We start from the raw sequence: 117,919 nt of genomic DNA, 5'->3' as shown, positions 1-117,919 counted from the left end.
CCTTGCTTTCCTTCCAGTCACTCACATCCCAGGCACTTTTGCATTTATTTTAACTCAGAATATTGACCTATAGCTTTTCTTTGTATGTGTGTGTATTGTCTAGTTTTGGCACTATGTTAATGTTGGAATTATAGATTATGTTTGAGAGAATTCCCTCCTCTTCAACTTTTTGGAATAACTGTAGAAGAACTGATACTAGTTCTTCTTTAAGAGTAGGGTAGAATTCCGGAGTGAAGTCATATAATCCTGGATATCTCTTTAACAGGAGTGCTGATTATTCTGATGCAACACATTGTTGTTCTATCAGGTATTCTATTTCCTCATGAGTTACTTTTGATAAGATGAATGTATGCAGACATTTACCCATTTCTTCTAGGTTATCAAATTTGTTGACATGCAATTGTTCAGACTAATCTCTTGTGATCTTTTGTATTTCCGTAAAGTCAATTGTAATGTGTCCTTTTTTATTTAGCTATGACTTGAGTCTTCTCTCTGTTTTTCTTAGGCCAGCTAAGAGTTTGTCAAATTTGCTTATCTTTTCAAGGAGCTAGTTGTTCATTTCATTGGTCTTCTGTATCATTTTTAGTCTTTATTTATTTCCATTCTAATCTTTATTATTTCTTTCCTTGTACTATCTTGGGGTTTGGTTTATTCTTGCTTTTATATTTCATTTCATATACAGTTAGTTTGTTCAGTTCTTCCTCATTTTTTTTAAAAAAGATAGGCCATGATTAATATAAACTTCCCTCTCAGCTTTGGTTTTTGCATATCCTAAGGGTCTTGATATGTTCTGTTTCCATTTTCTTTTATTTTAAAAAATTTACATTCTTTTATTAATAATTCCTTAATTATTTTAATTTACATAATTCCTCAAATTTTTCTGGTTATTGACTGAGAATTTTCTTGCATTATAAGATAAGAAACTTGCTTTTAGGCATGGTGGTGCATGCCTGTAATCCCAGTACTCAGGAGGCTGAGGCAGGAAGATCACTGAGAATTTGAGGTCAGCCAGGCCTACACAGTGAAACCTTATCTCAAACAAAATAAAAAAAGCAAACAAACAAATAAAAGAAACAGGATGAAAGAATGTACATGTTGCATGTGTAAAATGGAATGTTCTGTAGATATCTATTAGGACCAGTTGGTCTAGGGTGCAGTTTAACTCTGTTATTTCCTGATTCGCTTTGTGTCTAAATGATCAGTCCACCGCTGAAAATTTGATGGTAAGGTCACTTATTAATTAATATTACATTGAAGTCTACTTGTTTTAATAATATTTGTTTTACATTTATGAATGCTTTAATATTGGATATATGTATTTACAATCATTATTTCATATTGCTAAAATGACTCATTTATCTTCATGCAATGACTGCCTTTGTCTCTTCACTTCTTGCTTTATAGCCTACTTTATTTACTATGATGGTCTTGTTTTCTTTTACAACCCATTTTTCATGGTATATTTCTTCACTTTCATTGTATATGAATCTTTAGAAGTGAGGGGAGTTTACTATAAGCAGCATATAATTCAGTTTAATAAATACAATAAAAGATGACTACATTTTTTGGAGAATTTAATTCGTTTACATTTAACTATTGATGGTTAAAAGACCTCATATATTGGTCAGATTTCCTTTACTATGGCAAAATATCTAAGATGATAAACTTAAAAGGAAGAAAGGTTTGTTATGGCTAACAGTTTCAGATGTTTAGTCCGTGGTTACCTAGCCATCTGATATGTACCTATGGTAGCACAGTACAGTATGTTGTGGTGGGAGGACATGAAAGAGGAAACCTACTCACTTCATGGCACCCAAGAGGTAGAAAACAGAGAGGAATGGGCCAGTGTCATACTATCCCATTCAAGATGATGTCCCCAATGACCTATCTTCTTCCAACTAACCCCACCTCTTGAAAGTTATGTAACCTCCCCAAACTACCATTGGTTAGGGACCAAGCCTTTAACAGATAGGTCTTTAAGGAATATTTCAGGTCCAAACTATATCATCTTACTACTGTCATGTTGACATTTATTTTCTAGTTCTATTGTAGCTTTCTTCTTCCTCTCTCCATGTTTCTGTTTATATCTCACATTCTTCCTAGATGGTTGTGTGATTGTTTTTCTAGTACTGGATTATGATTTCTTATATATTATTTTTAATTTTTATTTTGTGATTACTATGAGGATTGCAATAATTTAGTTTATAATAAGTACTGAAATCTATTTTCTTGACATTCATTGAGTTCCCTAAAATAGCTATTCTGAATTATGTGAGGGTTTGCAGGTATCAGTCAGTATATGGTTGATTTCTTGTGCCTTATTTTGCTTATTGGATAAACTCATGGTTATCTGAAAGTTCTTGTTTTCTGGCCAAATCTATGTCTTGATCTACATATTGAAAGATTAGATATTTGTTCAAGTATTTATAATCAGGATTTGTTTGTGATTGTGTTTTCGGAAAGTCTAAACAGTCTGTTTTTGTATTTTTCTGGTCCTGTGGACCTTTCTGCTATTTCAGCATTTAGTGCTTATTTAAGTACAGGGTTGCCCTAAGCCCATCATTGGTAGATTATTGTTATTTCAGCAGTAAAGAGTGCTCCAAGTACAGATGTGGCTCAAATCTGGGTACAGATGTGTACAAATCTGAGTACAGATGTGGCTCAAATCAAAGATGTGGGTTTGTATCTAAAAAGTGTAGTCAGTCCCTGTAAGTCTGCCAACAGCCAGGTTAGGCCCACATATTCATACACAGAAACTAGGCTGGGGATAAGCATTGTAGGATTCAACTTAGCTGTGTGTCTCACCATGTAAGAACTAATCCTAATTATCTAGGCAGTGACTTGCAGATCACCTTCCTCTACTCTTTCCAGAAGAACAATTACTTTCTCCATGTTCTGTTACCTGGGGTTGGAAGATTAAATGATGTGAGAAGTCCCATAGCCATGAATGTTGCAATTCTAGATGATACCAGGAGCCTACAGCCTGCCATGATAATGCAACATGAGATTGGGACCAAGGCCCATGATGCTGTGAGCTGCCTGCTGCTGGTGTGGATTCATTGGCTGAGGTTATTGTTTCAGCAGCAGCAGTAGGACAGCAGCAGTAGGGCTTGTCCTGCACTGGCTTCTTCAGTGAAGGGCGTGGTAATGGGCTTAAAAATCTAAGCTCTGGATTTAATTTCCCTAGATAGGAGGCTTGGAATTGGTGGAGGGACAATGAAGCCAACTCTTTCCTTTTTACTTTCCTCAATGTATATTTCTCTTTTCATTGTTTTAGTGCAATAGTAAGGTGGTCTCTAACCTGGCTTCTTTAGCTCTTGTGAAAGTAGACTGGTGTGTTCAGATTGGTTTTGCTGTAGGAATACAACCACTAGAACATCTTTCTACCCATGCTGGTTTTTATGGGTCAGTACTGTAGATATTTTGGAATTTAAATGTTGTCTCTCAATTTAACCTCTACAGCTGAGGAATTTTAGTGATATCTCTATCACTTCTTAATTAATCAGTTCTGGGTTCTGCCATTACGTGGCTTTTATCATTAGAATTTTACAATCTAATTTCTTCCTGCCCTAGTTTCTTTCAACATAAACTATAAATATCCAATGAACTTATTTGTGCAAAGAGGTCTTTTAAGACAAAGACCTCTTCCTAGCAATGGAAGTCAATTTCAAAATGTCAAAACCTCCAGCCAAATTTTGTATGAGAACATCTTAATTTTAATAAAACAGTGAATTAGGTTATAAATACTGGTTAGGATAACCAGAATATTGTTTTTCAATAATGTACATTGCTACAGAGAAATATTTATAACTCTCAAACTTTAGCTATATCATATAAAATGTAAGTGGCTCAAATACAGAGCATATTTTGTAGCAAAAATAATTTATTTCATTGGTGTGACTCTTCTCTTTCAATTAGCATTGGTAATAGAGTTTATTTCAGAAGAAAATAATGTGTCTTCACTAGCATTTTGCAAGTGTATGTTCTAAAGTACAAGTTCTGTAAAAGATTAATTGGTGTTCTGCTACAAAATGATTCTTAGAACAGTAAGTTTGCACAAAAAGTCAAACAAACTGAGATTTTTTTACTGCAGGCCACCTCAAAACTTTTAATACGTTGGTAGTCATTTTGGACCTGAACAAAAAATAGTTTATTTTTTGATAAAATCTAATTATACAACTTGTTTTCTTTCATGGCTAGCACTTTTTGTGTTCTTTCCAAGAAATTTTTGCCTACCCCAAGATTTTGAAGATTGTCCCGAATGTTTCATTTATAAGTTTTATCACTTTCAATTTCTGCATTTATGTCTGTGAACCAATTTTAAATTTCATGTGATCTAGAGAACAGAAAATACTTTTACACTAAAATACCCAGTTGTTCCTACATTATTTGTTGAAAAGATTACTCTTTTACTCACTTGCCTATGTACAAGTGTCAAATGGCTTTGTAACTGGATTTATTTTTTAATCTTCTATTTTACACCATTAATTTAACCTTAGGACACCAACCCATTCTTTTATTATAGCTGTGTGTCAAGTCTTGACGTATGATAGTGTAGGTCCTCCAACTTCATTATTTTTCCTCTGGTAAGTCCTTTGGGCTCGCATTTAAATTTTCAAATCAGCTTATCAAGTTGTAAAGGAAGCCTTTTATGTTGTATTCAGTTTATAGATATGTTTATGGAGAACCTGTAGAGCATGTAACCTTAACAATGTTGAATTTTCCAGTTCAAGAACATGTTTCTCCAAGAATTTAGATGAAAGGTTGGCAAAAAGGGTAAGACAATAAACATTTTAAGTTTTAGTAAATGGTCTCTGTTCAACAGAAAAAGCAGTTATTGCTATATATAAACATAACTCAATCTCAAAAACAAAGACAGGTCACAGGCTGCAGGGTATAGTTTGCCAGCCTTTGATCTAAATCATCCAGTTTCAACAATATTTGTAGTTTTGAGAGTATACAATATTAAGTATATTAAGTATTTTATGTTGGATGCTATTATAAATTATATTTTTCAAAAATTTTAATTTATAACTATTAATTGTACAGAAAAATTAGAATTTATGTTTATATTTTGTATCCTGTGACCTGCTAAATTATACTTCTAGGAACTACTTTGGTAGCTTCTTTCTCTCAGAAACGTATTGCCTGTGAATAAAGACAGATTAACTATTTATAAGCAATCTTTATCAATTTTCTTCCTTTTTATTGCTTTACTGCATTTTCTGGAATCATCAGTATCAGTTGAATAGTACTGATAAGAGCAGGCATCTTAGTTTACAACTGACTTTAGGAATAAAGCACTCATATTTCACTATGAGGTAGACTTGTTTATAGGTGCCCTTTATTGGACTGAGGAAGTTGTCTTCTATTTCTAGATAGATGAGAGATTTTATCATGGCTGAGTAGTGAATTTTGCCAAAGATTTTTCTCCTTTATTCAATTAATATTGCAGGTTTCATTGATTTGCCTTCAAATGTTGAATCAGCCTTGCGTTCATGGGTGATCACTATTAGTTCTTATTTTTATTAAATAAATCCTTGGATTGGATTTGCTAATATTTTGTCAATTTTTGTGAGTGTTAAAGAAATAGACTCAGTATGTTAATTTGGTCTTGACAGGATTGCTATTGACCTCATATAATAAGTTGGGAAGTGTTTACTCCTCCACTACTTTCCTAAAGAATTTCTTTGAAGATTGGTATTATTTTTTCCTTATTTTCTCTGGGAAGATTTTAATTACTAATTCTTTTCTATAAAAATTATAGATGAATTTAGATAGCCTGTATTTTGTGATCTGTTTTTATAATTTGTGACTTTCAAGTAATTTGTTTTTTTTTTGTTTTTAAATTTTGGGTCATAAATATGCTTTTAACATTCCCTATTTGTTATGTAGTAGTGTATTAATGATGCTGACCTCAGTACCGGCATTAGAAATTTTTATTTTCCTTCTTTTTTCTTGAGCAATAAAACTAGTGAGGCAAATGTTTTTTCATTGATTTTTCTTCTATTTCATTTCTTATTTTCATTTCTTATTTCTATTTATGTTATTTTTCCCTTTTCTAATTTTGAGAAAATGCTTATTCTACTGATATGGATCATTTTACTTGTAATATGTGTATTTTCATCTATAACTTCTAAGAACTGTGTTAGAAATATCATTAAAATTTAATATTTTCAATTATTATTCAGCTATAAATGTTTCATATTTCTTCTGTAATTTCTTCTTTCATCTATGGTCTATCCACAAACTTCTTCCTTAGATAATTGGCAGAACACAACGTGGAAAATTATAAAATACTGTTCTTGTTTATATCTAGTAGATAAGGCATGGAATGTAGAGAATAGGTAAAAGATTTCATGAATAAAACCCAGACTGCATGGGAAATACTACTCAGAATTACAACTGGTATCTCATCTTATTAAAAAGCTTTTGCACAACAAAAAAAATCATGAACAGAATGAAAAGACAGCCCACAGAGTGGAAAAATTATGGCCAGTTGTCCCTCAAAGAACTAAAAAATAAAGCCCTCAAAATTCAAAGACCCAATTTAAAAATGGACTTCAGGAATTAATATGCACTTCCTAGATGAAGAGATACAAATGGAAAATAAATATATGGAAAAAGTGTTCAACATCATTGGTCATTCAAGAGACAAATATTAAAACAACACTGAGATGCTACCTCACTCCAAAAAGAATGGCTATCATTGAGAAATCAACCAATAACAAATGCTGGAGAGGCTATGGAAAAAAAGGAACCTTTCTCCATTGTTGGTAGGAGTGTGGAGTGGTATAATCGCTGTGGAAATCAGTGTGGAGATTCCTCAAAATTAAGAATAGAGGTCCCATTCAACCCAGCTATTCCTCTTCTGGGTATCTTCCTGAAAAAATTGAAAACGTCACACTACAGCTATATAGGTGCACCCATGTTTATAGCAGCACAATTTGCAATAGCCAAATCTTGGAAACAACCCAAATGTCCATCAACTGAGGAATGGATAAAAAGGATTATATGATGGAGTATTCCTCAGACATAAAGAAAGATAAACTTGAGACTTTTATAGGTAAATGAATGCAACTTGAGACCATAATCATAAATGAAACAAATCAGACTCATATGTGTAAACATCTTATTGTCTCCTTGATGTGAGAAGTCAAAAGAATAACTAAGGTTCAAAATGTATAATAGATGTGGTGAAATGAGCAGAAATTATTCAAAAGGAAATAGGAGCTGGAATGGGGAAAAGGAGAAAAGAAGGGACTGAAAAGGAAAAAAATAGGAGATAGTTAAGATAGTTATACAACTACTTACTCTTAGTTCATTGAAGAGAAAGTGTGTGCTAATATTGTTTGGACAACTTTTTATGCCTATATGTTTTACTCTGAGTAACTACTTCGAAGGTAACAATACTCAATGTGTTATTGTTACTCTCCTGTTGTTTTGAAATTTTGTTTTCTTTTTTTTTCTTTGAAAAAGCCTCAAAAGTGAATCAGTGAATATACAAGGTATGATAGAAATAAATGGTGAATGCTTAAATTAACAAATTATTACAATAATAGACACGTTGCCATTAGTTCCCATCAAGTACTCCATCTCACTTTGAATGCAGTCATCCCATCATTCTTGACAGTTTCTAGAGCAATACTCAGAGTCCACTTTCATAAGTATCTTTAGTTGTGCTGCCCGGGCTGCCTTTATGTCCTGAGTCAATTCAATACATTTACCTTTTACGATCATTTTGACACTGGAGAAGAACTAAAAGTTGCACAGTGCCAGATCTGGCAGATAAGGTGAATGTGGACACTAATGTTTTTAGGAGCCTGTCTCTCTGTTGAATGGCACTCAATCATACTATTCATTGGATTTCATTGTCACACCTGATAGAGACACTCATGGAGCTTCAGGAAGTGGCAAGTATGATGGTATAAGTCTGTTCCAGGTAAGAAGGAGTATTTTGAGGGAAATTAATAGTAATATGTAGGGGCTGGGGATTTAGCTCAGCGGCAAAGCGCCTGCCTGGCAAGTGCAAGGTAGTGAGTTCAGTTCCTGGTACTGGAGAAAAACAAAAACAAAAACAAACAAGCAAACAAAAAAATAGTAATATGTGTTTTATGTAAATTTTGTAAAATTTACATATGACCATATAGTTTGATGTTGATCAATTTACCAATCTCCCAGTACAAGAATATAGCAGATTTGGCTTCATTCCATACAATTGCTGAGATTCCAGAATCATTCTTATCTGAAGGAATGGCATAAATGTGAAAGATATCATTTCAAAATGAGAGGAGTCATGATTTTACATGTCAGGAATTCTTTGGTTGAGAACATTTTTTGATGCAGAAAAAAATACAAACACAACAGTGTTAAACATATAAGCCTTAAATAAATGATCACAAAGAAATAATATAACATAAGTTTGCTGTGCCAGAGAATATTTAATTGGCCAGGACAAGAAAACTGATATGGATAAAACTATGAAATGTTACTCATAGATAGTAAGTATATCAGTAGCTTTAAGACACAGGCAAAAGTCTGTATGCCAAATATAGGTAATGCATAAATGAGCAGCTTATGAAGCATAGAAGATTTCATAAGATGTGTTAAATGGATGGCAAGTTAGTATCCTGAATTATTAAATATAGCTACAATAAAGAAAGTATGTGTATATTAGTTTTCTGCCACTGTAATCAAATTATAGAGAGAAAAGTTTTATTTTGGCTCACAGTTTTTGAGCATTTAGTTCATGATCAGGTAGAACTAAATGATCAGTGTACGTAGTCCTCTAGTGGGAGTGGCTAGATGACTCTGGCCTTAGAGCAACTCCATTACTTCATGGTCAAGTTGTGACAGACCAGAAAAAAAGGTTTGGGTCCTGATTTTCCCTTCAAGGCCATAGCTCTGATGAGAAGACCACCCACTAGGATTCACCTCTCAGTTGTATCAAGTTTGAGACTAAAAGAGCATTTGGGGTGAACATTTAAGATCTAAACTACAGCAATATATTGGAACAAACAGGAATATTAAGACGAGAAAGAACTAGCATCATAGATATGGTCAGGCCCTTATCAGGGGATATTTTTACATATCATTTTAAATTGGCCTTTGACCATAGGTAGGTATCCAATATAGTCTAGTTTTAACTTCACATATTCTATGTTCATGAAAGGTATCTAATACCCACAGTTGTTCAGGAGGAGATCTGGAAAGGTATAGTTTTCTTCTGTATCTCTCTGATGGAACATGTGTGTGTCTTAATCACTTTGTCTCTGTGTCCTCCACTTTAGTCCTCAACACCACAGTATCAGCAAAGAAGATGGATGTGGGAGAAGGTGGAGAGGTCCTATAGAACTTGTATAACATATGATTTGGAACACGATTTTTTCACGTAATTGTAACCCACCCTATCTGTGTTAACTTAGTGCCCCATCTCTTTCCTTTGCTTCACACTGTATGTTTATAATTGACCTGATAGACCGCATTATTTGAGCATCCTAATTTGTTTGCTAAGACTTTATGTTCTAAGATGTCTAGGAGAGCAACTACAGACTACTGTTTCACCAGGGTGATTTCCTACACAACAATTGCCATGATATTTCCTACAAAACAAAACCAATGATATTTTAATCATTAATTAGAATCTTCTATCGGTAGCACTGGTATATGATAGTGTGCTTCAGAAATCTGATTTTGATAAAATATTTTGAGACCAGATTGGCCTTGAATTTCACAGCAATCTTTCTGTATTTTTTCTTTTTTTCTTGATACCAGGAATTAAACTCAGAATCTTGCGCTTGCCAGATAGGAGCTGTACTGCTTTGCTGTATCCCTGGTCCCCATGAAAAAAATATTTTGAAGAAAGATTAAAAAGACAATAAATGTGATTGCAGGGTTAAATACATATATAAACAACAAAATGAAGCCATATAAACTGTCAAATTACCCCTGGTATTTGCAAAGGATTATTTTATATCTATATATTACATACATGTATGTGTACATATATACAATACATATATATATTACATACATATATCTACATATATTAACATATACAATTATGTAATATATACATAAATGTATATATGCTTATGTATACACATATATATGATTTTTCATATTTTGATTCTAGAAAGAATTTAGAACTGAAATAATTCCATATTTATTGAAAGCCTGCTAGCTGCATACCACATGGTCAAAATCAGTGTCAGTTCAACTTCTAATGTTGAGACAGATATGACTTTGATACTTTCGCTTACATCCTTCTGTTAAAGTTATGTATTGTAAAAATGGACAAATTTCATCACAGAACTAATTAAAGATCTATGTGCATGTCACAAGCATATACAATAGAAAAATACAATTGTTTTTACAATTTGTCATTGAAATAAGTGCCAACAAAATCAGTTCATATTGTTCATGTCTACAATATATTCTCATATTATATAAAACTAAGTAGGTAATTAAATTTTTCAAACTAATTTTGATGGATAAAGTCAACTTTAAAAGTCTATCTAGAAAAGTATTGTTAGCCCTTATATTTATCTCATTCCTTTTAAAACCCCTCCTCCTTCTTACTAGGTACCAATGCATTTAAGAGTGTGTGTATTTTTAAATTAAGTATGTTATTATTGTTTTAAGTCATCTGCAGCTTGAAACCAGTTGTCTTCTCCTTCTTAGCCATGGGTGTATTCAGACAGTGAGCTTACACAAAATCACACATCTTTAGTCAGGAACTAGCCACAATAGGTCCACCGCTGGATTTAAAACCTGCAACAGTGCTCTTCTAGTTTTCAGTTACTTTATTCAAACAGCCTGTTAGTAGATGGGCTTCAATACCCAGTGCAGCTTCATTACCGAACACACTGAGATCGGGAAACAGAAATTCAAGCAACTGATGAGTTTCCTTTATGGCGGTGGCTAAAATCACCTTGTAGCATACAATAGCTTCTTTCTGAATAACCCCTTTGTTATAGAAGCAGCAGAATATGGATGGTAATTTAGAGGCAGCGGACTATACAGACGTGTGTTCTCAAGCCAGACTATTTGAGTTCAAGTCCTTGTTAACTGAGTCAGTTGCCCTGTGATCTGAGGCAGGTAAAACATCTCTCTTCCCCCAGCATCACAGAAAAGATATAAAAAGAAATATCTCCCTGGGCCGTGGTTTCTCCATTCATAAAATGGATATAACAGTGGCTTATCACTCATAGCACTGCTGTGAATACAGAATGAATTAATATTTGTGCTTCCATTCCTTACATATCTCAAATAGCTCAATGTCACCCTACAAATGTGTACAATCAAAATAAAGATGAAAAATAAAAAATCAGTGCTTAGAATTGCACCAGGGAGGCAGTGTAAGAACTGTAGAAATAAAAGCTAATGTTGGTGCACCTCTGAAAAAGTAACAACGGCAGAATCTTTTGAAATCCTGAGAAATCTCTCAGAGCAAGTGGATTCCTCTATTGCCAGGAGCACCAAGAGAAAAGAAGCAAGGTTACACCCACTTCAAGCACACCTTATCTCAAATGGAAAGCGTAGAGATCTCAGGTAGGTTATATTTTCCAAAGACCAAAGGATCAACTTGGTCTTGGCTTGTGATTTAATCTTAAGAAGACAGTAAATAAGGCCACAGTCATGGACTTTGAACTCTAAATTAGATCAGCTAACATTTAACTCCTTCTCAAAAGCAAGAGAAAACATATATTAGTAATTGATTTTAAGGGCAGCTGTTCACCTGGCATTGTCTTTGAAAAAAAATCAGGTATCAGGAATGTTTATAATATGAAAAAATGATTTTATTGTTTATTCTTTGAGATTATTATGGCCACTTCTGTGAGGTTTAGTTAATTTTTTACTTCTCACATTGCAGTTTTATTAGTCATCTTAAGGCTGTTTCAAATTTTTTCATCAATCTTGGTCTTTGCTTTTAATTTATGCAGTGGAATTTACTTGCTCATTGGTGTGAATAATTTTCAGTATCTTGCCAAACAGCCTGTGGGAACTGAAAACAAAAACTGCATACATTAGGCTTCTCTGTTTGAGTGTAATGCGGCAAAAACAGATGATGCTACAAACCTAACTTCACTGCATTCCAGGCACTCATAACTAATTCATAGATTCCTCTTTTTTTTGTTCTGTAATTAAGAAAACAAATTCGACCTACATATTTGGGAGGCAAGTCGTAGAGCAAGGCATATCCAGTGGTTATAATAATTTTCCGTGTCGTTTTATTGAGATTTATGTTAACCTCCCTAATCTGACTAAATGCTTTATATATCATAGAGCGCATTGTTCCATAACATACTGCATTAGAAGTCGAATCAATAATTATAGGCCAATTTTATTATTCTTACACTTGTTCTTCCAAGCTCAGCCTGCAAAGATTGTTGCTATCAGTCTCGCAGTGTTGGGAAACATCCCTGGCAACTCAGGAGGTTTAATTCACTGAAGTGGCTCCAACGGCTTAAAACTGTGCTGTCAGACACTGATGCCCCTCAGTCTTGCTGAAGCCAACAGGGCTGGAGCCCATCAGCTAGTGAGCTTTGGCTGGGAGTAGCTTTCTGGAGCGCTTCTGCACGGAGCAGGAGGAGCTGCACAAGGGAGGTGGTGAGTCCTTCGGCCGTGGCAGTATGAGATCCTGCTAAGTGGTGCTGAGCGTGGCCCATGAAGTGCCTTACTGTCTGGACAATGACTTCTTATATCAGCTGTAGTACACATAGCACCCATTCATAAAGAGGTCAAAGGAGAGAGAAGAATTGTCCTTGCAGAATCCAAGAAGCTCTACAGTGGTCCATGCTGGGGCTGACGCCCCAGGTCTACTTTCCCTGATCTCTTTCTTCCTAAGTTCTTCCAAAGGGTTGTATCTCTGCGATGGTATCCAACCCGACTGCAGACCTCCTCTCAGCACGCTCATTCTGCACATCCGAGCTTCAACGTAATTGCCGGGCAAAGATCTGAGTGGCTGGCGATCCCTCGGCATCATGACCCGAAAATTCAACTTTGATACGGATGGGAAAGCTTGTCTTCTTCATTTCTTTAAATATGACTTTCAGCTATAGAAAAATTCTGAATGGTTTTCCCCGGATTTTGTTGATGTGACTAAAGTTTGAAGTGCTTATCATAAAAAGTCTACCTGTTTTAATTTCAAATATAAAACGATAAGGGAAAGGTTACATTTATGGAAAACACATTGCAAATTTCAGAAAAAGAAATGATTTCATGTGAAATTTGACAACAAATTATATTTAACAACGTCTACAAATTTTTGCTTTATTTTTATCTTATTTATGTAATAATACACATCAAACAGCAACATTTTTAAGCTCCAAGAATTGTGATTGCCTTGTGCCTTAACTCAAATGTTTTGGAATGCATTGTCCACTAGTTCGCTAGGGATTTTGAGTGAGTCACATCCCTGCCAGACTCTCCCAGGTGCTTTCAAAATCGGCCAGGAAAAGCCTTGGCCGCTGACTGTGCCTAGCATGCAGATCAGTCTCAAAAACTCAGTCCTATCTTCCAGCTGGAACATACCACATTTCCGGGTCCCATCTAACTGGGGCTACGTGTATGTATCACAGTTGCCTGTGCATTAGCCTGGAAAAGTGACCCCAGCGAGGTACATCTCTTGCAAGTCCACTGTCCTTCCCAACTGCCTTGGACAGATCAGTCACCTAGATGTGTTAAAGGAATTCACAGACTTCCTTCTTCCAGCCTTCAAGCTGGGCCAAAGTGCAGGTCTGGAGCAGCGGCCCATCCTGAGTCCAGTCTTTTCCCCTTTCCTCCGGGTACAGCCCGCTCCCGAGGCGCCAGGCTTTGCTGGGGAAGGCTCCCAGGCGGTGCCACCCGTGATTACGGTCTCTGTCCGCAGGCCACCCCTCTCCTTTTCCGTGCGAATTCTTCGCAGGTGTCTGGGGAAGCGGCAGCGAGGCCGGTGGCTGGCGGCCCAGAGAGGCAGGCCTGGCGCTCATGACTTGCTCTCTCGCCCTTCAGGTTCTGCGTGCCAAGGTCAGGAAGTGGCAGAAACCCGCGGGGCTCCTGAGGACACCTGGGGCAGCCGCCCGGGAGCGCGCTGTCCTCCCCCTCCCCCGGCCTCGCTGGAGGTGTTTATCTTCGCCTCGCCCCGGCTCTTTCTGTTTCACTTTCTTTTCACTGGGGGGTGGGACTCCCAGGGTGGAAGGCGGCGAGGGGCGGGGATCCCAGCTGAGCCGCTCGCCGCTGTCGAAGCCCTGGCCCCGGGTCGGGTTGCGCGGGCTACAGAACTCCATGGAGGTACGGGGCTCAACTTCTCCGCTCGGAGAGGGGCGGTGCAGGTAGTTCTGGAGTTGGAGTTTTCCCCGAATGCGTCCGCGCAGGGCCCCTCCCGACTCCGCTGCTTCGCACCCATTTCTCTTCACAAGCTGACGCCCAGACAGGCCGTCCCGCCCTCTTTGACCAGCACTTCAATTTTTGATTGCCTGCGTGCAGAGGTTTTTTTTTTTTTCTTCCCCTTCCGACCCTTTATTTCGCTGGTGGCCTCTCCGCCTCATCCTCGCGCTTCTGCCCGGGCGCAGACTGCGGGTCCCTGTGCGCCCCGGCGCGCGTCTCGCGTGCGCTGCGCTCTCGGCGCTCCCCGCGGCGCACCGCGGTGACAGCGCTTTGCGCCCCGCCCGCCTCGGACCCGCAAAGGGTGGCAGAGGGTGAGCGACGCGACGTGCGCCCCGCTGCCCTCGCCGCGCGCGGGTTTCCAAGAAGACTTGGTCTGGCAGCCCTGAGAGCGGAGTTTTGAACTGAGTCAAGCTCAGAGAAGTCAAGAAAGGTACCGCAGCTCCCCGCTCGCTTCCCCTCTGAGCTCTCTCAAACTCGCTGTAGTTGCTGCTTTTTGCAAAATCAAATTACGCCGTTCTTTGATCCGGACAGGTCTTCTAGGGAGAGAAATGTGTAGGAATGCTCAGTGCTTGGCAAGCAGGCCTGGGTCTGCCTTAGCCATAACTCCGCACAAGCACAAGCAGCTTTCTCTTAGACAAGCAGTTATCAGAGCACCAGAACAGCTTGGAAGAAATGCGGGCGCATTGTACTGAAATAGCTCTAATTGAACGGGGCTTTAGAAAATCCAGTTAATTGCTTTAAGTCTTATTGCGACCGCATATTGCAAAAGTATACAATTCACTTGGATTTAAGTGATGTAATTCCATGCATTTAAAACTACAGTAACTTCAAAGGATTGGTAAAGGCAAGTAATTCTTGAAGGAGGCTAATAATAGCCTCTTAAACAGGATGAGTCAGAAGGTGGACCTGGAAGCAAAGTGGTTGTAACCAGCTATTGTCCAATAGATTTTTGTAAAACCTGCTTTCTAATACGATGGTACTGATGTGGCTCTGCGTGCAAGTGGTGGGCATTCTTAGATTTTCAGTGTTACTGACTTGGCTGAATGCTTGTGTTAGTGTTAGACATTAGAAAGCCGCGGGTTGGGCTACTGCGTCTTGTTGTCGAGAGGCTGCCAAGTAGACAGATCTCTTGGGTCTGATGAAATCATCAAGGAACAGAGCACGTTAAAGATTAAGCCCCTGTCATTGCCTTAAAAAGCAAAATAGTGGACGTAGTATACAGAGGGAGAGAGTACAAGGGAAAGAACATCAAGATGTATAAAAAGAACTGAGGACAAAGCAATAACTATCTTAGATTTTTTTTAGTGAAGGAGAAGCTGAAGTTTTACTTGAAGAAACATTAGAAAGTTCTTAAGGTTGCTTATCACTGTCTCAGTGTCATGTCCTTGTTTGTTTTTCTGTGTTTTGTCCTAGCAGAGTTTCAGTTAGAAGGGCTTCTGCTGCTGTATTATCTGTCTTGCAACAGTGAAAAAAAAGGGTTAATTGACTGTAGACTCATGGCTTCTAATAGGCTGAGTATTCTGGAGGATTTTGGGTCACAGCCACCTGATGATTTGGAGTGGCAGCTCTAGAATCTGATTTGAAACTATAGTTCTGCTTTTTAAGTAGATTTTGTTTTAATCTCTGCAACTAATGTAGCAAATGTCAGCAGTTGTATTACAAGCTACAATGTTTATCAGTAAATTGTGCTTGTCAACTGTGGAGAGGGGAGAGAAACAATGTTTTCCAGTTTACTGAAATAGAGTTTGGAAGCTGAAAGTTTTACACCTTGGATTTCTTCAACTCAGGTTTGCGGCCTGAGAGGGATTTTAGAAAGGCTGTAAAAGGAGTTCTGAGTTTCTGCTTTTAATACATTTTTAACCCATACAGTTAAAATTTTTATAACTTAGAAAACTGTCCTTTTCTTCCCATTTCTCCTAGAGTTTTCTGTTAAGTTCCGTTTATTATGTAACTGTTCTCTTGACGGGCATTTAATGATGATATAGAGATAGAAATCTCTTCAAATACTGTGAATAATTACCAACATTATTGAGTTCTTATATACCAAACATTGTTTTCTGTGTGCATTTCAAAAATCATGAAAATGAACATGTGATAGAGTTTGGATTTTATAGATGAGGAAATTGATGTATAAAGTAATGAAGTAACTTTCCCAAGACCATAGAGTTAGAAAGTTGGTTCAACTAGGTTAAACCTGTCCGAGTTAGACAAGTTTAAGATTCCTGGTATTTGGGTATTTTTAAAAGATGATATGAGGGTATTTTTAAAAGATGATATTATTCCTATTGAAACATTTTCTATAATTTGACAGTGAGAGTAATTTCACCTTGAGGCAATGTTATAATGCTAAAATGTTGGCTTTAAAGTAATGCTCATATGGTATTTAGGTAATAGACATAATTAATTACATACTTAAGGTTATCTTTATAATCAAATAATATTCACATTCATATCTGTATGCGTTTGGTTCCTTGGAAAATTTCTTCTATGGTCTGCGTATGAAAGCATTTGTATTATTTGAATCAGTTTCTGCTGTTTGGCAAATACTGTGCAAATTTGAACTGAGCTGTACGTGGAGTGATCAAAATATACAGTGAATGTTTAAATTTTAAGACATTATTACCTTAAATGACACGTGACCATTAATTCCCTTTAAAATACTTCCCCTTGTTTCAAATATACATATCCTATTATGCATGACACTTTCAGAAGCAGTATTGGGAGGTCTCTTTCATGAGTGCTTTTATGAGGTATGTATACCAAGTATACAGTGACTGCTGCTACTGAGTGCTATCCAGTGGAAAGCAAGGCTGGTTAGAAACATTATAGTGTGTCCTCATCCACCTTGCTCATGGATCTTCCCCCCACGGCACTTTTGGCTGTGCCCGAAAGTCAAAATGACCATGAAAGATGAACATCTTGAGTCCATTCACTACATCCCCACAGAGCAACTAAAGACACTCATGAAAGAAGCCTTCCAGAAGGGCTTCAGGAAACATTAAGCACAGTAGATAAAAGTGTTCCATGGGAAGGTGAATATTCTGAGGGGGATTAATGGTATTATGTCTTTTACTGTAATATTTTTTTAAATGTATACATTTTTAACCACATCTTCATATATCTGTATCTGTCTGTCAAAGTAGAATGCCAGAAGTCTTGGAGCAATCAGCAGGACAGACTCTCTATTGTGTTGAAACTTCAGTTAACTATTTGGGAACCCCCCATTTCAGAAAGCTCTATTGTGGTACCATCGCCAAGAAACCAACTTCTTTCTCTGGCTCAACTTTAGTTGTTAGTTCTCAGATTACTTATGCAGTCAAAACAGTAATTACATAAGCATACTGAGACTGAATATTTCTTACATGCTTGCTGCTATCCTATTGAATTGGTTGGATGGAAAATTCTACAGAGGTGCTAAGAGAATTTGTAGATTAAATGAGTAGTGGAATGTAATTCATCATTTGATGGTAAAGCTCACTAATTATCAAGTATATATATATATATACATAATATGTATGTATCTTATATAGGTACATATGTATGCATGTGTGTACATATGTATTCATACATGGCACATATCACTTGTTAACAGCTGGGGACAGATATAGAGGATACTTTTTATTCTGTTTCCAGACTATGATGAATAAGAGGACAGGGGCAACCAAGAAATCTTGAAAGAGAAACTGAAGTAGCAATTATTGTTATTAGCAATATCATTCTAGGAGGAACTTAACATGAATCTGAAAGTTCCGTGAAGTGCTACAGTGCTGTGTTTCAGGCACCATGCCAGTATTTTGTCTGCATGATCTCACTGAGTTATAATAACCATTATGTTTTAATCCTGACTGTTAAAAAAGAAAAAAGATTCCTGCATGCAGTTTCATTTGGATGAGGAATTCCTAGCAAGACACTGCTGAGATTTATTTTGATTTCAAAGTTAATTCCCTCTTTCTCTCTTTTCTTTTTTTGGATCTTGTAATGGTTGACACATAGTGTCAACTTGAGAACTCTAGAAGCCTAAGTAACTGGCACTTCTACATCCCAGGGTGTAAAGGACATGCCTTTACCACTCTAAAATGTTGTTCATTGTGTCAGTTTGAGAAGTTTAGAAGTTTAAGCGTCTCAGCAGGGTGTCAAAGTCTTCACTTTGTAAACATCCTGAGTTTGTACAAGAGGCACAGAGGTGAAGTGAGTGCTACACCCACCCTAGGGCTGGTGGTTACTTGCAGTACAAGGGAAGAAAAGAACCCCCACCCCCACCCCCGCTTCTGCTTTTGTTGCTTTTGCTGTCTTCTTTCACCCTGAACTGTTGCCCCTGCACCATTCCACCCTGCCTTGGAACCAGCTGATTACCTACTGAAACCTGCACAAACTGTGAGCTAAATAAACCTTTCCTTCCTTAATTTTGGGTGTTGGGTATTTTATCTCAGCAGCAAGAGAAAAGTAACCAAGTCAGATCTCATGTTTTCTTTTCTAGGGAAAGTCAGGGGTACAGTATAACAGAAAATAAAATACCCATATTCTTGCCATGAAATAGAGGCTGGCTCTCATTTGAGGTGATATAATGCTGTTTATTAGCTTGCTTTATGTTAAGAACAATATCCTTTTTCAAGTACTTTATCTTTTCATTGATCTGTGTTGCGGTACACCGTGTTTACATTTGTGCTGTGGAGTTGGTCCATGTACACAGTGCATCTTACTTTACCCTCCCATTTCCTTTCCTTCCCTCCCTCTCCCTCCATCTCTTGATCCCTTTTCCACCTGAGAAAGATTGGTTTCCCTGCTTCCTGTCAGCCTTTATTTTGCTCTGTATAATTTGGGTTTCTCGTATGCAAAGTTTCTTCAGTGCTGAAATCAGAAATAGGAAATAAGAGGCTATTGAGCTCAGTTAAGTTCAACAGTATTATTTGTTCACAGTTGGTGTCTGAAAGCAAGGTATTTGATATTTTTAAAAAATTTTGTCTTTTTGAGACAGAGTCTTGCTATGCAGTCCAGGCCAGCCTTGAGCTCACTTTGTAGAACAGGCTGGCCTCGAACTCACAATAATCCTCTTGCCTCAGCTTCCCGAGTGCTGGGATTAGAGGTGGGTGCCCCCACACCCAGCAAGGCAAGGTGTTTAGATGTACTTGCTTTGTAGTGGTTTATTGCAAGGGGAGAGGACTGTATAAGACCACATAAAAGTGGAAACCAGAGTTTGAATGCATTGTCAGTTGTGTCTTCTCCCAATGCTAATGGTTCTTCCAAGGCTTGACAGGTTACCAATAAGATCAAAAAAGTGATAGAAATTATTTTGCTAAATGCAGGAGTGGAAACTGAAAATGGACCTCAAAGGAGAATATATGTTAATGAGAAGATTGGAGGGAGAGGGGAAGAAACGCTATTAATCATTTTAGCATACAAACAAACTCGGAGACAGTACTAGATCCTCAGTTATTCTTTCCCTGCATGGGCATCTTGCATAGTTTTTTAAAATTGAAATTTGAGAAGTAAAGTAGCCCCTGCACCCCATTGGCACTTCCTTCTAAAATTTTCAAATAATTCTTATTGAATTAAACATTTTACAGTGAGGGGTTTTATAATATATTTTCCATGTTTTTGTTTTCCTTATTCTCCTACCATAAAAATAAGTATATAAATTAAAATTTAAGTTTTTAAAATAATTTTATTGTTAAAAGTTATTCTTTATTATGTAATTTTAAATATGAGCAGTACCCAATCAAAATAACCCTTTAACTTTTGATAATTAGTAGGAGTACAACTGAAACTGTATTCGAACTGTGTGTTATACAAGTACGTACGCTCACTATCAGTGCTTTGATTAAATTTTTCTTTTGTGTCAGCCTTTGAAATTGCCTCACAGCACTGCCTAAGTGAGACAGGGTGTCTGGTGAGATTCTGGATGGGAGAGAGACTTCTCTTTCTTTTGGGAAGCAGTAGGGAAAGGGTTAATACAAAAGAGGAAGTGTGGAAGAACTGCTTAGAAATCTGTTTTCTCAGGCACATTAGACATATCACTGAGAAAGAGGGGTTCCCATGGAAGAAGTGGGTGTGGAGTGTGGTTCCCTTAGAGCTCTGCCCACATACTGCCTTGGTGGGGTAGCCCGTGGGTGTTTGCTCTTCAGTTGAGAGATCTCTGATCTAGTTCAACCTATCCCTTGGATTCTGGATTATCTTGGCTTATTATGCTTAAGGCAAAGTGTGGAGAGCAGGGTGGGGAGTGCTAAAGAACCTGCTCTGCTCTTGTGGAAGGAGTTTCCACAGGGACTGGGGGAGACTGCGTGTCCATCTCCGCTCCTCTCCTAGGCCTCTTGGTTCTGCACACCTTTGTCTTTTCTTGTCAGCCTTCAGGGGTCTTGTTCAAAACTCCCCACTCTCTTTGGCTTTTGCTGTCTCTGTTTACTCCTCACACAGAGTTCTGCTGTATCCTTTTATGAATTTATTTGGTGCCATATACATTCCCTTATAATATCTTGTGTGTCTATATATATTTTTTTTTTCTGCACCAGGAATTAAATGTTGGGTCTTTGCGCTAAGCAACATCCCTACCTCTTTTTGTCATTTATTTTGAGACAGAGTCCTGCTAAATTTCCCAGGCTAGCCTCAAATGCAGGTTTCCCCTGTCTCAGCTTCTGGAATAGCTTGGATTACATGTGCATATTTATTTTTTATGTATCTGCCCCTACACTTACATTTTAAATAAAGACAAGTGTGTCCTATGTATCTAGCAGAGAGCTAGTCACATTAATGATTTGTATTGATTTTAATGAAAACTAATCAGATTATTCAAATTTGAACTGCTAAGTGGCAAAAGGTAATGGAGGTAGGAGAGATATAAACAATCTTGCAAAAAAAATATTAGACTAATGTCCTTACAATGGTATTTCAGGAAAATTAGTTTGGGGAGAATTTATTGAAGAAAAAGACAAATTAGAGGTAGAGAAACCAGCTGAAAACCCATCCAGTTACTTCATGTGTGAAGCCTCATTCCCTTATCTGCTCAAAAGCCCTAGTAATTCTCTCTCCGTCACTTCTTCCTTCTCTCTGTAATCAGTCATTCCCATTACCATGTAGCTATACAATAATTCCAGCGATTAAGAAAAAAAAAAAACCTCGTGTTTTTCTCCTGTGTTTCTTTCCACTACCATTTAGTTTTCTCAGCCCACATTCTAAAATAATACCTTCAAAGTTAACTTCAGCCTCTATCTGAAATCTCTTCCCTCCCATTCTTTCCTGAACCAGGCAGGATGTCATCCCCACCAGTTCCCTGACAGTGCACTTGTGTAGATACCAAGTATCTCCACACTGGCTAACACCAGCAGCCAGTTCTTGATTCTTTTCCTCTGAGCCCTTTCAGAAGAACCTGAGAATTCTTCACTTTGGCATCCAGGCAGCTCTTCTGTTCTTATTTCCTTTTCACTTCCCAGCAACTAATTCAGTCTCTTTTCTGCGAGTTCCTTTCTGCACTTAATCTATAAATACAGGACAGTTTGAATGCTCAGTCCTTAGGCCTTTGTCTGTATTCATTCCCTCTATGATTTCATTTGCTCTCCTGGGTTTTCATGCCTTTATGCTGATTATTTACATATCTATCTCTCTAGCTGTAGCCTCTCCCTCAAATTGCAGATTTATATCCAAGGTCTACCCAGCATTTCCGATTAGATGTCTAAACTCATTGGATTCCTGATGTCACTCTTCTGTCTCCTCTACTGTCTTCCCCATCTTACTTCGTGGCAGTTAGTCTTTAAGGTGCATAATCACTTAATCAGTCAATCTTAGAGTTGTCCTTAACGTATCTTTTCTTATGACCACATTGGATTGCTACCAAGTCATTTAGCTAAGCCCCTAAAATAGACCCCACCTATGAGTCTCCTACCCGTGTCCTACTGCCAGCCAGGTCCATGTCTTGCAGTATTACTGCAAGAGGTGGTGGTCAGTCTGCTGCTGTACTTGGCTCTGCTCCTACTCTAGCTTGTTCACAACATACTGGCCACACTGTTCCACTTATCTGTTGATAGAGTAAAAATGACCACCACAAAACAAGAACAAAACAAACAACCTCCCAGAACTCAATGGCTTTTCAAAGCCCAGAACTTGATAATTTGTTATGGCTCTGCACTTTAAACTGCATTCAGCTGGTTGGCTCCACACAGGTTGCTTGGAAGAACACACCAGAGAAGTCTTCATTCTCCTGTTTGGCATCTCTGCTAGAACAGCTGAAAGCTAATTGCTGGCCCTGACATTGGCCTCTCACGTAGCCTCTCCAAGTGGCAAATTTGTGCTTCATTTTCATTGTATGAGTTTCAGCTAGGTGGACTTAAGTGATGACTATATTAATCGGCTTTCCATCACTGTAACAAAATACCTGAGGTAATTAGCAACAAAGAAAGGTACTTTATTTTGGCTCATGGTTTGGGAGGTTGCAGTCCATAGTCAGTTGGTTGTATTGCTTTTGAACCTGTGGTGAGGCCACGTATTGGAGGAACAGATGCAAGAGGAAACTGCTCACCTCATTGTTACCAGGAATTAAAGAAGAGAGAAGGGTCCAGGGTCCCAGAGTCCCTTCAAGGGCATGCTCCCAACTTCTGCCACCTTCTTAAAAGTTCTACCACTTCTCTGCAGTAGTGCCAGATTCCGTAGCAAAGCCTTTAACACATTAGCCTCTGGAGAACAATCAATATCCAAACAATAGCTGTGGCTGACTTTCACAGCTTCCTTGTAGATTATCTCATTATGGGATCAACCTCAAACTTAAAGCATCTAAATAATATCTGTAAGATCTACCTATATGGGTAGGATTTCTCTGGCACTGTTTCTTGGGTCCTGATATTATGAACTAGAAAGATGCATTTTGACACCTTTTCCTGGCCCCAAATACAATGGTAAGGTGAAGCTAGGACAGTTGCTCTAGGCAGTACCATGCAAAAATAAGAAAAGAGAAGCCATATTTGTCTATTTGCTGCCATTCTAAATGCAGTCAGGTATGTGTTCCCAGTTCTTCCTGCTCTGGAAAGAAAAGATGTTCTGATGAAGGCTCAGACCATTCCCTAGGAAATTGTTCTCCAGGGTTTTTAACTTCACTTTTTAGACTTTATGTCCTCTGACACTTTCTCTCCCAAGAGAAAGGAATTTGCAATTGAGTGGCCTGTTTCTTACTCTTACATTGCTTTTTGTTTAGCTATTGATCTTCTGTTTTTTGTTTTTAAGTTCAGATCTCTTTAGAACTTTGGGGGGTTCCTTTGAATTTTATTGACATTCATTCCGTTAGGTAGAATACACACACAAAGCTCTTGAGACTGGCTTCTCTTTACTTTGCCTACAAGTCAGAGTGCTGTAGAAGCCCTTGAGGTTTGTATGAGGCCCTTGACTAGTTGACAAGGTCTAAAGCTTCTACTTTAGAACTTCCCAGGTCTTAATAAAAGGTCTTTCAGATCCACACTTGATGTGGTTTTTTACCTGAGAACACATTGTAGGTGTTGGATTTGATCTTTGCCCTGAGATCACTTCCTTTTTCAAGTACCTTTTGCTGCCTGCACAGACCAGAATGAGCATGTTTTATTTTCCTACAAAGTAAATATTGGGTTAAATTTTCCCTCTAGTTCTACTTGCACTCTCATTTAGTTATCTTCCTGTTGTTAATTTTAGGCACCTATGAAGACAGTTGTCACTGTCACAAGTTTGTTTTCTTCTATGTTATTGTATGCCACAGACTGCTGACCTCTTGCCCCAATAAAACATGAGTTGCTCTCTCACCAGTCACCAGTAACAATTTCATCACTGTTTTTCCAGCCTTCCCTGAGCACCTTGCATCTCTTCAAGTGTTTGCCCACCACCTGATCTCATATGTATTTTGGCATCAGTAATTAAAACTACTATGCAATCAACTACCCCCAAACCTAGTAGTGTGCAATAAGAACAATTTTATTCTCTCAAACTTAAAAATTTGGACAAAGCAAAGTAGTGATGATTTTTCTCTACTGCACAATGTCTGCATCTTCAGCTGGAATAACTCAATGGAGATACTGGGTTATACACACGGGACCCGGAGCATGTCTGTCACCTGGACTCCTTGCTTCTTCTAGACATGGCCTTTCCACATGGCTGAACTGGGTTTCTTCATGGCAGGATTGTCTTGGGGCTGTCAGACTCTAACAGAGTATGCACTTTCTGTCAGAAAGTAGGAGCTGCAAGCTCTGAAGGTCTGGGAGTTGAATTCCCACAGTGTCACAGCTGTGTCATCTTTTGGGAAAAGCAAGCCGTAAGGCCATCTCCTGTTCAAGGAGAGAGCGCAGAGACCCACTTCTTTATGGGCAGAGTGTTGTACATATTCATAGAAGGAGAGCATAAGTTTATGGTAGATATTTTTGGAGATTATCTGCCTCAGATGTGATGAGTCAGGTTGTGCCATCCCTTGATTCAAAACCTTCCTTTTCCCTTTCATCATATGATGAAAGCCAAATTCTGTCATAGTGGCCCAGGTGTCCCTGGGTGATCTGTACCTGTCTTACCTCATCTACTGCTGCTTCCTTAGGTCACTGATTCAGTCACACCGACAACTCTTCCATGCATCAACCCTAGTGCTATGTTTTTGTCTGCGTATCTTTGAATTTGCTAAGCTTTGAATTTGCTCTTTTCTCAGATATGGTTCATTCTCCCTTACCTCCTTCCAGATCTGCTTCAAATAGCACCTTGCTCATGAAGGTTTCCCTGATGGGTGTACTTCAGCTTGCCCTCCCAGCTCCATGCCCCGCTTTGGCTCTTCTCCAGACACAATCACTGTGTGATGCATCACCGTGTTGGGACTACCTCATCCAGACTCTTACATCAAATACATTTTGGAAACATGGACTTTTTTTTCAGATTTTAGTTGCTTACAATGTAAAATGCCTTTACTCTATAGCACACATCAAGTACAGAGAAGTTGCATCAAAAGTAAAATTAAATACAACTCATAAATAGTCTTATACCAGTTCAGTTTATGTTTTTTTAACCAGTGAATTAAGGAAAAACTTTCAGCTTTTAGAGCTCCTTTTGTTCTAAGGTATTCAGGTAAGGAACTATGGACTTGTATATGTTTTACGTATTTTTGTTTTACACTGCCTTTTCCCAATAGGACAGGAACTACAGTAGATCATATAATTTTGTTATTTTCTTCATTTCTATATGCCCCAAATCTGTCAGTTCTTGGCACACAGTAGTTTTTAATAAATGTTTGCTGAGTGGATGAATGGGTGGATGACTGCTGAGGAATAGAAAACTATTAAAACTAATGGGGAATAGAAAGATGAGCTATTTTCAAGGAAAATCAATTTTGGTAATGTATCTCATTCATTGATTGAGTCGTTTCCTTCAGAGACCAATGTTTTTGAGTGCCCAGACTGGGTAGGCACTTTCTCAGCCTTTGACTGGCCTTGATGCAGTGGTAGGCCCAAAGCACAGAGAAGAATCTGGGGACTTCAAGATGATAATGAGAGACAAAAAAACCAAATACATCAGGAACAGATATAGGTTATAGGTAAAGCATAGAATGAAGTGGAGGAAATGGATGAAACCAATGACTGAGATAAGATTGGAACATGAAACTGAAATATGCTATAAGTCATTAGCAGTGCTGGATTAGAGGCTGGTGCAGTTATTGCTATAAGATATTTTGGCTTGTGGGTAAATAAGTAAATAACTATTGATTAAAGCCAGTTGTCAAGCAATTTCCCCAGTAGGCATAAGTGTGTACAGATGATTTGGGATCACATAAGATGATCAGAGAGACAACCACTGAGCTAGGTACCAAAGAGAGGGAATATTCAGGGAAAGTCTTCAAGAAAGGGTTGACCAGCTCCCATGTCTCCAAAGGCGAATGGGATGCTTCACCTATTTTTATTTCCAATGCTGAGAATTGAACCCAGGTACACTGAGCTACATCCTTGGCTCTTTAGGTTTGCCGGTTTGTTTGTTTATTTTGAGACAGGGTTTTATTTCTTTCCTAAGTTGCCCAGGCTAGGTTCAAACGTACAGTCCTCCTGCCTCAGGCTCCCAGCCAGTGCCTACCATCATGTCTGGCTGCTTCTTACATTCTTGATTGCCTATGATTTCCTGCCCCACCTGTTGCTCCTAGGGGGGAATTTTACATCTGCCACATGCTTATTCTTTTGTGCCCATTTTTATATATATAGTTGCTTCCTCTGTGAAGTTTCCTCCAGATTACCTCCCACCCTGTCCTCTGGAGATATTGACCATATCTTTCTTTTGCTCCCACTCTACTGAATGAGAACTTGTGTGATCCTCTCTGTAATATTGAACCATCTTGACTTATATTATGTTCATGGTCATTTTCTCTTCTTGGTGAGTGCAGGAGATAATAACACAGAATTTTGGTGGTAGAGGTGGAAGGGCTGAGGTTTGGAAAACACAGAGTCCTTGTGAGCCTGCCACTTGCCTGACACAAATTTATATTTTTTCTGTTCTTAAACTATCCCTTTTTTGTGGTACTGGGAATCGAACTCAGAACCTCGCACTTGCCAGGCAGGCTCTTGCGCTCCTGAGCTATATCCCCAGCCATATCCCTTGTTGGTGGTGGGTTAAATAAAATAAAGTTCTAAGAAATGGAGATTAGCTAGATTTCCCTAAAAGTAATTTACCCACGATCACATGGCTGTTGGGAAATCTCCCTAGCATATTGCTTATTGTCAGTTTAAAAAGGGAAATAAATTTTCTGAGAGGCCTACCATCACCCAGGCTTTTTAAAAACTGAAAACAAAGCAAAAGAAAAATATCCATGAACCAAGGGTTGTTTAATATTTTGCATGAGTTTTATTATGAAGCAGCTAATTTTGTTATTGCAAAGTAAATGCTCCAGTAAATGAGAGGAAATTGCACCAAGACATACCCTGTTCTCTAAATTCCTCCAAACAGAAGTCCTTCTGTTTCCTCAATTCTGATTTATGAAACTGGCAGTCTTGATGGAATAAAATTCATTTAGTTACTCTTCTTCTGAGAACTCATGGGAAGAAATGTATAGTCGTGAAAGCATGTCACTTCTAAATTGGCTGTGAACCCAAATACCGGAATAAATGATATGTTTTCTACTTTTAGACTCAGCTCCTGAAAAATAAGACCTTTGTTCTAGTTGGCCTGTGAATCTTGATACAAGTGGTATTGCCGATGACTTACTTGACTTGGTGGTATCTTAGTTATCTTGTAAACTTTGACCATTCTTATTTCAAGGCACACTACTTTCAACTACTACAGTTTATAAAGCATGGGTTCCAGACTAAGATTATTAGTCAAGGAAGGCTAACCGTGGCCCAGAAGCACTGCTAAGCAATAGGAAATCTTTATTAATCATTTTTTCCATACATGGCTCTCTGCCAGGTACTGTAATGGGTGCAAGGAGCCAACCGTGGTAATATCCAGTAATTTATTATCTACTAGAACAATTACTATTTTTATATATAAAACTGAGTACTGCCTGTGTTGAGTTGTTTTCTGCTCTTTAAATACACCATGCTTTCTTTCATAGCAAGATACTGGGGCAAACTGCCCACATGGGGAGTGCACGGTTTCATCAGTATCTCTTTTTTCTGACTCAGCTGCTCCATAGGTCTCAGCTAATGTTTTCTCTGGGAATATTATCCTAAACCTGGGTGCTTGGTTTAGGTATCTCTCACTTTTAACTTTATTCGATTAAAATTCCAATAGTCAATGCTCATTGTCATCCACAGTGCCAAGGACTTTAATGTGTTTAACTCTCCCCAACTAGAGGCCCTTGCTCCCTACTTCTCCCGTGAGTAAACTGAAGCACCACAAGTAAGGGGACTTGCTCAGGGATCCCAGTTAGGAAGTAGTAGAAACTAGGGCTCTTTATAGAGTCTGCACTCTTCACATAGAAGCCAGTATCTCTTTGGTGCAATTAAGAAGTACCAAGTTTAGATAAGAGGGTATAAAATATCATTTATAGATGAAAGGCATGCAAATTAATAGACTACTACTATAATGATAGTTTAGCAAGGTTGACAAACAGATTTCAAAAACATGTCAATAGTACTTTGCCTTACTAAATAAAATGTGAGCTAACATAAGACAAGAGTAAAATCATATTACCTCCCCCAGCTGGAACACACTCACTGCCATCCATCATGGTTTAAGAAAGGATTGTGTCCTATGAGGATAATGTCCATGATGTGCAAAAAGATCATACTGGTATCAAGCTCTTGTAAGAACAGATGAGATTTCCAAAACTAGCTCTAAAATGTCTGTGAAAATTATCTGTAGTAAACATTAAATTTAATACAAAAATTTGAAAACAATTTCTGTTAACTTTAAGGGATGATGAAGATAGAGGAACTGGTATAATATTTAAAGAAAATTAAAGGTAAGGAGAATGATAACACTTCATTTTAACTGAGTACTTCACTATGTTCCAAGGGCAAAAGCAAGAGTGTGGCATCTTTTCTGTTGGTATAAAGGAGATCATGAAACTCCCATCCTCTAAACTCCTTCAGTGCAAAAAGTAATTGAACTACAATGAGTGAGATGAAGAATTTTTCAGGGCACTTGTTGGTAGGGTTGTTTTATTATTCTTACTCAGAAAATGGCTGTTTGGAATTAAGTGCAGCAGAGCCAATTGCATTTTTATAGTATTTTGTTGGTGGTAATGATGGTATAGACTAGTATATTAGTTGGCTTTCCTGTTCAGTGGCAAAGTACCTGACATGCGTAACTTCAGAGAGGATGAATTTATCTTACAGTTTCAGTGGATTCAGTCCATGGTCTGCTTCTTCTAAGGCAGGAAAATCATAGTGGGAAGGTATAGTAGAGCAGAGTTTCTTAGTTCTCTCTTGTAGGAAAGCAGAGAGGAGAATATTGCTGGAGAAGAAGGGGCCAGTGACTAGACCTAGAGCTCAAAGTCACATCTCCATGACCCATGCAGACAGACCCAGAAGAATATCTTACTAATTCAGTAGCTAAATTCCAAACCATTTGCCTTAGTTACTTTCTCATATGTAGTTGAATTCCAAACCATTTGTCTTAGTTACTTTCTCATATGTAGTTGAATTCTGAACCATTTGTCTTAGCTACTTTCTCATTGCTGGGACACAGTAGCTGGCATCTGCAACTTAGACTGGGAGAGGTTTCTTTTGACTCATGGTTTCAGGCCGTGGTCTGCTGGCTCCAAGGCAAAAAGACATGGTGGAAGGGTTTGGTGAAGAAAAGCTACTTACATCATGGTGCACAGGAAGAAATGAGAGAATCATGAGAAGCTAGGGAGGGTGATACACCTTTCTAGACCATATCCCCAGTGACCCACCTCCTACCAGGACATACCTTTCAAAAGCATACTCTAAGCACTGAACTCACCATGGAAGAATCCATGGATGAGTTTAGGGCCCTCATGGTCTACTCACTTTCTAAAAGCCTGCCTCTGAGTGCATGAGGGTTTGGGGGAAATTCTCAATGTAAACCATAACACTGACCAAGTTGACAGTAGCATAACATAAAGGTAGACCTAAGATGTGAAATGTAAAATACTCAAAACCTATAAAAACTGACCTTTATATATAATCAATACATACAGAGGTATAACTCCCAAACATGTTACAGATTTTGACAGAAATTAGACATGTTTTGAAACTGAGGTTAGTGTGGGAAAGTGTTATAATATATTCTTTATCCTGCTGTTAACTGGATGAACTCCCAGTGAAGAATTAAAATGGGGATCCAAAACAGATTCTTAAACCTGAGTTTTACCTCTGTCTTGGTTACTTTTCTCTCATTGCTGGGACAAAATACCTGATGCCCAAAATTAAGGAAGGAAGGGTTTATTTCGCTTACAGTGTGTGGAGGTTTCAGTCCCTACTTGGCAGATTATAAGGCAGAGTGGCACATGGCAGAGAGCTACAGCTCATGGTGGCAGAACACAGCAAAAGCAACTAGCACCAAAAGGGAGGAAATGGCCAGAAGCACCCTCTTCCCCTCCCTTACATATGCAAACTATCCACCCCAGGGGGGGTGCAGCTCTCACACCCATAATCAAACTTTAAAAGCCTGCCCCATGGCTGCATGAGGCTTTAGGGGGACACACAGACATAAACCATAACATTCCACCCCTGGTCCCCCAAAGACTCATGCCCATCCCTTTATACAAACAGCATTTAGTCCATTTGCAAGAGTTGCCAAAGTCTTAACAGTTTCAGCATTGCTGAACAGTCCAAGTCCCAAGTCTCCTGCAAGATGTAAGGCAAACTCTTAGCTGTGAGCCCCTGTACAAATGAAAAGTTAAACACTTCCAACATTTAATGGCACAAAATAAGCAGTACCACTCCAAAAGGTACAAACAGGGGGACACAGAGCATTGGGACCAAAGCAAGTCCAAAATCCAGCAGGGCTAACATTATGTCCTGTAGTTCTATGATCAGCATCTGAAGCAAACAGTGGCACATTGTGAGCTCCAAAGGGCTTGCATGAGTCCACCCCTATGGTGCTTCTGGTGGTTACAGCTTCCACGACTTCTCTCTTAGGCCTGCTTTGCTCCCTCCTTTCAGCTTTCCTCAGATAATCCACGGTCCTGGCTTTTCTAAACTTCTGAGGTCTCCAGGGCACCTTTTGCTTCACACTCACAGCCTCACACACTGCCCTCTCACGGGCACACTGCCTGGCCTCCCAGGTCTTCTTTTGAAATCTGGGTGGAAGCCTCTTAAACCTCAGAACTCGTGCATTCTCCATGCACTTAAAGCCAGGGCCATGTGGATGATGCCAAGGTCTGCTGCCAGCTGGAGCAGTAGCCAAGTTTTCCTCTCTCTTGGCTACAGGGGTCGAGTGCCTGGATTGCTGGGCACTCTGAATCCACTTCTGAGGAGCAGATCCTCTCTGCTGCCACCATTCTGGAACCTGGTGTGACTGCCGCAGCCATTCTGGAACATGGCACTCAGCAGCTTTCTCCTCAAGGCAAGGTCTTTCACCTTTGCAGTTTTGAGGCTGCAAAGGGTGGAGACTTGCTGCTTCTTGTGATGCCCTTAGGCCATCTTTTCTATTCTCCTGTTCCTTCTCAGGAATAGAGATCTCCTCAGCTCTACCTTTGCAGTCCACAGCTTTAGTGGACTTTCCTTTCTGGCCAAACTCACATTTTAAATCATCCTGCTGGGCTCTTTGTTCTTGATTCTCAATATAAATCTGGCTAAAAGCCCCCAACAATAGCCATGCCACTGCCCCAATGTTTGACTGCCTTGATATTTCTTTTGCCAGATTAATCAGTCTGCTGCCACCCTTAATCTCAGTCTTAGGCAAAGTCTCTGGACATGAGCAAAATGCAGACAAACTTTTTGCCAAGCCATAACACACATCATCTGGAGTCTAACAACCAACGCAGTCCTTTTTCCCGGCAGAAACCTCCGAAACCTGGTCTTTACCAGCACGATTTCTATTAGCCTTCTCATCTTCTGAGCTCTGACCAGAATCTCCCAAACAAAACAGCTGAAGGCATTCTAGCGCTTCTCTTTCAGGCGACATCTCCAAACCTTTCCAAACACTTCCCACAAGCCATTTCCAAAGGCTCTTGAACCACATGGTCAGATACAGTCACAGCAACGACCCCACTCCTCTGGTACCAAATTCTGTCTTGGTTACTTTTCTCTTGTTGCTGGGACAAAATACCTGATGCCCAAAATTAAGGAAGGAAAGGTTTATTTCGCTTACAGTTTGTGGAAGTTTCAGTCCCTACTTGGCAGATTACAAGGCAGAGTGGCACATTGCAGAGAGCTACATCTCATGGTGGCAGAACACAGCAAAAGCAACTAGCACCAAAAGGGAGGAAATGGCCAGAAGCACCCTCTTCCCCTCCCTTACATATGCAAACTGTCCACCCCCGGGCAGGTGTAGCTCTCACAACCATAATCAAACTCTAAAAGCCTGCCCCATGGCCTCATGAGGCTTTGGGGGGACACACAGACATAAACCATAACAACCTCTCTGTGTGAAAATAGACACACATTTAATTTCTGTGCTGTTTCTTTTATTCTGGGAAATTTAAGTGATTGGATCAGAGAAATTCTCGGGGGTGTTCAATTTGCTGCTGCTGAAATATATATAACAGATGAATTTAGTAATGTTCAGATAGTCAGTATCGACCTTTATAGGTGCTACATAGGCCCTAGGCAGGACTTTAGACACCCTCAATCTAATCTTTTATTTAAGATAACTGAGGTTTACAGACATAAGATTACATAGCTCACTGAGGTTAAGTAGCTACTCAAGACAGAACTAAGACCAGGGCCCAAGTCTCCAGGCTGTCAGCTGATTCCACAGTTCTGTAAAGGGCAGTGAGTCTCTATATTTCATGAAGGAGTCTTCAATTCCAGTGTTTCATAAGCTATGATTTTGAAAATTTTAATATTTTAGTGAAGAATAGAAAAATGGTAGCTTATGTGAAGTACAGTGGCTTGTAGTTTATACAACATGCTGAAGTGAGATTCTTTATACAACATGTTGAAGTGAGATTCTACCTCTATAGAAATATTTGTGGCCCCAGCAGACGTTTAATGTAATTGCCCATAGAGCTGTGCTGTACAACTGGAGATAATTTTGTATGTTGTGCCTATGAGACTTTCCAACTTCTTCTGTTCCCAGTCTATATTTGTCAAAGAATCTTTTTATTAGTCATTAGATCATTTCACAGCACAGCCCTCGTTATTTAGAGAAGCAAGTTACCCACTTCTGTTTCTTATATCCCCCAATGTCCCAATCCAAAGAAAAATGAAAGAAAAGGAATGAAAAAAGAAATCTGACACATCAGACAACCAAAGTGCAACCATCTTGGGCATCTTGTGACAAGAACATCCACTGAAAAGGACCAGAATCTTAAGAGTGTAACACGTATGATCCCAAAGACGGAATGAGCCAGTGTGTGACGATGTGTATAAAACCCATTTCATTTGCCCTGAAAGAGAGGTGATACAAAGTAGAGGAAATTTAAAAGCAAAAATTAGAAAGGACAAAAATGTTTTCTTCTTTATAGTAACCGTTTGGCAACTACTGCTGAAATAAGAATATTTAATGGGACCAATGAAGGAGGAGATGAAGAACTAAAACTAAGTCCCCTGTCATGGGAACAGATATTCTGCTAGCTCTGTCTCACGAATAAAAAGGTGCAGAAGGAAAACCCTAGCAGTGCATCGAAGAATAGTGAAGTCCAAGGATGTCCAGTCCAAGAAGAGGAGAACCAGCAGCCACACAGAGCACACTAGAGCTTGGGTATTCAAACACATTGCCAGCTGCCAAGTAAATTTTATTAATAGAGACAGCCTGTCTCTAAGCAGTTTTATAAGCTCTACTGTTTTGCTGTATAAACTTTGGTTAACTTGTCAGGAAGAAGCCGGCAGGCAGCGCTTTATAAACAAGATGTTTGGGACTACTATAGCAAATGTGTGGCCACTCTGTTAATGCAGAGATTCAATGTTCAGTGTAAATCATTTTATACATTTCATAAAAAGCTGAGTATTTATAATAGAAGATGACTGAGGTCTACTCAGTGAGAATCATTAGAGGTTAGAAGAATGCCAGCCAATATTAGTTTACTGTTTGCAGACAGGGTACATACTGAAGGATTATGTGGCCTAATGTGCATCTGTGTTTAATAAAAAGATCACTTTTGCCCTAGATTGTTTTCTTCTGTTATTTCTGAGGATTGTGGTAATAGCACTTCTTTGGCTCTGTCAAGCATTAGTGAGAAGCAGTAGAAATGTTTGAACCCAGCTATTTGCCAGCAGGAGATGTGCTGTATCATTAAGCTGTCGTTTCCACTGATAGGTTATTATCAGCAGGTAATAGGAAATGTGCACCATTAGAAATCGTCATATGGTGTTTCCTGCTACTGTAGATGAGAGGTGTCTTCCACGGCAGCACTATGTGATCACATGGAGATTGGTGTCATTACGGCTGGGATAAATCACATCGTACATTTTTAATAGTTAAACAATTATCTATAGTGGCAGGACTGGAAAATTGTTTAGTGATGACTGGCTGATTTTTATGATGAAGAATAATTTTATGTGAATCTTTTTATTTAAATACCCCAAAGAGCTCAAAAGAAGAATATTCATTTTAAAGGCATACCTGGGCACTTTGGGGGGTTGGGGTGCTCATTTGTCTTTAACTGCAAATGCATGGAGTTCAGCAAACGTCAGAAGAGCTTTCCACATGTATTTTTAAAGTTTGATATTTATGTATAATAATTTCTATTATGTAAAGATATTGTGTAGATGGGATAATGAGGCAAAAATTAGCATAGTTAAATTTAAGCCTATCAAGAGGTTTTTCATTTTTATAGACTAGAAGTAAACAAAGTATGGTTTAGCCTATGGAATGAGGGAAATGTTTCTTTATCCTTGAAGAGCTAAGCCTCTAAGGCTTTCCCCCTCCTCTGTCTTTTTCCTTTTACTTTATTCTTTGTCATTCTTCTCCAGCTACTGCTCTTCCAATGTTCTTCAGAACTTAGCTCAAAATTTACCATGTGTAAAAACCTCACCTTGACTGTCCCAGCTTATCTCTACCCCTTATCTCTGCTTTAGTAGGCTTTTCCCTTTCATGGTTAAGTTTTACAGCCTTCTTTGTGAGAACTTGAAAACCTTCTCAGTGTCTGTCTTCCCAACCAGACCATTGCAGTCCAAGTTATAAAAATGCTTGCTCCTTGTCTTTGACTTGACAAGCTTGCATCAGACTGTCAAGCAAACATGGCACTAACACACATTTGGTTTGCCTGACACTTTTTTAATAGCTAGACTTAAGAAGGAATTACTGTGAGCTTTAGTCATTGCAAACTGACACTTCCGTAGCCCTGAACTAGGCTTTATGGGTGTTGATGGCAGCTAATTGTGTTGCCAGTGGTATGGGAGGGAAGGTACAGCCTGATTGTAAGGGATGATGTGCTGCTTATGGTGAGATGTAATTTTCACAAAGGGAATAAGTGCTCATAGAGGACCAATGTATTTAAGTACTTGGTGTATGGTAAGGTTTGTTCTATACTCTTTGTATGAATGAGCTCAATTAAATTTCGTGATAACCCTATGAGGTGGGTACCATTTTCCTACTCTACAGGTGAAAAACCTGAGGCACTGAAAAATAATTACCTTGACCTGATTCTTACTGTTAGTTGCTAAGCCACATAATGATTCTAGATCTGTCTGAAATTGAGTTTTGTATTACATCTCAATCCATGCTGTCTAGTGGAAAATTCAACACTGATGACAAGGTTCTGTCACTGCTATGTCCCAACATGGTAGCCACTAACTCTTTCTGGCTTCTCTGCACTTAATGGCAGTTTCAAATAAGGAAGTGGATATCTAGTTTTATTTTAACTTAATTTGCTTGTACATTTAAATAGCCATGTGGAGCTAATGCCTACTGTATTTGACAGCAAGGCTTTTAAATATTTTAAAATATTGCTAACTAGAAGACTAGTAAGAGGAAAATCTGAAGAGAATCCTTGGAGATAATGAAGTACCCAGCAAAACCAAACTTAAGGGGCTGAGTATTACATGAACATGGTAAAGAGGAGAATGCAAAAGAGAACAGAATTCTAAGGCTGATGGCTGTGTCTAAGATCAACTTGCAAACGTAACAAAAATTTTCTCAAGACAAATCTTCATGGAGATTCTTTTTACTCTTTTTGTTATACACTATAATAGAAACAGATCAGATAAGAGATTGTTAAGAGACTGTTGAAAGTGAGTTTGTCCCAGGTCATAATAGAAACATATGGTCTTATAACCTTATGTGTGAATTTTGCCACATTAAGCATTGTGCCTGGGGCTGGGGATTTAGCTCAGCAGCACAGTCCCTCCTGGCAAGCCCAAGGTCATGAGTTCAATTCCCAGTACTGGGGTGGGAACAAAAAACAAACAAACAAAACAAACAAACAAAACAAACAAACAAAAAAAGCATTGTGCCTGTTTTATTAATTTGTTTTGTTGGAATCCATTTCTATGTTTTAGAAAAGTAACAGCATTTTCTTCTTCATTAATAAGAATTTGCTTTAAAAAAATCTAAAATCCTCATGTTTATATTTGCCTTTATCTGTTTATTGAATTTATTTAATACATGAATCTGTAAATTTTTTAAAAATTGAGTTTTGGAGGCAATGAACTCAAAAAAGGTTGTTAATAAGTGGGGGAGGGCAATGGAATATAAATAAATACAAAATGTTGATATTTTCCAAATAAACATTGATTCTCTTGTTTCCCTATCACAAACGGTACCTAAGGTTTATTTATGCTAATTCAGAGACATTTGTGCAGCTCCTAGCCCTGTGCTCCATTTGTAGCTATCCGGCTGAAAGAGTCTCAGCTCCTGTAGTAATAGCATCACTTTTAGTTTCAGTTGCCCTTCCGTACCCTGCATTCTGTGTCAGTGACTTCAGCCAATCATGGGTGTACTCCTCAGTTAAGGCTACGACAGTTGCATCTGTACTGAACAAGTATAGACTTTCTTCTTGTCCATATTCCTTAAACAGTCCAATGTGACAACTGTTTACATTGCACTCATACTGCATTAGATATTATATATAATCTAGACCTGACTTAAATGATGTGTATAAGTTATATGCCATTACTACTCCATTTTGTAAGTGACTTTAGCATGAGTGGATTTATGTATTGGGCAGAGAGGTGTCCTGCAGATCCTGAAGGTGGATTGCATTTTATAGTCTAGCCTTTCTCCATGTTTTCCATCTTAGATTTGACCCATGGGATCAAAAGGAGGAAAAGAATGTGTTCTACTTTGCCTGCCTGCTGGCATTTTCTTGGAGGTTGGAGACAGAGGGTAGCTTAGGATAAAAGGGTTGGTTATGTCTTAACCTAACTAGGCCAACCATTGGTGTCTTTGAGGGGGAAGCTTCCAAATGTAGTGTCCTTCAGGCCATGTGTATGAATTCTTCCACATGCCTATAGTAGCCTCCACACTGATCCACTGATCCACCTCTGCTTCCCGACTCAGTTCCTTCCTCTGGTCCTATAGATCACCAAATCTGATTGCTTAGTCCTCTTGTAAAGAAGCAGTCTTAATTCGGGGGAAATTCACACATCTTTGCTGCATCAAACACTAAAAACAAAGTCTACAATTTTCTCATTTCTCTTTTAACCTTTGAATACTTAGGTTTAAGGGCTGATCAACTATCCTTGCTGACATGATGTCCAACTAGGCTTATAATAGTCTCTACTGGACAGCTGGGGCTGCTATAACAAAATACCATAGAATTAGTGGTTTAAACAATAAGAATTAAACCACAATAAGTGGTTTAAACAATACTTCCTATAGTATTGGAGGCTGGGAAGTCCAGCAACAAGATGGCAGCTGATTTGGTTTCTGGTGAAGGTTCTCCTCCTGCCATGTGGATGGTTCCTTCTTGTCATGTCCTTGTGTGGAAGAAAAAGAGGGAGGAAAGGAGAGAGGAGGATGGGAAGGGAGGGGAGGAGAGGACACAGATGCAGAAGCACCAGTCTAGCTCTTTGGTGTCCCTTCTTATATGAACACTAATTCATTAGAAAGTCTCACTCTCATGACCTCATCTAAGCCTAATGATTTTCATGAAGTGTCATCAAGTAAGATTGTCCTGTAGATTAGGGTTTATGATACGAACCTGGCTTGGGGAGGCACAGTTCCATCCACGAGACAGTTCATCTTTTGGATTGGTGGGAAGGTAGTAGAAATAGGAAGGTTTATTTCCACTTCGGAGTTACCCTTGGAGTAGATGTCTTAACCCAGCTACAAAACCCTCTTTAGAATTTTCAGCAACACAGTGTTTATTTAACATTGATTTCTACGCACCAGTTGTAGGGCCAGAGTAAAGTCATATTCAAAAGTCTCTTAAAATATCATTCTCCCTCATGTCATTGAATTCTGAGCCTCTGAGACTAGCCTTCTTTTCTTCTGTCGGTTTCTCAGTGAAGTCTTTCCGAGTCCCACATCTTCCTCGTCCCTATGGAATTCTTCATACTCTGTCTTCATTCTTCTTTTAAAGCATTCAGAGCATTATTCAGTTGTATGCAGATTTTTCTCCACTGATAGGTGAGTTTCTTAAGGGTTAAAACCAGTTATGAGAGCACAGAACATAAGTTCTTATACACAGTAAGTTCTGACCAAATATTTTTTAAATAAATAATTCAGGAAGAGCTCATATCACAGATATGTGCAGATAGAATTATGACACTTTTGTTGTTTGAAATTACATCAGGTTTGACCTACCTCGGTGACGGTCGTAACTAAGATTATCTAAGACATATTATTACTATTATTATAAGTTCCTCAATATTATCAGACATACTGAAATTTGACTCTTAATTTATTTATTTTCTAAAATAAAGGTTATACTACTTTTTAAAAATATAGGAGGTATATCATTTTAAGATTTTTTTATTGCCATAAGCTACTGACATATATTAATTGCCTTAAAATCACATATACTTTGCAAAGAGATAGTGTTTATAATTTTTGTGCTTCATTGCTAAGTATCTGAGTGGACACTTTGCTGTGTTACTGTGTGGTAAAAATGAAATGCATTTCACTAGGGAACTATATGAAGAATTACAGTTTATGGTCAACATGGACGTGAGTTAAAATTTAGGAAACTCTGAAGATTTTAGAAGAGATTCAACCAAAAAATTCAGTCTTGACATTTGAAGCTTTCTCTAATCACTCCTGTTATTTATAGCTTGGTGAGGTATGTAGTTAGCCAGACATCTGAGAATGACCGGATTATTTAGCACCCAAGTTTGATGTTTTTATCCGCATATTTGTTGCCTACAGAAGCCAACCTCGTGTAGGACCACTTGGTTCTCTGCAGTGATGTCTCATTGTGTTCCATGCTGGTGACATAACACAGAGCCTGAAGCCCATGTCAGCAGATAGCCAGCCTCCCAGAGGTCATGTAAGTAATGTTTTAAGATCATATCACACCATGCAGACATACTTTTACATAACAGAAGTAATAATAAGTAAGATGTGGCAAACCACAGTAAAGTTGTACATGATCAAAATTTTAAGAAAATGAGCATTATGGTTGAAAAAGAAAATGCCATTCATTTATCATATAAATCATTTTTCCAGGATAGAGCATATTGCATATAACAAAAGTGGGCAAAGTGGTTTTTTTAAAAAAAATATCCAGATAGGAAATATTTTAGGCTCTGCAGTCCAAATGATTTCTGTCACAGCTAGTCAACCCTGCTCTGTCGCTAGAAAAAAACTGGGTTTATGGATGGGTATGGGTGGTCCCACTAGAACTTTATTTCAGAAATAACTAGCAGGTGATATTTGGCCCATGGATCATATTTTGCCAGTGCCAGGCATATAAGATGAAATTCTGCATCTCACTCTCTGCTACAGCACTAGGCTAATTTTGAAGGAGTGGTTTGCTTCAAATTATATAGCAAATGCAGTTCAATTAGCCAGCTTCTGAATTAGCTTGCTGATGTATGGAAATTAGAGAAGAAATGTAAATGAGATTGTTTAATGACCAATTGTAATTTCTGAGAACTATTTGAGAACACTGTAAGACGAAGTTCAGTCTCAAGAACTAAATACAACAAAGCTACAAAAATAGAAATCCATACATTTCACAAGTGCACACATTCCATCTTCAGTTTCTGTTTCTATGTAGCTCCTTCAGACAGAATTTTGTAAGCTGTGTATAGGTCAAGATGAACAGTGCAGAAAGTAAGAGATTTTACAGAAACCGAAACTTCTTACAAGAAGCCTAAGGAAGAAAAGGTAGTTCCACTCTAGCTGAGTCATTTTTGGTGCCAGAAAATAATAAAGGAAATAAAAATTAAAAGGAAAAAGTATGAATAACATACCCTTTGTCAGTGGTTACCCATAAACAAAACTTACCCTTTAACTTCGTGGACTTCCTTGAAACCATTCTATTTCCTAGAAATTTCACTAAGAATTCTCCAACTGAAGAACCAATTTACTGGCAGTCTTTTGGATATGTGTGTGCCAGGGGTTGTTACACTGAGCATAACGAGGGCACATGATGCAGAATAGCATTTTGGATGTGGATTTTAATCGATAGTAATATAGTTCTGAATTGTCCTGTGACCCTGAGATGGTGATGAAAATGACGAAGCATTATTTCAGAATATTCTATAACGATTAATTTTGGGGTGAATAAGTTATGGCAGGGGAATTTTCTTGAAATTATATCATCCCTGGGATATGTGAGAAATTTAAACCGGAATTTCCTCTGGTATGCCAGTAGAAGCCATAAGAAAAGTCTTATGTGCTTTGTAGTTTTCTTTTTATGAATTTTCTTTGATCCCTGGAGTTCCAGTTTGGGTCTCTGTATTGGTCAGCTTTCCTATTGCTGGGACAAAATACCTGACCCCCCAAATTTTTTTTTTGTTTTGTTTTTTTCGTGTACCAGGAATCGAACTCACAACCTTGGGCTTGCCAGGCAGGCACTGTGCTGCTGAACTAAATCCCCAGCCACAATTTAAAGGAAGAGATGGTTGTTTGGGTCATGGGTTCAGTTCATGGTCTCCTGGCTCCAGGGCAGGAACATTATGGCAGGGGAAAGCTGCTCACTTCATGGCAGCTGGGAAGCAGAACACAGGGAAAGGGAGCTGTCTAGCGATGCGGAGTTACACCCCAAGGCCCCACCTTCACCGACTGCGTCCTCCTGGGCCATGAACATCTGGGGTGAGTCACACATGTGTACGGTGCCTTGAGGACTCAATCAGTTCTCCAGGAGTCTCTCAGCGAGGCAGACTGACAACTAAGATTAAGTGGCACAACTTCCTTTGTTGGGTGCTGAACACCAGGGGTGCATTGATTGGTTATTTTGTGGTGAACAGTGATGGTTTTCCCGTCTGATGTAACAGGGAGCTGAATTTAGGTGAGGTAGAACTAGAGGTCTCAAGTGTCTAAATTTCCATGGTGAGAGCTTGTAATCAAGTGTAATTCGCTCCATACTGACCCCTGCTGTTACTGTAACAAGGGCCCAGAAAGGTGCAATTCCTGCGGGCTCTTTCCTCCAAAGCAGCTTTTATTTTGACTCATGGACTGGGAAGCATTATAGTCTCTCTGATGAAGAGACGTTGACCCCATGTGCTAACCAGACCTTTCTTGTAGTGTTTTTATTTTTTCTAACTTCCAAGAGAGTAAGAGTATTTTTCAAGCAGAGTTTGGGTGTGTGATCAAGTAACAGGGATCTCATCTGTGCATGTTCTCACTCAAAGCTCCTTTCCTTTATATTTTAGCTAGCGCTGTGCTCAAAGGCTTGGGTGGCTGTGAGTCACCATTTTAAGTTTTATTTGCTTAAAGCTTTTTGTTTGTCTGATTTTTTGATATTAAATATAGTACTGCTGTGAATATAGTTTTAATAAATCTCTGTCCATGTGTCTGAAAATTAGGATATTTCTTCCAAAGTAACTTTTATTTGGCTAGTCCATTAGAAACCAAAGTAGCCTAATAGGAAAATTTCTTAGGAGGGTGTATTTGTCAGGGTTCTCCAGAAAAATATAATAATATAATATGTAATCATGTTATATTATATTATTATATAATCATAATTATTAGATTATCTTATGTGGTTGCAGAGGCTAAAAAGTCCTACATGAGCCATCTGCAATCTGGAAAGCCCAAAAAGCTAGCAGTTGCTTGTTCTGGGCCAGTGATGCAGCCCCAGTTTAAGACCAAAGATGTGCAAACCCCTAGAGACCTGCTGGTGGAAGCCCCCTCTCCTGGGCTGAGGAAGCTGACGCTTGTTGCACAGAGGACAACAGCAGAAACCCATCTGCTCAGGAAGGGGAGTCTGAGCAAGAGCCGGCTTCCTACTCCAGCCCGATTTGCTCCTTCTAGGATCCCAGACTGCTAGATGGTGCTAAGTACCTTTAGGGGATTTTCTTCTGTTTCCTGACCTACACGCCAGCGTCCTCTGGAAATGCCCTCACAGATATACCCAGAAGTACACTGGGTGCACTTTCTAGGCATCTCGTCAGTTCAATCGAGCTGGCACTCCAGTGAGCCACTGCAGAAAAGAATTAAGAGGCTTAACATTACAACGATGGTAAAAATGCTCAGTACATATTCCAGAAAATATGTATACATCAAAAGCTTTTATCATCTCCGTGTGAGTCTAAGTGATGATTGCACCTCATCAATACTGACATGGAACAATCCTTTCTGCTTCCAGGAGACAGAGAAGTTTATACCAAATGTAATTCTGCTCTTTAAAACCACACAGAAAACGAGGAGATTGAGGTTGGTGCTGGAGAGACCTACAGAGTCATTCTACGGCAAAACTCAGAGGCAGTGAAATACCATAAAATCCAAAATATGCTATTTATAGGCAAAGCAGAGGAGGTTCACTGTATTTGTGCAGGAAACTTTGTTAGGGTCGTCAGAGGAATGGATGTATGGAAGGAACTCACTGATGTCACTGACCACAGTCAGTAAGTCTAAGAAGAGAAGAGCCCTGTTCTGAGGGAGAGCTAACTCCAAGTCTTCATGGGCAGAATCAGACAAATGCCTGAACTGTGCATTTTTTGCCTGGCTGTTTCCCCTTCCCAGGTTAACAGCTGTGTGGCTCAGGTCCGACCAGTGAAATGGGGAAGTTAGCAGCATGACGTTGCCCTTTTTCTCTGCCTGGAAGTGACACTTATGGTACAATTTGTGTACCTCTGTGCACTTAGAAATGGCCTGATGTACACCACTTGTGTACTGGCTTTTGTCTTCTGTCTTGGTATTTTTCCATTTTACTTCCTGTTTTCCGGGAACTGCACTTTGTAAAACACTTCTGTGCAGAATGATGATGTCAGTGTTTTTTTCCCTTTCAGAGCTTCAAACACTGCATTCCAGGCTTTCCTTACCTTTCAGTTTTTTGTTCAAAAGTCTACTATAATTCTGATGAGTTTTACTTTATAGGTGGTTCCTTGCTTTGCTCTAGAAACCTTTGATGTTCTGTTCTTGTGTTGGATTCCTGGTATAGCATCGATGAGGTAGCATGGAGTGGGTTTTTTTGTTGTTTTCCTGATCATAGCTATACAGGGTTTTATATGCCTCACTCATCTGTGTTAAATTCTTTTTATGTGTCTGGAAAGTTTCCTGCTATTACTTTCTTCAACAGGTTTTTTTTAATGCCCTTTACGCTATCTGAGTTTTCATCAATTTCTTTTAGACTTCTTTGTGTCATCTAGTTGGATCAATTTTTCATGTACTTTTGTTGTTTTTAAGGTATTTCTCATTAATTGATCATTAGCTGCAACCCGTACATCTAGATATTACATTCTGTCTTCATACTGATTATTTCTGATGCCCATGCCACCCAAAATCTTTTGGATTTCTGCTGAGAATTTTTGTTGAGAGTTTTTGTTGAGAATTTTTGTATGGACTTCTTTTCTTTTCTATGCTGGGTATTAATGTATTCCATCTCTTTCTTTAGCTCCCTTGGATTATTAGTATCTTTTCTAGACTCACTGATCATTTGCTTCATTAGAGTCATGATCTAATCAGTTATAGCTTCTTTAAACTTGCCAAGCACCATATTGAGCTATTTTATCGCCAGAGATACCCTTGCAGAGCTTTCTGCTGTGTGGCCTATGACTTCCAACCTTGAACTGGTTTGGTGGTAGTTGGGAGTTATGGAGACATTTTGTTGCCTTATCTTTCCATGTTTCTATGTTTTGGCTTGTTTGTTTGTTTGCTTTTTGTGGTGGGCTCTGCAGCTTCTTTGGCCCAATGCCTCATTGTTTGAGAATGAGCCACACTGTTGTTTGTGACCCCCCAGGCAATCCAGATATTGGCAAGCAGAGAAAATCAGTTGAGGGCAACAACTATGTCACCTGGGCTGGTACCATGAGCAATGACAATGGAGTCAAATACCAGCTGCTTATGGATAGACCCTAAGAACCACTCAGGAAGTCCCCTTAGCCAGAGCAAAAAGGTCTATGATTTTAGTGAAGACACTTAGGCCACCCAGATAGTGACCTGGAGTAATTCGGACTACTCATGTCTGCTGGATGTAGGCAGTGGTGCAAGAGCTCCAGCATATCACCGGAGTAAATGCCATCTCCTTCAGATCCACCCCCTCTGAAGATTGCACCCTGCAAATATGGCCTCCCACCACTTGTACAAGCCCGCTGTTCCTGCTGGGCTGAGCTCCAGCCTCCCAGGTGGTGCCAGGACATCCCTGTCCAGCTCTCACCCTCCCAAACCTGTCTGCAAAGGCTGTCTCTCACCCAGTCTCTGCTATAGGGAGTGGAACTCTCTTCCTAGGTATCGGTCTAGTCTTTAGTTGGTCAGTCTTTTGGATGTCACCTCTGCTGCCCAGTCCCATGGAGAACCCAGGAGCAGAGCTGACTGGGATTTGGTGGTTTGGTCCCTCTTTTACTTCCTGCCTGGGTCACACAGAGCCTGGGCCGGTGGTGGCAGCAGAGACTGTGTGCCTGTGTCCTTGCTACTCCTGCCTCCCGCATGGGTCACATGGGGCCTAGAGCACGTTTTTGTTTCTGTCTTCCCGGAGTTTTGTTTTTTCTGGCCAATGTTTGTTTGTCTGCTTATTTATTCATTTATCTATTTAATCTTCTGTGTTGACATATTTATTGCAATTCTTTGTAATGTTAAAAATTTGAATGATTTTTTTATTTTAAAGAGAAAAAAACAATAAGAACGATACAGAATTTCAAAACAAGATGATAGGAAATTAATGATGGTTATTATACAGCATATCGCTATCTTCAAAGTAGTGGCTCAAATTACCAGATATAGCCATACAAATTGTATTATTTAAAAGTATGTTATTTAGTTTTCAAGCACCCGGTGCACCTTACACTACGTATATTTTTTCTTTGCTGATTTCACCGGAACTTCAGTCTTTCTAATTTTGTAATGACTTGCTTTATGGCCCAGTGTATGCTCAACTTTAGCAAGTGTCCTGAGGGGACTTGAGAAGCAATGTGAATTTTGCCACTGTGCAGTACAGATCACCACAGAAATCAAATAAATCAAATGTATTGTTTTTTTTAGACCAAGGCTACCTTTTTGAGTTTTTGTTTTACAATTTGTTATATCAACTTTTGAAAGAGATATTTTAAAATGCATGCAGTGATGATGAATTTGCCTATTTTTCCTTTTTTTAGTGCTATCAATTTTACTTTCTACAATTTAAAGCTATGAGTTTGGAATACTACAGATTTTGGATTATGCTATCTCCAACTAGACAGACTATTTCATAGTTATGAAATCCCCCCTCCCATCTTTCCAGTAAGGCTACTTGACTTAAAAACTATTTTCATATTGATTTTTATTTTTAATTTTTTTTTTGGTTTTTCTCCGGTACCAGGAACCGAGCTCATGACCTTGCGCTTGCCAGGCAGGTGCTTTGCCGCTGAGCTAAATCCCCAGCCCCTATTTTCATATTGATAGAGCTCCTCCAGCTTATTTCATGTAGTGTTTGTCTCATATATCTATATATATCTATATATGTATATCTATCTATATCTATCTATCTATATATAGATATATATATATTTCCTTTCATTTACATTCAGCCTTTCTTTATTGTAATGTTTCAGGTATATTTCTTGTAAACAGCATGTAGCTGTATTTTATGTGTCGGCTTTTATTTATCTGACAATCTCAGATTTTCACAAAATACTTAATTCATTTTCATTTAACTACTGATGTAGTTATGTTTATATCTGCCACCTGACTGTATTTTTCTGTTTGATTCAGTTCTTTATGTTTCTTTTTCTCCTTTCTTGCTTTTATTTACATCAATCAGGATTTTATCATTCTTTTTTCTACTAATCTGTTAATTAATATTAGTTTACTATTGTTAACTTACATACTACAACACATCCTTTTAGTGTCTACACTAGACATTAGTTTTTCTTGATATTATAACATGCATCTTTTGTATATTACATCTTATCTAATGATAATAAGAAGAAATAATTACGGAGTGATTTAAACCCTTCCGGAGGAATACAAACTTCAAGTTATTTTCATGAAGTATGAATTTAAGCTTGATCAAAATTTCAGAAAAAGGGAAAAATTCCCCAATTTGTTCTATGAATATCAGTGCAAAAGTCTTCAGTAAATTATTAGCAGTAAGAATCTAGCAGCTCATTAAAGGAGTGATATATTGTGACTAAGTAGGGTTTATTTTAGGAATGAAAGATTATTAACATCATTAAAATAATTCATCATATTAATGGAGCTAAAGAGAAAATATATTAATCTTTATAGCTGCTGAATATTCAGTTTTAAACACCCAGCAGTCATTCTAGATGTTTAAAAAACCGAAGAGAATAAAGAGTTGAGCATTTGGTAACTATGACAAACTACACTTGTGTATGTACACACACACACACACACACACACACACACACACATACAATCTCAGTCCAAAGACAGTGTCATAATTTAGGGAAAAATGCCAGAGACATTTCTGCTGTTTCTACTAGAAGTGCAGATGAGGTAACTCTCACCCTGCCTGGCGAAGCCAAGCCAGATTGCCTAACAAGGCAGAGGAGAGCAAAATTTGAGCTGCAAAACAAACAGATGAGAGTAAAACTGTTACGTTTTCATGACTGTTTAGAAATTCCCCAGACTCCAACTAAAAATTTCTAAGCATTACCAATTCTGGCACCTGAAACAGGAGTAAATAACTAAATAGGTCTTACTCATTAAAAACTTATTTGGCCAGGGAAAAACAATTCAAGAAAACTCAAAATGAGTATCATAAACTGGGAAAAATTTAAAATTAAAATGATAAAATGAAAAGCTGTGATAAAATATCACCAGAAGATTTTTCTCTAATGTAAGAAGACTTCTAAAAAAGTGATAGTGAGCCACAGTGAGCCTCTGTGAGCCTGTGTGAAACACTCCAGAGGGGAGAAACCCTGCCCACTGGTGAGGACAGTGAAAGCAGAGAGGCAGTGAAAACAGAAAAAGCTTTCGATGAAGTCCGACATACATTCATGATAAAAACCTACAGAAAATCGGCATAGATGGTCTTTACCGCCCTCTGATCAAAGCCATCTATAGCAAACCAACAGTCAACATCATACTAAATGGACAAAACCTGAAAGCTTTCACTCTAAAGTCAGGAACAAGACAAGGATGTACACTAACACTACTATTCAATATATTTCTGGAAATATCAGCCAGAGCAATTAGACAAGAAAGAGAAAAGAAATGAATAAGAATAGGAAAGGAAGTTAAATCATGATTATTTTCAGATGGTATGATACTCTACATAGAAGACTCCCAAAAATTTCACCAAAAGATTTCTAGATTTAATAACCAAATTCAGTAGTGTAGCAGGATACAAAGTCAGCACTCAAAAATCAATAACATTCCTGTACTAAACAAGAAACTCACTGAGAGAGTAATTAGGGCAAATACATCCTTCACAATAGCATCCAAAAAAAAACGAAATACTTAGAAATTAATCTAACAAAGGAAGTAAAAGAGCTATACAGTGGAAATTATAGTACTCTGAAAAAAGTGATCAGAGAGGATTTCAGAAAATGGAAAGATATTCCTTGTTCATGGATGAGAAGAACCAACATTGTGAAAAAATTGTTATATAGATTTTATGCAATCCCAATCAAAATACCGTCAGTGCACCTCACATATCTAGAGGAAACATTCCTAAAATTCATCTGGAACCAGAAGAGATATAGAATAGCAAAAGTAATCCTGGGCAGCAAAGCCAAGGCAGAAGGCATCCCTTACTTGAAACTCTACTATAAAACCACTGTGATAAAATCAACATGGTACTGGCAAAAAAAAAGCAGACTTGAGGATCTGTGGAACATATTAGAAGATACAGACACAACTGCAAACACACTCAGCCACCTTACCTTATCTTTGACAAAGGGCCAAACATGGTCACTGGAAGAAAGATGGCCTCTTTATTGAATGGTGCTGGAAAAACTGGTTTTCCACATGCTGAAGACTAAAACTAGACCCATATCTATCACCATGCACTGAATTAAAGTCAAAATGGATCAAAGATATAAATATTGAAACAAAACACTAAATCTATTGGAAGAGAAATGAGCTAGAAATCTTGAAGACATAGTGGTAGACAGAGAGCTCACGAACAAAAACCAAACGGCACGGGAAATGCTTCGAAGAATCAACAACTGAGATCTCATCTTACTGAAAAGTTTTTGCACATCAAAAGAAATCACCAACAAGGTAAAAAAGAAACACCCATGAATTTGGGAAAAATTTTAGCCAACTGTCCCTCAGATAAAGGATTTCTATCTAAAACATATAAAGAATTAAAAAAAAAAAAACAGGCCCCCAAAATTCAAAGACCTAATCCAGAAATGGGCATCTGAGATGAATACATACTTTTCAGGTGAAGATATACAAATGGCAAATAAATATATGAAAAATGTTTAGTATCATTGATTATTCAAGAAATGCATATGAAAACAGCCCTGAGATTCCATCTCATTCCAGAAAGAATGGCTGTCATCAAGATATCAACCAATAACGAATGCTGGTCTGGCTATGGGGAAAAGGGAACACTTCTCCACTGTTGGTGGGAGTGTAGACTGGTATAACCACTGTGGAAATCAGTGTGGAGAGTCCTCAGAAAACTAGGATTAGAGGTCCCATTCAACCCAGCTATTCCCCTTCTGGGTATTTTTGCAGAAGAATGGAAAGCATCAGATCACAGCAATGTATGTGCATCCATGTTTATAGCAGTGTAATTTGTCAAGGCTAAATCTTGGAAACAACCCAAATGCCCATCAACCAAAGAATGGATAAAAATAAAAATGTGGTATTTTTATATAATGGAGTACTACTCAGCTATAAAGAAAGATGAACTCAAGGCTTTTATAGGTAAACAGACAAAGTGCAGACTCGAAATGTTTTGGACAAGTTCATAAAATAGAGATTACATCACTCTTGGTTACTCTAGAAGTTGAGTTCTTTATTCATTTGGCATTTGTATTTTCTTACAAAGAATTAGCTGTTCAAGCTTTTAGATTTAGAGATGTTTTTATCTCTCCTACAAAATAATCCCTAAATCTATTAAGCAGCTCTTATTTTACCATGTTTATTTCTTAATGTGAAAATCTATCTACCTTATATTAACTTACAGGACTTAATGACTTTTATTTTTTCAAATTGAGTAATCCTCCTTTACTGAATCTGTAAAACATATTTCTTTACATTATTATCCAGAAATCACAAAAAGATAAATATTTACTCACATTTTTATGGATATCATTTTGTAAAGGTGAAGTTTGTCATATAACAAGAGATAAGAATATAATTTTTCTCTTAAACAGAAAATTGGAAAATAATAATTCCTTTCTTGTTGCTTTCAGATTTTATAGTATTTCATTGAGTCAGCTTCTAATACTTTAGTATTGATAAAGTAAACCTGTTTTCATTTTGTGGTAAATTTTGACATATGCTGGGTCTAGGCTTGCTGTATTCTTTTTCTATTTGAAATTGATTTTCACCCAATGGACTTTCCTATTTGAATTTAATGATCATAATGTCAATTTCATTTCCTATGTTATCTTTCATAAGTCAACCTCTTAATTTCTTGTAAAATAATTTGGGAAAAATGATATCTGTGTAATATATGCAGTTTCCATCCAGAAAGAAAGTAGCTTATGAAATTATGCTAGTATCTTCCTTGCTTTTCAATATAGTCTTACTGATTCCTTTGTGAAATACCAACGTTGTTTGTTGTATTCATTCCTAAGTATTATATAAATTTGTGGCTAGTATGTTTTACATGTTATTTCCTACATTTGGCTGAGATAAGGAATGATGCTTGTAAGAATAATTAGTTGTTTAAGTTTTATTTACCAATTATTATTTATCATCTCATAGAAATTGGCAATGTAGTTCTTATAGAATCCCAGATAATTTGCTTAGATTTATTAATTATATAATTGTAGAAATAATGCTCATTTTGCTTTCTTCTTTCAAATTTTAAATTCTTATTTTACTCCCATAAGAGCCAAATAATAAATACTAGGGTATTTTATTTCAGAATATGATAAGGATTACTTATAGTGAATTGCTGGTAGGTTGGAAGTTGATAGGAACTATTGTATTCCTTTTTTTTGAGAATTTAACCACTTTTTTTCTAGTTATTTTATTATTTTATGGATTAAAAAAATAACAAAATAACAATGAAGACAAAAAGAAAACTGAATACTGAATCATGTCAAATGCTTTGTGAAAGCACTATTGGTTTAATGCTCAAAAGGTTGATCCAAGTAGAATTTGGAGCCCTACTCTCCCACTTAGTGGCAGTGTATCACAAGCTCAGGGAAGATGTGTGCCCTAGGTTTCTTTTGTAAAATGGAGATAGCAATCACTTCTGCCTTGTGGGAGTTCTAGGCATCACATAGGACTCATACCCCTTGATGTGTGTTGCATGAACCTGGGAATGCAGTAGATGCTCAGTAAAAAATAGCTTGTTATCATCTGTTGAGATTGCTTCACTTTTTCACAGGGCAGCTTACAATGAAAGAACTTTTGCAAGTTGGGCTGGAATTTCAGCATGGTTCATGTGTCTACCTTATGTTTGAGCACCTGAGGTTTCATTCATACTTCATCATTTTTACCCTTATCTACCTCTCGCCTTTAGAAGATGTATCTTTTCTTTGTCCAGTCAACAAGATTACGAAACTAGTCCAAAAACCCTTCATGATAAGAGCACTGAAGAAAATGGGTATGGAAAGACCCTACTTCAATTTGATAAAAGCTATTTATGACAAATCAACAGCCAACATAATAGGGAAAAACTAACAGCATTTCCTCTAAAATTAGGAACAAGACTAAGAACACTGTCACCTCGGCTCTGTTCAACATCCTACTCAAAACATTAGCCAGAGCAATCAAGCAAGAGAAAAAAAATAAAAAAGATACATACAGCAAAGGAAGAACTCAAATTATCATTATTTTCAGAGGACATTATACTCTACATAGAAAGCCCAAAAAATCCACCAAAACTGTTAGCAATAATAACCAACCTCAGCAATGTAGCAGGAATAACACTCAAAAATCATTAGCATTTGTATACCCCAATAATGAGCTCAATGAGAAGGAAATTATGAAAACAATTCCACTCACAATAGCATCCAGCAAAATGAAATTCCTAGTAATTAACTTAACCAAGAATTGAAGACTTCTACAAAAAAATGTATTGTACTCTGAAAAAGAAGATTGGTGAATGTCAGAAAAAGGAACGATGTCCCCTATTCCTGGACAGGCAGAACCAATTTTGTCAAAATGGCCATACACCCAAAACTGCTACACATATTCTATGCAGTCCCAGTCAAAATACCAACAGTGTACTTTACAGGTCTAGAGAAAACAATCCTAAAATTCATATGGAACCATATGAAGAGACAGCAAAAGCATCTTTTTTTTTGGTTTTTCTCTGGTACCGGGAACCGAACTCACGACCTTGCTCTTGCCAGGCAGGCGCTTTTGCTGCTGAGCTAAATCCCCAGCCCCTGAGCTAAATCCTCAGCCCCAGCAAAAGCAATCTTGAGCAATAAGAGCAAAGCAGGAGGCATCACAATACCTGACTTCAAAATATACTACAGAGCAACAGTGATAAAAAACAGTATGGTACTGGAATGAAAACAGATGTATGAATAGATGGAACAGAATAGAGGACACAGAAACATCACCAGATACTTGGGATATCTGATCTCCAGCAAAGGAGCCAAAAGTATACAATAAAGGAAAAATGTCTGTTCAACAAATGGTGCTAGGAAATGTGGGTATCTGTTTACAGAAGTTTGAAATGTCTATATTGTTTACCATGGACTAACCTAAAATCAAAATGAATAAAAAACCTAAACACTAAAACAGAAATATTGACCCTACTGGAAGACAGAATAGGTCAAACACTTGAAATCAGAAGTTTAGGAAAGAATTTCCTAAACAGAACAGCAATTGCACAAGAAGTAGCAGCAAAAATCAACAAGCGGGTTTATGGCAAATTACAAAGCTTTTGTACAGGAAGTGAACCAACTAGCAGAGTGAACATACAAACTACAGATTGGATAAAATTTTTACTAGCTGTTCCTCACACATAGACTATATGAAGAATTTAAAAAATTGGAACACCTAAGCCAAGTGTAGTGGTACATGCCTGTAATCCCAGTACTTGTGAGGCAGGAGGGTCACTGTGAGTTGGAGACCAGCCTGGGCTACATGGTGAGTTTAAGACCAGCCTGAACTATATAGTAAGATCCTGTCTCTGTAAAACAAAAAAGAAAAAAAAAATTAGACCATTTAAAATACAATCAAGAAATGGGCAAGTTAAGTGAACAGACACTTCTCAGAAGTGCAAATGGCCAACAAACATGAAAAAAATGTTGTACATTTCCGGCCATTAGCGAAGTGCAAATTAAAACAATGCTGGGTGTGGGATAGCGCTCAGTGGTACAGTGGCTGCCTGGCAAACATGAGGTCGTGAGTTCAGTTCCCAGTACCAGAAAAAAAAATTGAAACAATGCTAAGATTCCATCTTATACCGGAAAGAATGGTCATGATCAAGAAATAAGAAAAGAACAAACACTGGTGAGGCAAAATGAAAAATGAATCACCCTATACCACGAGCGGGAATGTAAACTAGTACAACTATTATGGAAATCAGTATGGAGAGTTCTGAAAGAACTAAAGTTAGAAATTGTATGTGACTTGGTTATCCCCCTTCTAGGTTTCTTTGCCTGCAAGCTTAAGACATCATACTATAATAATGCATGCATACCCATTTTATAGCAGCACAATTCACAACAGCTAAGTCCTGAAAGCAGCCTGCATCCCCACCAACAGATGATTAGATAAAGAAAATGGGAGATCTTCACATAATGGAATACTACTTAGCTCTCAAGAAGGACAAATTGGAAACATTTGTAAGAAAATTACCATTTAGTATCTCTCATCTGAGTAAATCAAAGTACAAACAAAAAGTATATTCAAGGATTTATAGAAGGAGATGGGGTAGATTTCTTGCAAATGGGATGGAACCCAGGAGACCAAGGGCAAGGAGACGGAGGCAAGGAAGGGGAAGTAATTAGAATAAAGATATGCCATGTACAGGAAGCTAACAACCTCAAAGACTATAAACATTAAATGTCATAAATGTGAGCTAATGGTAATAACAATAATAATGGAAATGGAGAAAGGAGATTTAGAGACAAAGGCGGGAGGCAAGAGGGAAAGGAATTAAAAAAAAGAACAAGCTGTATAATGTCCCCAAGATAATTGTGTACTGCATGTGCTGCAAATATGTCCTAATAAAAAATACATTTAAGAAAGAACAAGTCCATCGTCTGTTTTTGAGGGCTCTGCTTATTCAGTTATAGGCAGGAAGGATGGATTTTAAAAAAAATACTAAATTGTTGAAACACTTTGTTTTTTAGTTCCCATATAAGGGCTGGTAAGGTAGATGTGTTTATCATTATTTTTATATCCTGATACATGTAATACTTAGAAACTTGTTGAAATGCTTGGGAGGTTAATCATGTATGCACAGATATATCAGCCTAAACTTCACCATCATCACCTACCATTTGTGAGCTTTTTTGTTCAGTCCTTTCTCTTATTTTAATTTTCTGGTGCAATAAGTTATTTTAATATTCACTGGAGACCCAACCTGATATTGTTCATATTTTTATGGGACGTTGATCCTTGTCTACTTGTCACAGTTAGTGAAGAGTTCTTTGTTGAGCTATGATTTGGACACTGAAAAGTGTGTAGGATAGACACCTTCTCTTTATTAATATATATTCATAATTGGGTTATATTAGCCACTTTCCTGTCACTGGGGTGAAATATCAGACACCTATTAGGGAAAGGAAAAGTTTATTTTGCCTTGTGGATACCAGTGGGTTCAGTACACAGTTGGTTGGCACTAAGGCACCAGTGGCACGGTGGCAGGGCCTGGCACTGGACAGCTCTTCATCCCTGGCACCTGGGAAGACAGAAAGAGAAGGAAGGGAGGAGCTGGGCACAAGAGTTCACCTTTCCAGTTTATTCCCCCAGGGGCCCACCTGCATCTGGCCCCACCTCCTAATAGCACTTCCAGCTGTGGAGCTCATCCATTGATGAACCCACTGAGAAGCACAGCATCACCACAATGCTATCACTGTATCACCCTCCAGACTTTTAGGGGACATTTTAGATTTTAAACCATACCATGGAGTTAACCCCTTTATAACTTTAGTAATATGCTCAATGATTAATTTGCTAATGGAAATAATTTGCTGATAGAAATGATAGCTGGTGCCTCATAAGTCTCAGTATGTATGCATAGTCTATGTGGCAGATTCGTTCTTTAGGGTACAAGTGCTTCAGATAAAAAGATGCTGTGGCATCCTGAAGCCTCAGTTTACCTCCCTGGGACATGCTATGGTGGTCTCTCTCATGAAGGGCTCGGTTTTCTTTATCCCCCTATGCCCCTGCTGCTCCCATGCAGATCTCTGACAGTCTCCTCATCCATCTCCCATGTTCCCTGTGGGTTTTGGCAGAAACTTCTTGAGTCCTTCCAGAAGGGAGGATTAGATGTGGTAACTCAGTTCTCTGTGCTTGACACATTGTCCCCTTTGTGACCCTGTCACCATTGGCTGCCTTTTTGGTGGAATTGTCCTCCCAGCTGGTGTCCCTTAGGAACTGGGTTGATGGGTAGGAATAAGCCCACCCCAGAAAGCACCTTCGATGATTTCCCATGAGTACGAGTTCTAGAAGGAGACTTTAGCCCCATGTGGTTTCTTCTACTTCTGCTTCTCTCTGTCTTTGCATCCTCCGGGCTGAAAGGCCAACTTGTGTCACATCATTCTTCTCTGAAGGGCAACCCCAGACTCACACTTCCTCTCTCAACTGTTGAACAAACTACATCTGGACCAAGTTCATGTTTAGGATTAGAGCCCTGGGAAACCCAGGAAGTGGGGATTTCTCAAATGGGAAGTGGCACTGGTGTTTCTGGAAAAGGAGCATAGAACAGTGGTGAAACCTGGGTACGAGCCAGGCTCTCTGGCTTCCTGCTCCAGTGTGTGACTTACCAAGTAACTTGGGGGTACATTACACATTTTGTTTGTTCCTCAGATTTGTCATCTGTAAAGTGATGACAGTGGCAGTACTTTTCTTACAAAGTCTTTGCAACACAAAAATTTTAATAACAATGCCTAGTCAGCACTTGATATGCTAGCTACTTCTTTTTTAATGTTGTTCCCGTTAATGGTCAGTGTTATCTTTCTTGTCTGTCATATGCACAGCATAAGTGGAATATAGTAATGTAGTCCACAAGTGACTTCCTCTTGGAGAGTAAATGGAAACTAAATTTGGAAATGCACGTGCTTGGGTGAGGAAGACTTTGAAAATGCGTTCAAGTTTTGACATACAATAGTAAGCAACAAAAAGACAAAGAATTTGAGAGGTTCACAGCAAAGTAATGTTATTGATTTAAATGAGCCCATTTGGAGCACACACAGTGTAATCAAACCAGGAGAGAGGCGCTGTAGTTGCAGGAATTCAGCTTCATAGCTGTGCAAACCTGGACTTTTTGATTCCAAACAGCAATGGTGACAGAGGGAGGGAGAGGAAGTTGCCAGGGCTCAGAGAAGACTTCTGAGCAAGGAAAATGGTGGGATCCAGTCAAACATGGCAGAAGTGGAGAGAAAGGAGAACAGGGTGTTGCCTTGTAGAAAAAATTAATTTTATACTTATTAAGTTTGAGATCTTAAAGTAGAAATACCCCGGAAGCTAGAGATAGACAAACTTTTTTTCTATAAAGGATCAGATAGTAAATATTTTTGTTTTTCTGGACCAGACATTAATTTTGTCACATATTCCTCATAATTTTTTCACTATTTAAAAAAATGTATTCAATACATTAAGAATATGTAAACATGTAGGACACAAATAAGCTACAATATGATTTGGACCATGAAGCCAGAGTTTGCCATCTCTTGCTGTAGTAAAACAAGAATGAACAGAAGCTTCACTAAGACATTGGGTCTAGAGATCTAGATTAATCTTCATCATTTGTTTTTGTTTTTTGGTTTTTCTCCGGTACCGGGAACCGAACTCACGACCTTGCGCTTGCCAGGCAGGCGCTTTTGCCGCTGAGCTAAATCCCCAGCCCCAATCTTCATCATTTGGATAATTTAAAAAACCATGTGTGACTATGGGTGATGTTATGATACATATATATATATATATATATATATATATATATAGAGAGAGAGAGAGAGAGAGAGAGAGAGAGAGAGAGAGATGCTGTGTGTGTGTATGTGTGTGAAGTATGTGTTTTTCATTCATTGCCCTGCTTTATAACTCCATTGCTCTTGTTATTCTCTAAGTGGCTGAACTTACACATACCTTTTGTTAAAGTATGTAGGATGAAAGTGAAAGACAATCTTTTGTTATGGTGTTAGGCTTCAGGAACAGGCACCATCTGTCTCTGACCATCTGCCCTTTTCTCACTTGGTTCATTTTCTCCCCAAGGTAGTCTGTTAGTTGGAAGACTTGTGACAGGTATTTGAAGAAGGTCAGTTTGGAAACTGGGCCCTCAACCTGTAGGATTTGAAACCCTTTGTAGGTAAATTGTACCTGAACCTAATTGGATTAGCAGAAGCCTAGCTGGTATCCATTGCAAAATTGCTTGCTTGCTGATGAGTGTAGTGCCCATACATTAGGACCACAGGAGGGATCTATGTTGTGAGGGTACTGTAGGAAAAACTGAGTCTGAAATGTTTTAACACAACCTGGGCACACAGTTTAAAATTAAAGGTAAATTATATAAATGTGTAAACTGAAAGGGTTTTTGTTTAGAAAAATGTTTTATAAGATCAAGTCTCATTTTTTGTAAGCCCTGTAAAGTTACTTTCCAAGGGCATCTGAACTTGATATAAAAACAAGGACAACAACATTAACACAGATTTTTTAAAATGTTAATTTGCATTTAACCAAATAGATTCCAAAAGTTCCCAGTTTTCTAATCCTATTGAAATTAATGTAGAATATTTTGACTTACTGGGTGTCACAAGACAAAAGGGTAGTATAACTGGCTTATGAGTATCTTGGTAGATGATAGAATGAATGAAACAGGCCATAGAATTATAGCAAACTACACTGGAACATGAATGCTTTAACTACAGTAATGGGAATAGTTATTTTCTTTAAAAACTGACCAAAAGAAATGCATTATAGATAGAATTTAAATACAAAAATTTCAGTTCTACTTATCTGTCCAAATTACCCAAAATCAATGGCACATTTTGAAGAAGCCTCTTAAACTGGTCCTAATTAATGAGTTCATTTATTTCTTTAATTGAGGCAGATCGCTAGAGTCAATATATTTCCTTAACAGAAGTTTATTGACTTCAAGTAGAACAAACACATTTTACTTTCTACAACAAAATTCTAGAAAGGTTCCATTTTCCCAGTGTATCCCAGAAATTATTTCATTGCTTTTCACATGGTATCTTCTTTTAGAAAAACTACTGAAATCTAACGTATGTAGATGCAGAACTTGGGTTACAGAAATAAGTTTCAGGTTAACATTATATAAAGGTATTTTACTGCCAAAGTGTTTGACAAATTAGATTTTACTTACCAAACAACAACAACTACGAAGTAACCAAACCTGAGAGTATAACACATTTAAACTCCAAGTGAAAAAACTAAGAAGACTGTGTTAGAGAAAGACTTTGGAGGCCTGGAACCTGGGGTTGGGCTGTGTGTGCATGATAGGTTGTCCTAGATATTTAAACTGTCAGAGGAAGAAGCAGATTCATATCAGTGTTTCTATGCATCTGTCCAGTCTTCTTTTCTTTCTTCCTTTAAAAAGTTACCTTCTATATCTAATCATATATATATATATATATATATATATATATATATATATTTCAAAGATCAGTATTATAGCCACTGTCTGAACAAGCTTCTACACTAATGAAATATTTACAGGCTTGTGAATATATTTATTAGCTAAGTAAACTCATCAGTCTTTTTTCTTCACAGCTCTACAAGTCTGGATAATAATAATATCTGGCTTATAATAAGATTATCCCTAGTAGAAAAATAGTTTGTGAAAAGTACTGCAAAATCATACAGAAGGTTAAATGACTTCATATTACAGATTTAAAGATTTCTTGTCAAAAGGCAACCCACATTTACTGACTCTGTAAGATTTAGCACAGGTAGTTAATATAGATCGGTTATCTGTGGCTGTGTGGTAAACTATCCAAAATTTAGTGGCTGAAAATTGCAACACTTTATTATTTCTCAGGATTTGGTCTGTTGACTGACTTTTTTTGCTGATCTTGTTTGGCATTCCTCAAGATATCTTCCTTCATCTTCATGATGGCTGTGGTCTGATCCTCTGTGTAATGTAGTTTCTTCGTTTAGTGTCTAGCTGGATTTTCTTACAGAAACATTTGAATTTGAATATAACAGAGTAGAAGGTCCTCTTAGGTCTTAAACATAAAGGTCTCGCATTCTTCCAGTCAGGTCTTCATGTTCATACTGAGATTTAGGGACAGAGCATAGATTCAAAGGGAGGAAAGAGACTGTGAACACATGAAATGGGAAGGATTGTTGCAGCCATCTTAGTTAACAATCCACCACACAGAATTTCCCATGTAAATAATTTACTTTTTATTTCAATAATGACTAAGCACTATGACCTTGGGGATTATATCTTGTCCCTGGACCCTTTCTCTTTGGTTAGCTTACTCTGCTCTAGATTCTGGCTACCACAGACTAAGCAATTTTGCTCTACCATGCCCTTCTGCCATGGTGTTCCTACCTTGAGGCCAGCCAACAATAAACTGAATCTTATCAAACCATGAGCCACATTAAACCTCTCCTCTTAAATTGGGGTTATTTGGTATTGTGAGTCAGTGAGGAAAAGGTGAATAATGCAAGACCCTTCCCAGTCCTCTCTCAATGGGAGTCATCTAGTCCTGAAGTTCCAGCTACAGTGTCTTCCTCCAGAAAGCCGTACTCACACCAGACACTTACCTTGCATATTTTAACAACATCCTCCCCTGATATGTCTGCCTTTCTGCACTAGCTGTGGGCTGCTTTGTCTTCCATACTATCTTGTGAACTCAGTGAGAGCAGTCATGACTCTGACCTTGTTCATAGGTTCAAATGACCTTGTGTTATTTCCTAGCACAGCAGATATAGCATTGTAGTGGGAAATTGATATTTGGAATAAACTGCAGTACAAATTCGCTCTTTTCTTTATGTATTTTTTTATCTAAATAAAAATACAATAAAAGCCCTGGTTTTTTTGGACCAACACAAAGTTTTTGCCATTGAAAAATAGAAAACATGCAGTGATATGCATTTTTATTGTGCGCAGCAGATGCCAATTCCGCTTTATAATACTGCTTTATGGAGGCCAGAATCCACATAGTCTCACATTAGATTGTAGCTAGGTGATCAAGGATCGTATTTTTCTTCATTTACTTTGCATCTTTTCTGGTTCCCTAGCACGTTGCTGTGGGAATGGCCACAGATCGAGTATCTTAACTCATCCCTACATTTCCTACCGTGTGCTTCTGCTTCCCACAGCCTATCTGTAGCTTCCTTTTGCTCTCTGGATCAGTCACAACCTCTTATCCCATGCTCTGTAATATTAGATACTAGTTCTTTGGCTACATCTGCCCTTTGGAAATGCAGACAAGATAATTTATTACCACTGTAGTTGTGGCATTAATGGTGTTTAGTACCACTTCAGAATATATTTGCTGTTCACTGTGTAGTTTCCCCCCTTTCTCTTCTTTAGCCCGTTTATCTCATATGTACAAAACTTTTTATGCATCCCGACAGCAGCTTCAGAGATATTATGCTCTGCATTTCATTATATGGTTTATCCTCCGCAGACATTCTCAATTCCCGCCTTATACCTAACCTTCCAATGTAATTACTGATCTTCCTTTTTCTCTTCACCTATATTTGTATTTTCATAACTGTGAATTAATTGGACCAGCCAAATAGTGTAAGAAAATTGAATATTTGCCAAGTATTGAACTTTTCTGTTTGGGTCTTAGAACACGGAAAATTGAACTAAAGTCAAAAATAGATTTGTAAGTTGCTTGAGGTAACTTCTGTTGATCTTTTATGTTTTATTTTTGACTTTCTTTTTTTTATGTTCAGTGTACACACAACAAAGATAGGGTGCAAACACAGATTACAGTTTTCTGCATGGGCTTCCTGAAACCATTTGATCATCTTACTGTGGGTCTTATGGAACTTTAATTCACGCAAACCTATAAGTGTATTTGGGTATAGGGAAGCCTCTAGGCATAAGTACTATATTACATTAACAATTTTTCAAAGGGTTTCAGAAAGGCTAACTTATAAAATGTGTCAAAAACTCTTCAAGATTCATAAAATAAAGTATTTAACAGTATAGTAGTTACACCTTAAATTCTTACTGTATGTTAAATGCTGTTAGGCACATTGCATGTACAATCTCATTACTCTTCTGTGTAATCATTTATGATTTGTATTATTATCCTTCTTTTCCAGCAGCTCCGGCAGTTACATAAATTGCTCTACATATTAATTGATCACTGTGTGACAAATCATCCTAAATTTATAGGCTTAAAATGATACTATTAATTACATTACAGTTTTATAGATGAGAAGTCCAGGCAAGTTCATCCGGGTGTTCTGTTCAGCGCCTCACAGAGTAGAAACCAAGGTGTTTATCAAGTTGTGCTCTTATGTGGAGAGTCTGGAAAGAATCCCGTGCCAGCCTCATTCAGGTTGCTGGTCTATTCAGGTCCCTGTGATTATAGGAGTGAGGTCTCTGGTACTTTGGTGGTTGTCAGCAAGGGGTTTTCATCACTCCTAGGAGATACCCACATTGCATTTCACGTGGTTCCTTCTATCTTCAGATCATCAATGCTGTGTCTCATTTTTCTCATGATTTAAATTTCTCTGACTTCCCCTTCTGTCCTCTCTAGAACAAGTTCTCTGCTTTTAAGGATGTACCCTTCCCCCAGATAATTTCTTTGTACTTAGATTGACTGTGCCATGGAACATAACACAGTCACAGGAGGGAGATTTCATAATATGCCCAGTTAGGGTGGGATATGGTGCTGACAGAGGCATCATTCTGCCTACCACAAAAAACAGCAGAGTTATAGGACAAACCTGGTTTAGGTTGACTCTGGACCTTTGTTCCTGAGCTACATTCTTCAGAAGGCCTGTTTTCATCTGTGGGGATTATGAACACTACCTGTATTGCTGTGTTGGCCCCACATGCTGATATAAAAAGTACTGCCTCATAGTTTCCAACCCAAGTGTTACACATGCTTGGTCTACCTAAAATGGGAGACCCAACTGGCCCAGAATCACATAAATTTTGTTATGTTCTATGTATTTCTGTGATTTATATGTGTGTTTGTAAGCTTCCTCTACCCTATTTTATCACACGTTTTGACTGCTGCTCTGTACTTGTCTCCCCTCTGTTTTGTGAACAAACTTTAAAATCTTGGAATTGTTGTGGTTGAGTCAAGTAACCATATCTGTCATAGCAAGGAGCTAAAAGAATTGCAGAATATATGAAGTCAAGAGAAATATATTCATGATCATACAAGACTTCTGTGTAACTAGAGATCACATGAATCTTTATGAAAACATTTGATGCGATGAACAGTGAAAGAAGACCCAGATTAAGTTCTATGTTGTTGATCTTAAATAACATAAACATGTAGCACACATATCTTTGGTGCTGAATATAAATTTTTTTGAGAGAACCACTGATATCTTGCTAACAGCTTTTGAATCATGTTTTTTTTTTTTAAGACAATGACAGGGATTTGCTTTTTGTTCCATAGGTTATTGTTTTATTTGTTGACAATTTTTTAATCTTGTTTGTCACTGTCTTGGTTACTTTTCTGTCATTGCTGAGATAAAATACCTGATGCCCAAAATAAAGTAACATAAGGTTTAGGTAGCCCACAGTCTGTGGAGGTTTCAGTCCATACTTGGTTGGCTCCAAGGCAGAGTGGCACATGGCAGAGGGCAACAGTTCATGGCAGCCGAGGATAGCAGAAGCAGCAAGTGCAAAAGGGAGAAGTGGCACCAAGCAGCCTCTTTCTCTCCCTTGCATATGCAAACTATCCACTACACGGCAGAAGTAGCACTCACACCCATGAATCAATCATGAACTCTAGAAGCCTGCCGCATGACCTCATGAGGCTTTGGGAGGACATCCACAACCAAACCATAACAGTCACAAAGACAATGCCAAAGATTTGCTTTCTTTTTTCCATCATTCATTCACTATAATTCACCTGGGTATATTAGGAGCAGTGTGGATTGTGTATGAAACACAATCCAATTCTACTTTATTTGACAACTGAATAATTAGAGACAATTTACTACATATCCCTGGACTTCATTGTCCCTAATTATAAAAATGAGGCATTCTATATGTTATTTTGATGATATCTGCTATGATATATTTTGGCCAAGTTGCTTCAAACACTTAATTCACTTTGATTTGACTGCTGAGGTATTTTTTCCGGATTTCATAAAGACATGAAAAATTTCACATAAAAATGTGTATGAATAATTTAATTTACTACATCTTGTTAAAGTGTTCATGGTGCTTACTAAATTTAACCTATAGGTTTTTCTTACTTTAACAACCAATAAAACTTTGTTCTTCTTATAAAACTCTTATCTTCTCAAATATATGTTAATTTTTGTTTTTTATTTTGAATGTTATTTTTCCACAATTTATGCATGACTATGCTTACTTTTAATGAGACATAAATATTTTTGTTAAGATGTATTACTGAAATGTTAAATGGATGTAGCGCTGCTGATTATGGCTAGGGTGGCTACCTACTAGGGTAACAAAGGTGATTTTACTTTTTTCTATGAAATATATAATTTGAAACACAGATGTTGTCATTTTGAAAGCTTCTTCCAAAAATTGGTGGCTCAGTTTTGACAAGCCAAAGCATCCACGTGATGTTTTAAAGTGTTAAAGACAATTAAATCAACAGCACTGGAATATAAGTTTTCTCCGAGAAAAGAGGATATTATGGGCAGCATACACATAGGGAAAGAGATTTCTGGTAGTAAAGTTTGGAAAATAGCAACCAACACAGAACAAAACTATTCATGTTGTCATTCAGTATGTGGGAAACCAAAAAGAGTTTTCACTATGCAAGTACCTATCCTGCTATAGATATGCAATGATGCCTTAGTGCAAGGGGAAACAGCTGTTTGTCTGTTTTGCTTTCAGCTTTATTTTCTTTTCCATTGCTATTTTGTCAGTACGTGGCTTCATAAAACTGTAGGATTCTGTTAGGGAAAGTACCAAGTCCCTGCGCTTTGGAAGCCAATGTGTTGGTTTTCTGACTTGATTGTGGTGTTTTATTACAGCTGGAGGGAAAGTGTGTATGTATGGGAGCTGCAGGGAGGCAAATGCCACCAGTACTCTGTCTGGAAGTGAGTGATCTCCTGGGCTTTATGTGCTTCACTTTACAGAATGAATGTTGTATCGCTGATTTCATTTTTTTGTTTGTTTGTTTGAATATTAGGTGGTTCTGTGTCTGTCGAATTCTTGATGGAAAGCCTTATAGTAAACTTTCCTTCCTGCTGATATCTTTATGCTTTGACTATAAAATAAAATTCTATAAAATTTGATTGGAAATTGTTTTTGTGGGTTGTCTTTATGGGTGCTATTAAAAGCTCAGACCCTGAGTGTTAGTTTTTCTCAGAGCTGTGTTTGACTTGGGGACTTAGACATATCCTTCGCCTTATACTTTGTTCCTACAGAGCATCTCTTCCACCAGCCTCCGATTGGAGTCCATGGTCTCATCTACCCACTCTTGTTGTACACTAGAACACCCTTGAGTGTCTTCTTCAAATATTTGCAATGCTAAGAATTACATATCATTTAAGTTCAATCATTCACTTTTTTTTTTTAACACTAGACTTACCTCCTAAGAAATGCTCTGTACCAAAGATTCCTCAGTGAATACTGAATATTTCTTTGGGAGATTTTTATTGCAATATATAGACTGTAACACCAACTCTTTCTTATTAAAAGTTCTTGTTGGCAACTTCCATTCTGTGGCCATGTCACCCCTGTTGTGTTTTTTTACCTGCTGACATCTAGTATTTAGGCAGTCTAGTACACACTTGCATGCTCCCTGCCATTCTGTGACTTATTAGTGATTCTGTTTGTCCTTGAGTGGAGTTGGAGAGAGAGGCTGTCTTTTGCTATTCATTTTCTTTCCTTCTTAAAAATATGTCTGGATTTCTTGCTCTGAATTCTTATATGATGAGATGCACTGTAAAACATGATTCTTTTCCTTTTTCATGAATTGCCATGCTTAATTAACCTGAGAAAAAAGGAAGAGGGTGAGAAAAATATTTAAAAGGTAATAGAAGTCATAGTAGTCTTTTGCATCGCCTAGAAATAGGTTGCTCAGTGTCCTAAAGGAATATAAACTACACAGACATTTCTTCACATTTTCCTTTAAAAATAAATAAGTAAAAAGGTAAGTAACATTCTAGACACATTATTTATTTCTGCCTTCATGCCTCATGGTAGCTCAGATGTTGAAATGCTCTAAGTGGAAAAAGAATTTTCTTTCATCTTCTCTTCTGTTAATGTTGTTGGCCTGATGTAAATATTCAGTCCTAGCACGATAAGGGGTGCCAGAGGAAATTAAAGTGAAGTAAAAGTTTCTGAACATATTTTGTCATGTCCTTATAATTCATGTTTCATATATTTCTACTTGAAATGGATAAAACATTTTTTAAATGTAATTACTCTGCATGGCCCTTTTACCCTGTGATAAGACTTCCTTTCCAGTTAGCAACACACAGTATCTCTTCACATATTCCAGCTAAGTCATTAATTGGCTCAACTAAGGGTTGTTACTGTAGAAGGTTTATTTTTCCATTGGTTGTATACAACTCTGAGACATTAAATGACCTATTTTGTTGTTTTGCTATCCAATATTATTAGTTTGTTCTGTAGTATACTCATGGTAGACTTCAGTTTAACTCACAAAATTATCGAAGTAACATGAGCTGAAAAGTGATGTTTCTCACTTTTGATAGAACATATCAACTGGTTTACTGGGCTGTGTACTGTGGAAATTACTAGTGTGAGACTTTGCTCTTATATACTGTTCCTTTCCCCCCACCAGAAACAGTTTTTGCTGAGCTGTGTGGGTTTTCTCTAATCATCTGTTCAGAGTTTACGAGTGAATTTTAGCTGTGTGCTCACATATAAATGATCAGTACACAAACAATCATGTTGGAATATGTGACGGTGGTGGCACAGAGGATGAATGATTACCGGGAGATGAAACAGTTCAATCTCTGAGAGGCCCAGAGAGGCCATCTCAGCGGAGAGCAACCAGCATTAGGGAGACTCCCAGGAGAAGCCTGAAAGCTGAGAACTCCTTGGCTCTTATTTAGAATATCAGTGTAAGTGGAAAAAGCAGAAGAAAAACATTTTTGACAAGGAGCTGTGTCAAAGCTAGGTAATTTTCCTTGGGGAAAAGGGAAGGACAATGGCCAGACAGACATGCTTCACTAATCTAAATTTCTTGTTGTTTAACCATTCATTTCTTATAGAACCTGTGTGCTTTTGCCCTCCAATTTAGCCATTCCCTCCTCACAAAGCCGGTGTATTTTGCCCCTAAGTTTAACCATTCATTCCTCAGGAAAGTCCCCCATAACATCACCTGTAATCTGTATATATACCTCTCTCTTCTAAAATTATGGTATGTATTCATTAAAGGAAAATGTGAACATTAGGAAAATATCACTGAATAGTGACCAGTTCTTATTTTCTTGACTGAGTCTAACCATACAAAATATTGATAATTGAATTCCACAAATAACATTAATTTGCTGAAGAGTTACATATTTCTCTCCATTAAAGTTTCAATCAAAATTACTTAAGATATAAAGTCCTGGCTCAAAAGTACTTAAGACATGAAGTCCTGGCTATAAAACACCTATCATAAAACCACTCTTCTTTACCTCTGCAGATTCATAATACTTTTATGCACAATACTATATATAATCACATTTAAAATGTACAAGCTATGTAAGGACAGGGATTTGGGGAAGGTGGGTATTGTTTTGCTTTGTTTTGTTTTCTTCTCCACAGTGGCACATAGGAAGTGGAGGTCAAAATTGGAAAGTTCAACAATATGTTCTGGCAGAAACATTCGTCATAGCTGAGCAGAATACAGTTGATGCCTCTTCTTGCTTGTTCTAATAACTGAATTGTGGAATCCTGGAACAAGAGATTTAATAACTTCCGGTTCCCTTCATTTTGTTCATGTATAGTTGGGCCTCTATATTCCTGCATTCCACATCTGTTGCTCAACCAACAGTGCATCAAAAATAGTCATGAAAAGATACTGAATATGTAGCATTTTTCTTGTCGTTATTTCTTAAACCATATAACTGATGAAAGAGGATTTGTATTGGGCATTATAAATAATCTAACATTACAATAATACAATAACATTCTATATTACATACATTACATATATATTACATATAATATAATAATAATGTATTGAGCATTAAAAAAAATCTAGAGATAATTTAAAATACACAGGAGGATATTTGTAGGCTTTATACAAATACTGTGCCACTTTATCTAAGAGACTTGAATATCTCTAGATTTTGGTGTCCATGAAGGATGCTGAAATCCATTCCTTACCATATGACCATATTAGATTAATATTCCCAAAATTACTGTCACATTTAGTTTTTAGAATAACAGCTCTTTAAAATGGAGATGATGATGTTAAAGGGGTAGCGGGGATCTTTAGGTGGGAAAGAGAGTGGTGTCAATTTCGGGGGGGGCATTTTCTAATTAGAGCTGTAGTAAAATTTCTCAAGGGAACTATATTGTGAATGGATTTCTAGCGAGTCCAAGTTGTGTCCAGCTTTACTAGGCACCCTAAAATGCAGAAACAATGTCAATACTTGATAGAGGACATTTAAAAAAATAGGGCAGTAGTAGCAAGCAGTGTTGCTGTCCACATGGATGCCTCTTCTGGTCACGTATGTTGGTGAAGATGAGATTTCATGCTGGAATCTCAAAATAATGACCCAAACCTGTATAGAGTTTAATGAATAACACATAAACTTGGCATGTAATGAACTATACATTCTTCCCCTTCGATAACTGAGTCTTTCTTTTCCCGTAAATAAGAACAGCCATGAATGACTATGAATCAGAGAAATTCATTCGAGCAGATGGACTCGTTGTATGTTTAGAGTCACAGCATATCTAAAGGTAAATGTCTGGCCTGAGTTTTTAACACCAGTTGAGTTTTAAAAAATGGTATGCATTCTTTTCTCTTTAACTATGAATTTAGTTTCTCACAAATTCCTCTCGAGTACAATTGTTAGGTAACATCGCTAAGCATCTAACATAGTTTCCCATTGCCTGGCGTATCAAATCAGATTCTTCTGCTTGGCTTTGAAGCTCACAGACTCCAGACTGCCTGTTCACATGTTTCTTTTGACTTCTTTCAATGCTTTCTGGTCAGTGGCAGCTGTTAGGTTTCCTCATAATATAATGGTATTGTCTTTATGTGTCTGTTTTAGTTTGAAATAACCTCCTTCTTCCATTTGAAAGTTTATCTACTTAAAAGAACTAACCTAACTCGCATCCAAATCAAACAAGCCTTCCCTATTTATAGCAGAAGTTATTCAGTATTACTTCCTTATCCATATATTCATAACCACTCAACAAACATGTGTTGAGTATTTTATATGTTTCAAGGGCTGTCCTCTCCTAAGCATGAATTGCTATTGCATGTGTAGTCATAAGCAATTAGTATAGTATTTGTAGCTGAATGTTTATGACCACTAGAAAACAACCCACAAGTGGCAGTGATTATGTCCATCTTGTTTTTAAAGAGACATAGTGAAATAGTATAAGACAAGAGCAGGCAGGGATTTATGACGCCGGATGTGTGTCTTCTCTTGGCTCTTTGTAAGAGCAGCCGGCATGCCACAAGCAAGGGGAGGCTTCAAATTCATGGAACCTCACTGTGTTTGGGCTCTTTAAGAAAAAGAATAACAAATTAGGATTGCATAATTAGGTAACTGGAACATTCCATGAGAAGGAGGTTATTCTAAGCTATTATTGACAAGCAAAAATAACACCATCATATTGCGAGAAAACCTACAAGCTGCCACTGACTGGAAAGTAGGAGGAAGCCCTTTTCAGGAAAAGAATCGCAATTAGGATAGCATAATTAGTTAACTGGAACACATTTTAGGTATTTCTTTAGAGTGGGGAAAGAAATCACAGGTTACAGATATTAAAAAAAATACTAGTAGCAAAACAGTATTATGATTAAGACTCTGACTCACCTTTAAGATTCTTCCTTTTGTACAAATATTTAGATGCATTGCTCATATTTGCACTTTCATCTATCAATGAATTTTAGTGTTTCCTATGGAGGAATTATAAGAAAATTCATGCTTTTCTCTAGCAAAGTCAATGGAAAATTTTAACAATGATAGGAAATACTCACTCACTTCCATAATGTGTTACCAAAATGTTACCTTTCTAACTACTTCCATAGCCTGCTGCTCTTGCTGTCACCAAGTAGAGGGAAGGAAACCATGCGGAAGTCTGGCTTTTGTGTCTCACTTGCCATGGTCCCAGACAGGCTGGTCCCTCGGCAGCACTGGACACCACCTTTACCCTCTGGGAAGGTGTTGGTGTGATAGATGGCGGACAGAAGTGGAAAGTAGCCCAAAGCCTGAGACATAATGAACTCGAAGCCATGTATTTACCTCTGTAGGCTTACAAGTCAGGTCTAGTCTCTCTGAGGTACCCTGGAGGTTACCTGTCATTTGAGGGTAGACAGACTGAAAGAAATGCTGGTAGCCTCCCTGCCAGCAGTACCTGCTACAAAAGCAAGATGATTTTTATGAGGTAAAATATGAGCACCTGGCAGCCACTACCCTCCAAGCTTCTGCTAGAGACCTGATCTCTGGCACTCCACAGGCAATGCAGGAGCAGGGTGCTGGTGCATAAATTCCAGTTCTTGCCTGGGAAATCTACTTGATTCTGTGTGCTCAGTGAGTGAACCCTTCCCACTTTATTCTTTTATTGCAGAATAATTTTTGAGTCACTTTTTAGTCAATTTTTAGTCGTTCTTTTTTTTGATTTGTACACTTTTTTTTTGTATTTTCAGGAATAATTGTCTTTCTCTGCCTAATTCAAAACAGGATAGGATTCCAGATAACCCAGACTTTCACAAACACGGCCTTTGAAATTGGTTGTGGCAGAGCAAATGTTTTATTTACTTATTTTTTATTTATTTATTGTTTGTTTGTGTTTTTTGAGACAGAGTCTCACTATGCAGTTCAGGCTGGCCTTGAGCTCAGTTTGTAAACCAGGTTGGTCTTGAACTCGCAAGGATCCTCCTGCCTCAGCCTCCTGAGTGCTGGGATTAGAGGCGTGCGTCACCATGCCCGATGAGCAAATGTTTTAATGTGCAATTTTTTAGTGTTTCATGATCAGATTAAAGATCAAATTCTATTGAGATAAACAGGCCTATTTCCTTGGTTCTTAAATATTTTGTGTAGCAGATGCTCTTCCACAGAAGAGCATTCCTTCTTCCTCTGGAATATAGAATTTGTCATTTCAAGTGCTAGTTCTGTACAAGATAACCTCAGCTTGTCCAAAGTCACCCTCCCTCAATACTCCACAGTCTTCATCCAGTGCTCATGGTGGGAGTGAGGTTGTTTATGAACTCCTTGATGTGGTTCTCCCAACTTGGTACAACTCTTGTGGTCTACCATCCAAGCTTCAAGATTTCACAAAGTCTAACTCCTGATTACAGAGTGACCTGACTTCTCTTCCCTCTTCCTGATTTAACCATCTCCCCTTCCTGCATGCAGTTATCCTAAAGACATGTCCCAGTACACACCATGTACATAAATCTATCTTGGAGACCTGACACACCATCAAATTTTAAAGCACAATCTTTTTAATAATAGCTTTTGTGTTTGTGCATGCCTGTAATTGTTGCATTCTTGGAGGCTGATGCAGGAGGATCACAAGTTAGAGTCGAGCTTGGGAAACTTGGCGATTTAGCAAGAGCCTCAAAATTAAATAAATAAATAGGCTAGAGATGTACTTCAGCACAAAAGTCCTGGGTTCATCCCCTAGTACTGAAAAAAAAAGTGCAGTTGCTTATTTATTTGTTTGTTTGTTTATTTATTTTCTGAAGATGACAATGATCATGTAGAATATGGGACCCAATTTTAGAAAATGAAAAAATGTGGTTCTCTTACATTTGAGAAAATGCACTCTCAGAGTACAGGAGAATGCCGCGTTTGCTGTGTGGTCATGCCCACTGTGACTCATAACCTGAAGCAATTAGAAACCTTTTATTGAAGCCATTATCTCAACAAAGGTTAAAGATTTCTGTTGCAGTTTTCTCTTTACCTGGTCTCCTGGTTTGGTCTCACCTGAATATGGGCTTTTAGGCCCAGACATTGTACCTGTTGTCCTGCTGTCTCTTGAGTGAGTTATGCATTCATCTGTCTTACTAAACCTCCGCTTTGGTATCCTGCTGGGCTCCCATATAACATATTCAATAATAAGTGAGTCATCTTTCCTCAAACCAGTCTAAGTTTCATGTTCAATGTAATGGCACTAGTATCTTGATATTTCAGGCTATAAAAACTGTTAGTCACATTAGAGTCTTTCTCCTCCTTCACACTGATATCCAGATAGCCAACAAGATGTATTAATTTTCTTGTGAAGTGTTACTCCAACCAGTTCTCTCTGTTTTCTACTCTCCTCCACCTCCTCTTCTTCCTCTTCCTCTTCTCCTTCCCCTTGCCACCCTCCTTCCATTTCTCTCCACTCCCTCCCCCTTCTTGTTCTGCTGTTCCTGATTGAACCCAGGGCATCAAGCGTGCTAAGGACATACTCTACCTCTGAAACAGCCTCCATCCTTATTGCTACTTCTTCAGGCCAGATTCTGTAGTGACTGATTCATCCTTTTCCTACCTTGAGTCTTGCTTCCTTTAAATCTATCCTGTGTGCATTGTTTAAGATGATCTTTACCAAATGCAGATCTTATCATGTCAGGACACTCATGAGCACAAGGACCAGCGCTTTTCCTATCACTCAGGGATCTCCATGACCTACTCCAGTTTCTCATTTACAGCACCATGACCACTTCCTCCTCTGACTCTGTGAGGACTGAACGCCTGGAGTAGAACTGAACCGCTGGGAGTCTGCTGGTGTGCTTCGTATCATTGATATTAATGGGTCTCTGTACCCATTATTTTCTCCCTGCTTGGACAGCCCTTGTTTCTTTCTTAGCCTAACTAGATGCATTCATTTGCTAAGGTAATTTATTTTTATCATCTCTTCTAGGATTTTTTTCACCCAAAAATCCTATAATATTATAATGAAAGTTTGTGTTATGTATCCACAATGTCCTAAAGGACAGGAACTGTAGTAATTTGCCTTTGTAAGCCTAACTCTGGGAGCACATGAGATATTCAGTAAATGTCTGCTGAGCAGAAGTGGGTAAGATCTGTTGACTTCTTGATTTTTTTTGCATTAGTTAATGCATCTCTTACTTGTTATTAATATCTCCATGGTTCATGCTTTTATTAGCAGATTTTGGTCCTGAATTAATACAGTTCTATATAATCATAATGAGCTTTACATTTCTCTAATGTTTGAGAAAAACTTCCGTAAATTATTCAGAGATTTGTTTTATTATATATATTTCACCAGCCCTTTGGCTCATTTTGTGGTCTTTGTTGTAATCAGATTTTCTTCATAGTTTTGGGTTTGTTTTAATAATATATATTGTCTTAAAGAGTGAATGTTCAAATTGATTTGCATGAACATGGAATTGATAAAAAATTATGCAAAAAGCAATTTGGTATTTTTAATATGTATAATTTGAGAATTTCCTTTTTAGTTTTGATATTTGCTTTCAAAGAATCATAACTGATTTTCTAGGTCAGTTTTTTCTGTATCACAAATTGTTCACCTCTTTATTAATAGTTTATTATATTTTCTTTGTGTTTTTTGCACTTGTATATCCCTGAGATTAATGCATAAAAAATAGTTCAAATTAATGTATCTGGTATGTACAGCTATAAAATTCTACATAATTATGCTTTTGCCAGATTCCATCGGTATTTTAATTAAGTATAATTGCCATAGGGACTTCCTTTTTATCCAAGGATTATATAAAAAAGATCATTTTACATTTAAAACTAGATATATACTTATTTGCTATTCTTTTACTAGTAATTTGTGGAATAATTACAAAATTATTATAATTTAATGTGATTCCATTTAATACTTCAATATATTTACTGATATTATTGATTTACACTAATGTAATATACCAGATATGATTTAAGATTTTTGTAATTTTTAAGGCTATTAGGTCTTGGATATAAACACTTTAGGTCAAGATCCTAAATATCATTGTATGAGTGCTCTATGTGTTTACTATACTTTAAAAAGAAAGCCCAGCTCTATTGAGACTAATTGGCATACAGTGAACTACATATATTGAAATTGTATAATCTGATGAGTTTCGACATTTGTACACATCCCTGAAACGGTCATCACAGTCCAGTATTTATGTGTCAGTTTTCTAGAGCTCCCATAATAGTGCAATAGGCTGGGTAGTTTGTACAATATATTTTCTCACAATTCTGGACACAGGAGTCCAGGATTAAGTTGTTGGCAGGTCTTGCTTCTTCTGGAGCTGCCTGTCCCCTTGGCTTCCAAGTGAGATCTTCACTTTTTGTCCTCACGTAATCTTTGCTCTGCCTGAGTTCTGGTCTACTCTTCGTTATTTAATTTTTGTTTTTGTTAGTTGAAGTGTGCAGTACACAATGATTACGTTCCTAGTGGGGAGTTGGTGTATGCACTAACACATTTCAGTTCATGTTTTTCATCTCCTTCTCCTTCCCTTTCTCTGCTTCCCTCCATCTCTTGGTTCCTTCCCATTCGCCAGAGATCTACCTCTATGTTTCCTATTATCTATCTTTTATTTTGCTCTTTAATTTACCTATATTTTGGGTTTCTTGCATAAGAGAAACTATGCAGTATTTCAGGTTTTTCTGTTTGAAACTTTAATTTCCTGTCTCTTAAGATAGAGTTTTATCTACTAACATCTAGTATACTTAGGTACTACATGAAAACATTGTTTGTGTATTTTAAAATTGTACCCTAAGCAGCAGTATAATGGACCCATCTTTAACTGGCTCCTTAGAGACAATAGTTAAATAATCTGGAAATTTATAAGCTAGCTTTTAAAACACTGGTATTTTGTAATCTGCATGGTGAGGTATTTATAAAACAATAATTGATAAATCTTCTAAATAAGATTTCTTTTTTCTTTCTTGGAGAGCTCCTTTATAGGCATAAGAATGTGAAGCCTAACAATTGTGTACATTTAAATTTCTGAAAGAATAAAATTTATCATAATTTTTTTTTCTATTAACTTTTCTCCAAATCATTTGAAACTATGTTGTTAGGTGCATGCATGTTCATAAGTGTTCTGTTTCTTCAGAAGTTTTTAACTTTTTTATATGCATTAACCTTGGTATTATTTACTACTTTTCACCTGAATTCTATTATAATATTATTATTTCCACAGTCACATTTAATTAAAATTCTCTTTTTGTTTTTAAATTTTAAATCTTTTTACATTATTTCTTATCAACCTTTAAAATATATCTGCCTACTTCTGTAGTTCTCAAGTCAATCTTTGCTTCTTGGAACCAGATCCAGTGTTTATAATATCTTTGCATGTGTTTTAGTTACTTTTCTCTCATTTCTGAGACAAAATACCAGCCAGGTGTGGTGGTGCATGCCTGTAATCCCAGCACTCGGGAGGCTGAGGCAGGAGGCTTATTGTGAGTTCAAGACCAGCCTGGGCTACAAAGTGAGCTCAAGGCCAGCCTGAACTGCATAGGGAGACCCTGTCTCAAAAAAAAAAAAAGACAAAAAAAAAATATAATATTAGAAAAAATACTTACAACCCAAAGTTGAAGGGGGAAAGATTTATTTAGCACGCAGTTTGTAGATGTTTCAGTCTATAATTGGCTGGCTCCAAGCCTTGGCAGAGGGGCATCACGGAGTAAAACTAGTTGATGGCAAACAGAAGAATGCAAAAGCAAGCAAGGAAGCAAGGAACTTTAATAGCATCTTTCTGCCCTTTGATCTTATCCAGACTACTCAGGACAGGTAGCACTTACACCTTTAATCCTATTGCCCCTGGGGTTAGCATTGCACCATGAATGAATTCCAGCATCACACACTCCAGATCCAGCCACTTCTGAAAAGCCCCACCTATGACCACAGGAGGCTCTGGGGGGACATCTAGACACAAGCAATAACAGCATAAGTAGATGATTCTTAGTGTGTTTGGGTTTCTTACTGTCGCATTATTTTTATGTGTGTATATTTTTCCTGTACTTTCTTTATGGGATTTTCTTCTTTTCTCTGCCAACACCAACACCACTACCACTTTCTTTTAGATTGCTAAAGTTTTCTTCATTTCATTTTCCTTCCCCATGAATATATCTGACTTGGGATCTTTTCCCCCATGGTTAAATTTTCTCTTGTCTTTTTCAGTTAATTAGTATGAATATGTTTCAAGTAGCTCAAATAAAATAATAATCATAGAATGGGTTTGCTTCCTCTTTTTCCTTGTTCTAGATCATTTCTCCCATGGAGATTTACCACGATTTCCTGCATTGCTGCATAAGAAAGTACATGGTTAAATTAATAATTGCCTAGCATTGGGGTTGAGGATGCAGTGATTGCAAAGGATCTGAGAAAAAATTTTATGATTATAAATATGTCCTATATCATGTCTTTGCTGATGATTTCATGAGTCTATCCAACTGTCAGAACAATGTCTGCAATTTGCATAAAATATGTGCCATTATTATATTGAAATTACACCTCAATCAACTTGATTTAAAGGTGTGGTCAAGGAGGTCAGAGACAGTAAGAAATAATTATCAGGATACAGATTGGTAATATAGTATTACTAAATTAGTATAATTCAGTATTACTGAACTTAATGGTTCAATATTATGGATAATATTGATTTGTGACCACATAGTAAAACAGACTTTAGACTTTTGTAATTTTTAATTAATTAATTTATTTTAGATAACATTTTAGATAAACATAGCAATCACATTCATCATAGGGAATTTCTATCTGTACATGATATATCTTGATTATTTTTCCCATTCCTTTCCCCTCCCTTCAAACCCTCTTCTCCGTATTTATAAAAGCTTTGCTTCCACTTTTCATTCTTTTCTTGTTCTTTTTCTTTTTCCTTCCCTCTTTTCCCCCCTTCCTCTTCCTAGTTCCCCTTCCCATTTGAACATTTTCTTCCTTTTTCACAATATTAATGATCTATTTTGGTTCTTATTTACACTTCACATTTCTCACACCAGAAAAGCAATGCAATACTTGCACATGTGCCCAAATCATTTGAGCTAAGAGTATGGCCTCAAAATGCATCCATTTACCTAGAGATGTCTCCAGTTTATTGTTCTTTAGCTGAGTAGCACTCCATTGTAGAAAAAACCCACATCTTTATCCATTCATTGGTTGATAGACATTTGAATTCTTTCCAAGATTTTGTCATTACAAACTGTGTTGCTATAAACATGGGTGTGCATACATCACTGTAGTAGGATCAGTGGAACAGATTAGAAGAGAAGCAAGTCCAAACACACTCAGCCACCTTATCTTTGACAAAGGGGCCAAATACCTTCACTGAAAGAAAGATAGCCTCTTTAATACATGGTGCTGAAAATTCACTTTACACATGCCAAAGATTAAAACTAGACCCATTACTCTCATCATGCACTTAAATAAAATAAAAATGGATGAAACATCTAAATATTAAAACACAAATACTGAATCTGTTGAAAGAGTGAATAGGCAGAACTCTTGAAGACATAGGTGTAGGTAGGACTTTATGGACAAAATCCTGATCACATGGTAAATATTACAAAGACTCAGCAACTGGGATTTCACCTATTAAAAAGCTTTTACAGAGTAAGAGAAATCATCAGCAGAGTGAGGAGACAACCCACAGAGTGGGAAAAAATTTGCCAGCTGTTCATCAAAAGACTAGTATTTAGCACATATAAAGAAATAAAGAAACCATACCTTCTAAATTTAAAGACCCAATCCAAACATGGGCCTCTAAAATGAATAGACACTTCCCAGATGAAGAAGTACAATGGCAAATAAATATGTGAAAAAAGTTCAGTATCACTGTTCATTTGAGAGATGCAAATTAAAACAATGCCGAGACTCCATCTCACCCCAGAAAGAATAGCTATTATCAAGAAATCAACCAATAATAAATGCTGGTGGAGCTGTGGGGAGGAAGGAACCCTTCTCCACTACTGGTGGGAATGTAGACTGGTGCAACCACTGTGGAAATCAGTGTGGTGATTTTTCAGAAAACTAAAACTAGAGGTTCCATTTGATCTAGCTATTCACCTTCTTGATATCTTCCTGAAAGAATTAAAGACTTTTTAAATTTTAGATGTTGCATGAACATTCTGTTCCCAGAAATACTTAACAGGTTAGAATTTAAAATTGGCACAATGAATGTAATGGATGAAATGTGTTGGAAATTTACCATGCTACCTAGAATGACAGTACAGCGGCTGACTGCACCAACTCCTGGGTAGAGAAGCAAGTTAAGCTAAAAGGCTATGAGAATGGGGACAGTGACATTAAATCTAAAAAGATGTAGCATGTTCTTATTAGCATGGTGTTAGATACTGAAGTGCTGCATTAAACATGGTTTCCAACCACAAGAATTTCATGTTTTCACAAAATGATGTGAAACAACAACGTACTTTTAAAAAAATCTCATTAATTAGACCCAAATGTAGTTGTTATTTATTCTGTAGCCATTCTTTCCTATATCTGTTCTTTGCTTAAATGACTTTTTCATTGTCCTGAAATTACTTTTCACATAGTTATTTCACAGACATTTTCAAAACCTGGTGTGAAAGAATGGTGTTTGCTTTCTTTTGTAAATACTAATTACTTTCTAAATTCAAACTCATTTTCCCTTAAAACTCTGAAGATGAGTTCTTTTGTAAGTACCACGATCAGATTCTTTTTGGCTTTTCTTCCTACCTTGCCATTAGCATGTTTTTCTTTATCTTGGAATTAGAAAATGTAATTTAAAATTACTTTGTTTTTCATTTATTCCTCTTATGCTTCTCAATGTGAAAACGTGTGTTTTTTCATTAACTGTGAAATTTTCTTTTATGCCTTTTTGATTATTTCATCTTTTTTCCATTTTCTTTGTTCTGTTGCTCTAGAACTCCATTTATACATTATATTATAATCCCTAAACCTATCTCATAATTTCCAACATTTTTCCCACTCTAGCACAAACTGGGAGAATTTTTCCTCCCTTGGTAAGTATTTGAGCGAAGTGCATTTGGAAACACAGGCACAGATTCCGTTGCTTGTACCTGGACAGTACACTCTCACAGCTGGGCTACTTTGTAGAAGCTGCCCATTATACTTGCCCCTAGAAAATTGTAATAACTAGAATTTTTGAAAAACACTTAACAACATGTTTGTCAAAATATTAGTAGCAAATGACCAAAAAAGTACATGAATATATCACTTCATAAAACTGTGCTGAGAGAGTGTTAGGAGCATGTATTCTAATATGTCCTCTGCTATATATTTGCATCTTTCTTATCTAAGATGATAAACTGCCTGAGGTGTTTGTGCATTTGTTATGGTTTATGTCTACATATCCCCCCAAATCCTCATGTGGTCGTGGGGCTGTATTCTACTCTCAGTTTTGGATTGATCCTTAGTCCAATGCTGGGATTATGGGTGTGAGTGCTACACTCGCCCTGGGGCAGATAGTTTGCATACAATGTAAGGGAGGGAAAGAGACTACTTGCCACCACTCTTCTCTTTTGCTCTTGCTGCTTTTGCTGTCTTCCACTGCCATGAGTGGTTGCCCTGTGCCATGTGCCACTCTGGCTTGGAGCCAGCGGAGTATGGACTGAAACCTCCATAAACTAGAAGCTAAATAAACCTTTCCTTCCTCAATTCTGGGTGTTGGGTATTTTGTCTCAGCAACAAGAGGAAAATAACTAAGACAGAATTCACTTCATATAACACCATTTGTTTAATTATTCCTTTTGGGATAATGATGGCAATTCAGGTATCTAAATCTTGTTGCAGCCTCTGTCTTTGGCAGGTCAGATAATATTTAAATTGATTATGATTCGCTTTGGAAGCATAGTAGTATAATCAAGCAGTTTATCTTGTTTTAAGCCTTCTCTCAAACTAAAAGTGATTTCATTGAAAAATATGTATGTTATAGACCTTTATATAAAATGGTATGTTTTTAAAAAGAGCATAACTAGTCATATAAAATGGTACGCTCCTAAAGATGAAAAATGTTAAGCAGTCATTTATTTCTGTTGTTTTGAGGAAATGTGAGACTTACAGGACAACGAATAATTTTCTGTTGCTCTAATAAAATATCTGAAGCTGGATACTTATAAAGAAGAGAGGGTTATTTAGCTCATAGATTTGAAGGCTGAAAACTGAATATCTGGCGGCTGCATCAGTTTGCCCTTAGGTGAGCGCCTCTTGGCAGACAGCATTAAGGTGGGAGCACATGCAAGAGGGAGAGACCACATGAGGAAATTAGGTTGGAGGGATTCAGGCCCCAGACTTGCTCTTTTATCACAGGAACCCCCTGGGGTCCTTCAAGAATGCCTTTCATCCCTTGTGAGTGTGGCACCCCAATGACCTCACCACCTCATTAGATCTCACCTCTCTAAGCTTCCTCCACCTCTTCATACCGGCACATTAGGGGTCAAGTTTCTTTCACATGAGCATTTGAAGGACAAGCCACACTCACATCACAACAAGGTCCCGTTAATAAACTGTAGAGACTTATAAGAGAAATAAATACCAACTGCAGCCCTTTTGTGTGAATTAAATTTTGAAAATTTAGTGGTAACTTCCAGTCCCATAGTTTAGAATAGGTTTATTGCTTAGTCTTAATACTGAACATAGATTGTGTTTGAGGAGGTTTCTTATTTCAAAAATTCATCCCGGGGTCAACTGAAAAGATCTTGAAAGCAATTACTGAAAAGGTGCCAGGGAAATTGTGAGGAATCCCAGAAAGATGTGAGCTGTTTAAAGTATTACTTTCTCAGCTGTGCTGAAATTAGGCCTGATGAAGAGATCTATAGGAGTCAGAGTTCATCAACCAAGCCACTGTTTATTTATCAAAACTGATAGTTTAGGAGCCAGAGACGCCAGCACCACCGCCTGCTTTGACAAAATTTTATTGGAACACAGCCAAACCCATTCATCTATGTTTTGTTTATGGCTGCTTTCCCAGGATACTGGCTGAATTTAGTAATTATGATAAAGACCAAAGACTTGCAAAGGCTGAAACAGTTATTATCTGGCCCCTTATAGAAAATGTTTACTACTTTCTGCTTTTTATGTGGTGACAGTTTTTCCCCCTCAAATGTATCACTACTTTAACACCATTATGAAAGGGAGTCTCTGTTATCTGCGAGCACCCTACACATGTTCGTACATGTCCTTACTCTAGCTCTTCTCTCCAGTTAGATGCTATCTCTGTCCTTATACTTAGGCTTAAAATCTATCCATTCTTTAAGCCTGGCTCATCTAACAGTTCCTCCGTGAAGTCCTCTAATAAGGACATACAGTTTCCTGGACAGATCTGCCCATACTCCCTTACATGGAGTTGAGCATCATGCCCCTATCTTTTTTTTTTTTTTTGGTTTTTCTCCGGTACCGGGAACTGAACTCACGACCTTACGCTTGCCAGGCAGGCGCTTTGCCGCTGAGCTAAATCCCCAGCCCCTCATGCCCCTATGTTGTTTGCACTTGCTGGACCTGCATTGCGGGGTTAAGCCCAGTTCTCTATCCACTCCCTTCCAGCTGACTGTGGCTGGAGAAAACACACACCGACTGAATCCACTGTCTGACTGCTCATGACTATATCTTCCAACAGGTCTGGTTCTCATACAAAACTTACATGTGGGGCTGGGGATTTAGCTCAGTGGCAAAAGCGCCTACCTGGCAAGTGCAAGGTCATGAGTTCGATTCCTGGTACTGGAAGAAAAACAAAAAACAAAAAACAAAAAAACAAAACAAAACAAAACTTACATGTACCCATTCTCCCAGGTGCCTCCATGGCTAATTCATGCAGTCCACTTCTTCCAGCTCCTGACACCTTCTTCCTTCCTCAGCCTCTGTTCATGACTTTTGTCCTAATTATTTGAGGAAATTTGAGCAATGCTAGAGAGCTTACACCCTGGCCGCTGTACTCAAAATTACAACCTCCTGTCTCTTACCTTGTATTGTATATCCTGTTTCCTATATCATTTGTCACTATATAATTAAATATACAATTGACTTACTTGTGTATGTTGTATATGGTCTGTCTTCCTGCCTGAAATCACAGTCCTTTGTCTCTTGCAGTTATTTGTGTGTCCCAAGGTAGTATAGAATGCCTACCCCTAGCAAGTGCTCAGTACCTGTGTACTAAATGCATCAAAGACAGTAATGCTTTGGGGCTGGGGATTTAGCTCAGTGGCAAAGTGCCTGCCTGGCAAGTGCAAGGTTGTGAGTTCTATTCCTGGTACTGGAAGAAAAACAAAAACCAAAACAAAACAAAAGACAGTAATGCTTTCTTCTATTTTTTGCATTATACTAGATCTTGACTTGCCTTCCTATTTTTTTGGGTGAATGACTGAAATTTTTTTCCAGTGAATCAATATGTGTAACTTTTTTGTTAGTAAACCTATTAATTTTAAATGTGTGACTAGACAAACAAGGACATAAAAATAGTAAGAATGTTGGATTTTATTTCCTCACTGGAAGGAACTACACCATTGGAATCGAATGCAGCATGTCTTAGATATTTTCACAAGTCACTGCTGAATAAAACTGTCATGACTGCCTGACTGTATTGATTTGTCCCCTTTTCATGATGTACCCACTGGGCTGTGTCATCCTGATGGGACTCAGTCCTTGAGTGTAGGGTTAGGATTTCCTCTCTTGTGTTCTTGGATCAAGGCATTCAGATGACAGATGGGCAAGGCAGGGATGCTAACAGTGAGGTCATACCGAGGTCATTCACCATGAGTAGGAAAGGATTAAACCCTGCTCATGGGGGTCTGGGGATGTAGCTAAACAGCACAGCACCTGCCTGGCAAGTGCAAGGTCCTGAGTAACTGATACAAATGGCATTAACTGGAAATATTAAAGGATTCTAAATATCTTGCTTATTTCTAGAATATTCAGGCAGTTCAAACAAGTTGCATGTCTAAGTACTGCCTTAGTGTGTTTACTCATTCTATAAAAACAGTAAGATATAGGACCAGGAATGTAGTTCAGTTTCACAGTACCTGCCTGGGAAGTGCGAGGCCCTGAGTTTGATTCTCAGTACCAAAATTAAGAAAAAGAACTATTCAAAAGCAGTAAGATATAAAATGTTTGCTTAAAAATTATTGGGTCTCAATTTCACTTGAACCTTTAAAACAACAGTGTGTCCTTATAATGTAATAACACTATAATGTGAATTTTATGAAACAGTGGAAGACTGAAGCCTGTCAAGGTGGTTTTGATTTTAAATCATCAGGTGTGTTGCAAACAGTTAAATGCAGCTAAATGTTCTCAACATGAGCTCTGTATTCAGTGGAAATGTTCTCAACATGAGCACTGTATTCAATGGCATAACAAATGTTTTCCTTTTTTTTGGTGAAACACACACACACACACACACACACACACACACACACACACATACTGCTCACATGTTTCTCCAAAAAGATAACAGAAAGGAAATTGAAACTTTTTCAGTAGATGACTGATGTATATTTAGCATTCTATTTATATTCAAGGAAGGGAATTAAATTGGTTTCAGCCATTTCATTCTAATTGGTATTAATCAGCCTTCTGCTTCTATAACAAATACTGTAATCAATTTATAAAGAGAAAGGGTTTGTTTTGGCTTACACTTTGGGCGTAAGTTTAAACCTTTGATTGCTTGTCCCCGTTGTTTTGGAGCCTATGATGGGGAGGCACACAGTGCCTGAAGGATGCGGCAGACCAAAACTGCTCATCTTATGGCCTGGAGTAAAAAAGTCCCACAATCCCTTCCGAGGACCCCCATCCCTAGAAGCCCTCTCACTAGGCTTCAAGCTTCCTCCTTCTTCCAGTAGAGCCACCTTGGGAAGTATGCCTTTGACACATAGGCTTGTGGGGCACATTTCACATCCACGTGATAGCAAGGTATCTTTTCAGTCCAATGAGAGAATGTACGTAAACGGACTTCAGTTTTATTGCACATCAGAGTGGTTTCAGTGACCTGTTCTTAAATTCTCAGAGGATCAACTTTTAATTTTTTGCAGTGATGAGTCCCAAGGACTCATTTTAACCAAACTTCTTAACCACAGAGTTGGCGAAATTTCTTGTATTCTTGCCTGACCTGGCAATTTAGTGGGACACTGTTTCAAGACAAAAACTAAAAAGGCTGGGTCGATGGTAGAGTGCTTGACTGATAGAGTGCAAGACCCTGGGTTCAATCCCCAGTACCACACTTTTAAAAACTCACCATTAGTGTTATTCAGTCCCAAGTCAATAAATAGTATATTTGTGGACCCATGCAGTTTGATGTCCTCTAACTTAAAAAGGACATAGGAATTTAAAAGGCTTTGAAATCTGAAGCACTAAAGTAATATGGACAAAGAGAATAATTGCAAGAAGAGAGTAACAAGGAATGTGATTTCATTAGATTAAATTACCCAATTGGTTATATCTTAGTTATTTTTTTCCTTCATGAGACACAATACCCAACTCTTACAATTTAAAGGAAGAAAGATTGATTTCAGCTTGCAGTGTGTTGAGGTTTCAGGGCAGAGTCACAGAGGAGAAACAGCTCCTGGTGAGGTGGCAGGAAGCAGAGACGAATTGAGGGAGGAGAGAGGAAGATAGACACTTGCAGGCCACGCCCTAGGGACCACCTTCTCTCACCAGGCTCCGCCTCTTACATCACATTTCCTGTAAATCAGTGGACTGATCCAGTGATAAGGATCTTGCCCCCAGCCTCCAGTCTCCTCCCCATCTATGAGCTCATGAGGCTCTGAGGGACATGCAGATAGAAACCATAATTTACATTATCTATAACAGGAGGATTAGATTTTTATATATTCATGTGGGGAAAAATTCTTATTGGACAGACAATTAATATATCTTATTGGACAAGCATGGTGGCACATGCTTGTAATCCCAGCACTCAGAAGGCTGAGGCAGAAGGATCCCTCTGAGTTGGAGAGCAGCCTGGGCTACCAAGCGAGCTCAAGGCTCAAAACTACAAAAAAAAAGTTGTGTGTGTGTGTGTGCATACATGGTGTATACATATACAGGTGTATATATGTGTATGTGTGTGTGCGCATAGTGTATACACATATAAGTGTATGTGTGTGCATATATATACATATATGTATATGGATATGTATGGTTATAGATAGATAAATAGGAAGTAGAGAAATGTTTTTCAAATGGATAGTAGAATAGAGAAGGAGAGAGACAGGAAGGAGGCAGGGGAAGGGGTTGGGAACAAAGAGAATTAAAAGAAATTAAAACTGAGTTTTTGCAAATGAGGCAGGGGACCAAGAGTGGAAGGAGCAGGTATGGATGGGATGGGAGGGGCTGAGAAGTAAGCTGTATTGGGTCCATGTACCAACTCTCCCTTGCAAACGTAATCATTATGTACTGCAAACATTTGCTGATTAAAAAAAGAAGCAACTGTTGCTGATGTAAGTTAGGTTGTCAGTCAACAGTTATATGAGTCAAGAATTTGGATTCATACACTTTTCAGTAATATGGCTCTGGAATTTACCCATTCAGGTATAATATAATAGAAACCTTTTTTGGTTTTTGTATTTAGACAAACCTGGTCTCAAGTCATGGTTGTTATATTCTTGTTGTGCAGCCAGGCAGCTGGCCCAAGTGCTGCTAATTTTACAGGACTGTCATGAGGATTAAATGTGCTATATATATTAAGGAACTAATATAGTGCCCGTTAAAAAGTAGGTGTTCATAAGTGTCAGTGACCGCTGCTTCTCCATCTCCCAATCCACTGGTGATTTTTCACGGGTCCTCTTTTACCCCGAATTGTGTTGTAGGAGGTGTTCTACATGGCTGGTTAATGGAAACCCATTGTCTTAGCCAGCTTTCCTTCGATACTTAAGTATTTATCCTGGCCTTGAGTAATGAGAATTTTGGTAAGAAACAAAAGAGGAAAGTAGAATATGGGCTTTTCTTGAAAAGGTCACTTGAATTTCATACTTCGTAGCAAGTTATGTGATTCTTCTCTAAAAATTTCTGGATGTTGCACATGTCTGTTCTCTTAAGAACTACCTTTACTTTGAAACTAAATGAAATATTGTTTTAAAAATGAGATCAACGATCTTGCTGTGCTCTTTATGGTATCATAAATGCGTTATTTCACTAATCTCAATCCATTTGTTCTTTGAATGCCAACATATTACACAGTACATTGTGTAGCCCATGAGAACAGAATTTAGGTATCCTTTATCTGCTCAGAGGACAGCATAGATTCTTAATAGTTGAAGTGGGAGCTAATACTGCTTTCTTAAACTATAGAAGTTCGATAACACAAAATAGCCAGGTACAAGTCAAAACATTGGGAATTTCTAAGATAAGTGATTTTCCTAAATCACCAAGAAAATGTATGACATGAATGGCTTTTAGGATAGTGCATCTTTACTTGGTTCTATTTTTATCCAGTTTTCTCCAAATTATATTAATATTATTAATTTTGATATTGATGCATGCTTTAATGAATATTATTTATCTATGCTGTATAAAATGTGTTAGCATATTAAAATAGAAGGATGAGAGAATTTCAAAGATAATAGAAAATATTAAGGGCTGGCATTAGCATACATGTAAATTGCTAATACATATGCACTGTTAAATTATTGTCATTGGCATTTATCTGGAAAAAATATTAACTAAAGAATCATACATAGAAAAATAAATTAGCAGCCGGGTGAAAAGCAAACAAAGATTACTTTTATGTGTATTATTTTTCATTTATCATGTCTAATTGTGAAATGATAGTAAATTTTCCTTTCTAAAAACATCATAAAATGTTATTTTACCTCTGACTTTTGAACTAAAAATATTTTACCATCTTGTCTATGATTCTATTTTTCAGAAACCATCTTTGAGGAGTACTTCCTTCCAGTGCTACCTGTGTTTTCTTCTAAACAGTCATTTATTAACTGAGGCTGGCATTCACGTCTTTGTTTGGGGGTATTGTCATCTTTGAACATAAGTATCATCATTTCAGTGGGGATGGTGGTTTTTCTTGATATCTTTTCTGTGAAACTGATATAGGTTCAGGTTCATGTCTGTAGGTACCCAGTGTTTGCAGTACCATAGTGTAGGGGGCAATGAATCTTAGCATACTATTTTAGATAAAATAGTTTGGAAAAATCCTGCATGGTGCCTCGGGAAGCCTCCCGGGACAGTGCAAGAGCTAATTTCCCAGATCAACACTGCCCAGGAATGTCTCCCCAAGATAAGGGGGCGCCTAGGCCTAGGTGACCCTCCGTGACCCCGCCTGGGTAGTGCCATCTCCTGGCCCTAGGTAAACATTGTAACCCTAAAGGAATGCATAGGTTGTAAAAAAAGGAGATAATGGGGGAGGGGGATGACATCTATCATGGTTTGACATGCGACCGCAACTGACCTGGGGACCAACAGGATGAGAGAAACACCATATGCCCACCGGGGTCAGAGAATGTAACACCCCAATCTGTTGTCAATGGAAACCAAAATGTATATAAGGGGAAACAAAGTTAGCCATGGGCCCCTGCTTCCAGATTGGCAAAGGAAGTGAGGGTGGCTAGCCTCAAATTAAACTCTGATTTGTTCTCACTGGTGATTGGTGTCTCTTGTGGAATGTTTGGGACAGACGGGAATCTTCTGCTGTAACAAGAGGGGCAGATTATGGACATCTAGGAGAAGTGTGGTGAACTTTTTTCTGTCTTAGTAATACCACAAAGGAGTAGTCTATCACTCAAATAAATTGGGCCTCTTGATAGCTAACTAAACTTGAAAATACATCACTTAGTGGTATCCTTCATGTTCTCACAGCAGTAAGAAGTAGATATTTAGAAATTGCTTGTGTCGGGCCCTCATGCTGACCTTTCTTATTGCTTGATCTCTATCCCCATTCAGTTTAAGACACTTCTCTGTTTAGTTAGCCCTTTGTTTTTCCTTCTGAGAAGCACTCACATTTTTCCAATCCTATGAACTTTTTTCTTCTTTCTTAGATACAGCTAATATACTGCACCAAACTGATCCAAAGCACCTAAACTCTTGTTATATAATCTGTCTCCCCATTCACTTTTCCTCTACTATTCCCTTCACAGTATGGGGGAGCCATTGCTGTATGCAGGGACATCTGCCGTATAGTACAGATTAGCATTGACTATCATACTTCTGTGTGAGAATCATCAGGAAATGAGTACTTTTCCTGAAGCCCTAGGAATCATTTTACAGCCACTTGGTCACTGTTCATGTCTTGTCTGGATATTAAATTTCAGTTTCTACCAAAGTAAGTATATGACCACTTAGCTTGGATTTAGCTGAAGTTTATTATGTGTGTGAAGAAAATTGCTGCAAGCATGGAGATAGGATGAGTACCACAAAACAAAGGAGGTGCATTGTAGCTACGCCCAAGAAACATTTTCTGCCGCAGTCATTGCATGAAAGTGATTGTGGCTTATTGTAAGATCCACATCTATTTATTAGGCCTGAATATCTGATGGAAGTTCTATTTAAAGAAAACACATAATACATTGAAAACATTTAATGATTACTGCCACACATCTGGCATTGTTTCTGTTTCATGTGATAAATGGCACTGGGTTACTTATAAATTATGCCTGTAATTAGGCTTTTCTCTAATCCATGAGGTTAGTCAATCTCCAGGTTAACCTGATGTTTATACTCATCTATAAAGCTGTTCAATTCTGAGAGGCAAGAATAACACTGACCTTTTTAATCATCAAAATAAAAAAACTCTTGATTTCTCTGCTTATGGTATTCAACAAAACAGTATTACTTATGCACAGTCCATGTGATTTGTTCTGTGGTTTTCTTTCAGCTGTATCAGTGCAGCTCTTCCTAAGACAGAAGCCAGCTGGCATGATGTAATACATGACTTGAAAAGAATTGAAAATCTTATTCAAGTAAGTACTCATTTTTCCATAAAATAGCCAGTATAATTGCTATGAGGTATGTATCTCTTTATGTTTTCCTGTTACTTCATGTTTGCCTTAATGAAATCTCACCTGAAACAATATTTTTGTGGACATGTATAAGCTCTATAAAACTTCAAAAGAAATAGTCTCCATTGTTTTCAGATTCAAATTATCATTAAATTTTAATTTATAATTGGCTCAGTTTAAAGAGCTGTAGTTTCCACAGGTCAGAGAGACAGCCTTTGCCTATGTAGAGAAACTGGGTGACTTGTTAGTATCTACAGTGGGACCAGGGTCACCCTAATCCTGAGAAATATGTCTCCTTTGTGGACTAGAGACCCTTTTGTCCTATCAAGAGCCAGTAGATGGCCTGACAGAACCAGCAAGTAACAGAGCAGGAGCCTCACTCACTCACAAGGGTGGCCTGAGAGATAAAATTTATCACTGTAATCTAGGTTCCCCATCCTCTACTTTAGGAACTAGGTGAGCCGACCTGGAGACATGTCTTCTAACCCCATATATGACATTGAGAGAATCTGTAGGGATATCAGTGAGAGCACCTAGAAAGATTCTGAAATTTTAACTGCCATTGGAATTAGAGCACAGAAAAGTAGGTCAGAACTCGCATGCTGAATATAAACAGCATGTTTTAAATGCATGTTAAAGCAGAAGATTTAGACAGAACCAGAGTCTCTTAACATAATAGCTATAATGCCATGGTAGAAATGAAAATTGTGTATCATACCAGGAAAATGTAAGTCAGAATCAAGGCAGATCAGATGTTGGGATTGTCTGACATGGTTTTGAAAACAGCCATTATAACAATGCTTCAAAAAAGCAATAATAGATATCCTTGAATAATTTATAGAATGTCTTAGCAAAGAAATAAAAGAGATAAAAGGAGTCAGATGTGGTGGCACAGAACTTAATCCCAGCACTCAGGAGGCCACACCAGGGAGATCACTGTAAATTTAAGGCCAGCCTTGGCTATATAATGGGTTCAAGTCCAGACTGAACTACATAGTGGAGACTCTGTCTCAAAAAAGAAAGAAAGAAAGAAAGAAAGAAAGAAAGAAAGAAAGAAAGAAAGAAAGAAAGAAAGAAAAGAAAGAAAGAGAAGAAAAATGGAAGGAAGGAAGGAAGAAAGAAAGAAAGAGAAAGAAAGAAAGGAAAGAAAGAAAGAAAAAGAAAAAGAAAGAAAAAGAAAAAGAAAGAAAAGGGACTAAATGGAAATTACAAAACTGGAAAATATATAATAACTGAAATGCAAAACAAACTGGAAAGGCTCATTAGAAGGATTATTGTAATAGAGGAAAACAGTCAACCTGAAGATATGATACAACAGAGAAAACTGAGGGGTTGAAGTGTGCTCAGGGACCCTAGGTACAATAAGAAGATATATATCATTCTTATACTTAGTAGGAGGAAGAGAGAGAGTTTACCAAGTAAAAAGCCAAGGTTGATAAGAAAGTTTAGCCCAGCTTTGCTATCTATGAGAAGTTTAATTCAAATATAATAAGATACATATGTTGAAATTAAAAGAACAGAAGCAAATATACCATACTGCATGGGTTGAACAGTGTCCCTCCAAATTCCACATCTGCTTGGAACCTCAGAATGTGATCTAATTATATCTACAAACATGCTATTTCCAGATAAGATCACATTCTGAGGTTCCAAGTAGATGTGGAACTTAAAGACAGAGGTTAGACTGGTACAACTACAAGGGCCATGGATTGTGAGGGTTCAGCAGAGACATGGCAGAGGCCAGGAAATATTCCTTCCTGGAGTGCTCAGCAGGAGCAAGGCTCTAAGAACACCCCAGTTTCAGGCATTTACTATGTGGAACTGTGAGTGTGTATGTTCCTGCTGTTTTAAACACTCACATTTTGGTACTATGTTACAGCACTTCTAGGACATGGACACACTACTTTTTTTTGTTTTTTGTTTTTTCTCTGGTACCGGGAACCGAACTCACGACCTTGTGCTTGCCAGGCAGGCGCTTTTGCCACTGAGCTAAATCCCCAGCCCGGACACACTACTTTTAAAATAAAGCAGAACTGACAATATTAGTATCAGATGTAGCAGACTTCATGGCAAATAAAATTACCAGAGTTAAGAGGATCACTGAGTAATGACAGAATATTAATCCATGTGAGAAACATAATGATCACAAATGTATATGTACCACACAATACAGCCTCAAAATTCATAAAGTGAAAAGTAACAGAGCTGGAAGAGAAATAGACAAATCCACAGTTATAGTTAAGGACTTTACTATTTTCTTCTCCATAGCTCAGGAAACTACTGTGAAGAAAATCTAGAAAGGTATAAAACAGCATAACCAAGAGCATCTATACAAAAGGACTCTATCCAAAAATAAGAGAATGGACTTTTTCAAAGTATCCATGGAATAGTTATCAAGACTGAACTATTGTGGGCTATAAAATAAACTTCAAAATACTTATCAGAACTTGAATCATACAGAATGTTTTCAAACTGAAAATCAGTAAGAAATACAATAATAAAATTTGCAAACATTGTGTATAATCCCTAGGTCAAAGAGTATTTCTCAAAGGATATTTAAAATATATAGATATTTAAAAATATGTACTAGAACTGAATAAAAATGAAATCTACCATATCAAATTATGTGATATGCAGCTAAAGAAATACTGAAAGGAATCTCTTAAAAAAATCAAATAATTATGTTAGAATATGGGAAAAGTCTCAAATCAGTAATCTAATTTACTACCTTAAGAAACTAGAAGGATCACAAAATAAACCCATCACAAGCACAGGAAGGAAATAATTTAGGAGAAACTAATGAAATTGAAGTCAGGAAAACAATAGAAAAACTCAGTGGTACAGAAAGCTAGTTATTTGGAAAATATCTGAAAATTTATATAGGAAAAGAAATTAATGAAATTGAAGTCAGAAGAATAGGAAAAATCAATGAAACATAAAGCTAGTTATTTGGAAAAAGTAAAATTGATAAAGCTCTAGTAAGCCAGGCATGGTGGCATACTCCTGTAATCCCAGCAGTTGGGAGGCTGAGGCAGGAGGATTGTTGCAAGTTCAAGGTCAGCCTGGGCTACAAAGTGAGCTCAAGGCCAGCCTCAACTGTATAGGGAGACCGTGTCTCAAAAAAAAAAAAAAAAAAAAAAAAAAAAAGCTCTAGTAAGACTGAGAAATGACATGTATTATCAATATCATAAATGGGATTGGGGGTTATCTTTACAGAATCTGTAGTTATTAAAAGGATAATAAAAAAACATGAAGTATTTTATGCTCACAACATCCTTTTCGTGGGCTGAATCTTACCCCCTCCCCCAAATGCATACGTTGAAGCCCTAACTACCATAACACCAGAGTGTAACTGTATTTTCAGACAAGGTCTTTAAAGAGCTAATAAAGTTAAAGTGAATTAATTTGGACAGATTGTAACCCAATTTGACCGACATTCTTAGAAGGATTACCTTGGAGGTTTAGCCAAATCAATAAAGTGCAAAAGACATGAAGTCAGAAATATAAATATAAATTATGCAGAATGGAAGTAAAATTAGAAATCATCTCAAGTTGTCTTCAGAAGGGCTGGGGATATAGCTCAGTGGCACAAGTGACTGCCTCACAAGCACAAGGTCCTAAGTTCGATTCCCGGTTCCAAAAAAAATCAAGTTGTCTTCAGAAAAATATCAAAAGTGACTCTATTTAGTGGACACAAATTAAAGCCACACTGACTGGTCATTATATAGTGTCCAAAATAAACATAGTAATGATCGACAAATAAGTGTAAATGAAATACAAACTAAATAAAACACAAATAGGAAAATAGTGATGATGATAAAAAGGATATAGAGAAACTGGATCATTCATACACTGCTAGTGAGTCTGTAGAATGTTATGGCCATTCTATGAAATTGTTTGTCAGCTTCCTGTAAAATAAAATTTTAATTTGTCACGTAATCCAACAGTGTAGCTTCAGACACTTATTCCAGAAAAATGAGAACCTATTTTATACAAACATACACAGTGTCCATAGACATTCATAACTTACAAAAGTTAGAAGCTACTCAAATATGCCTCAATTTGTGAATAGTTAAGAAAAAAACTTTGGTATATCACATCATAGAATATTATTCAGCAATAAAAAGGAACACACTTATCCCATTATTCCTGCCACTTTCTGAAGCAGTTCTGGAAATCCTTTCTTTTGAGTGTCTTTGGTTGTGTTGCCATGGCTGCCTCCAGGTCCTGAAATAATCAGAATGTTTACTTTTCATGGTCGCTCTAACTTTAGGGCAAAACCAGTAGTCACATGATAAAGATCTGTGAGTATGAATAAGGTAGGCGAGGACACACCACGTTTTCACACGCCTGCCTTTCCAGGGTGTGACACTCAGCAGCACTACTCACCACAATTTTGATCAGACTTTGTAAAGACACTCACAAAACAGGACTTCCAGAACTGCTTCAGAAGGTGGAAAAGACAATGGGATAAGTGTATTCCAAGTGAAGGGACTTGTTTTTAGATAAGGTGATATCAATGCATCTTTTAACTGTAATAATTCTTTGAAAATCTAAACATTCACTGTACATTATCATTCCTTGTATGCTTTCAAAGGTTCTCCATTTCCATTTGCTCACAGCTTGATGGCTTACTTCTATCACTGAATAGTATTCCATTTTGTAGATGTAGCACAATTGAGTGACTTAATTCACAGTTAAGTCATTCAGTGTAATATATTGGAGATGTATTCAACTTGTTGCCAGTATCTGTAGTTTGTTCCTAGCATTTTGAATGGGATTAAATATAACATGTCTTTTACAGTAACACATCTTTCAAAATCTAAGCACACTTTAATTGCACATCATATTGCTAAGTGAGAGAAGAATATGTAAAAAGTTACCTATTGACATGATCCTGACTACATGATATCTTGGAAAAATCAAAGCCATGAAGATAATAGAAGTATTAATCTCTGTCAGGGGTTAGGAGGGACTGAGGAATGAATAGGATGAATATGCATAATGTTTAAATAGGTGCAACTATTTTGTACGACACAGAGTGGAAACCTGTCATCATACATTTGTCAAAAACTAGAATATTTACATATGCAATGCAAAATGTACCCGAATATTCTGTAACTTTGTCATAATAATGTATGTGGTCATCACCTTGCCATCACTATACTGAAAGAAGAACCTAAAACAATTAACTGATGAAGAGAAAAGGTTTACTCTGGCTCATGATTTTGAAGTTCTAGTCCGCGATCTGGGGGACCATTACTTTTAGGCTTCTGGTGAGGGTGCCCAATGGCAATGATGAGACAGACAGCTCACATCATGGACAGGAAACAAAAGAGAAAAACAAAGGGCAAGTATCTAACAGTGCCTTTCGAAGGCACAACTCAATGACATATGTGACTCCCATGAGGCCGCACTTCCTGACGTTTCCACCACCTTCCAATAGCGCCACCTGTAGGACCAGGCATATAACACATAGGCCTTTGGGCTACAGTGGGTATCTAAACTAGAACTTCACCTAAAATTTTGGTGAAGGGTACAAGGAATCTCTTGTGTAGTTTCTCTTACAACTGCATATCAGTCTAAAATTACCGTGGAATTAAAAATATAAATTGCATAGCTTAATTTTTTGTTTCCAGTAAGTTGTTCTCATATCTAAAGAAGAGCACAGTTTTTCATGTTATCTAATTTTGTTTCCTTTCAGTCTATACATATGGATGCTACTTTGTACACTGAGAGTGATGTCCATGTGAGTATAGTTTTTTTTTTTCAAAATTGCTACTTTTCCAATTTTCAAAAGCCAAAGAAGCGTGATTCACAACAACTGTAGCATGTGTAGGTTTTTAATCTGATTTTTGGTGCATTCTTATATGATCAATGTATTTTATAAGTGATTGCGGGACTTAAAGACAACAAGTTACATGAATTCTATTTGTTTAATGTTACTAAAATCAAAACAACCAGATGCCTTTTCCATCAATGTCAAACAAAATATATTGTACATTTTTGTGATTAGTTAGATCATGATGCAATTAGATGCTAGAATAGGGTTAACTGACTCAATTAAATAGTATCCAACATATCAGTTATTTTCAGTACTGCAGTGTGTCATCGTCTCTAATCATATTTTCTACAAACTGCTTAAGGGCATGTATGTTCTTTAGTTTGCATGGATCTCTACATTTGTCAGAAAATCTTTCTAACTATTCTCTGTGTAAGAATAGAAACATAATCCAAAAAGCTTACCAAAATTAAAACATGATGAACTTGTTTCATTAATATGCTGAAATTGCCTGAGGCTTGTAGGATTTTGGTCATGCTGTTAGTCTGTTCCCTTTGGTTTATCACTAAAACCAAGAAACAGAGCCCCAACTTCACTACATGGAAAACAAACTGCGCTAGAGGAGTTCATAGCAATCTTCTCTTTGTTATTCCTCAGTTAGACCTTTTCTTAAATAGAAATTGTGCTCCACTAACATTATAAAAGCAGTAGAAATAATCTATAGCCATCAACAGACACTCATCTACCACTTGGGTAATGCTGCTCGCTGCATGTGGAAATTCTCCCTCCTCTGGCTTCAGCATGCTTTTGGCTTTTGCATTTTTTTTGTTCTAATCAGAAAGCAATCAGGAATCATGAACACTGAGCATCCTGAGCTTGATTTTTTGCAAAGGAGATAAATTTTCAACTCATGTGCTTAAAAAAGACTGAGATTGAAACTTAAACAGTGACTCACCTGTTTCCTACCTGTGTTAGAAGTCAAGAAACATTGCTGAGCCTTGGTTTTATGATTATTAATATGGTGAAAGGGTCTAGTTTTCAATCCTGAGCCTTTGCAGTGGAGGGGAGGGAACATTGCCAGCGCAGGCACATGGAGATGTCCCTTCATTCATTCATCCATCCGGTGAGCATTTGTTAAATGGCCATAGAGTTCCAGGCATTGTGCCAGACTTTGGGAACCTAAAGTCAAATACAAGTAAGTCATAGTCAAATCCCCATTAGAAGCTCTCTTTCTTTGAACTACAGGTTTTTGTTAAATAAATATTGTGGGAAATGTATTTTTATAGTAATTAAAAGGTCCCTTTTTGATTTACCAAGTCTTTGAGTAGGCACTGCTCTTGCTTTGTTACTTTTTCATGGAATCCTTGGAATCCTTCTGCCTCTGCAAGTTTGGAAATTACAAGAGTCTGGCTTGGAGCTACTACTGTTTAAACTGTTATAAATCTGATGCTTAAGATTTCTTACAAGTTCACTCTATGTACTAATGTTTTGACAGTATAGGGCCAGTGGTACCAACCTTTCTACAGCGTGACTGTGCTCAGTAAGAAAAAGTAGCCAATGATTTCCATGTTTTCCAGTTGTATGTTCTTTCTTCTGTGCAGGAGCATCACCCTTCATGCTTCTTAACTGGTTTGTTTGGTTTTGATTTCAAAACCAAAATCTAAAAAGCATTAAGCTATTTATTATATAAAATGTCTTATGGGAATTGTGTGTCTATAAAATATTTGGCTCATTTTTATAAAATGAAATTATATCAGTGTGAAAATGAATAATGGAAAAATAGGTTTCTCAAGATAGTTCTTTGTGACTCTTACTTTTAGCCCAATTGCAAAATAACAGCAATGAAGTGCTTTCTCCTGGAGTTGCGAGTTATTTCACATGAGTCTAGAAATATGGACATTCATGAAACAATAACCAATGTGATCATCCTGGCAAATAGCAGTTTATCTTCTAATGGGGTGAGTTTTGCAGTCTTCATGCAGCGATATATTCGACGTTCTTAGCTAAACTAGGAAAAGCCATTAGTAGATAAACAGAACCTCCTTAGAGCCACTCAGGAAGAAGTCAGTGCCATCCAAGACTGTTGGACTCCCTCACAAGACGTGGTGCTGAAGAATTTCACTTCATTGTGATGAGTGGGATGAGTCCCTTAATGTCTTTGCCTTTCTCTCTGGCATGATTATTTTCAAGATCAAACAAAACAACACTACATGAAATGTATGACCATAGCTGGCACACTGCGTGTGCTTGATAAATATTGGTGAACCTCAATTCCAAGTGCTTAATGGATGTAAAATCTAATTTTGATTTTACTGTTCTGATTTCATACCAGTGGCATGCACACACTCCTACGCTGTTTATGGATTTATTTGGTAAACAGATATTGGATGAACAATGCAAGGCAGTGCGCTTCAGTGTGAGAGCCATGGGGTGAGCCAGTCAGACAGGTGCAGTAGATGGGCTTTAATTACATAATCAAGCATTTAACAGCACTTAGAGTGACCCGCATTTATTGAGTGATGACTGTGCCAGACACCCTTCTTCAGACTGCTAATTGATAATTCATTTAAACCTCACTATACATCTGTCAGACTTTACTCTTATTTCTTTTCTCTTTTAATTAATAACTTTTTTGGTACTGGGAATCGAACTTAGGACCTTGTGCACGCCAGGCAGGCACTTGTGCCGCTGAGCTATATATCTCTCTCTCTCTTTTTTACTTTAGTGGTCGTTACTTCTGCTGGAAGGTTGAAGAAACTGGAGCACTGAAAGCTTGAAATGCTTGCTCCAGTTCAGGCAGCTAGTGAGATGGGAGCCGGGCTTCTACCCAACAAGGCTCCCTCCAGAGTCTGCTCTTTCATGTCAAGGAAAGATAAATGCTGAGAAAGGATAATAATGAAGCAAATTAATAGTTTGAGTGGAATTTGAGGCTTTTCAGGCAGCATGCACAGCAGAGAGCTCCGGGACAGCAAAATACACTGAGAACTCCTGAGGTGGGCTGGGCTACCAGGGTCTTCACTGTCCTGAAATGCAAAGAATGCTGGTTTCAGGGCAAAACCCTCCTGGCCAAAGGTGCAGGGAAATAAATTTTAGAAACAGAGAAGGCATAGTAAAATTAGTTCATTTAACACATATATTTTAGCCTTCAGAGTAAAATATGAAAAAAAAAAATCTATGACCTCTAGTCTTAAGGAGGGGAAAATATAAATCAAGCAAGCAGTAAACAAATGCACAATGAGCCAGTTATAGGTTTTTAGTCCAGTAGCACCAAAGGAGGCAGAGAAAAGGGACAGCGGGTCTAGTTTAGAGAAGGTTTGACCTAAAAAGCTGCCATGTGACAAAGATATGTAGATCAGAGCCTGCAGGATGGCCAGGAAAGCATGTTCAGGCAGAGGCGAGGGAAAGTGCAGTGATACCAGGTAGTGTGATTGGTCACCTGGGCTTTTCCCTCAAAATGCCAGGCTTCTTTAAGTCTTTGCTTAAATGTCACCTTCCCAGCCATGTCACCTTATCACTGGGAAAGCTTGTGAACATACCTGTTAATAGTCACCCTCATCAGGATGTAGCGGCCAGGACCGCAGTCACAAGACGTGGCTGTGAAGAATTTCCCTTGACTGTGTTGACTGAGATGAGTCCCTTAATGTCTTTGCCTTCCTCTCTCGCATGATTATTTTCAAGATCAAACAAAGCAACACTACATGAAGTGTATGACAGTGGCTGGCACACTGTGTGCTTGATATCCATTAGTGAATCCATATTCCCGGTGCTTAATGGATGCAAAATCTAATTTTGATTTTTGCTGGCATAGCCTTCCTGGTTTGGATGATCTCTAAAATTTATTTATTCATGATGGTTGCATTTGGGATATTCTAGTCATGCATGAGATTGTGCTTGAATTACTGTGAATTGAGTATTTGTGGAATCTACCTAAATGGATCAATGCAACTCACAGGACTGAGTGGCTCTTACGTTCCAAGCCCTCTGTGTAGAGATAGGGACACAGAAAAACACGGCCTTGCCCTTCTAGGAGGGTTTACAGGCTAATAGTGTAAAAAAAGGATAAAAATTCCACAGTATGAATATAATACATAAAGTGCCATAAGATAGATCCAAACAAGGAATTCTAGATCTGGAGAGGGAATGTGAAACTCAGCCCTAGGGGCTTGGAGCTTCAGGGAAGCTTTCCTACAGAAGATGGCACCTGAATAATCGTAGGTGTGTGTAGCAGCAGTTAAAATAGGAAGAACGCAACAGACTGAGAAGCAAAAGCGAAAGACCATCCAGTAGCTTGAGGTAAGCAGAGAAAGTAAAGGCAGAGGCTCACTGAAGGTTCCCAGAGTATAGTGAGGCTGTTAGGGGTTGTATCTCGCTGTCCCCCCAAAGTTTCACGTGCTCCTTGGTGGAGCTTTTTGGAAGTGGCTGGATCAAGGGTGTGTGAATATAGATTACTGGGTGTGAATAGGCAGCTTTACTAAAGAGGGAAGCCCTACCGTGGGTATGGGTGGCACCAGTGCGTAGGTTGATAACCTGGGTGAAATATGAAGAGACAGAAGAAAAGGCAGGTTTGCTGCTTTCTGCCTGCTCCGCCGTGGGACTGTTACTCCTCTGAGGTGTCCCTCCACCATGTCACCTTGCCTTAAAGTTAGCCGAATATGAGCTAAAACCTCTGCAGACTATGAGTGAAAATAAACCTTTCCTCCTTTAACTTTGAATGTGAGGTACTTTGTCTCAACAACAAAAAGTTAGGAAGATAATTTTCATATCAGGAGTACCTGATCAAAAACCATCAGAGGTTTCCAACCAGGAAGCCTAGGGTCTGATACACATGGTTTATTTTTTTTTCAATGACCTTGATCCACTAGAGGAAAAATAAGCCCATCTCAAATCTCCCAATTCTCTTTTCTTATAGTTCCTCCCACTATGATATTAATTTGCCAATGTGTTCATGTCTCAAGACCTGACCATATGGTTCAAATAATGTATTCTCAGGTAAAAAGCATATTAGGCTTCTCTGTCTAACTCTTTCTTTTTATTTGGCAGAATGTAACAGAATCTGGATGCAAAGAATGTGAAGACCTGGAGGAAAAAAGCATTACAGAATTTTTGCAGAGTTTTGTACACATTGTACAAATGTTCATCAACACTTCCTGATTGCAGTTGATCTTCAGTGTTTCTGTTATTAACAAACATCTTCCCATTGCTTACAGCCAGCAAAGCACTATGCCTATGAAATGTGCTGCCACGCGAGTTTTTCTAGCAAGAAGTTGATCAGGATACTGGATCAGATGAACTCTCAGAAATGAAGTCAGAAAAAATGTGTTTGAGTGACATAGTTACTATGAACTTTTCTGAAGCATTTTTTAATTTATTATTAAGATTTTGGATATTTATAATATAATATGAAATGTTGAATAAAATTATGTACCTGTTTTATCAATAAAAATTGCCACTGGTATTTTACCTCTTACAGGAAAATATGGGCATTTGTTCAAGAGTGGTAGTCAAATTATGCAGGAAGTAGGGCACAACCAACACCGGAGGTCAAAGGCTCTACTGGATCCACTGAGTATCAGACCTCATTTACTTCTATATTTGCTAGAGCACACACAGGAAGAATTGGCTACCAGTGAGAAAAAGAGGAACTCTATGTGTGAGCCCTCTGCCTTACTCTGTAATTCAGTTATTGATATATAAAGCACTTGTTAGCAAAGAAATACATTCCAATACCAGGCATATAATGTGGATCTGTAAATCCTAAGTGGTGGTGGCAATAAAGAACCTTGACTGAAACGTAGAAAGATGTATAGAAAATGAATAGTTGCAACTCTACTTATATTTCATGCTTTCCAAAATACAACTATTTTATTTTCACAGTCCTGTTTGCTATGTTCATAGAACTTTTTAAAAAATATTGATTCATCGTAGTCTGACAGAATATGATTGTTGGATTTTTTGCTTATAATTTTCTAAGTATTTATACTTTTTGTGCTATGTTCCCTAAAATTTGCAGGATTTCTAGGTTTTCTGTTGGTTAAAAGTTGGAAAAAGTCAATTTAATTTATTTCTTAATTTTCCAATCTAATCTTTAGGCAGAGGTTAATCCTCCTCTGATTCCTGTGAGGGGAGAAGGAAAATAATAATGCCAGTCACATTACCAGTACCATTTTGGTTTTATAAACACATGATGAGCTTAGAATTTAGAATTTTGGTATATTCAGAGTAAAATTCTTCTCACATCACTTATTTAACATCAATAAATTCAGTTGGTCTTAAGAAACTCCAGGGATGGGTCTGCGACCTTTATTTGCACTGTTAAGGATGGAACCTCAGGCCTCAACTATGTTGGCCAAGTGCTCTACCCCTGAGCTACCTTTCTGGTCTTAATCTACAACTTCTTAACACACTTAAGCAGTAAAAGTACAACAGAACAATTTTATTTTCATATGTGCACTCTTAATAAAAGTAGTCTTTGTTGTTTCCAAATCTGCCCTTCTTGAGTTGTCTTCCTTCTTTGACCAGCCTACTCTCAGCTGCCTAGAAAATACTGTGTTCAGCTCTCACACACTACCCCATGTGTTGAAAATATTTGCCATATGCTGTGTATATATATATATATATATATATATATATATACGCATATATAAAGCTGTATATATGTGTGTATATATATATATATATATATATATAAAGCACAAAATCATATACCAACCTCAAATAACAAAAATGAGGATTACAGTCAGTGTCGTATTGGTGAATTATGTCCTTGCATGTTCTTAATTTCAGGCGAAGAGAAGATGGATGAGAGAATATTATCTCTCCCCTCTTCTGACAATAAACCAAAAGGACAAGGAGGCAGGAGACTTGGAAACATAAGCAGAACCAATATGTGATTTGCGAGCCAAGAGAATTTAAAAACCCAACTGCAAGTCTAGTTCTATATATCTCATTCTTTTCCTTAGAAGAGTGAATCAGTAGAATTATTTCATTTTCCTCGTATTGCTGTAGTTACGAAGAGAGGTTATATGTTTTGATGTGTTACTGTTTATGCCGTCAGATTCAATAACTCATATGGTCAAATCAACATATAAGTACGAAAATCAAGAAGTGCTACTGTTCTCTCCTCTCTTCCCCACCCAACACAGAAATACTAGATAATGCATTTTTATTCCTCTTGTATTTTATCAGCCTTAGTGTAAGATCTCTGCAGCCATAGGGAAGTCATGGGTAACATACATATACATATGCATGTCACATGTAAGTATTTTTCCCAAAGGCAATGCCATTTCCACGCAGATTTCATTTAATGTTTCTGAGTATGATGAACGGATTGTGTCCCCACCAAAGAATTTATTGTACAAGGTAAACATCAGCTACATTATGCAATCCTCTAGTCATAACTGTATACTCTATCTGATGCAACATCGAAGTGATGAATTAATGAAAATGCTTATTAATAGTCGTGCTTTTATCCTGTATTTTACTTCTTCTGTACTGCATTTTGAAATAAGCTATTAGAGAAATTGAAGAGGAAATTGCTGCACAAAAGCAGAACTGAAAGTTGCATATTGTGTTTTTACAAATAGTGTTGACTCTTTCAGAAAATCTGACATCATTCTACAAGTTTTTGTTCAGCATTGTTAACCATTGTTTTCTTCATTAAGGATTTTATCCCTTGATCATATTGGAACCTTATTCTTGAAAACCTACTGTGTTCAAACATAATGGCAGGTTCCAGAGTTACAGCTGTAACTAGGAAAGCTAGTTACTCCATGAGAGAGTAACTCATGAGGTTTTCACTGCAACAGGAGTATCACATGATCAAAGGAATCATCCAAGTGCTCATTCAGCTGCTGTCCATTCTATGAAGGACACCGGGGAGGATTAGATTTATCCAGGCTGGCAGAGAGTTTCTTTGAGAAATGATAACAGAGGTTATCTACGAATTTTGATTAGGAATTATCTGAGGAAGAGCAGAAAGAGTTGATTGGAGAAATAGCCTGCCAAGACCTTGAGTCAAAAAGGATAATGGCATGTTCAAAAAAGTCTGGAATGACCAGAAAAGAGAAAGCGACTAAGAGGGAAAGCAAGCATCAGAAATATCTACTGATTTCAGAGGCTCTATTAAACATTTGGCCATATCCCTCAAAAGAAACAGGATTTAAAAATTCTGACATACATTAAAAATACTGGGGGCATCATTTCTACAGTCAAGGGAAGAGTGGAAATCAAAATCTCCTTAAGCACTAAATCCTAGGTTCTTACAATTATTTTTAATAGCATTGTCTTACATAAGCTTCACCACAGCAGCCATTTAGTGAATTTTTTGCAACAGCTGGAGAGAAACAGCAAGCAAGTGCTCATTCACTGTCAACCCAACTGTTTGCAACTCGTATGATTTCACAAGCTGAAGTCAAAAGAACTAATGTGTAAGTTCTGTCGTGGGCTTTGTGGACAGTGAAAATTGGTCTGTGGTCAAAGTCTTGCCACAGGAAACACCCCTTGTGAGAAGTGCATTTTAAGTCACTCTCCCTGAGGGCTGTTGGATGTAAGGGATGCCGATCATTTTCATCAAGAAAAATGGGGTAGAGGAAGGCACAAGAGCCGGAAGATAGTGTTTTATGAGTGACAAACAAGGCACAATTGAAACAGGAAGTAGAAAGAGGCAAGATGTGACAGGCCAGAAAGAGGAAGCTTTGGTACAGTTGCACTGCATTTAATCAGGACGGGCTTTGCAGAGGTGTAGATGAAAGCTGATGTGGTTAAGGAGAGGTTAAGAAAGATGACAGCATGCAGAATAAGTGACAGCTGAGGGCCTGCAGGTGAAATGAGAGGATCCATGCAGTCATGGATCTCTGTGACAAGCGCCATCTTTCTCAAAGGCTTTTAAAGATCACGGTCATCAGCCAACTTCAGTTTCCTGACTTGAAGTAATAAAGTCAAAACCCCTAATGCATCTGTGAGCACATAAGGAAGGGCACACCAGCCTGATGGAAATGATAACAGTCCTTTTATATGTTTATGATTTTTTAAAGTTCACCAAGCACTTTTATCTGCGTTATATTATTTGGTAAGAGTTTTTGTCTCCCATGGGCACAGATCAGAAGAGGTGCAGAGCCTTGGAAATATTTTATTTTTGTCACTGGCATGTAAAAATAAAAGGAAAAAGAACAGAAAAGAAACCACCTGAAATTTTGCTCAAGTTCAGCTATGTATTTTTCTATGCCCTATTACCTTTTATATTTCTTTTTAAATAAGCATGAGCATAATACTTGGGGTGGAAATTATTTGTTATTTGAGAAATAAAAATAAAGTTTAAGCATGTATTTTCATTCCATATTTTGATTATTTTTTTTCTTCACACAGTTCTATTCTGGTACTTTGTTTGTTCTGCCCAGATGGTAAATGCACCATTAAGTTTATCCAGCCTGAATTAATTATCTTTTTATAGGAAAAGAAAATCCTCTCCTTTTGACAAGTAAGATGTTTGTGCTGTATTTATGAATAAATAAAAGCAGCTGTTGTACACAGCATTATTAATAACATTGCTGCAAACATTTCATCTGAAAAGAAATCCACTCTTGTCAATATAATGTAAGCTCCTGGTATCCCAGAGTTTATTAAAGAGTGAAAAATCATAGACCTATTATCCACATTGCAGCATAAAAAAAAAGTGTCTTGCTTCCTATGAAGCACTCAATTCAGAACAGCAAGCAGCAGGCAGCATACCCTTAGCTGGTTACTGTCTTTGCTGGTCACTTGGCCCTGTCCTTCAGCATCTTGCGTGTGGAGGGTGGGCCCACAAAGCATCTTTCCCTACAAACAGAAAGTTGATGGGCAGTCACAGACTTGATCTGAATGCCACAATGTTGACTTGACCTGCTTTTTAGTTGGATGACTTTTTGATAGGTGATATGGCCATTGTTGAAGGGATTTTTTTCTTGCTAGGAGAATAGATTTGAAAAGCATAGCAGTCCTTTTCCCTAACAAAGAGGTCTTCTACTCTCTGAGTCAGGAAAGGTAGGATGGAGGATCACACTTGTCACGATGGTGAGGTCACAGCCCTCTAGGAGAAGGCGTCTCCCCCGGGCCCAAGACTTTGCCTGTCTGAAGGATCTCGGTTTTCCATGCAACACCTTGTTTCTCAGCAGAGCTGACTTGTTCCTAAGTATTCACTGCATTTACTTAGTCATTTTTACCTCTGCCAACAAACGGGAATAAATACTTGCAAATGTTGACACCAAGGACCAGTGACAAAAAGGAAACCTCACTGTACAGAACTTAGAAACATTAAATCTGCCTAAGCGTCTGCCTGCCTGCACAACAACTGGCATAGAAACAGGGTTATAGCATGGAACTAAAATATTCCTCCACAGTCTCATATTTCCCGAGACGGGGATTTTGGAAGGTGAGTGCGTCCTGGGTGCTGTATCCATCCGCACATTAAGCTGTTGATGAGTTTGTGTTTGGGTGTGCGTTTAGGAGGTGGGCCCTGTCGAAGATTGGTGGCCGGGGCGATGACCGAAACACATGTTGGCCTGAACCCACAGAATCTATGTGCCAAACAAACCCCTCCTCCTTTAAGTTTCAGGTTGGGTATTTTGTGCCAGCTACCACAAGTGACTAATGCAATGACTATTTTACAGCAGTTACTGTGTAAACAATGCCAGTAGTTATGCTCTCCTCTAAGGAAGAAACAAAAAAGGAACTTTTTTTGCCTAAATTTCAAGCTATTGTTCAAGTTACCATGTTAAAACGTAATATAAATGTAATACTCCAAGTAGCACGTGTTTATATACCTTCTTTAATAATCTTGCATGCTACATGGAAGTTAACTTGGTGACCTTGGCTACAAGGTCGACCTTTAAGTCTGATGGAAACAGTGACAGCTGCTGCTGAAGAGCGCACGTTGTTCATAGCAGCCCTGGGTGTGGTTGACAGCATTTTCACTGCTCTGGTTCTGCACCGTCTTGCACAGTACAATGAACTATAAGAGTGCAGGGATTGTGAAGATGATAAAAAATAAATGAATCTCACCTCAACTAAGAAAGCACACTTTGAGGAGAAAGAGTTTCCTCAACTCAAATTTCAATGTGAAGTAATTTATTAAATGGGATTGCATCTTTAACTTTGAAATTTGTTAATGTAGCACATTGTGGCAGGAGCCTGGGGTGAAGCCAAACTACTTACCTCCTGGCTGGGAAGCAGAGAAGTGGAAGGAGAAAATGTCACAGTTCCATAGTGCCACCAGTGACTGAAGGATCTTCCCTAAGAGCCCGCCTCTCAAAGATTCCAGCCCCCGCCGAGAGTGACACTGAGGACCATGTCTTTAATACACAGACCTCTGGGGGACAGTCAGCATCCATACCCCATATAGCAGGGGTAAAACTTCAAATAACTATTAATAAAGTCTACTGTGAAGAAATACAGAAAGAGAGAACAAATGAAGAGAAATTAGTCATGTCCACATAAATGACTTGGAGTTTTCTGTCAATTTCTAGTCCTGCATAAGTAGCTCAACTTTTATAATTAAAGATCTGCTAGTAGAACAGAGTTCACTTTTGCTTTTGTTACTGTTTTTTGCCTTTCCTAACTACTTATGCTAGGTTTGACTTTTCTATGGCCTTGGTCACGTCTCCAAGGCTTTTTAACCTAGAGTCAGTCTGCACATAACTGGCTTGTTTATGCGCAGTATTCAGGAAGTCTCTGTCCTTGACAAGTAAATATGAGTGTGTGTCACAGTGCACGTAGTTCTTTTTCTTTTTCAGCTGTGGGTCTATAGTTTTCCCTGGATTCTTAGTAGGTCTTATGAGTAAAAGGGTTTAAAGGGTTTTAAGATTCTTAGTAGGTCTTATGAGTAAAAGGGTTTAAAGGAATTTTTAATCTATTCTATTACGCCAGAAGTTCAGGCAGCATTGTATCTTGTAAAACAGGCATGTGTACTTGAATGTGTACTTTACGATCTTATTAAAATGTAGATTATAACCCAGTAGCTCCCAGAAGACATGATGCTACTGGCCCAAGAGTCAAAGGGCATAAAACTCAAAATATTTGACATCAGAGAGCATTGGCCTCAGATATTCTAGGGATCCACAGCCGTGAGTGGATGAAAACCATCCACAGAAACATGAGTAGGTGTGGTGTTAGCCAGCTGGTACTAAGACGCCACTTAACCAGGTGTCTAGTTTCTAGTGTCTAGTGATATTGACTAGCAGGGCTGTTCATGGTAAAGTGTAGACACTAAATAACTTCTTCTTGTCCCCTTCCCCAAAGCACTTCTTGCTTTCTTTCACTCCAGTGAGGTGATGATTCAGGAGTTACAATCAACATAACTGAGAACAGCCTTAGGTTGAAAACAAGTCCAGAATCACATGTGCCAAGAATTTCCTTGAAAAAGTGTTCTTCATATTAATACTTTCTGTTTCCAAGCAGAATTAGAGTTCAAGCCTTTTCCTGCCTATCAAATTTTACCAGTAGCCTTTCAGAACACGTTGGCTTATGTCTCGATGCCTCAGGGAAATACTGACTTTCTGCCCGCTCCACCACTGCCCTGTCTTGATCCTATTTTGACCTTAACACTTACTTCCACTTGTTAATTAACAGTTACCTTCTATAGCGAGTACTGCAGTATTCGCAAATTCACTCTTCACTCTCCTCTTCACTCTGCAAAATTCATTTTCATGCTATTCTGTTCGCTAGATTTTTGTCTGTCTCGCTACAACAACTGCAATGTTTACACAAATACCACTGCTGAATAAAACTGTTTATATTATTTCTACTAATTATTGATTCTATGTATGACCTTGAGTACACATTTTCTCATTTGTTTTCTTCTCACATTAGTCAAGAATTGCATTACAACTTGAAGTGTCAAGTGGACCTTGGAGTGTGAATTCTTTCAAAGATGTCATGGCTATTTGTTCCTGTAGTTTACTTCATTGCCCTTACTAATGAATGATTTCATGTTCCCATCGCAAAACCACAAAGGCAGGACTGTTTGGTCACTTGTTTTTTTTTAGCGAAATATCAAGGTCATGATAAACGTGGAACATGTATTTATTTGACCTACTATCTAATTTTCATCACTGACAAAGACTGAGCAGATGTGGTGGGGAAAAAAAAAACATCAGTAGTGATTTATAATCTTTCAATACTTGAAGTTGCCACTTCTCTGAATGGATCACTATAAAAATGGAGAAAAAGAAAGACTGTTGTGTTATTCTTAAAGACTATTAGGCTCAAGGTTACCAGTCAGACATAATTCTTGTTTAATTCTCCCATTACCATCTAATCCTGTTTATGTCAGGAACACCTTTAATAGAATGTCACTTCAAATCATGGAACTACAAAGACAAGCACTGTAATTTACATTAGCTACAAAAGAATACCCTTTCCACAAGGGACTCCTGAGCTAGCAAGAACATCAGGGACAGCACATCTTGCTTCTCAGCTTTCAGAAAACCACAGCTATTACTTGATAGTAATAGCTATCAAGCCCCCCAAAAGTGATTCTTTTTTTCTAAGGACATCAGTCAGAGTGCTCTTCTTTCCCTTTCTAAAAGTGATCCTGGGAGATACTCCAGGAAAAAAATTTTAATACACTGTTGTTTAACTTCAGGGTCTCTGTCTAAAGAGGAATGCATGGGATGGATCTACCTATCTCCTAAGTGTTACTTCTGCAGTTGTTGTTTGCATGTCTTCTAGGGCCTATGACTGCCTTTGGTGAGCTGGGCAACTCCATGAGCAGAATTCCTTAGATGCTCAGCTGCTTAGATGTCATGGAAGAAGTCCATACTGGTATCTAAAGCACAACATGACCTAATATTCACATGTGGTTGGCCTTGGACAGGCAGAGACAGTACAGTGAACATAGTCTTGTACAACTTTATGTGTCATAGCTCAGAGCTTTTCACATTTCAGAGCTTGTTTGGCTAGAACTTAAGTAGAACAGGTGGGGAATGAGGAAGCATAGTCACACCGGAAAGGCCCATCTGATAAGAGACTGAAAAATTCCTGCAAGATGTGGCCATAGGATAAGGGTCAACCTGATCCCATTTTTCTACTTTCTTGAGGCATTATGCTATATTTCTTGACTGCCTCCTTTGTAAGTTTCCTTCTGCCTATTAGCAACTCACAAGCTTTAGCACCACACTATAATCATTTGGAGAGATTCATAAAATATGGATTGGATCCCTAAGGCCAGAATTCTGCTTCAGGGGTCTAGAGAGGCGAAAGGAGCAGTAATTTGCATTTCTAGCTACGTGAATGAAGTACGTGCTGCTATGGAGAACCACTAGTCGATTCTGTATCTGTTTTACAACATTTTCCCTTTGGACATTGTTGTGGTCAGGGGTTTGCAAGGGACATAATACAGGACACATAATTATAGGATTATTTTATAATAGTCACCCAGAGTTTAGTACAAAAGAGTGCAGGAAGTCTGTCCACACACTAAAGACCAAAAGAATCCAGCTGAGGGCCTGGATCCTATGATGATGTCCTGCATGAGACCAGTTAAAGACCTAGAGCACATGACAATGCCTCATGCAAGTCTGTTTCATGGATTTGCACTGGGAAGGCCCAAAGGTCAGTGGTGGAAGCTAGAAAGTATGTGCCAACAGGATGAAGAATCTATGCCAACAGGATGAAGAATCTATGCCAGCAGGCTGAGGGATCTGCACTGGAGCCAAGAAGCAATGTTTAAAGCAAAGACCAGAGCTACCCCTAAAAGAACCACAGTCATCCTCAGTGACAACAAGGTCCCGAGCTCCTTTAACAATGAGAACATCCAAGACTGTATCAGGAAAGCCAGCACAACAATCTTCTCCAGGACACTGAACAGTGCACCATCTTCCCCTCTGGATCCAGGATGTGATGCTCAAAGTAAGGACCAGAGCTCTCCCAGAGTGAACCAAAGCCATTCTCAGGAACAGTGAAGTCCCGAACTCCTCCAACATTGAGAACAGCCGAGTTCATCAGGAAAGCCAGCATGACAAGCTCCTCAGGAGAACCAACAGCTCCGAAAGAACTCACAGCTCCCTAACAGCTTCCAATAGCTCTCCTCTTCTTCTTTTCCAGCTCTCCTTTTTATGTTGTTGGCAACAAACCTCATGTAAGCCTCCCACACCCAGCACCATGCTGGTTCAGTTCAGCTGGGTGTTACAAGTTGACCACAAGTTTTCAATCCACCATAGACACCCAACATTTTTTTTATCAGTCCTTCCTCTTTACAGTTTTTCCTCCTTTCCAAATTAAAGATACTACTCCCTTCCCAAGAAAAGAAACCCAGTTTTTCTAAGGTCATCCCAGCATCAAAGATTATTCCACTGCCCCGATTTATGGCTAATTAACAATCCCCAAATTCATCGTCATTGTTAAATGGCAGGCCAAACACTTGTATCTTTGCTCTATTAATACAATATTTGAGTTACTGTATGGAAAAATCATATACTTTTTCAGTGAAGAGCTACACTCTTAGAAGTTTGTTGTTTACCTTCTCTGGGATTCTAACAGTGAACTTGTACTCATGTCTGCAATTAAGTAGCAGAGAAAGAATTTGAAGTAATGTCTCTCTATCCCAAATAGAATACTAAATGTAAGGGCACAGGTAAACATTCTTAGGAGTGCTGCAGAAGCTTGGGAAAAGCCTTGTGGTGGTTTTCCTAGTGCCACTCTATCCTCCTCACTTTCTCCTCCTGGGTCCTACCTCACTCTGCCTTCCTCCTCCAGAAGAAGGGAAGAAAGAAGCATTGTCTTGTTTTGTTTTTGTTTCTCTTCGGGTACCTGGAATTGAACTCATGACCTTGCACTTGCCTGGCAGGCGCTGTGCCCCTGAACTAAATCCCGGGAAGCGTTGTCTTCAGTGCATAAATCTCTCATTCTGCTCTCCTACTGAGGTGTTTTTCTGTTCTTTTGACCTTAAGTGATGCACAGATCGTTACCCTTTAGAACAAGGACAAAGTGATTTCTCATTTTCTCCCCACCATCAATCTCCTCGAAGTCTAATAATTTGATCTATTTTGTATAACTTTTCCCCCTGATTACTGAAAAGCAAACTTGTCATTCTGGAGGTTGTTGCTTTAATGTCCTAGCAATCACACATGAAGAAATTATCACAGAGGATGATTGGGATTTTAGAAGAAAAAGCAAAGAGTGCACAGGGAAAGGGTCCTAGGCAATCTCCTTGGGGCTTCTGCTCGCTCGCTCCATGCTTGTTGTGCTTGGGGAATAATTATCCAGGAGGCATGGCCCCGGCCTTTCCTGGTAGTCATGGAGAGTGACTTGTGACACTTGTGACAGTTTTGAGAAATTTTGATGACTTTTTGAGATCAGTTTTGGGCTGTATGTAATGTTCAGCTCAGCTCACTGTTTCTCAGGTCAGTGGGAAGGGCCCTCTATATCCGTATGCCCCAGAACACCTGCCTGGCTTGCACATTAATGTCACTCCCTGTTCCCTGCAGCCACTTTATTATTCAACTACTCAGACACCGCCGCTCCCATTTCATATTAAAGGGTCATGTCAGAAACGCTGGGGTTGAAACACAAATCCTAGACACCAGTGCCACCTTTTCCAGAGAGTTTTCTGAGAATGAAATATGTATAAGAGGAGAAAGTAGACAGAGGAACTTGCATAAACTGTTGTTAGCTTGGGTTTTGGCTTTAGCTTGGGTCCCCGCCCCAATATGTGGGCGGGGCTAGATGCTATCTCCGTGGTCCTTCTTGGCCTTGACACTGTAGGGGCATCTTTTGAATCTCAGCACCCAGCATCAAGGCCGAAAGAGTAAGACAGTCCATCAGTGAAGAAAAGCAACAGCTGGAACATTTCCTTAAGCCTTGACTAAAGAGGATTAGATTAAAGACAGGTAGCTTGGTTACCCAGCCCATGCAGTGCTAGCGTTGCTTATATTACCAACTCCACGAAAAGAGGATGATCCTGAAAGAAAAAAGATTCAACTATCCCCTCAGTTCCTGCCTAATTCTTGCCCAACCACAAAAACATACTAGTTCTTTCTAACATAATGGTCTGACAGAGCATCTTTAAGCCTAACTGTACCTTGGAGAGTGAGAGGTATTTCTGTGGAATAGGAAAAGATGTTTGAGTCCACTTTGCATAACTCTAGATGGTACTCCTAGAGGGGCCTTCTTGTTACAGAATAATATTGCTTGGAAATGATTTCTGAAAATATATAAAATATTAGCCTTGAACCCAAGTAGAGTAGCGAAAAGCAGGCTCCATAATAAAAAGGACAGAAGAATTATAATGACTTGAGTTATGGAGGTGAGTTCAAAGTTATATTTTCCTTTAAAATCAAACAATACCTTTCTCAGTATGGGTTCTGAGATTTTCCTGTCAGATGGACCCTCTTTAGTTTTTCAGCCTCATCTCTCTCTGTTTCTCTAAATTCTCTCCTCCCCTAACTTCATTGGCTGTACCAGTCTTCCCTTAATGTAAAACCAAATTCCATTTGCTCGATTTAAACTGAATATTTCTTGAGAATGTTTAACCATGACAAGCTAAGTCAACCAGATCTGTTCCACTCCTTCTGGTCTTCAATAAAAATCTATGCATTGTTCCACATTATCATATTACTTGTGAGTATAATTGAGTTCTCTCAAGCAGATATCATTTTTTTTTCCCAAAATAGGATCAAGTTTGCAGGTAGCTAGTCTCAGGGGAAATCTTTTTTTGCATCCCCAAGGCATCAATAAATCTTTTATTCATTCTGCTTATGACTAGAAAAATAGACGGACGCAGATGAAGATCTCCAAACAGCTTATTTGAAGGTGGTACTGAATAATATACAGGGTCAGAAAGGAAAAGTAAACCCAGATAACACTTACTTTATAAGAATCCCAGTTTAGAGAGATCCATAATAATTTCAAGTGGAAGATCTAAACAAAACTTTTTGAGTCACTTCTGAGTTTTTGGGAATTGATTCCTGCATAAAAGAGATATTCTTATCATTGCCCACTTCTGACACAGCAGGTTTATTCTTTATCATAAGTGATAGAGTTATTTCTTTAGCATATGAGCTCTCCATGTTTGTGAGGATAATATTAGATAATCATAGTGAAATTAAAAAGTTAAAATCCCACACAGTTCTACCACACCTCTGTCCAGAAGCAGTTAAGATTTTGGATGAAGAGACGATGAACGCTAGGGGGCAACAGCACGGCTGAGCGTCTCCGAATTGGTACTGGAGAAAACCAGTGATCCTCAGGCAGGTGCGAAAGATAAAGTTCTGTATGAGAGGACAAACGAGAAAACTATCTAGTTGGATGAAAAAGTCCAGTGTCTAAAGGGTATTTGAGGGAAAAGCAGACCACTCCTGGATCGCAGGACTCATCAGCCCCCTTCAGACCCGGTGCATACCTCATCTTGGGAGAGGATCAGCCTGAAGGAAGGGAGCTGGCTTCTCAGTGGTGGCTTGACCGATGGAAGAGACTCAGGATTGCACTGACCTCCCTCGCAGGGATGGCAAGTGCAGGATTGGCAAGTGCACTACATATGTAGTGCAGGATTCAGAGAAGCCTGGAAGAGACTCAGGATTGCACTGACCTCCCTCGCAGGGGATGGCAAGAGCAGGATGGCAAGTGCACTACATATGTAGTGCAGGATTCAGAGAAGCCAAAAGCCGGAGCACAGGGTAAGGTGAATTACAATGCATAATTGTGTGTATTGTAAACAGTGCACCAGCACCTGTGAGTGGCCGGGCTGTGGGGAGAGAGGCTTGCACAACACACATGGAAAAGTAGGTCACCCAGTTACCGCACATGAAATGGGAGTGCTGAACAGGGTCCGTTGAGTGCCCTCCCCGCAATTACTGGCCCCTCCTACTGGGGCCATCAGCACCTTCTATCTGGGGATTATGGAGGGCAGAAAAACGGGGCTGTGAGGAGTACACAGAGCAGAGTAGAGTGGGAACCACCTACAAGAGATATTGGTGCCCGGGTAAAAGGGCAGTTGGGTGGAACTAGAATAGAGCAGGCCCTCTCCTGCTGTTTCTCCAAATACCAGGAAACTTGAGATGGCATGAGGTCCTGCCCATCACCCTGTGCTGGCAAACAGGGTCTGCCCTGAGCCCGGGGTGGCACTAGGTTCAGCAAGTGGGGCGGACAGAAATGGACATCTGTGGGCCAGAAGGCAGTGAATGGTGTCTGCACTGGTGGCCTTTTGGTTTACAAATGAGGGCTGGTTATAACTAAGGTTGGTGTAAATCAAGGCTATTTCTCTCGTAAGAAATAATGCAAATACCCATAATGAATTCTGAACCTCCCAAAGCACCCCTTAACTAAAATTTTCTTAATTAAAAAAAGGGTTACAGGGGGCTGGGGATTTAGCTCAGCGGCAAAGCGCCTGCCTGGCAAGCGCAAGGTGGTGAGTTCAGTTCCCGGTACCGGAGAAAAACCAAAAAAAAAAAAAAAAAGGTTATATAATGTGCCTGACTTACCAGAAACACCAACAATTTTCCTAGTGTAGTCACCAAAAAGTTAGAAAATGTGCTTAGCTTACCAGAAACATTTTCAAATTGTATTCACCTTTCAAGGTGACGTCTTTGGCTTGCAGGAGGGGAGGAGGGAATGGAAGGTGGTTACTCTTTGGAGGAGAGTTCCCTTCCATAGGAACCTCAGGAATCCGGGCTCAGGCTGACACTTACTTACACTTACATATGCTTATCTGGTGTCGTAAGTCTTTTTTACCACAGCACAAGCAGGGAGGCATTAGGGTCATAACCCAAGACTTTGGTTGTAAGTTAAACCTAAAAGTTCGGTCCTAACCCAAGTTGTCTGCAAGTGATACCCGTCGTAACTCGAAGGTCCATTGTGGTAGTTGAGGAAAGCCTGTGGAGAAAGGAAATGAAGACATCTGTCCATAACCCACTGCCCCAAATCAGTTAAGGCAGCTGGATCCACGGAGGTCTGCAGTGGGTCATGCCTGGAGCATAGCTGTAAGCAGGATGCATATCTGGAAGGAGGAACACCTCTCACAGCTTCCAGAAGGCAACTGATTGGTCCAAGGGGAACCTGCCTTTGTGCTCAAAATCAGACTGTGACTTCACTGTAGACAGACCCTTGCGAATTCACTGGGTTAATACTATAATGACTGTATGTAGGTTTTTATTTTATTTTTGTTAGCTATTGTTTCCTTGCTTCTTTGTTTGATTTGGATCATTTTGGTTGGACTTCTTTCTTTTCTTTCTTTCTTTCTTTCTTTCTTTCTTTCTTTCTTTCTTTCTTTCTTTCTTTCTCTCTTTTGTGCCTCTTGCTTCTTTTTTGGTATTGCTATGTCATTGTAGTTTACTTTATTCTTGGAGGTTTTCCCTTTAGATCTTCCCTATTAAACCCAAAATGTCAACAATATTCCTCACAGAATGAGAGAAAACAACTCTAAAATTCTTATGGAAACAGAAAAGACCCAGAGTAACAAAAGTAATCCTGGGAAGTAGGACCAAAGCAGGAAGCATCACATTTCTAGACTTCAAATTATATTACAAGGCTACAGTGATAAAACAACATGGTATAGGCACAAAAATAGACCTGTGGATCAATGAAACAGAATACAGAAAGTAAAAAAAATTCAGACACATTCATCCACCTGGTCTTTGACAAAGGTGCTGAAAATGTATGAAGGGGAAAAGATAGCCTCTTTAGCAATTTGTGCTGGGAAAACAGGCTACACACTTACAGAAGATCGAATCTAGACCCCTGTCCTCCATCATGTACTGAACTAGAGCAAAATGGCTCAAAGATCTAAATATTAAAATAGAAGCATTTAACTTGCTGGGTGATAAAATAGGTAATAATGCTGAAGTTTATAGATATAAAAAAAAAAGCATGTTTTGAATAGAACCCCAATTGTACAAGAAATAACATCAAGAATCAACAAATGGGATCAAATGGGATCAAGAGCTTCTGGACAGCAGAGGAAACAACCAACACAGTGACATGACAACCAACAGAATCAGAAAAATAACTTTAGCCTCTATACCTCAGACAGAGGATTGATACTTAAAATATATAAGATCTCAAAAATACTAAATAAATAAATAAATAAATAGAATCACTCACAAACAGACAGCTAGAATGAATAAACACTTGTCAGAAGAAATACAAATGCCAAACAAATACATCTTTGGTACTACAGAAATGCAAGTTAAAACAGCACTCAGAGTCCATCTTACCCCAGAAAGAATGGCGTCATCAAGAAATCAAACAGTAACAAATGCAGGCAAGGTTGCAGGGAAAAAGGAACATTGTTGGCGTACATTGGTGGTGGAAATGGAAACTACTACAACCACTGTGGAAATCAGTATGGTGATTCCTCAAAAAATGAAAATAGAAATTGCATTAGACATAGCTATTCTTCTACTAGGTATCTTCCTGAAAGAATTAGAGACATCATTCCACAGTGATACACAGAAACCCACATTTATAGTAGCATAATTCATAATAGCTTAATCTTGGAAGCAGACTGTGTATGTCCATCCAAAGTAGAATGGATAAAGAAAATGTGGCATTTGTGTGCAGTGGAGTACGACCCTGCCATAGAGAAGGGTAAATTTGTGCCTTTTTTAGAAAAATTATTGTACCTTGAAGCCATAGTGTTAAATGAAATAAATCAACACACAAGCCTGAATATTGCATGGTTTCTCTTACATGAGAAACCCAAAGTATAAATATATTAAAGAAGAAAATGAAAGATCAGTAAAAGGAAAAAGGAAGGTAGATCTTTTGGGAATGGAAAGGGGACAGAGAGATGGAGGGAAATGAGGAGGAAAGGGGCATAAGAGGTTTAAGATGGGTCCCACAAGCATGCCACGCCTCAGTTCATGTCATCATTATGTGTCACAGACTTGTACTAGTGAAAATAAATAAATACATTTTAGAAGGATTTCAATAGTAGAGTCAGACTCAAATGCACTGTGGCCTCTTGTCTGATCTTACACTAACAGCATCTTGTTTCTGTCAAGCCTGAGTCAGAAAGCTGGCCATCTACCTCGCTTCTGCCTGACCAGCCATAGCGAGCATTCTCTGTTCTGATTGTGACCCCGTGAGAGGGGAGGTGTAAAACACTATGCACTTCCTTGGGTTCAAGTACTTGTGCTTGGGTGGGTACAGGGTCTCACCTTCAGAGTGTAGATTGAATAATAAGAAATCTTACCTAAGACTCCTGGGCAAAGTCACATTGTTAGCTTGTTCCTGTGTGTCAGGGGTTGAGCAAAGATAATGGACGCAGGGATGCACTCTGACATTAAACAAAAAACACTTCATTTTGTCATGGTTTCTTTTATGTATCCTCTTTCATCAGTGAAACTTAAAGTATAGAGGAATACTAATAGAATAATTATGTATATATACATAGATGTACACATATAAACATGTGTATACACATATATATATCAAATAAAGTAGATTCCAAAACTGAAAAGGACACACAGCATATTATTAAACATATCTGTCACATTTTTGGCAGAAACTTTTTGATATTTTAGTGGTGGTCAAATCTGTCAAGTGTTATGATTCTAGCCCTTAGCATCTTACTTGGAAAAGTTTTCCCTAACTCAAATTTAAATCTATGTATCTTTCTTTATGGCAGGTTTTCTTCATTTTATTTTTCTTTTTAAATAATTTGATCCATTATTTTGTTTTGAATATGAAGCAGGAGATTTTTCATTCAATATTTTTCCAAAGGATTAACAGGTGGCATTTTATTAAATGGTTATTCTCACAGGTATCCCTTTTTGAACATTTTCTATACTTTTTCCTGGATCTGCCTGTTACTCTCGTTGGAGCAGAGCAAGAATTTGCTGCTGGGATTAGCAATACTGAGTAAATAAGCTGGAAAACATGTCTTGGTTACTTTCCTCTCGTTGCTAGGACAAAATACCTGATGCCCAAAATTAAGGAAGGAAAGGTATATTTTGCTTACAGTTTGTGGAGGTTTCAGTCCATACTTGGCAGATTACAAGGCAGAGTGGCACATGGCAGAGAGCTACAGCTCATGGCGGCAGAACACAGCAAAGCAACAAGCACACACACAGGGGAGGAAATGGCCAGAAGCACTCTCTTCCTCTCCCTTACATACGCAAACTATCCACCACAGGGCAGGTGTAGTTCTCACACCCATTATCAATCAAACTCTAAAAGCCTGCCCCATGGCCGCATGAGGCTTTGGGGGGAACACACAGACACAAACCATAACAAAACATTAAAGAGTAGATCAAGAAGAAAAGGAGAGAAAATTTTACTCTGCGTGGAGTGATGGATTCATTCTGCAGAGACTTGGCAGAGTCTGTGGGTGTCATATAAACACATTGCCAGAATTCGTGTAGTATAAAACAGTGTTCCAGAGAGGCAGAGCCCTGGTCTTCACTAGACTAAGTATGAAGAAAGTCACAGAGGCAGACAAACCTAAGGGACACTCATGAGCCTTCTCCCTGGAGTAGGCATCCGTGGCTGAAGTTCTGACGTACGTTTCCAACTCTGGTCTTACCACAGTGACACATGTACTAGCCTCTTGCAGACTGGACGCCATTAAACAGTTGAATTCTACCCGTGCTCTTCACTCTGATTTGCTGCTCCAAAAGCAGTTCCCTGAATAAAAGCTGCCTCTAGTTCTTCTTGCCTGTAGGGAAGGAAGGCATTAGCCCAAGGATGTGTGTTTGTTGTCCCTTGGCAATCATCAGTGTTATAAAAGTGTAAACTGTGTTCTCTTGATAGCTTGTTTTTGTTGGTATCACTGACATTTGGATCTGCACATAAATAAGAAGCACAATGACTTTAAAACAGTTTTTGTATGAGCAAAGCTAACATCCTGTAAGAATCTTACATTTGACCTTGGCCTCAAGTGAACTGAACAATATAAATATCTAAAATCCCATTTTATTTACAACCATAGATTAGGGTCTAAGTGGGGGGAAGTTCAGGCTATCTAGGACCCTCATTTAATACTCACTAGTGATTATTATTAAATATAGACTTAAGAACTTCCAGATACCAGTATTATTTACTCTCAAGAAAGTGTACTCAAGTTAAAAATGCGAGCCTTCTTAGAAACTGCAAGAAAATCCTCTGTGGTCATAGCCACTGAGCATGCATCAAATCCAAAAGGGTCTCCACATTCAAGCAAAAATTTTGGACTATCCAGAGTGGGAGAATATCAGAGCCAGTGTGTGGGAAAATGCTATTGAATTTTTCAAATCCTGGAAAAAAATAAATAAATCTAATGTCTTAGTGAATCTCCACCCCTCATGTACAAAGAGGCAAGAAAGGAAGAAAAGTTCACTGCAAATCTGTTTCTTTTTCTTTCTCTTTCTCCTC

The 117,919-nt window shown here is 38.1% G+C and overlaps 1 protein-coding gene across 3 annotated transcripts; it reads left to right on the top strand.

Moving 5' to 3' along the window:
- Nucleotides 1–12,315: 12,315 nt before the first annotated feature.
- On the top strand, nt 12,316–99,883 carry Il15 (interleukin 15). 3 transcript variants are annotated; one of them, XM_013522919.1, is made up of 7 exons: nt 12,316–14,315; nt 39,157–39,277; nt 85,737–85,834; nt 87,696–87,780; nt 93,524–93,568; nt 95,422–95,559; nt 98,642–99,883. In XM_013522919.1, exons 2-7 carry the CDS (start codon nt 39,245–39,247, stop codon nt 98,750–98,752), a joined length of 510 nt encoding a protein of 169 aa, XP_013378373.1. In that variant the 5' UTR covers nt 12,316–14,315; nt 39,157–39,244; the 3' UTR covers nt 98,753–99,883. The 3 variants fall into 3 exon arrangements, with proteins under 3 accessions (XP_013378373.1, XP_005400917.1, XP_005400916.1); XM_005400860.2 differs by having other exon boundaries at nt 12,317–14,274; XM_005400859.2 differs by having other exon boundaries at nt 12,317–14,800.
- Nucleotides 99,884–117,919: the final 18,036 nt, after the last annotated feature.

This window comes from Chinchilla lanigera, unplaced genomic scaffold, assembly GCF_000276665.1.
Source record: "Chinchilla lanigera isolate Chin_1 unplaced genomic scaffold, ChiLan1.0 scaffold00070, whole genome shotgun sequence".
Classification (NCBI taxonomy): domain Eukaryota; kingdom Metazoa; phylum Chordata; class Mammalia; order Rodentia; family Chinchillidae; genus Chinchilla; species Chinchilla lanigera.
The sequence above is the reverse complement of the archived record's forward strand: the minus strand, read 5'-3'. Positions and strand labels throughout refer to the sequence as shown.

What these genes read in the sequence shown, in the direction of transcription:
- Il15 (XM_013522919.1), top strand. Translation starts at nt 39,245, where the DNA reads ATGTCAGCAGATAGCCAGCCTCCCAGAGGTCAT. An exon ending in GCCAGCCTCCCAGAGGTCAT is followed by an intron (nt 39,278 to 85,736) that starts GTAAGTAATGTT and finishes TCTATTTTTCAG; the next exon opens with AAACCATCTTTGAGGAGTAC. An exon ending in GCAGTTTATCTTCTAATGGG is followed by an intron (nt 95,560 to 98,641) that starts GTGAGTTTTGCA and finishes TTTATTTGGCAG; the next exon opens with AATGTAACAGAATCTGGATG.